This window comes from Triplophysa rosa, linkage group LG16 (assembly GCF_024868665.1).
Source record: "Triplophysa rosa linkage group LG16, Trosa_1v2, whole genome shotgun sequence".
Taxonomy (NCBI): Eukaryota; Metazoa; Chordata; class Actinopteri; order Cypriniformes; family Nemacheilidae; genus Triplophysa; species Triplophysa rosa.
Window position 1 is genome coordinate 22,409,117 of NC_079905.1, and position 144,179 is coordinate 22,553,295.

The window sequence follows — 144,179 nt, forward strand, 5'->3', positions numbered from 1 at the left end:
GCACGACCTGTTCATAAGGTTCCTTAGGGGTGCGAGAAGGCTGAATCCGCCTCGTCCGCGCTTTGTACCCTCTTGGGACCTTGAAGTGGTCCTGGTGGGCCTCCAGAGGCCCCCCTTCGAGCCCCTGGGAGAGGCAGCTCTTTCTCATCTTACGATGAAGACTGCCCTCCTGGTGGCGCTCACCTCTATCAAGAGGGTAGGGGACCTACAAGCATTCTCTGTGTCCATGGATTGCCTAGAATTCGGGCCTGGAGACTCTCACGTGATCCTGAGACCATGGCCCGGCTACGTGCCCAAGGTTCCCACCACTCCCTTCCAGGACCAGGTGGTGAACTTGCAGGCGCTCCCACTGGGGAGGAAGACCCAACCCCATCCGTGTTGTGTCCAGTACGCGTGCTGCGCCTCTACTTGGACCGCACGCAGAGCTTCAGAAGCTCTGAGCAGCTCTTTGTCTGTTTTGGAGGTCAGCAGAAGGGGAGGGCTGTCTCCAAACAGAGACTGGCGCACTGGATCGTGGACGCTGTTGCTACGGCATATCGATCTCAAGATTGCCAAGTGAGTGCACACTCCACTCGGGGTGTAGCCTCCTCATGGGCACTGGCTCAGGGCACCTCTCTTGCAGACTTCTGCAGAGCTGCGGGTTGGGCTATGCCCAACACCTTCGTGAGGTTCTACAACTTCCTCGTAGAACCGGTGTCAGCCCGTGTCTTGCATGGTAACAGGTAAGACCGGCGACCGGTAGGGCGTACGCCTGTGAAAGCACCTTCCCCCCTCCTAGGTGGGTCAGCATGCTATTTTCGCCTCCCTTCTTCCCCCACTGGGTGAACAATAGGCATTCCATCCATCACTAAGCACCTTCCTGGGGGCGGGCTGGGCATAGCAGCCCTGCCCCCTTAGGCCGGGGACCAGCTGAGTTATCTACTGCATAGCTCTAACCGGACCTAGTGCTCCGGACATGGTAACCCCCCCCCACTGGGTGGTTCCTTCTGATGTTTTCCTCATGGTTGGTTCCCCACCTCGGAAACCCATGACCTCCCCTAGGTGGACTTCCACCTTGCGGTTAACTCCTTCAGTCCTCGCATTTTCCCATGAGTTCTCCCCTGCCGGCGAGACCATGCGGGTTTCCACTATTCCTCCCCACGGTAGGTAGTGGTCTCTGTAGCGTTTTTCCCCCAGGGCGGAATAATGCTTACCCAGTGGCCCTTACGGTGCCGGGCGGCTTCTCGCTGTTAGAGAAACAAGGCCTCCGCCCGTGACGGCTGGTGGCAGGGGCTTCCCACCTTTTTCTAAAAAGCTCTGGGACCCCCTACCTCTCCACTGGATGGTTACAATTTCTCGCTAGCGCTCACGTCTGACTCGCCCAGGCCAGTCAGCGTCGCTCCGCTAGAGATTGTGACGTGGCACAGTGCTGTGGCGTTTTCCATAGGAACCCCACCTGTCGGCTCGACACAACGTCGAGAGACTGACAGAAAGGGAACATCTTGGTTACGGATGTAACCTCAGTTTCCTGATGGAGGGAACGAGACGTTGTGTCTTTCTTGCCACAACGCTGGCAGCCCGCCGCAGCGGTCGAGGGATGCTCAGGCTCCTCAGACCAAAAGGTGAATGAATGCAGCACACTGTCTACCCTTTATACCCGGATTTCCGGGGGCGGAGTCCGGCATGCAAATTTCATTCGCCAATGTCATTGGCCTTTTCTAAACTATTCAGAAGTTGATAGGTTCTCAAGAGCGAACCCCATCTGTCGGCTCGACACATCGTCTCGTTCCCTCCATCAGGGAACTGAGGTTACATCCGTATCCAAGACGTTACATCCGTAACCAAGACGTTTTATACTGTCCTTGTGTTGCAGGAGATCATGGACGGTGGGCTTGTGTGCAGAGTGGTGAAGACTTGGAGAACTTGAAAGACTTGGAAATACACGATGGACAGCACGTAGGTAACACAGGTAGGTAATCTGTTTTGAGTCTGTTTTCAAATTGAGACGAGACATTGACTGAGTGCGAGTCCTTTGTAGGGGCGTAACGATACTTCCTAGTACGATATTTCGTGATGCAAAAATGTTACGATGCGCATCATAGAGAGATGGTGATATTTTACTATATGATGTTCATTTAATTCTATTCGATGAGCGGTCAAGACGCTACCTTCTCTGCGCCAGCGCGTCACGTGTGCTTATCTCACATATGTGGTAGAGAGAAGTCTCTGGGAGAAGGGGAAGCACAATACATATAATCTGTGTCGCCACGTAGTTTACAAATCGTCTTATTTTCCTTCACAATCGCCGTTAAAACACAGCAAACTTGAAGCGTGACTGCAGGCGAGTCACCCTGAAACTCATTACAAAGGCAGCACAAACTTTTCTAAATGCCAATGTTAATTTATCCGTTAATGTGAGCTGCTGCATAACGTGAAATGCAACATAAAGTCAGCCAAAAGAAACCAGCGCTGTTCCGACCAGAGAAGCGATGAAGTGAGTCGTACTGTATATTAAAAGATTGAATGGCATGCTAAAGATCGAACCAAGTATGTCAGTTGCATGATTGAAGAAATGTAATACAGTTTATGTAATATGTCTTTTTGACAGATATTTCTCATTCATTACTGTCTCAAGCAAAGACAGTGCCACTTCAAACAAACGTGAGCCAATAGGGTTTGAGTATGAGCTCTGTCAGTGCGTTTCATTGGTTGAATGTACTGAATGAACACGCCCTTCACTGAACGAACGAGTCAATTGAGTCAAAATGAGACTGAATGAACAGCTACATGTCGTTCATGTTCTAATATTCTCTGTGTTACAACAATGCATATCCAGTAGTTACTCAACTTTTCTGAAAAAGAAATAGAATTAAATTAAACCAGGTCATTACCTTTATAAGGTATAGTAAATTATGTCAAAACAGTTAAATCTTAGTGTGGAACATTTAATTACAACAATTTGATTTTATTAGACTAAATATAATGTGGATTTCATTGACAAAAATGTAGACTAAGAATAAAATGATGGGAAAACCTGCAGTGCAGAAGGTTCAGTTAAGCCTTAAAATGTAAAATTCTTTATTAAGTTGTGTGTGCAACAAAAAAAGTTACTGAAATTGTTTTTTTAATGATATTTGAATTTCAGTTTCATTTTTTTATTTTGTTTAAAATATTGTGATGTGTATGGTATTGTGAGCTGAGTGCATCATTACACCAGTCGTCTTTTGTAGTGGGGCTGATGAGGGTGATGATAGGATGCAGGTGGTTAGAACTCTGGTGAGCGTGAGCGCGTTGTGGGGGTGGTGAGAGAGCCTGGTGTTCCCGTACAACATGCACTTTAATGTGACACGACTAGCCGTGCATTAAAGGATTTTAATGGACGTGGAGGCGAAGAACCACCCGACGCGAAGCGGAGGATGGTTGCCTCCGCGAAGTGCATTAAAATCCTTTAATGCACGCCTAGCCATGGATTATCCCGGTAATACCATGGTTATTTGCCAAGTTAAAGCTTTTATTGATGTTTACAGTGTCATTTCAGATCAAACAGGCGAATATGATGGTTATTTTATCAGTTAATTTCAAATGTAATCAAACTGACTGGAGCTACCCTTGCTTTAAAGTCTTTTAATGCACACCTTCCAGCCAATCAGAATCCAGTATTCAAACATACCATGTTATAAAAAGAATTTAATTGATACCAAATATAAACATGAGAAATATAAACTTTGAATAAACTGAAGTAAAAAGAAATGTTGAATGTTGAGAGCTTGAAAGAATGTTCGTATTCCCAGCGAAATAGCAATTGAGACAATTAGTAAATTGTGCATCAGGAGGTATATCACTGTCACTGCCTGTTATTGTAAGCATATGTGTTTTAACCATATTCCACCAGAACACGAACACACAGATAGACCACAGCTACATGAAAATACATGATAGTGGACAGCAGGTGATGATAGATTAGGTTTTCTAATATATCTGGACTGGTGTAGCTTGCATTGCGATATCATTATGTCCACAGAGCTGCACCGTAAGCATGCAAATTGTGAAAAGTACCATACAAATGAAACTGAAATGAGGATCCTTCCTGATCACTTTTTGAAAGGTGATGTTTTTTCATTGGTCTCAGTGCCGATCCTAGACGTCTGGGGGCCCCTTAAGCAAATTTGTGAGGAGCCCTCGTACAAATAATAAAAATTAGAAATAAACATAACTGTAACTATACAAAATTTTAAATAATAAATAATTTAACACACTTAAACGAATGAAGACAAAAAATTTAACTGACAGTAAGAACATTTAAGTATAGAATGTAATTGCAATTTTGATTGACAAAACGCGTGGCTCTGGAACAATCTAGCTGCCACAAAATCTATAACATGCATTATAACGTGATCTACTAACAAAAATAAAGCATGATAAATACAGTTTACTTTACTAATAATTTTCTAAATGTGATGGCACAAACTAAACATGACAAATTATTACGGGCAACCGAAATACAGTGGACAAATACTGAATTTGTAAATCTGTACTGGAGAATTGTTTTGTAAATAATTAATTGCATAATTTGGCAAAACTAAATAATACTTAAAAAAGGAAAAAACACATGGCTTTTTGCTTGGGGTTGTTGCCGTTTTTTTATCACCTGCATGATGTAACAATAATTTAAAAAATTAAGAATTAAAAATACATTTCCACATGATCCCTCTAAAGTTGAATCGGCAAGTTATAAAATTAGCGTTTTGTTTACAATAGTGTTTTTGATTGGGTACTCAAGGGGGGGGGGGCTGAGGGCTGTTCCATAAAACGAGATTACAAAATAAAACAGGTTTATTTAGGTAGATCAGACGTATTGTCGGTCAATTCGGTTTCATAAAGCAAACTTAAAATAGTTATGCTGGGAAACTAGCCTGTTGCTTAACTAGAGGTCAGTTAACATTGACCCACCTGTAATGTGATGATAATGTGAAATTATAGACCACAATAATAAATGAATACATGCTGTCTGTTGTCATACATCTGTGTTAGATTATTTTGATTTGATATCACATGTTTAAACTAATGTCAATAAAGTTTTAATTTAAACATTCCCCAATAAATTGATAATAGCTAGTAACAGAAATGTCAAACAATTATACTGGCCAAAAAGATCTAGTATCTAAACCCAGATAATTTATAGCGACAGTTTTCAAATATGTCAAGGTAAAACGGGATGCCTTGTGTGTGTTGTATATTGTCTGCCTGAGGAGAGAGAGGCTGCCAGTGATGGTTGTAGAGAAGGACTGATGGGACAATAAGCTGATTTTTGATGACAATTAAATAGGCAGATTTATCATTTTTTGAAGCTTTAATTTTTCACTTTTCCTTCAGTTTAATAAAATTATTTTATTTTAGGTTGAAGCTGCTTGCTGGGAGAGAAAGCATAGTATTAAATAGTGTTGAAACAACAGATCCTGTGTCAATGGCGTCTTTTACATTTACATTTAGTCATTTAGCAGACGCTTTTATCCAAAGCGACTTACAGATGAGGGAAACAATGGAAGCCATTGGAACAACATAAGGACAACAAAAAGCATAAGTGCAATCAAAGAAAACTGGTCTCATATAGCCTACCACAGTATACAGAGCTAAGGGTTTTTTTTTTTTGAAAGAGTAGAAAAGAGATAGAAGTCAGAACTGATCAGTCAGGTGTTGAAGGAAGAGATGTGTTTTCAGATGGTTCTTAAAGATGGCTACAGAATCTGCTGATCTTGTAGCAGCGGGCAGATCATTCCATAAATGTGGAACCGATCCCGTGACGGTACGTGAGAGAGATTTTTTACCTTTTTGGGATGGCACCACAAGACGTCGTTTGTTTGCAGATCGTAGGGATCTGGTGGGTATATAAGTCTGCATTAGCGAGTAAAGGTTAGGGTGTGCCAAATCAGTGGTGGTCTTGTAGGCCAGGAGCAGAGTCTTGAATTTGATTTTTAGCGACTGTAGTGAGCAAATGTAACTTAGTGAAGAGAGGAGTGACGTGCGCTCTCTTCGGTTCATTGAAGACCACTCTTGCCACTGCATTCTGGATCATCTGTAGAGGTTTGGTTGTGCAAGATGGAAGTCCAGCCAGTAGCGCATTGCAGTAGTCCAGTCTGGACAGAACAAGAGCCTGGACTAGGACTTGCGTAGCATGCTCAGATAGGAAAGGTCTAATTTTCCTAATATTGTAGAGGATGAATCTACAGGACCGGGTGGTGCTGGCAACCTGATCAGTGAAGTTAAGCTGATCGTCGATCACCACTCCCAGGTTTCTGGCCGGTCTCGAAGATGTGATGGTTGATGAGCCCAGTTGAATGGAGAAGTTGTGATGACTCTTTGTGTCGGCCGGGATTACAAGCAGTTCTGTTTTAGCAAGGTTCAGCTGCAGGTGATGGTCGTTCATCCAGAGCGAGATGTTGGCTAGGCATGCTGAAATGCATGCAGAAACAGTCGGATCGTCAGGCTGAAATGACGGTGGAGTTGTGTATCATCCGCATAGCAGTGATAGGAAAAGCCATTTTTCCAAATGACAGAGCCTAGGGATGTCATGTATATAGAAAATAGCAACGTACCAAGCACTGAGCCCTGAGGCACCCCTGTATTGAGGTGTTGGGATTCAGAGACCTCTACTCTCCAGTATACTCTAAATGACCTACCTGTGAGGTAAGACCTGAACCATTGTAGCACCACTCCAGAGACACCCATAGCCTTCAGGGTCGACAGGAGTATGTGGTGGTTAACAGTGTCAAAGGCAACAGACAGATCCAGTAGGATAAGTACAGATGAGTTAGAGGCGGCTCTTGCCAGTGTCAGGGCTTCAATGACAGAGAGCAGCGCAGTCTCAGTGGAATGACCGCTCTTGAAACCAGACTGGTTGGTGTCCAGGAGGTTGTTCTGGGTGAGAAAGGATGAGAGCTGGTTACATACCACACGTTCAAGAGTTTTAGCAATGAAGGGGAGGAGTGATACCGGTCTGTAGTTCTCTAACAGTGCAGGATTAAGAGCGGGTTTCTTCAGTAGCAGGGTAATACGGGCCTCTTTGAAGACTCTGGGAAATGTACCAGTGGTGAGAGACGAGTTGATAATGTGGGTCAGAGCGGGAACAACCGATGGAGAGATGGCCTTGAGGAGATGAGTGGGGATGGATCTAGCGTTCAGGTAGTTGGGTGGTTAGAAGACATGACCTTGAAGACATCATCTTGAGATAGGAGAGAGAAAGAGCAGAGCGAGCATGTGTCTAGGGGTTTGGGCGTGAACAGGAGGCGGAGGCACAGAAAACTGACTGCTGATGGTGGTCGTTTTCTTTACAAAGAAAGACGCAAAATCATCAGCTGTTAAGTCGGATGGAGGTGAGGGGGCAGCTGGCAAAGAAGAGCAAAGAAGGTTTTAAAGAGAGTACGAAAGTCAGGCGAGTCTTTAATTTTAGCATGGTAGTACTGGGTTTTTGCAGAGGAGACATCAGCAGAGAAAGAAGAGAGGAGAGACTGATAGAGACCAAGGTCAGCAGGCTCTATAAATTTGCGCCACTTTCTCTCAGCAGACCTGAGCGTGGCGCGATGCTCACGGAGAACATCAGATAACCAGGGGGCAGAAGGGGATGCACGAGATGGCCTAGATGTTAGAGGGCATAGGTTGTCTAAGCAGGAGGTAAGTGTGGAGCAAAGAGTATCGGTGGCACTGTTAGTATCCAAGAGAGAGAGGTGTTCAGAGGGAGGGAGTGTAGCGGAGCCCGCAGAGGATAAGCGGGAGGGAGAGAGTGATCATAGGTTGCGTCAGAATGTGACCAGTGGGGAAGCATGTGTGTAGTGTCTGGAGAAGTTAGGTTGAGATGAGGAAATGATCCGACGTGTGCAGCGGGGTGACCTGGGAGTGATGAGTGGAGCAGTGTCGTGTGTACATAAGATCTAGTTGATTACCAGACTTATGGGTTGCTGAAGTGGGAACTGGCTTGAAGTCAAACGATGCAGTCAGGTTGTTGAAGTTGGCAGCCTGTGGTTTTTCAATGTGGATGTTGAAGTCTCCAAGTACCACCAGAGGAGTACCATCCTCGGGGAAGGATGAAATAAGCGTATCCAACTCCTCCAAGAAGTGTCCAAGCTGACCTGGGGGACGATAGATAACTACAACATGAGTTTTAACAGGGCGGATTATAGTAACAGCATGTGACTCGAAGGAGATGTTGTCAAATGAGGGTGCCAGATGTTTGAATTTCCAGTCGTTGGGGATAAGTAGACCGGTTCCTCCACCCCTCCCTGATATGCATGGGCTGTGGGAGAAAGTGTAGTTATTTGAGAGAGCCGCCGGTGTGGCAGTGTCCTCTGGTTTGATCCAGGTTTCAGTAAATGCTAAAAGAGTAGGACCAGAATGTTTAGCAATAGCTGTGATGAAATTTGCTTTGTCTACAGCAGATTGGCAGTTCTATAAACCAATGGGAAATGTAATTGAGGTAGTTGTGGACATTGAAAGAGTGCGCAGATTATTAGCCTTAGCATTGCGTGGCCTTCTACGTGATACCAGTGATTTACGAGTTGTAGTAACAGTAGGGATTTGAAAACACATATTCAAAAGCGGGGAATAATAAATATACAAGACAAATAACAAGAAGAGAATAAATAGAAGTGCAAAAAGTTAATACCGAAGTGCTATACTCAAGTGCCTTGTCAGTGTCCTTGCTCGGTGGAGTCGCACAGGTAGAGTTGATGGTCATTACGCTGTTTGGTCTAAAACGCGACCGCTGCCGCGGTGGTTAATCGCACTTAAATACCCATCTGAATCACGCAATTGAATTGAATTCAGCAGGACAAAATCTCACAATAACAAGCGAAACCATCACGAGAACAAACGCGACTTCAACACGTGACACGGCGGCAGTAAACAAAGCAACGACACTGTGTTTAAACTCAATAAGACAATATTAATCAATTACACTTACGCGCTTCTGTTGACTTCTGCTGCAAAATGTTTCTCCCACTGACTGGGCTGAGAGCACAGTTTAAATACCCTACCTGGCTTTGGACACGCTTTCAAAATCTCACAATAACAAGCGAAACCAGCATGAGAACAAACGCGACTTCAACACGTGACACGGCGGCTATAACAAGCTCTCCTCGGCGATCAGCCACACCCCCTCCAGCAACTCCGCCTCCCAGAATCACCCGTTCACTCTCACCGGACTATTGACACTCACGAACTCCAATTCCCATCATCCCTTGCACTCATCATGATTACACCCGCACCTGATTCACATTACTTGGACACTATTTGTACCCTGCCCTGTGTATTCCCCAGTATCAGAGCTAGTTGTTACTTCCGTTACTGTCTAGTTCCTACCCTCCTGTGTTTCCGAGTTCCCCTTGTTGCATGTTTCTTACCAGTTGGATTATACCTTTTTGTGCCTGTTACCCCTTTTTGGATTTAGTCTTTTGGATTTTTGGTTTTTGGATTAAATATACCCTTTGCACCGTCTCCTGTTGTGGCATCGTTCTTCCCTTTATGTGTAGTGTTACAGCAGCAGTAAACAAAGCAATGACACTGTGTTTACACACAATAAGACAATATTAATCAATTTCACTTACGCGCTTCTGTTGACTTCTGCTCCAAAATGCTTCTCCCGCATTTTTCTTGCGTCTTTTTCCAGTTTCCATTTCATTATTATTTCTTCTTCATTTTTTTATATTGCATATCTACATCCAGAGCATCCCATTTTGTGAGGAGGTACAGCTTGTACACAGTCTTTGTCTTCTTTGCATTATTCTGTAGGAACAGAAAGAATTGTTTGATGGGATGCTCTTGGCATTTTGATGTAATGGCTTAATATTCCCTGTCACATGTGGTCCCAATCTAAGAGGGGCTAGTCAGTGTCCTGCAGACAGTAATATTTGGAAAATACACATTGTGAGTACCTCATCACACAAGTGGGCCTTTAATCTAATATGCAAACAGTGATTACTGCACCTTGGAACTTTGTGAACATACACTGACCAAAATTATAAACACAAAACTTTTGTTTTTGCCCCCATTTTTCATGAGCTCAACTCAAAGATCTTAGACTTTTTCTATGTACACAAAAGGCCTTTTTCTCTCAAATATTGTTCACAAATCTGTCTAAATCTGTGTTAGTGAGCACTTCTCCTTTGCAGAAATAATCCATCCACCTCACAGGTGTGGCATATCAAGATGCTGATTAAATGTTGGTCCACTCCTCTTCAATGGCTGTTCGAAGTTGCTGGGATATTGGCAGTAACTGGAACATGCTGTCGTATACGCCACCGTGATGGTCGTGGATGAATGGCACAACAGTGGGTCTCAGGATCTCATCACGGTATCTCTGTGCATTCAAAATGTCATCAATAAAATGCACCTGTGTCCGTTGTCCATAACATATGCCTGCCCATACCATAACCCCACCGCCACCATGGGCCACTCGATCCACATCGTTGACATCGGCAAACCGCTCACCCACACGACGCCATACACGCTGTCTGCCATCTGCCCTGTACAGTGAAAACTAGGATTCATCCGTGAAGAGAACACTTCTCCAAAATGCCAGATGCCATCGAATGTGAGCATTTGCCCACTCAGGACGGTTACGATGACGAACTGCAGTCAGGTTGAGACCCCGATGAGGACGACAAACATGCAGATGAGCTTCCCTGAGACTGAAGTGCTGAAATCTAATGGTAACCCTAAGACATTTACACACCACTGTATTGTAATACATTAACGTAGGTTTAACATTTTTGTACAAGATATTTTAATAACCCTTTTCCTTGCTTACTGTTTGAATAAATTGTAGCAAAGATTAAGTATTATTTAATTTATTTGTATTATAATAGGCTATATGAATACATTTGAACACATTGTACTTATGGCATGCAATCTTTCCCTCTGGTTTGGTTATTTGCAGCGGTATTACCTTTGATAGTTTCGTACCTTTGACGTTTAGATTCTTAACAAGTTTCGCAGAAGGTGGCGGTAATGCACCAATACGCTGGATGTCACCCACCGATAAAAAGATAAGAAGATGAAGTGCACCAATCGCCGCTCTCTTTTCCTTAGCCGATCGATTTAATCAACGCTTGACTTGTAGGGCTGCTGAATAATAGCGTGCGTGCTATTATCTTGACTTACTGAGCCTCGTTCAAATTAGTAGGATCGCGTGAACTAAAGCTAAGCTTTATGAAACCCATTTAAGCCTGACTGATTAGTTCAGTTCATTCAAGTCTGGTTGTGAACCTTAATTCCCGCTTTTCTAAGCGACGTTTATGAAACAGCCCTCTGGTGGTGCAGTAGCCCTACACAACCTGCGTAGTTTGCATATAAGAAGGATCGGCTCTGATTGGTCTGTTAAGTATCGGCCAGTGTCACTGAATTTAGATTTAAAGGTGTCATATGGCGTGAATACGTGTTCTTCTGTGTCTTCGGTGTGTTATAAGTTGCCCATGCATGTATTAGACATGTAAAATTGCAGAAATGAAAGTGTGGGAACAAAAGATGCATTCTATCTAAAAGCGAATGCTCACCCAGACCTGCCTGAAACGCCTCGTGTAACCACACCCCGGCGAATCTACATCACTTCGTAACATGACTTGACTAAGACCGCCCAAATCTAAACGCAAGTGAGGTGGGCGTAGTTGTAAATCTATTTGTATCGTCACCGCCGCAGCCATGTTGCTGTGTGTTTCGTTGTGAAAAGCAAGACTCTTTGTTTGCCCTGCCAAAAGATGAGACAACTAAAAACGAATGGTTACATTTTATTTACAACACTGTTCCAGAAAAGTACAATCCGAATTAGGGATGCACCGAATCTAACATTCTTGGCCGAAGCCGAAGCCGAACATGATGTGAAACACTTGGCCGAAGGCCGAATAATACCGAACACCGAACATGGTTTTTGCATTTCTTCTATTTATTAAGCTATTTTTTTCACTATTGCACAAACTGAATAGTCAAAATTTGCTTTTAAAAATTTGTCTTGCTTTTCAATAAAATACTATACAACTTAATATAAAATTGAGCAAAACAAAATACATTAAAACAAAAAATTTAATAGCCTATATTAATTAGGCCTATAACTGACTGCTAAAAGAATGTCATGTAAGTTACTCTGTACCCCTACAACAAAACAGTTCATTAAAAAGTGTCATTCCACATTAGGCCTATAAACTAAAAATACGAATAAACTAAAACTGTTGGATTATTATAGGCTACGTTGCAAAATGATTTTAAGAAAAAAAAACACTGAACGCAAGCAATTCTGACTGATGCTGACTGACAACCATATCAGTTCACGTCTCTCCTCCAAACTCTGCCCACAGAAGCTGACTGTTCTCTGGTGCACTCGTGGCCGGGATGCACAGAACATACTTTGACAAGTTGTTTAGTACAGGGAACTGTGTGCGCGCGACCACTGTATGATGTCAAAGGATGTCGCGAGCGGCGGGGCTACTGTCAGACAGCCCGCTCCCGTCTGAAGTACACAAGTTACCGACCGGTAAAGACGCTTTCATTCGGAAATTTACTTCCGTGCGGCAAGTCCCGTGCTGTGTCTTTCTCTGACACCTTAAAATGCTCCACACACACACTGCCAAAATGTTTTCGGCAGTAATAAAGCGCACGTCTCTCTCTCTCTGTGCTGGTTGCTAGTTGCTAGTTTCTCGAGTCATGTTCGGTAAAATTTATTCGGCCATTTCACATATTCGGCCGAATACCGAACATGCGTTTTTTGCTATTTTCGGCCGAATATATTCGGTGGCCGAACATTCGGTGCATCCCTAATCCGAATGTTCAAGTTTGTGCAGCGCATTTCACAGATGATTGCTTCACGAACCTGGGAGAGATCAAGACCGGCTATGCACGAAAGCTTTGGTTAAAAAGTGGGGCCGTTCCAACCATGACAACTTCACAAGGACAGTCTGGTGCTTCAGATGATTCGCAGCCTGTAAGTATAATTTCATTGTAAAAGACTTTGTTAACACGAGTTGAGTTTGTCGTGTGTTTGTGATCTGCAAATGCAGACACGCACGCAACGTGAAAAAAGACAACATAAGTCCTAATAATCAGTAATAATGTTCCCACTAGAGGCAACAAATTTCGTGTTTATAATGGGGTTTATTGTCTCTGTTGAGTCGCGACGAGACGTGGCGTAACTGTTGCGATCCCGGCCTTCTTGGGGTCTGTGTCATGCGTGGTTTGTGTTTTGTTTTGTTTTGTCGAACATGTGGAGTGCCGTTTGACAGCTCTCCACGTGTCCGGTGTCTGCGTCATTCGCCCCGCCCTCGTGTTTCCCTGTCAGGATTTCCCCACTCACCGGCTCTCATCACTCTCACCCGTAGCTCCTTTTCTAATTAGTACTCACCCCTGTTCTTGTGTTTACCTCACACCTTGCAGCTTATTCCTTATTTGTAGACCTTCCTATTTATCCCCTTTCGTCCTCTCGTCTTGTGTCAGACCGTACTTGTTACTTTCGCCTATTCTGACCGCCCCGGTGCTAGCGTGTCTAGTACCGTAGAAGCCTTTTTTTGGTCCTAGTCTTAGTCCTAGTCTTGCTCGTCGTGTTTTCCCGTTTTTGTGGCTCCTCGAAGCCGTTTTACTTTGTCTCCTGCTTAGCCTCTTTTTTGTTATTCCTTGCTCTCTGTCCCGCAGCGCTCCTGGACCCGGACCCGGACCTCTCCTTCCACACTTCCACCGTCCAGTCATGCTCGGCGGCTCCTGCTTCATGGGTGCCACGTCTCTCCATTGCGGAACTTCGCATCGGACCGAGCACCCTCCCGTGACTATCTCCTGCCAGTGGCATCACGGACATTATTGTGTTGCCTTTATTTTTAACAATAAAGTGTACTGTTTCACCCGCAACTGAGTCTACCGTTTCTGTACCATGACAGAACGGTCTGACCATTCACCAGACTCAGCGGGCACGGACCATCTGCACAACGCGCTTCAGCAGCAGGGAGCTATGCTTGGGCCACCAGGCGTCACGGCTGAATGCCACCTCACAAGATGTCGAAGTTCTCACGGCCCAAGTTGCTGATCTACATCACCGGCTCGACGAGCTCTGCCGAGATGCCGTGGACTCTCGCGCACCCCTCGCCACATGAGGACTCTCCCTAGAGGCTGAGCCACACGCCAACAGTCCTCCGGTGTATGACGGAGACCCAAACGCCTGTCGAGCCTTCCTCTCCCAGTGTGTGTTGGTTTTCGCTCTGCAGCCGCGACGTTATGCCATGGATGAGACAAGAATCGCTTACGTCCTCACACTCCTTTCTGGGCGCGCTCGAGAGTGGGGAATTTCCGTCTGGGAGAACCAAGCCCTGTGTTGCCGATCTTTTGCAACCTTTCGCACCGAGATGGCGTCTCTGTTCGATCGGTCGGTTCGAGGGGACGATGCGGCCGCCCAGCTCTCTCGGCTTTCCCAGGGACGGAGCTCTGTTATGGATTACTCGATCAAATTCCAGACGCTGGCGGCCGCCTGCGAGTGGAACGAGGGAGTGCTTCGTGCGCGCTTTTTGGACGGTCTCAATAATACTATCGCCTACGAGATCGCTGCCTTGGAGGCACCACGGGACATGGATGCTCTCACTAATCTGTGCCTGCGGATTGAAAACCGAATCTCTGCTCGCCGCCACTGCCGTCCTTCACCCACTTCCTGGCGATCTCGTGAGTTCGATCCTCCCAAGTCTCCTTGCGCCCCGACGCCGCTGGAGGAACCGATGCAACTGGGTCGATCACGCCTCACTCCGGCTCAGAAACAACAGCGTGTCGTAGAGGGTCTCTGCTTTTACTGCGTCAAACCCGACCACCAGGTGATGTCGTGTCCGTTAAAAGGGCGAGCCGGTCCGTAGTCCGGGGAATCCGGGCGGGTGCCATTGATGTTTCACCCCCGTTGCACCGCACGTTGTTACCCTTCCGGCTGATACACGAGGGCAGTTCTCACCAAGGCCGTGCCCTCGTCGACTCCAGCGCTGAAGGAAACTTCATTGATCGCACCACAGCTCGTCGATGGGGGATTCCGGCCATGCCCCTTTCTCAGCCGGTCTCGGTCCTGACGCTCGCGGGGCATCCCTTTTGCACTATTACTCACGTCACCCCTCACGTAAGACTTCACCTTTCTGGGAATCATTGTGAGAACATTATGTTGTACATCCTCGATTCCCCCAATACTCCCATCATTTTAGGGCATCCTTGGTTGTCACAACATAATCCTCACGCTGATTGGGTTAATAATTCTGTTTTGGCCTGGAGCTCTTTTTGTCATGCGTCTTGTCTTGGTTCTGCCCCTTCTTCTGTCTCTGTGCCTTCTGTGTTACAGGTTACTGCCTTCGATTTGACCGGGGTCCCGGAGGAGTACCATGACCTTCGTACCGTGTTCAGCAAGTCACGAGCCACCTCTCTACCTCCGCATCGCCCCTACGACTGTGCCATAGATCTCCTCCCAGGCACTTCTCCGCCCAAGGGTCGACTTTATTCCCTGTCTAGTCCTGAAAGAGAGGCCATAGACAAATATATTAATGAATCTCTCCAAGCTGGGCTCATTCGACACTCCTCCTCACCGGCTGGGGCTGGCTTCTTCTGCGTACAGAAGAGAGATGGTTCCCTTCGTCCCTGTATTGACTATCGAGGTTTGAATGAGATTACGGTAAAGAACAAGTACCCCTTACCACTCATGTCAACTGCCTTCGAACTTTTGCAGGGAGCTCGGGTCTTTACTAAGCTAGACCTCCGCAACGCCTATCACCTGGTCCGTATCTGTGAGGGGGACGAGTGGAAGACGGCCTTTAACACACCTTCGGGACATTATGAGTATTTGGTTCTCCCGTTTGGTTTGACCAATGCCCCTGCCGTCTTCCAGGGCCTCATTAACGCCGTGTTGAGCGACATGATCAATCAATTTGTCTTTGTTTACCTGGATGACATTCTAATCTTTTCCCCCTCTCTCCAGGAACATTCCCGACACGTGCGTGAGGTTCTCCAGCGATTGTTAGAGAATCAACTATTTATCAAGGCAGAGAAGTGCAAGTTCCATGCCGATACTGTTTCGTTTCTTGGCCATGTCTTATCCCCCAGGGGGATTGAACCTGACTCGTCTAAGATCAAGGCTTTCGCCGAGTGGCCCGTTCCCGACTCTCGCAAGGCTCTTCAGCGGTTCCTGGGGTTCGCCAACTTTTATCGGCAATTCATCCGGGGTTTCGGCCAGATTGCCGCTCCGCTCACAGCATTGACCTCCACCAAGGTTTTGTTCATATGGAATCCTCAAGCTCAGGTAGCCTTTGACAATCTCAAGTCCCGTTTTGTCTCTGCTCCTGTGTCCCTGAACGACAGTTCATAGTCAAGGTCGATGCCTCAGATGTCGGGATAGGCGCGGTTTTGTCTCAGCGCTCTAGTGGAGATGAGAAGGTGCACCCTTGTGCCTACTACTCCCACCGTCTTAGCCCCGCTGAACAAAACTATGATATCGGTAACCGAGAGCTTCTGGCTGTTCGACTGGCTTTGGGTGAGTGGCGCCATTGGTTGGAGGGAGCAGCGCAACCCTTCTTGGTCTGGACTTATTATAAGAATCTTGAATATGTCTGTTCAGCCAAGAGGTTGAGCTCACGCCAAGCCCGTTGGGCACTCTTTTTCGGTCGGTTCAACTTCTCCCTCTCATACCGGCCAGGCTCTAAGAACGTCAAGCCTGACGCACTCTCTCTTCTGTTCGAGGCACCTGGGAGAGAGCTTACGGCCGATGCCATCCTTCCCAAAGTGGTGGTGGTCGGGGCTGTCTCCTGGGCCCTTGTGCGACGAGTAGAGGAAGCCGGACGAGGGGAGCAAGTACCGAGATAGTGTCCTGCAGGCAGGTTGTTTGTGCCGGTTGCGCTGCGTCCTGAGGTCCTTCAGTGGGGGCACTCGTCCAAGTTTTTCGGCCATCCAGGGGTACTAGGAACCCTGGTGTCCGTATGTCAGCGGTTTTGGTGGCCTTCATTGGCCACAGATGTTGTACAGTTTGTGTTGGCTTGCCCTATTTGTGCTCAATGTAAGCCCTCCCACCGCCCACCTGCTGGTCTGCTTTGTTCCCTTCCCATCCCCTCCCGCCCTTTGTCACACATCGCCGTGGATTTTGTCACTGGCCTCCCTCCCTCTGGCGGCAACACCTTCATCCTCACGGTGGTGGACCGCTTCTCCAAAGCGGCTCATTTCATTCCCCTGCCCAAGCTGCCATCTGCCCGGGAGTCCTCTCAACTGTTGGTGGACCACGTCTTTCGTCTCCATGGGTTACCGGTCTACGTCGTGTCCGATAGGGGTCCTCAGTTCTCTTCCCGGTTCTGGAAGGAGTTCTGTAGACAGATCGGGGCCTCAGCGAGTCTGTCTTCAGGTTTTCACCCTCAGACCAATGGGCAATGTGAGCGAACCAACCAGGATCTCGGAAGTAAGCTCCGCTGTCTAACATCTCATAATCCCTGCTCCTGGAGCCAGCAGTTCTCCTGGGTCGAGTACGCCCACAATTCCCTCCCAGTGTCCTCATCAGGTATGTCTCCTTTTGAATGTTTTGTTGGTTATCAGCCCCCCCCTGTTTCCCTCCCAGGAACCCGAGGCTGCGGTTCCCTCTGCTCTGGCCTTCGTCCGGCGCTGTCGCCGCACCTGGACGAGAGCCAGAGGGGTTCTGGCCCTAACCTCCCAGAGTACCAAAGCTGCGGCCGATCGTCACCGGATCTCTCCTCCGCCCTATGTTTGTGGTCAGCGGGTATGGCTTTCTACCAAGGACCTGCCTCTCCGGGCGCCCTCTAAGAAGTTGGCCCCCAGGTTCATTAGGCCGTACCGCATCACGAAGGTGGTTAATCCGGTGGCCGTCCGGCTCAAGCTTCCCCATAATCTTGGTCGAGTTCACCCTGTCTTTCATGTTTCCAGGGTTAAACCAGCTGTCACGTCTCATCTCAACCCCGCCAGCAGTCGTCCCGTCCCCCTTCCCCCACGGTTGGTGGATGGGTCCCCGGCGTACACCGTCAGGAAACTTCTTGACGTTCGTCGCCGTGGCAGGGGCTTCCAGTACTTAGTGGACTGGGAGGGATATGGCGCTGAGGAGAGGTGTTGGGTGCCGTCTCGTGACGTTCTGGATAGGTCGTTGGTCGTGGACTTCCACCGGAGACGAGGTGAGCCCCCTCCCTAAGCACTCAGTGAGCTCTACTGGGGGGGGTACTGTTGCGATCCCGGCCTTCTTGGGGTCTGTGTCATGCGTGGTTTGTGTTTTGTTTTGTCGAACATGTGGAGTGCCGTTTGACAGCTCTCCACGTGTCTGGTGTCTGCGTCATTCGCCCTGCCCTCGTGTTTCCCTGTCAGGATTTCCCCACTCACCGGCTCTCATCACTCTCACCCGTAGCTCCTTTTCTAATTAGTACTCACCCCTGTTCTTGTGTTTACCTCACACCTGCAGCTTATTCCTTATTTGTAGACCTTCCTATTTATCCCCTTTCGTCCTCTCGTCTTGTGTCAGACCGTACTTGTTACTTTTGCCTATTCTGACTGCCCCAGTGCTAGCGTGTCTAGTACCGTAGAAGCCTTTTTTTGTTCCTAGTCTTAGTCCTAGTCTTGCTCGTCGTGTTTTCCCGTTTTTGTGGCTCCTCGAAGCTGTTTTACTTTGTCTCCTGCTTAGCCTCCTTTTTGTTATTCCTTGCTCTCTGTCCCGCAGCGCTCCTGGACCCGGACCTCTCCTTCCACACTTCCACCGTCCAGTCATGCTCAGCGGCTCCTGCTTCACGGGTGCCGCGTCTCTCCATTGCGGAACTTCGCATCGGACCGAGCACCCTCCCGTGACTATCTCCTGCCGGTGGCATCACGGACATTATTGTGTTGCCTTTATTTTTAACAATAAAGTGTACTGTTTCACCCGCAACTGAGTCTTCCGTTTCTGTACCATGACAGTAACACTGGTTGATCAAGAAGGGCCAAAGCGCTCGCGTTATTAATTATGTTACCATTCCCTGCTGTAATGCATGCGTTTCTATCTCACACAAACTCTGTATGATGTATATGGTTGTTTGTTTATAGTCTTTATAACGTTGTTTATAAAAGGTAAAACAGTTAGCTATATTTTTTACTTATTTAACATAATTTTTTAATAAAACCTTATCAATCCTTTACATCCTGCTCAAGTCGCGCTGGCAAAGTTGATGTATCTGCTTGATCATCTTCATTTTCCGGATCAGATTCGGGCTCGAACTGATATAAGGAAGTACCAATGACATTTGATCACCTGTCAGGAGAATTGAAGAGGAACCTGATGTTCCAAATATGGTAAGAGGCGTTACATTTCCGTCACACGCTTGCAGTATTCGACCAATCACTACGCACTGGTTACTAACTGGACAATCATAGCACACCTCGCTTTTCAGAGCCATGAGCTTTGTAAAAAATCTGTGTGTTTCAGAGAGGCGGAGCAAAGAGGAGATACAAACATGCACGGTATGTGGCAAATACAACGTTTTTGAACCTTAAATCGTGTATACACATTGCATTACATCTAAAACAAACCATAATATTCGTTTTAGCCGTGTCATATGACCCCTTTAAGACTGAAGTGCACACAGAAATCATGTCTTATGTAAGCTTACATTCTGACAGAATATCATAGTCCTGCTGTTTTGAATGCTCATGCAGGTCCTTTTTCAGGTGTAAATTGCTCTCCATGTGCACAGATATTCACACTACAGGGGGCATTACAGAAATGAGAAAAATTGTTGTGAACATTTTAATGCCAAAGGATTTGGTACAGCGAATATGAGGACTTAACATATAACAGTTAACCTTTAGAGCAAATAATGATCTTTAAACACAGCAAACTTTGGCTTAGCAAATGTTTGTCAGTGTTAGTGGGTCAAGCTGTTAATGGATGTGTCTTGTGGTCAAATTTGTGTACAATGATAGAAGTTGTGTGGACATGAACCAATTAAATTTTCTTCATATGCTGAAATCATAGACTGGCATAATTTAGAAAATTGATGAAATTATTAAATGTGGTTAATCACTTAAAGGGGAAACCATAAACTTGAAGTCAATTCAGTGTCTAATGACTAAATAATCTATTGAAATGTTGAGTTTTGCTGCCTTTCCCAAAAGCATCGTGAGGCTAAGTAAATTGTATAAAGTAACTTAAGGGCCTTTCACATTATAACAATAATGATAACTATTAAAAATAAAGTTTAAAAAAATCGCTCTTCATTTAGGAGAATAGCGGGATTCAGATTACAACTATAACAATAAAGATACAGAGAAGAATATCGTTGGGATCACTTTCAGAACGTTTTATTTTCAGCTAGTGAATGATAAAGCATACTGTCAAACAATCTCTGGCAGATCTCTAATGTCTGGCTGTTGATGATCACAGCGCAGGTTTTATGTCTGAATTAAAGACTGCATGAATTAAAGATCAATGCATGAAGAACAAATAGTTTCTAAAACAAAGTTTAATAACCTGCATGTAAGCGTTTAATGACCAGTAAGTTATAACAAAGCGGTGAGTAATTCAGGCCAATTTAAAGAATGCTTTTGTGACGGGCATCATCCCATTGTAACTGGCTTCCATTCTACACAAAACTGGATGAATATTCAGCATGCAAATGTCCTTCTTGGCCACATTTTAAAAACCTGACATAAGCTTCTAGCAGCTTTAATTTACAGGCCCAAGACCCAAAAATACAATGTCTTGTACACCAAAAATAAAGGTTCTAAACAGGGGAGACTAGTTGTCAAACATTTTACTCCCCCCTAGAATAAGTCTCATTATTTTAAAGAGAATAATTATCTGTTTATTAAAACTAAATGTTTGTATTGATACATTTAAGACAAATTACTGTACTTACTTTTTCAGTTTAAACAGTAAACAGTTCATAAAACAGTACATATAGGAAAGGCAAAAGATATGTAAGAACCTCCCATCAGCTCAACGACTGCATTGTAAAATACAATTGTTTACTCTTAATGTCTGTGTTTTATTTGTTCTTTGTATCCAAGGAATAGGTGATTATAGGAGGATTATGTACTGTACATGCAAATGATCACGTGACTGAGCACGTGAGATGTTATACATCACCCTGTAAATTTATGTTAGTTGGAACGCAGGAGTTTTATCACCGAGGAGCCATGCAGATTTGTTTTTCTACAGACATCTTCATGAGAAACAATTACTGTCTGAATAGGGCTTTTGTTTGCCTTCAGATTTTGCCTTTACATTTTTACAGTACTTTCCTGCATAAATATTGTATTTCTACTACTTAATTTTGTATGCAAATGCTTGTTTATTTACTTTAAAATAAGACACTTGAAATTAAAATTAAAACATCTCTCTTGCAGTGAGAGTGTTGCTTAGGAACAGCCACCCTGCTAAAGGATGGAAAGAGACTGAGCCAATGAGCTAAAGACTTCATAAAGCCTTGCTAACTTTCACCACCTCAGGATCCTTCAAAGTTCTGGTCTCAAGGAAGTCTCTACGCTTCTTCCATCAACATATCATGCCAAAAATCAAAAAGGGGAAAGGTCAGTGAGGAGATGGAAAGTTGCCAAAGTTTAATATAGGGATGCACTGATGCGTACATTTTGGCCGATGACGATAACCGATAATTCTTTAACATTTGGAAGCTGATAACCAATATATTGGCCGATATGCTGTAAATAAATATTAATATAAAATTCCGTAAGACTGAAACAAAAGGCTAAAAGTGGACAACTGCTTTTATTTGAAAACATTGACTGCAGAACACGAGGTCACCATTAGTTCTCTTTTTTCCCCTGAAAATCATGTACTAAGCCTACTTTACACTAGTTACAGATTCTTTAACTTTAAAACTTTCCTGGTATATTTTTTATTTAATAAACAAATCATAGATGTTCTTCCAGAGCAACCCAGAAAAATATTCTTAATAGCCACATGTCTATCAGGTCTCAAGACAGAAAGCATTCGGACAGTCTGAATCAAACAATATGCTTTTGTTCCTATAATTTACACATTCATAAATACTGTATCTACATATTGTACCTACATCAGCAATGTTTTGCTAACAGCAGTATGAATGATCACCACAGAAAGACAGTAGCCTACTGTACAGTATTTTGCAGCTGAAGCTGAAGAAGTTTAACCAGAGGAAATGATTTATGATTTATCAGCTATAATATATCGGCATAAATTTTATTATCAGCCGATACCGATAACATAAAAAAGGACCATTTATCGGCTGATACTGATATGGCCGATTATTTATCGTGCATCCCTAGTTTAATATCATTACTCTACACTGAGCATGAAAAGTGTGTCATCCAGGTGTGTTTGCCCTTAAGATTTAAACCCAACAAGACTTTGATTACACTGAACCAGGAATGTCTGAATTTGATTTTAAATACAGGAATGAAACTGATCATAAAAAGAGCTCAAATCTAAAAAAACATTCTCCATCTCTACAACAACAACTTTCCTTCTCATCTGATTTTACTAATCTAATCCAATTGCTCCAGTGAGCTACAAATGCTACATCTGTAATACAGAAGCGCATATGATTTCTGCCATGATTTTGCCATCTGAGACATCTTCACAGACAGCCAATTAACTGAATGTTAGCCTCCAACACAGTTCTGACAGATTAACACATTTTGGTGACAATAAAATGAGCAACCACTAAGACAACATTAACCGTGTGTGTGCGCGTGTGAAAGAAAGAAAGAAAGAAAGAAAGAAAGAAAGAAAGAAAGAAAGAAAGAAAGAAAGAAAGAAAGAAAGGAGAGATTTTGATTTTTACACAAACTTTAATGTATCAAAACAATAAATGCATAAAGTTCAACATACCATTAATAAAAATTCATAACATTCAATCCACAAAATATTAAAAGCCAGCTCTTCATCCATCACAGTACAAAACAAACATTTGTAACACCACTGTAGATTGAAAATTTTAATATCATTCATAGCTTTGTAATATTTAAACTCCACAGTAATTCTTCATTTAACAAAAGCTTTCAATAAATGTTTGACCTCTTCTCCATTACAATTCTCTAACCTGTTTTTCCTTGTTTTGTAAATTGCAAGTTTAGCTTGTCCAAACAGAAAATTATTCAGTTGCCATTTAACCCTCTGTTTTTGGTTATACCCTGCCCTCAGAATAAAAACATCCTTTGTAAACTTAACCCCACATGTCAAGAACGTGGAGGTGAGACACGGACAGAGGACCCTAGTGCAGACAACGGATAAGGGGTTAACACAAACTTTAATAAATAATAAACAAAACAAATCCCACGTGGGGGTAAAACAACAAAGCACACGGGTATAAAACATGACATCAGGGACAAGGACTAACTACATCTAACCAGACTAAGACAACGCTTGAATTAAATACAAAATAACTAAACTACACTGACAAGACAGGAACTCACCACATATGACACACACAATGAACCAGCACAGGACAGAGAACAAAGGGGCATTAAATAAGGGATCAAATCAGGAGGGGACAGGTGAGGGGCATGAACTAATAATTATCACTAATGAGGAAACAAGAGGGCAGGAACAATGACGAGACCTGGAGAGAGCATATAGAAGGCCAGAAGGGTCAAAATGCCCCTCTCCACATGAAACAAGAGGTTCTGCCATGGCTCTGCCACAAGATCAAGAAAAGCAAGACAAGATGGGGCAGAACCATGACACCCACAATTCCCACATAACAACTCTAAAAAATCGAACAGCATTTTAAGTCTTTCACACTCTAAAAAGCAATGAAAAATAGTTTCTCTAGTACCACAAAAGACATTTATCTTCAACAGTTGGATTAATGACTGAAACAAAAGCATTGACAGCCACAGCCCCATGTAATATTCTCCATTGCAAATCACCAGATCTTTTTGTCAATGGTGGTTTATATAGCACCCTCCATATTGGCTTCACTTCTTTTAACCCAAGTTTATCTCTTCAAGCCGTATCTACTCTCCCATTCAACTTATCTTTGTTCAGAGTTTTAATAAAACATTTATGGTTTTACAATTTACCTCATATAAAGCTAAATTGTCCAAGCCATTAAGTTTTCACTCAAAAGTTTCTGAATGAACTGTAGACGAAAAGTTGCGAGTCTGCTTGGCAAATGTACCAGTCCTTGTCCTCCCTCCTCTTTCGGAAGAAAAAGTACACTTTGAGGAACCCAGTGTAGATTGTCCCAAAAGAAATGTACTAAAATTGTCTGTAATTGAGACAATAACCCAGCAGGTGGATCAATACAAGAATGAATCCATTTCCATTTCTTCAACTTTCCTTCCATTTTTTCAATTATTCCCTCCCAATTCCTTTGTTGAGTAGTACAATCCCCAAGAAATACTCCTAAATATTTAAAACCTTCCTATTCCAAATCAACCCCACAGGCAACTTTGGTAATCCACCCTCCCAATTCCCGACAATCAATGAGTCACTTTTTCCCCAATTAACTTTTGCAGCTGAAATTTCCCCAAAATCATTAACAACAGAGACCAAATTGTCAAACATATTCCTGCCCATTCACCATAACCATTACGTCATCAGCATAAGCAGAAATTTGATGCTGTACATCATGATACAATCTTAAACCCCCAATCTTTGATCTTAGTTTATTTAACATTGGTTCAATAGCTAAGGCATAAAGCATACCAGAAAGAGCACAACCTTGTCTGATTCCTCTATAAACTTTAAAAGGGGCACTTAAACCACCATTGATCTTGAGTAAACTTTCAATGTCCTGGTACAACGTTTGTATCATGTTAAAGGGGTGCTGCAACGGTGTGTCATGCATTCTGTCTTCTCATGCTTAACATGGTCAACTTGTTGGGCGTATTACGTAGTATTTCTGTGCTCGATACAGTCCCCCAGCGATCGTACAGGTTTCAGAAAGTTATTTTCGAACATATAAAACTGTTTCGTAACAATTTTTCTTAGTCCCTTATTGGACAATTCTCCCAGAAAAGCATGTGGCAACAAGGAGAGCAGGAGAACGAGCATGTGCAGACGTCACTTTCACTTGTGTGCAGTAGAGAGAGAGAGAGAGCATACGTTCGCGAAGTTCAGGTGTTTGTTTATTCACTGCATTTGGGTGATGAATGTTATATAATTGGTGGATATAACGCTGGATTTGGAGATCGTTTTTCATTTTTTCATCAAAAGCCTTCTCTTGATCAATAGAAATAAACCCTAAGTTTACCCCCAAAAGACTCAAAACACTTAAAACATGTATCACTTGTCTCCTGCACACAAGTGAAAGTGACGTCTGCACATGCTCCTTCTCCTCGCTGGGGGAGTGTATCGAGCACAGAAATACTACGTAATACGCCCAACTCGTTTTTTGACAAGTTGACCATGTTAAGCATATTATCTATAATTGACCTACCCGACACACAATATGTCTGGTCAAAATGAATGACCTGCCCCATCAGCTCTTTCAGCCTATTGGCCAGCGTCTTAGGAAGATTTTTTGCAGTAAACTCACAGGTCGCCAGTTTTTTATCTCCTGCAAGTCACCCTTTTTTGGAAACAATGTAATCACTGCCCTCCTACAGCTCAAGGGCAAAGAGCCATCCGACAAACTCTCATTTAGTACTGCTAATAAATCTGTTCCCAACACCAAAAACCCTTATAGAATTCAAAAGGCAGCCCATCTATACCAGGGGCTTTCCCATTTTCCATTCCCTTCAAAGCATTTAGAAGCTCCCCTTCAGAAAGAGGCCTCTCTAGCTCTGCTTTGGATTCCTCCAAGACACTCGGCAGACCTTCATAGAAACCAGAACAGCTCTTCGGCTTGTCTATATTTGCTGCTATACAGCTTACCATAAACCTGTACCTCTCGTCTCCAAATATCAGATGTCTGTGTTAGCTATTGCCCCTCCTCAGAGCGCAAAGAGTGAATGTACCGGCTCTTTCTTTCAAGACTGAAGAAAATTTTTATTTTCATTTTCAACTCGGCTTGAAGCCACATGAGGTTCCATATGGTTTCTTTCCCATCTATAATTTTGCGTACAATTAAAATCTCCACCCAAAAACAGAAATTCATCAGAATTACAATTCTGCAATATTGTATCCACTTTTTTAAAGAAAAAACACTCTTTCGTTACCATTTGTGGGAGCAGAAACATTAATTAAACTCACATTGAAATTTTCTAAATGAACCTTTATACTGTAAATAGTAATCTACCAGGTATCACATGTTTAAGATCACATGAAATAGGCAGAAAATTCTTGGCAAAGAGAACAGCTACCCCTCCACTAATAGAACTTAAATGATTGAAAAAATATCTCCATCCCATTCCTTTTTCCAATCAATTTCATTACTATCATCACTATGTGTTTCTTGGACAAACAATACATCGATATATTTTTGTTTGATAAACTCAAACAACACTGCCCTTTTGTGCATATCCCGTACTCCATTCAAATTAAGAGAGCTCACCTTCATCAAAAAATAAAGAGTGTTAGGGAAACCAACCAATCCGAGACATGAGAACACAATGATTATGTTGTTTCAAAACCATCTTCGGTTTGTAATTCTGCTCTCAGTTTGGAAACAAGTTTCCTCAATCTATACATTTTTTGGATTGCAAAATCCCCCCCCCCCCTCACCTCTCATTAATGCTGTTGCAGAATTAATAAACATTCTACGATCAGCAAAAAAATCTTCAAATTGAACATTCTTGACATTTTTAGTTACCTGTAGAAAGGACTTTATTTGGTCAAAGTTATAATCACTACGTCTACTTCTTCTTGTTCTACGATCCACTACTTCACCATCAGAATCCTCAATCATACTGCCTTCAGTGTTGTCACATTTCTCAGAATCCATTTTTGTTAATCTGCTCATTTTAGCCTCTTCCCTGATTTTTTTAGCTCTTTTTTTCTTAATGTTAGGTACTTTAAAAAGCGTCTCATCATTGACAACTTCTGTAGCCATTTCTTCTTCTTCTACAATAGCTTCAGCAACATCAACCATGTCTGAAGATACTGTGTCAGTTTCTTTATCAAGACTATTTGTATTCTCTTGCACAACATAGTTTTGTGTGCTTGTGTTTGTGTGTAACATGTGCATTGCGTTACATCAGGGGTCTTCAACTACTTTTCTTTGAGGGTCAGATTCCAAAAGTATAAATAGGATGCGGGCCAGTTTTTTACCATATCCTCATTTCCTCTGTTATTTTGTACTCTGTTAGTAATTGCGTTTTGTTCCTTTTATACTGTTTTTGTTGCTGTTACTTATAGGCCATATATTAAAACATGCACACAAATATTGCATCCAGTATTTGTGCCTTTTCATGATATTAAATTAAAAGGGATATTGTCTTTTTAATTGTATTTTATATTCCTTAATGCGTTACTTTACCCAAAAATTGCTACTAATTTACTCACCCACAGTCCTCCAGTACATCCAAGATGTGGGTGGCATTGTTTTTTCAAGAAGGTATTTATGAAGATATTTGGTTGAATTAATTAAAAATTAAATCAATAAAAGTAAAAAACGCAAATACATTCAACACAAAAGTAATCCCTGCCCCTTGTGACGTTAAATTAGCGTCTTATAAAGCGAGTCAATTGATCTGTGCAAGAAACTGAACACTATTATCACATCTTCGGGTGAATTCCGATCGCATTCATGTGCCCCACGCAGGGCAGAGCCTTTGCATAGTGTGAGCTCTGGGGGGAGATGAACAGCTGTTTTTCATGAATATAGCCGTTATACATCATGAATGCAGTAATAAAAACAACACCGCTTTCCCCTTATCTGAGACAACCGTTCACATGTTGTACCCTTCCTACATTTAGCCTACTTTCAAGGGCATGGAAATGTGAATCTGTAGTGGGAATGGGAATCAGTAGTGGGAATGGGAATCAGTAGTGGAAATGTGAATTGGTAGTGGAAATGTAAATCAGTAGTGGAAATGTGAATCTGTAATGGGAATGAGAATCTGTAATGGGAATGGGAATCTGTAATGGGAATGGGAATCAGTAGTGGAAATGTGAATCAGCAGTGGAAATGTGAATCTGTAATGGGAATGGGAATCTGTAATGGGAATGGGAATCAGTAGTGGAAATGTGAATCAGCAGTGGAAATGTGAATCTGTAGTGGGAATGGGAATCAGTAGTGGAAATGTACAACTGTAGTGGGAATGGGAATCAGTAGTGGAAATGTGAATCTGTAGTGGGAATGGGAATCAGTATTGGAAATGTGAATCTGTAGTGGGCATCTGTGGTGGGAATGGGAATCTGTAATGGGAATGTGAATCTGTAGTGGGAATGTGAATCAGCAGTGGAAATGTAAATCTGTAGTGGGAATGGGAATCAGTAGTGGAAATGGGAATCTGTAGTGGACATCTGTGGTGGGAATGGGAATCTGTAATGGGAATGTGAATCTGTAGTGGGAATGTGAATCAGCAGTGGAAATGTAAATCTTTAGTGCGAATGTGAATCAGCAGTGGAAATGTGAATCTGTAGTGGGAATTGTGAATCAGCAGTGGGAATGTGAATCTGTAGTGGGAATGTGAATCTGTAGTGCGAATGTGAATCAGCAGTGCGAATGTGAATCTGTAGTGGGAATGGGAATCTGTAGTGGGAATGTGAATCAGCAGTGGAAATGTAAATCTTTAGTGCGAATGTGAATCAGCAGTGGAAATGTGAATCTGTAGTGGGAATTGTGAATCAGCAGTGGGAATGTGAATCTGTAGTGGGAATGGGAATCTGTAGTGGGAATGTGAATCTGTAGTGCGAATGTGAATCAGCAGTGCGAATGTGAATCTGTAGTGGGAATGGGAATCTGTAGTGGGAATGTGAATCAGCAGTGGAAATGTAAATCTTTAGTGCGAATGTGAATCAGCAGTGGAAATGTGAATCTGTAGTGGGAATTGTGAATCAGCAGTGGGAATGTGAATCTGTAGTGGGAATGGGAATCTGTAGTGGGAATGTGAATCTGTAGTGCGAATGTGAATCAGCAGTGCGAATGTGAATCTGTAGTGGGAATGGGAATCTGTAGTGGGAATGTGAATCAGCAGTGGAAATGTAAATCTTTAGTGCGAATGTGAATCAGCAGTGGAAATGTGAATCTGTAGTGGGAATGTGAATCTGTAGTGCGAATGTGAATCAGCAGTGCGAATGTGAATCTGTAGTGGGAATGTGAATCTGTAGTGCGAATGTGAATCAGCAGTGGGAATGTGAATTAGCAGTGGGAATGTGAATTAGCAGTGAGAATTTAAATCTGTAGTGGGAATGTGAATCAGTAGCAGGAATGTAAATCTTCAGTGGGAATGTGAATCTGTTGTTAGAGTGGGAATCTGTGGTGGGAATGTGAATATGCAGTAGGAATGTGCAGTGGGAATGTGAATCTTTAGTAGGCATGGGAATCTGTAGTGAGCGGAATAGCTGTAGGCCAGAACAACTTTCCTATATGACTGCCTTACGCCACTCAGCAGTCATACTTCTCTGCCTCTAACTGGGGTTTATTGTTTTTGCGGTGACAGTGGGCTTCGTTTAAGACCCCTCAGGTGTTGCTGTTGTCTCCAGACAGCCTCTCATTTGCAGTGACAGAGGTAGCACAATGGCACAGGGAGTGCATTAGAAGTGTCTCTCTGCTGCCATTCACCGTACTCTACAGGACATTCCTACCATTAATATCCATCGCTTTACCCACAGCAACCCTACATTACAGAGATTTCACTCATATCTACATTCTGTCACTCTTCTCTCAGCATGCTGTTTTATTGTCTCGTCTGCATACTTCAGCAAGTCTGTGCTACATTTTAGTCCAAGTCAATCAGCGTTCATCTAGTTTGATTAGAATTCTCGTTGTCTAGAGAAACAATGAACAGGACACATTGACATCATGCATTAACTCATAGACTTTTTTAGGGGTCTCACAGACACATTTGACTATACAAAAACACACAAACTTATACAGAAAGACCACACACAGAAACATTACATGATTTTGAATGCCCAGTGTTGCTCAGTTTTGAATGTTGTAATGTTGCTTAAACAATGCAATGAACAGGATGTTTTTTATGTTGCTTTTTGTCTCTTTAGCTAAGCATCCTGCTGTAAAAAAAAACCTGAATAGAACCCTGCCCAAAACACAGAAAATGTTATGGATTTAAAGGGGAACTCTGCCGAAAAAATGAAGTACTTACCCTCAATTTGTTCGACCGGCCTAGGACATCCGTTCATCTTCGCATAATGCAAATTTAGATAGTTTTGACGACGTTCAGGAGCTTCCTGAGTCCCGCCCATAGACAGCAACGCAACTGACTTTCAAAGTGCAGAATGTCAGTTATGTTGCTTATTTGCGTTGTGAAGATAAACAGATGCCCTAGGCTTGTCGAATGACTTGAGGGTGAGTAATTATGGCAGAATTTAAATTTTTGGTGGAGTTTGCCTTTAATGCCCTGCTGAAAAATACAATAGAAACCATTAAAGAAGTTATAATGGTTTTAAAGGGATTTGTATTGGTTTTAATGGAAACTGTAATGGTTCTACTGGTATGTGATGGATTCTATTGGGATGTAATCTGGCACATGAGATCCAATAGAACAACATTAAATCCTATTAGAATAATGCCCAAATCACACTACAAAAGGGTTTGTAACGGTTTTAATGGAAACCGTTAGAATATGTGTGTAATAAAGTTCAATGTAGGGAAGGAAGGAGGCGGGAACCGGCATCATTCAAACAATAAACTTTTAATCGTGAAAGTAAATAAACAATAATAAAACAGGTCGGCAGCCCCTCGCGGCCGACTGCCGGCCAAACAAACTGACTCCACTTAACTTCCGGGCCCGGGTCCTCTCTCTCGATGGTCCGGTCGCTCGTCCTCTTATGCTCCCGAGCTCCCCCGTGAGGCATGCGGGGACCGGCGGTCGCACAGCTGACACTCGTTGCCACTTACGCCGCCGGCCCCGCCTTACTCGCCCCACGGCCTCGCCCCGCCTTCCTCGCTACAATGTGTAATGGTTTTTTTCAGCAGGGATGGCTTTACAGGCTCCCTTTGGTCTTTTACAGAGCAAAGACTGTCACACAGCTTTCGAACAACTCATGAGGATGATGAGAAACAAAAAGTGTTTTCTTTTTATATGAACCATATTTTTAAAGAAAGTACAAATACGGAAAGCAGAAACTAAATACAATGATGAGTATCAGGCAATAGAAAGCTGCTTGATGAGACTGACCACAGGTTTTGTTAACCCCCACCATTTCTGCAATAAAAGTGGGTGAGGGTGAGTAGTGTTTTACTAGTGTGTTATTATCATTATTCTCAAATGAAAAGGCCTCCGTCATTCATTGTAACCACACCATGACAACTGCTGAACTCTAAAGGAAAGCACATCATTAGCTCATTTCTGAATTATCTCGGAGAGCTTTAGAGAAAAAACGCACATGAATCTCTACATTATTGCAAAATAAAGGGCTTATAAGTACCTAAAATCCCTGATGATTAGTTGCTTAAATACAGCCTTAATTATGCATTTAGTTGAATCCATAAGTGATTTGCGACGCGAGCTTATAGTGTCCTCAAAGGCTAGTATGAATATACAATCTTATCACCCCGTACCAGTTAGAGTTTGCAATTGAAGCAGCCCGTGCTGGATGAGACGTGTGCTTACACAGAACACAGAATATCTGAGTGTGCCGGAGGTAATGCCCTCTTTGTCGATAAGCGGTTATATTGAAAGTAAATTTTATGAATTCATTGTAGAATGGCATATTCTCTCATTAATGCTTCTCAGCCATATGTACTATTGGGCGTTTGTTTGCATATTTTAATTACAGTATGTGTGGAGAGAACATACTGACAACATACAAAGAAATGTAAAAGAAATGTCTGATTGTAAAACACAATGCCTTCCTTGCATTTACTGTTCCTTGGTAATCTGGCTTTCTACTCTCTTCTAACCTTTTAGAGGCTTTGATACGTCGGTCTTCATACATTCAGCTTGTTGTAGATTTATAAATCAACAATGAACGCTATGTACAGCCCATAGTAATTTTGGCTTGACAATACAAATCAGATTGTTAATGTTACAACATCAAAACCAGCTTTCTGTTCCATTCTTCCATTCCCCAAATGAGTCCTCATTCAAAACTTTACATGACATCTTTTTTGCAATAAAAGAAACAGAACTGTGTTTCCTTTTGTTTAACACATTTGTCTTTTATCACACATCTAAAGGCTGAGATTTCCTGCTGTTTAAAACATTTTCCACACTCTGTCATCGCATGACATTAGAGGATTTGAAGTCGCAGTGGGATTTGATTCCTTTGGTGTGTGAATTGAGGTAAAACAACTTTAGTGAGCATGCTGCAAGAAAAATTTCATTCAGGCATATTGTGAATATGTGAATAATAAAGAAAGTTCTAATGGGCTCAGCGGGGATCCAAACATCACTGTCCTACCAGCAACCAAACAGAGATTCAATGTCACACTGGCCAAAAGAAAACAGGACGTATGCTTCAAAAGAACAAAAACCCAAATCTGGCTTTCAAAATCTCCACATCTACCACGTAACAGTCGACCCCTGCGTTAAACATGGCTAAAGTTAAATCAACTTTTGTATTGTTTTCTCAGAGTTCAGGGTTTTTTTCCAATATAAACATCCACTGTTATGATTATTTTAACATATTAAGAAATGAGTATCAGAGACTGATCCTGAATTATTCAACAACCACTAAGAATACGGGAGCCAACGCTACACATCCAATGCACTACTTAAATAACAACGTGAAGACGATCAAAGTCAACTTCTGAAAACTGGGTTCTCCCGGGACCACCAGAGTGACTCGGTCTTATCCACAGCGGATGAAACATCAGGATGAAATACAGAGGGATAGTTCACCCAAAAATGTCATCATTTACTCTCGTCATTTCAAACCTGTATGACTTTCTTTCTTCTGCAGAACACAAAAGAAGATATTTTGAAGAAAGTTGTTAACTGGCCCCCGTTCACTTGCGTTGGTTTTGTGTTCATGCAATAGAAATGAATGGGTGCCGGCGCAGTTCGGTTACCCACTGAATATCTTCTTTTGTGTTCTGCAGAAAGTCATACAGGTTTGAAATGACTAGAGGGTGAGTTTTTTGGGTGGACTATCACTTTAATGTCATTTGTTTAAACCACGCTTGCATCACAGTTCACGCTGAACTGTAACAAAAAAAAGAAAATGTTGTGCTGATGTCATCAATAATCTCATGATCAATGGACCATCTTCTGAAATAACACCCCATGTTGGCCAGTGTTGATATATTTGCGATTGCACTGATGCTAGGCTGCATCCGCCTTAGCCTCACGTTCTCATATTGAAGTCGTGTCACATCACAGACAGATGGCGGAGGGAATTGCGTTTGGGATCCTAAGGTCCGGAGTGAAAACATCAGCCTGTGGACTGATGATGTGGCTCTGAGTCTATTGTGAAATGCTGCGATGTCAGGTGTGCATGATGAATTTTAAAGTCCAGGGTCAACGGCAGCAGATGAGAGATGCATCACAGCGTGAATGTCTGAAGCACAAACACATTCGCCCACCGAGAGCTGGTGAAAATTCAATAGCCAAACACGGGCGCGTTCGTGCTGTGCCTGTAAGAGACTGTTGAACTCACCTCCTGCAGGAGAGACATTGATTCCAATGACGATGAACATTAGAGCGGAGGTTAACTCTCCTGCTGGAGCTAACAAACATCAACCTTGCCTAGCCGAGAAGGATTTCAAGTGTTCCTGCCTACATAACCCTTAAACGCACATGGAAAAAAAAAGAAGATGGATTTTGTGCATTATAGGATGGTACTTTTCCTTTCTGAGTCAAAGAGATAGAAATAAATCACAAGAACTGGTAGGTTTTACATTCTGCCTCAGGTGACACATAAACACACAGTTACCATAAGGTTTCTCAGTCGGGATGTTCATGGATTGAACAAAGAAACATCCCACGGTGCTTTTATGAAACATTTTTCTTATTAATATAAACCAAAAATATATATGTTTATATAAACACAGCATACTGGACCACAGCCAGGATAGATGACTGATCATTTACAAATGATCAAAATTTGAATGTTTAATTCTGAAAGGTCCAGTGTGTAGTTTTTTGGACGATCTATTGACCGAAATGCGATATAATATATGAATAATATATACAAAGACCTTACATAATGAAGCGTTATGTTTTTATAGCGTTAGACTGAGCTCTTTCTGTCCCCTTGCTTTCGTCGTGTTGTTTCTACAGTAGCCCTAAACAGACAAACTGCTCTACAGAACGCGTTTCGTAAATACGTTATCTCGTTCAGCAATGAAGCGAAAATGTGACGATGTGTTTGTCCTGTGTCAGCCACCGTAGTGCTTCGAAAGGTAGGGGGGAGTGAGCCGCTGGTTGCAAGTCACAACCTCACCACTAGATGCTGCTAAAGTTCATACACTGGACCTTTAATGTTTTTATTTGATTTCTGCCTTCCTTTTGTTTTAAAGACATTAAGCAATACATAATATTCCTTGATCCTTGAGAGGATGCTTGTTGTAAAATTCAGCAGTTCCCACCTGTCTTGCTTGGCTGGATTTATAATGAATGTACTGATATGTCTAGAAAACAATGTCATTTTTACAAGATATCGGATTAATACAACGAACACCTCACTCTGTTTGCAAATATTTAGAGACTTCAAATCCTCTTTAACTTCAGAGTATGAGACACTCAGTAGCAAGTGACATAGATACGCACATACTGTATGTTGTATCTTTAGTTTCACATTTTCACTACGTTCTCTAAAGTTTTCTGCACTCCTGGTTGTGCAATGAGTTGTTCTACACTAGGCCTATGTCCGAAAAAATTGCTCCATATACCTTCATTCACTCTTCTGCACTATCCACTTGGTGGAGGGAATGAAAACGTGTAAGTGAATTCAGACACTGAGTGCACCAGAAGGGCTTCAAGTGCCATCTTCTGCCGAGATGTGGCAGTTCATTCTGTGTGACCCTCACAGTGGATGGGTAGCATCTATCTGTTGAGTGGATTATGTGTACACTTGTTATTCTAGTACATCATGGGATCAGACAAATGCACTCCATAATGTCCACTATCTTGGACACAGCAAGTAAGATCAGCCACATTTTGTAACATAGTGATCAGGGCAGGGTTGCACCAGCCATTCGTAAGTTCTTTCTTAAATGTGAAGGTAAAGTACACACTAGAGTACTCTAGTACACTTGTAACTAACTCTGTACGTTATTTGGTTTCACCATTTGGTCTTAATGCAGAATGTTGCTAGTAGTTCGTAAGCTCTCCGTAAAGTTTGACGTTTACCTTCATTAGTCCAATAGCAGCCTTTAAATTTGTGAGAAAAAGTTGTGAATTTAAAAACGTTCTTGATTTAAACTTATTTTACATCACATAATAACGATAAAAATATGTTTTTATTAAATAGAATACTACCTAATCATGACTTACATATTAGGTATTTTATTAAATATTTCATTAAAGAAGATTAATAAACAAATGCAGATTAAAAACAATACAGCATAATAAAATCATAATAAATGACATGTAATACGGATGATTTCATTTTACTGCCAACCGCCAATGAAATATTAAGAAGATGATTTTATTTTGACGTGCACAACACAGTCAGACACACACACGGAGGCGCAAGGACAGGTTCTTCTTTGAGCTGCTAATAATGTAATGTCATCACATAATGTTCTGTATTTTAAAAGGTAAGTGACTGTAAATGTCAGCATTATCATACGTGTAAAGTATTGAAGAATATCGAGTAAACCAAGAGCTTATTCAGTTAGTTCAGTGAGTCTGCTATTTTATTCCTACAGTGACTCCTGATGAGAGGCTTCCGGAAATATTTAGTTTTTACATAACGTTACGCTTCAACTAAGTTGAATGGTGCAACTCAAAATAATATTTAGTAGTGCGTAATTTGGAGCCCATTTAAGTCAAAACCAGGCTAAGTTGTCTTAAAACATTTTGACACAAAATTTACAAATGCATTAATTGTTTTCATTATGAGATCAAAGCTGGATGCCACACACCGAACTAAACATAGGCTCATGCCACAAATACTGTATAAGCTGTATATTAGTACACTGTAAAAAAATCAGGTCGGCTGAACAAAATTTTGCAGTGACTTAGATCTAAATTTTTCACTTGACACAATTGCAAACGATCACTTGAGGCAAACAGACTATTCCTTAAATATACAAAACGTAAACAGAGTTAGTTGAAACTCATACAGTATGTAACTAGTTGCAAATGTTTTAGTTTAGGCCTGATTTTTTTTTACAGTGTACATAACACATACCTCTTCCACATTTTTATTAAATTGTAGGCTGTATACACCAGTAGCGTAGCCAGAAAAGAGACTCTGGGTGTGCCACATTTATTAACAGATTAAAGTGCAAAAAACTCTGCGTATAACGTTACAGAATACACTGGGCTGATGTGGAAAACTAAACTCGCCACATATCCATAAATCTATATACATTTTATATTTATATTCAAATATAACTATTCATTACATTCAACAACAACGCCATAACACATAAACAGTACCGTTAATAATGCCTCAAACGGGGAGACGGCGTGGCCTGACCTTGAATGCGTCAATTATGTCATCTGGGTCCAGTGTTTCTGTGAGCTCTCCTTCAAACATCAGCAATGACAGGCTATTTAGTCTTTCAGTGAGCATAGTTGCTGGTTTTGATTTGCTTCAAATGCAGACCCAAAATGCGACCTTATTTCCGCAGGTTTTTAAGGATACAACAAATGTATCCTCCGTGTAGCTTTGGCTATCCCGAGATTCATTGCGCGCCTGTAACGGCTTGAAATTTTTTAATAATCTATCAAAACTTTAGATCAATAAAAGTATGTAATTCACAAAAACGGTCAATTTCAGTGTTTTAATATTATAGCCTATATGATGTTGTTAATTAACATTATTGGGGCATTATTGTGTTTTTTGAATTTGTAAGGTTGGTTAATTAATATACTGTTGGGCTGTATTAATCTACATATTCTCGAAAATAAAATATCATTTTTCTGGCTCCGTATTTGTTTAAAAAAAGTCAGAAACGTCTCTGCTGTGTCCTGCTGGCACCACGCAACAGGAGCAGCAGGTGACGCAAATCACGCAATTAGGGAATCCTCCGCGAGGCTGGACCGTCTCATTTCAGTTCGCTTCTTGAACTTCTGAGGGTGCGTTGTCACGGAATGAGGTGGAAGAACCCAATAGCAGGCAGGCAGTGGTGAAGGGGTTAAACAAGATATATTTATTTACAAAAAACACAAAACAAAAACACCCACAATGGGGAAAACGAAACTGAGATATATATATACACAAAACAAAAGACTTCCCACGTGGGGGCAAAACGTAAAACCAAAGAGAAGCAAAAAACCAAACTCAAACTCGACCAAACGTCAACAAAAAACATGGCAGGGAAATCAAGGCAAACACACAAAACTCACAAATCAAGGACAAGGCAGAGAACAGGAACCAGGGTAACACCACGAGCACATACACAACGCAATACACGCAATCCACGCACAAGACAAAGAAACAAGAGGGTATTTAAAGGAAAGACAAACGAGGGATAACGACACGGGGCAGGTGTGGGTAATAAAACACTCAGGGAAAGATAACGAGGAAACGAGATGGCGGGAACAGAGACGAGACACTGGAGAGAACGATATTATTGTCAAAAGGACAATAATATGTTTCTCTCCAACATAACCAAAGGCTTTGCCATGACTCTGCTACAGGACCAAGAAAAACATGACTAAATGAAGCAGAGCCATGACAGAAGCCCCCCCTTTAAGAGCACCTCCAGGTGCTCACCAAGGGGTAGACGGACGAGACAAGACAGACTGGGAACAGACAGGACAAGGCAAAACAAAGAAAACAAAATCAAGGGCAGACAAGACACAACAACAACAGGACTAGGGTGGGACATCAAAAATAACAAACATGGGAGGGGGGGCTGGAGCCGGCTGGAAGGCCGGCTGGACAAGGGCTTGACGCCGGCTGGAAGGCCGGCTGGACAGGGCTTGACGCCGGCTGGAAGGCCGGCTGGACAGGGCTTGACGCCGGCTGGAAGGCCGGCTGGACAGGGCTGACGCCGGCTGGAACGCCGGCTGGATCACGGACTGGACCCTGGACACCGCTGGACGCCGGACTGGATCACCGGACTGGATCACGGACTGGACCGTGATCCGGACTGGACGCCGCTGGACACCGGACTGGACCGGCTGCACCGGACTGGATCCGGCTGCACCGGACTGGACACAGGACTGGACATCGGGCTGGACACCAGACTGGACACCGGACTGGAAGGAGCCTGCGCTGCCCGCCGCTGCCTCTTCTTCTTCAGCCGAGCCACCCGCCTGGAGGTCGGCTGAAGGAAGGATGTAGAAGGCATGGCTGGTTCCGGCTGGGACTCCTCGGAGGTGGACTCCCAGGATGCTCGCCTCCCCCGCTTGCCAACGAGGTGGATGGTGGAGAGGCTGCCGAGAGTGGGAAGGATGGAGTGGCGGTGCCCACAACCCCGATCTGCAGGGAACCACGCTCAGGAATCGTGACCAGCGGAGATGGGTAGCTGGTAATTGCTGAGGCCGTGGACTCCGATCGTTCCGCGGCGGACAGCCACACGGCGTCGAAGTCCAACGGTCTCAACGCCCTCATCTCCGCCCGCGAAAGTGGGTCCCTGAGACCGGAGTTAAATAGCACCGCGAGCTCCTCCTCCCCGAAGACGCCATTCTCGGCGACGTCCAGGAACCTGTCCACGTACTCATCCACGCTCTCGTTCCCCTGGCGAAGTCCGCAGAGGAGGCGAGCTAGGTGGGACCGCCCGGTGCTCATGCTGCCTGCTGGGTTCAGTGTTGGCTCTTGTATTCTGTCATGGAATGAGGTGGAAGAACCCAATAGCAGGCAGGCAGTGGTGAAGGGGTTAAACAAGATATATTTATTTACAAAAAACACAAAACAAAAACACCCACAATGGGGTAAAAACAGGAACAAGGATAAACACAAGCACAGAGCAAAAACTAACTAAACACTAGACATGAACTAAACTCAACACTTACTGGACTAGACACGGAACAGCAAACTGGCACTGAGGCACAAACGGCAGAACGCACGGGTGGCACACTGAACACAAGGCAACTGGAAACATACATTACACGGACCGAACATAGTACAGATACAATGACAGAGCACAGGACAATGAAACATGAGGACTATATAAAGGGGAGGAAATCAAGAGGGAACAGGTGTGAGACATGAACTAATCAACAAGCAATAACGAGGGATACAAAAGGGCGGGAACACAGACAAAGACCGGAGAGAGTATCGAAGACCGAAAGGGTCAAAAAGACTCTCTCCACACATAACAAGGGATCCTGCCGTGATTCTGTCCCATAACCAAGATAGACATGACATGATGAGGTAGAATCACGACATTGCGTGCTTTGAAAACCAAGTCCTCTTTTTTAAATCCGCGACCTTAAAGGTTGCAGCCCCTGAATTGGTAAGTAAACAACAATGGCACGAGTATATATTTTTTATTCAAAACCCTTTCACACGTAAGTTTAAAATGTTCAGAATGACTCCCTGGCATGAGTTTTTTTTTTCAAGGCAACCGTTAGAACTTATCACTTTAATATTTCCATGGCGACGCGGGACTGCTTATCATGTGACAGACACACCGCAGCACGACAGCAGCTTACGTTTACATTTTACATTTACATTTATGCATTTGGCAGATGCTTTTATCCAAAGCGACTTACATTGCTTTATCATATACATTTATACATAGGCATGTGCAATCCCTGGGGTCGAACCCACAACCTTGCGTTGTTAACACAATGCTCTTACTACTGAGCTACAGGAAAGCTGTATGACTGATGTATTGATTTTACGTAATTTTTCTTTTTTATTCAAAATATTCACAAACTTGTTAACTATGATATGAAATATATGATATTCCGATTGTCAAATATGTGTATATGAATGTGTTTTGTTGTTTAAACACTTTTATAATGATCGCGTTAGTTGAGCTAACAGTCATGTTTGTTTGTGCTGCATTTTCAGCACGTGAATTTAAATGTATGAAGCCTAAAATAAACATTATGTGATTGAGAGCACTGCATAGTTGTGATAGCCTATGTGAAAGAACTGAGTAAGTCTGTCTCTGGCTCAGTGCCAGCCAAAGCTCCGAATGTTCTAATCACACCGGTGTGATCGTATACGCGCCAAAGGGTTAACTTAAGACTTAAAAAATCTGCATTTATTTGTAGGTGTGCCAGCTGCCACTTTGGGTGGCACCGGCACACCCGTGGCTACGCCACTGGTATACACAACAAGGTCCCACGGGAATTTGTGACATTGTCACGAACTGTAATCTATTCATTCGTGTTCATGGACATGAATTTTCCACTTTTTTCGTGTCAGTCAGCACGACATTCAATCGAAAGTGTTTTAATATGCGATATCTTTCATATGTATAAATATATATCAACGCAATCTGATGGGAATTCAGTAAATAAATATGTACGACTTCTTTTGATATCAGGTTGTAAATATATAAATGTACACACAATGTACAGCTGTGTATTGAAAGTCGTGCTGGTGACACGAAAAAAAGTTGTGCCGAGTGACATGAAGAAATTGGGAAATTTGTGTCCATGAACTCGAATTAATAGATTCCAAATTTTGTGCCTATGCCACAAACTGCCTTCCCAGCTAACACAGTTACGTTGAGACGATGTACCTGGGACCGGACCATATTCGCTGCCACGACGTACCAAATACCATTCCAACGGCATAACTTTGTAAATCCTATATTCGCCATGACGACGTAACATTGGTGGGACGTGGTGATTAACTCCTGAAGATGTAAATGGAACGGACCATGTTGGTCGCAGCAACGTACCAAATAACGTTTCTGGGAAGTGACGATTACGTCCCAACGCCAAACAGTTAAAATCGTTTTATTTAAATACATATTCCTGTCAGGGACTTTGAGTGCAAGGACAGAGGACGCTGGTGCAGACAGCGGGTAAGGGGTTAACGTAAAGGTTTTAATTATAAAAACAAAACAAAAACCCACGAGAGGGTAAAATAACATTGACAAGGGTAAGATACACGAAAGGGCAAACAGGAACAAAGACTACTACACTAAATACAACACTTGACATAAACTAACTACATAACTAGACTAGATAACACACAGCAATACAAACCAGGGGAGTGACAGGGAACAAATGAAGCAAAATGATCCGGCACAAGACAGAAGACACAGGGGCATTAAGTAAGGGGTAAAATCAAGAGGGTAACAGGTGAGGGGCATGAAACAATAAACGAGTAATAATGAGGAGACGAGAGGGCGGGAACAGAGATGAGACCTGAGAGAGTATGGCAAGCCATAAGGGCCAAAATTACCCCTCTCCACATGAAACATGAGGATCTGTCATGATCCTGCCACTAGACTACGAGAAACATGACATGATGCGGCAGAATCATGACATATTCCCTCACATGGAGGATTAAATTAATTTGTGATTTAATCTGTGCATTAAAGATTCAATTTTCTACATAATTTGAATAATTTTCAAGTTAAATATTCATTATACAAAGAATAACTATTATTAAAACTTAACACAACACAGTACATCAGCATAAGACATTTATATTTAAATACTGACGTAAATGACATAAATAACCAAAGACTTTAACACGATATTGAGGATTTAAAGCAGATATTTATTGATAGAGATGAATAAACATTATATTCTTGTTTTACCACATGAGTTTGGCAGGATGTCCGTTTTTTAGATACAACAATCAAAAGCTTTTTCAGTCACACTCACAAACATCAGGGTTCGTTCATTTAAACGTGCCAAATCAATCGAAAATCACCAAAATATGTGTTTACTTTCAAATCTGTTATGTATAAAGTCAGGCACGTGCACAGATAGGGCTCAACCTGTGCAGAGCACATGCCCTTTATGCCCTTACGCTCTGAAGTGCCCTTTTATGGTGGTGTTTCTTTTTCAATAAATCAATGCTATTGGTCACCCTTTATGTCTGTCTGCCTGTTTTACAAATATTTAGCCAATGAAAGGTTAAAAAGAGCTCGTGACTAAATCTTGTTGGATACGCTCAAACTGTCAGTAAAACCTTTTGGCTCCACCTCCAGCAGCTGAACGTCTTTCAAGGGTAAAGTTGTCGTTAAATAAAGTTATTGTTGTTTGAACAAGTCTTAACGCAAGAAACATTATTTCTAAAATTTAAATTTTTATGTATTTGAGGTCTGAGAATTTGGGACTGGAGAGGGATGGCATTTGCCTTCACTTAATAGCTTTTTAACACAGTAGAATTTCATCTTTTATAAATTAGATTTTGGCCAAATGTATTTTACAACAAGAAAACATCACCCATATAGCTACAACAACGTTGTAACCTGTTGATTAAAACGGTGATGTTGCCCTTTTAATGATGTCGGACAAAATGCACATTTGCACACATTCGCCGGTCAAGAACCCCGTAACATTAACGTTAACTGCATTTGAGTTTGACACAAAGTGAGTGATCCTCATCACCTAGGTAAAAATATATCTAAAAAAATATTTTTACTTTATGATTGATGATACACTTCATTTATTAATCAATCGCATTGTACGGTCGCATGGTTAATTCATGTTCACGCTGTAAAAACGTGGATTTGGAAAGGGGCTGAAAACCAGCTTTCATATGAATTCAAAACCTGTCATATGTGCAATTTCACCATGTGATGTGTTTTTCCAAATGGCATCACTTTTTCAGAATAACGCGTTAAAAATATTTAACACAATTTTCTGTCATTCTTTGTTTAGTGTTACATTATACAATCACGCTCTTATTGACATAGAAGCATTCAATCCATATAGGCGCGATTTTAAATGGTTGCTTTGACCCGTCCAGTATAAAGACAGCTTCCAGCTGCGTGACGCGGCACATCGCAACACTACAGCGGTCCCATCTATGGCAAGCCGATGGTGTCACAATTACGCCATAGATTAAACGCTTTTACATCCGAACGCCGTTTTTAACGTATATTTTTGTATAAAGTAAATAAAGAATATGAATAAACCGCTAAAGTAATATCAGGCAGTGAAGTCAAATGAAATGACCGTTAATGTTTAAATGATGCAAGCACGCGGCTCTTTGCACGTGCTGGACAAGCGCAAGCATTAAATAAATAGAAACACAGTTTTAATTGTTGTATTTTATTAAACTCTAGTTTAATAGCTGTGAAAAGTGGGATTAATAGCATTCGTTTTGACAATAGAACAGATTTTACTCTGATTATACATTTTTCATATAATAACATGATAAATAGAAATGACCAAATTCATTAATCAAATGAACAGTGTCCAGGTTATCTGAAGACTTCACGTTGCTACAACGTTCTCCATGGGATTAATTCATGACATTATTATTTGAGGATGTGGCTACGCCGTTTCTGGAACGTTAGCAAAAATTGTAAGAAATGGAACGCTGCCAAGACGTCCTCAGAACGTGGTCACAAAGTAATGTCACAGTGACCAAATGAAGACGAACTGGCGACGTCGTCAGAACGTATTGTGTTTGCTGGGTTGAGACTGGGTTGGTATACAGTGTATATGGCATTAACAGTATACTGTAGGCTTGTATTCTATAGCTGCCTTCCACTGTTGGGTAGAAGAATAAGGGGCTGTGTCCACCGAGGTGTTTTTGCCTACGGCCGACGTGTTTTTTCAATTGTTTTCAACGGAAACGCCGCGCTTTTAAAAAACGCCATCAGTTGACTTTTTTTTCCGCGCTCAGCGCTGGTGCCATTGTTGGGTAAATTACTCTGAAAAAGTAATTAATTACTAGTTACTAATTACATGTTCAATAGTGTAATTAGATTACTGTACAAATTACTCTCTCCAAAAAGTATTTAGTTACTTGTTACTACTTACTTTCTATATTCTACATCAACCTTGATTAGTTAAGTGATTCAAGGGTAGGCATGAAAGGGCTCTTTTAATTCATTCAAATAAATAATATAAACTACATAAAGTATTCTTATTTACTTATTTAAAGGTGACAAATGTGAGAATACATTAAAGCATTCATTTTAAAGTTAGAATTTGAATTTTGATGTTAATTCCACTATTGCACACACATATATTACACAAAGTATTTAGTTTAATTACATCAAAAGTAACTAATTAAATTACAGAAAAAATAAGAGTAATCCCATTAAATTACAGTAACTAATTACTTAGTAACTAGTTACACCCAACACTGGCTGGTGCTATGCGTTTTTTTCATGCTCAGCGCTGGCGTTTGACCGGGTGCCCTGAGTTGAAAAATATTAAACTCGGGGAAAAGCACTCAGCTCGTCAATGTCACTTTGTACTCCGTCATCCAATCACATTGCAGGAGGGGCAGGACCATGCATAGCAACAAACCAGCGGCTGCAAACAACAATGGAGGAGAAATTAATACTTCTTGTCTCCGAATACAGATGTCTTTATCAGATGACTTCCCCTGCTTATCATAACATTAATCTGAAGAATAATGTGCCATGGGTTTACCAGGTAAGCAATTTTTATTAAGTAACTATTTTAGCAGTTTGCTAACCGTCAGCCGCTACCTTTCTATTCACTTTCTATGTATATAACTCATTTCTAGATATAATGCATGAAAACAAAATGTTTTTCTAATGTTCCTTACGAATTTAAGTGGAAAAATGTCGTAAAAAATGGAAGTACCTGAGAGACATGTACAGGAGAGAGAAAAAAGAAGAGAAAGAGGGGCAGCAGGTGGGATTAGGAGGTGGAAGTACATGGCCATACTTGGCTTCCTGGAACCATACATGCAGGAAAGGGAGACCTCAAGCAATTTCAGGCTGAACAGGTAGTGATGAGGATGTGAATGCCGAGGCTCTTCTCGAGGCTCTAGGACGGAGCCTGAAATGTTTGATTTTCAACGCAGTGTTTTAAATGCCATTAATTCTAGGCCAGATGATGAAGAACATTTTCTTTTAAGTTTAGCTGGGCCTTTAAAACGCCTTTCTCCACGCACTCAGTCTGAGGTTAAAATACTATTTCAGCAAATTCTACATGAAGCAGAATTTAGTTCTGGCAAACAGTAAAACACACACGCTGAACACAATGTAAACGTATCTATAAATATGTAATGCATATGTACTTTGTTTTTTTATTTGTCTTCACTGTCATTAAAAGTGATTTACATGATTTATACAGTTTTTTATGTGTTTTATTTTGCGTGGTTGTAGTGGGGAAAAGGTGGTATAGGTAATATGCTCAATTTCTAAGGTTATGGGTGGCTCTTAAAAGAGCCTTTTTAATACTTCTGGTGGTGGTCATTGTTGGTCCTGATGTTAGTGCTACAGGTTGATCAGATGGTGGTGTAGTTAGAGAGGCATTAGATGACGGATGTTACGTCCCTGTGTGACTTTAAGTTTGTGTTCTTTGGCGTATGTGTATTTTGTTTCTGCTCTCTGTCGTTCTCTGTTTTCCAGGGTTCTATGTTCATTGGCCGATTGCTGATAATGAGTGGGTGGAGCCTGAAGCGATCTCTCCAATCATCGCGTTGCTACGTACTCGCTCTCCCATTTAAGGAAGACGCCATCGGAGAGTAGAGAGGAGGAAAGAGAGGGAGCGCGGCCATTTGCAATTCGACTTCGTTAGGCTTTTGTTGTGCTTGTGGATCGTTTCTAGAGTGTGTTTCGGTTCCTTGTCATGTATCCATAGACTCTCCCTTGTTTTCCGGTCGGTTGTACTATGGAGATGTTGTTATACTGGGTAGGTAGTATATCACGTGATTTACATGTGATTTACAAACTTAGGTTTGTTGTTTATGTTCATACACACTAGGTTTGGGGGTTTGTGCCACGTGTGTAATTTTGGTTATGATAGTTCAGCATAGGAAAGATATGATGTCTTGGACGTTGAAGATTCTTTTCTTTGTTTTTGTTTGATTAGCTAGATTAGAGGGTTTGGGTTGAGTGTGTTTTGTTTTGTTTCTGTCTTTACTTTGGCGCAAACCAATTTTCCCAACTTGTTCGGTGTGCTGCGTGGCAAGCTCCGAAGGCAAGGGGGCATATCTTCCTTCATCTTCATCAGTGTCCTCACAGCGTAGGAAATTGTGGAGGATTCAAGTAGCCTTCACCACTGCATCAGCCACCTTTGGTGAGACACCCAGCACTCTGTGGTAGAGTCTCCACCGGGTCGCAAGGATCCCAAATGTGCACTCCACCATCCTTCTTGCATGGGACAGATGGTAATTAAACACATGCTTCTCCCTATCAAGGTGTTTTCCTGGGTATGGTCGGAGAAGGTGCCTTTTTAGAGGAAAAGCCTCATCACCCACAAATACATATGGCACATGCTGAAGGTGGTAAAGATGCATCCTCTGGAAGATTGAGGGTTCCCTGGTGGAGGGCTTTGCCAAAGTCAGAGGCAGAGAGGGTCCCCCCATCACTGCTCTTCCCATATGCTCCCACATCCACTATTCTAAAAAGGTAGCGAGCATCAACCACTGCTAGAAGGACGATGGAGAAACTTCCTTTGTAATTGTAATACATGGACCCTGTTGATGATGGGACCTGTATTACAACATGCTTACCATCAATTGCTCCCAGACAATTGGGAAAATTCCATAGCCTATGGAAGTCTTCTGTGATCTTTCGCCAGTGATGTTCTTCGGGGAAGGGCATGTATTCCTTGACCACGGCAGACCATATTGCCTCACACACATCTTTCTCTATTCTTGCCACAGTACAGTAACCCAACCTATAGCTGAAAGCTATGGTTCTAAATGAATCACCTGTTGACAGATACCTAAAATAAATAAGGAAAAAGTTGCATTTGGTCAATAATCAACTAATAATTTAATATAGAACACTTTCAACTATTATTTATTTAGATTTAGTAAAAGATAAAGTGTTTAGATTTGTTTTTTTGTACATTATGCATTATGTCTGACAGCTTAGGATACAAGTGACTTGTAAAATTAGATCAGTGTTACAAAGTATCAACGTGCATACATAACCTAAATAGGCTACTCTTTTTTTTTTGTTACAAATGCACGTACCGCAGACAAATAGAGAGACGCTCCTCTGAGCTGATGGTCGTGCGGTAGTTTGTGTCTCTCCTTGTTATACAAGGTTTGATTTTTCGGAGCAACACCTCAAACTGTGTCCTGCTCATACGAAAATATTCCTTGAACCGGCTTCCATCCAATTTAAGTTCTTGGACCAAACGATGGTACTCGCCGAGATGTTTTCTTGCCAACAAAATGTCATGAACCCACATAGACCGGAGGCTCTTTCCTCTCTTTCTACGTGCTTCTGGCATTCCTTCATCCAAAGCAATGGCCAGAGCAAGTTGTCTACCTTGTGTCGACATTTTACAAATGCAAATATCACTGCTGAAACGGACGCTACTTTCGCGGACACTCCGTATCATAGCAACCATGGCGTCTCGCGGAAAATAGGTGCGCCTTCAAAAGCGCCTGCAGCAGGCGTTTTCAGACGAGCGCCTGGCGATTTTAGCCGCGTAAAAGCGCCTGGGTGGACACAGCCCCTAACTTATGAATCATATGACAGTAACTGTAAATCCCTGTAACAAAAGGTGCAATCCTGAGATTGCTAGTAAACGTGTCATCACTTCCCCTCAGTTTTTTGTTTTCAGGGCTAGCACACACAAAGAGCTGAGACAGAGGGCGGGAGAGGGCCGTATTACAAAGATTTCTGGGAAAATCGATTTCAGGGTTTGACATGCAAAGGACGTGTCCCACAAAGATGCTGTCTGCACTCACGTCGGACCTGTTGAAATATGGCTCGAAGCTTTTAGTGATCACAGACTCTGCAGAATTACACAAGCACGCTTTGGGCTGCTGAGTAAATGTGTTTCTGACAGGAATGAAAAGTGTGTGTAGGGTCATTCTGTTGAAACAGACGCCAGCTTTTGTCATGTTTTGGATGCTGGCTCATATCATCAAACCGGTTGAGCGTTGTGTTAACATTACAACGGCTGTGGGTGCAAACCTAGGGAATACACCCAAGAAGTTCATTCAAGTGTGCTATTAGTTTACTTTTAGTATGCCTCTGTTAAACTAAATAAGAACGTATACTTTCAGTCTATTTTATGGACTTCCCACGAATATACCTGCAGTATAAATCTGTATATACAATATACCTTGTACATTACTGTAAGGTATAGCCTGTATACAATATACCTTACAAGTATTTTTGGTCTTTGCATGTACACAATCTTTTGATCGAATGTTCATCTTTGTGCACAGTGATAATAGAAGTTTACTTCAAAATTACCTAAAGAGTCTCAGTTCACCTTCTGTCAACCCGCACTGAAGTAAACACTTTCTGAACTCCAGATGTGATCTATCAAGGTATAATTAATAGAGAGGAAAGTGGAAGCTACCTTGCAAGACATTTTGACAAATGAACATATTCTTGGCAGCGTGACTATAAATACCCTGAAGAATTCATTACGGCTTATCAAGTCTCTTGTGTTTCATTCACGACAGCGTGACGCATTTACCTCAAGATTTCATGGAGGACACACAGTATACCACATTCTAGTACTATTTTTAAAGGTGATGTTCAGTTAACATAAAACCGCTGTGGGTGGTCGGCATGAAATTGCCAAGTGTCTTTACACATCTCTATGCATTTGCGAGGTTGTTGATGTAGGTTGCATTTAAAGAGTGCAAGTCCTCATGATATTGTGGTCGCCAGAAATTCCATCCCTTAGTTTAAGTTTAAGGTAGTTGTGTCCCAGAGAACATACTATACCCAGATAGCACAATCCATCTGGTTTACGTCTATTTGACGTCTGCATTTACATCTGCAAGACATCTTAAATACATAGTTTGCTCATCTGCAATACGTCTCGGAGACGTCTGAACGTCTGTAATACGTCTGCTAAAGATCTGGAGATCTGCTGCTTAAAAACATCTGCTAAACATCTTAGAAAGAGCTGTCGTACATCCATTCTAAATCATAAACATCTTACAGACATCTTCTAGATGTCTATATGATGTCTGACAGCAGACATCTCCGAGACGTATTGCAGATGAGCAAACGATGTATTGTAGATGTCTTGCAGACGTCAAATAGACGTAAACCAGATGTATGTGTGCTATCAGGGTATACACTATGCACTTGAATGATGATCTAATGCATGGGTCTTAAACTGGGGGTCCGCCAATTCATGTTTAATCACAAACATTTTTGATAAAATTGTAAAACACGGCTACCAGAACATTTCAACATCAAATTTAAGTCTTTAAAATTAAACTATTTGATAAAAAAAGAGTGTTTTGTTAAAGGGACAGTTCACCCTCATTGTTCCAACTCTGTGTAAATTTCTTTGTTCTGATGAACAGAGAAAGATATTTGAAAGAATATCAATAACCAAACAGTTATCATCCCCCATTGAGTCCCATAGTAGATAAAATAAATACTATTGGAGTCAATGGGGGTTGAGATGTGTTTGGTTACTGACATTCATCCTAATATCTTTGTTTGTGTTTAGCAGAACAAAGAAAAGGTTACAGGTTTAAAACACCTAAGGATGAGTAAAGGATGACAGAATGTTCACGGGTGAACTGTCCCTTTAACAGCATTATGACACCCAAGTACACTCTTCAAAATAAAGGTGCTTCAAAAAAGGTTGTTCACAGCGATGCCACAGAAGAACCATTTTTGGTTCCACAAAGAAGCATTCAGTCAAAGGTTCTTTAAAGTACCATCTCTTTTCTACATTTTTGTAATCTGAAGAACCTTTTTTGCCACAAAGAACCTTTTGTGAAACAGAAAGGTTCTTTACATGTTAAAGGATTTTTATGGAAGCAAAGGGTTCTTCTGCACTCTTAAAAATAAAGGTGCTTCAAAAGGTTCTTCGATGCCATAGAAGAACCTTTTTTGTCAAAATCGTTCCATAAAGAAGCTTCAACATCTGAAGAACCTTTCGGTTTCACAAAAGATTCTTTTAAGAACCTTTATTTTAAGAGTGTATCTACTAGCTGATGTCACGTGCAGGCACATTGATGTTCAGTTTAGCTATACTGGCTAAAAATTCACACAATTTGACTGTAATTAACCACAAGCAGTAAGTTGATCTCACTGTACACATCTGCTATGATACATGACCATACATTTGAGCTTTACAATGAATGTTTAATACCCACGCACTGTTGCTTTTTTGGAACATCTTATGTAATAGAAAAACAATGTACATGTAGTTTTCACAAAAATCTTTGTCATAATGCAAGAGTGTGGTGGATAGTTTCTGTTGTCTCTCTGCATTTCAGTGGCAACCCAAACTCTTTTTAAATACAGTAAAATGTGGGTTGACCTTCATGAGATGAAGTCTAAGGGGATGTCAGTTCTTCAGAGGACGTCTGAAAGCTCTGCAGTGGAAGTGAGTGGCGGACAGGTAAATAGGCTGGAAAAAGCTGAAGCGACAGTCTGCTGTGATTTTAACTCCCAGACATGATTGTTCATTCTCTGCTGGGATTGTTCCAGACATTATCACGAGTCGAGAGCGCTGTAAGAGCATTGACTTGACATTGACCGCAGTCATTGTCTGCATGAACTTTGACCTCCTCTGCTTAAGGGCCGAGAACTCATTCCCACAACCACGTTATATATGGGAGTTTTTCAGTTACAGACACTTCTGGTTATGTGGATATTTTAAAAATAAAATGTACTTTTTCACTGGTTTAATTTGTGTCCTAACAATCTCTAACACTATATACACACGCAATACATGCATCGCATGAGAATTGTCTTTAGAGGTCATTTCAGCAGAATATGACAAAATTGAAATGTTTTGAAATGAAACTATACAGATTCAAAATGACAGAAATAAATATTTTAGGTGATATTTACCTTGCATTTGTTTTTGTAATATTTCATCCCTTACAGTTTTATATGAAGCATCTCTTCACTCAAATATGCTCTTTTCCTTTGTATTCAATTGCACCTTAAAACTTTGTGCAATGCTCCACCCGGTGGACACTGTTGTTATTACCAAACAAATGATTCATAACATAAAATCATTTTAATCAGTGTATTGTTTGTTTAAATAAAATAGAAGAGCTGGATAAAAGTCATATACGTGAAATAAGCTGAATGTTAATATGTTACAAAAATATGAATGCGCAATTCATAACTACAGCCATTACCAGAGGTGGATAGTACGAGCTACATTTACTTCGTTACATTTACTTGAGTAACAGTTAGGAAAATATGTACTTTTTAAGTAAAATTAAAAGTGTGTACTTTTACTCTTACTTGAGTACATTTCTAATAGAAAATCTGTACTTTTACTTCGTTACATAACTTACATTGCGTGACGTTCCTTCGTTCCTTCATTTTAAAATATGCTTTTTAAAACGCGTTGTTTATTTCAAGGTTGTCGTCTCTTTTTACGGGCATTCCCGAGTGATCGATTCTTGTGAGTCGATTCTTTTGAAAGCATTAATTGAACAATGGGCAAAACCATTTGAATAGGCTAATGAATCAGTTCAAATGATTTGTTCAGTTCGCAGCACGATCTGAATCATCTGAAGCAGGATTACTCACTCCTCGTAGCGCGAAACTTAAGAACACGCAGAACACAAAGAGCGTTGGATGAAGTGGATATTAATCTATATCTATACAATCAAAACTGCAAATGTGTCATATTGTTTGCCAGCAATGATAAATGCCCGCTATATGCGCGCACCCGCGCGACCTGTTCGTCAGACACAGCAACATGCGCGTTACCTGTCAGACACAGAGACGTGGGCTTGCAGAAATATACATTTGAAGAACAGAAGGAAGAAAACTTGTTGATGGGCGTGTGGTTCACTGTTTACTGTTTGTTTACAAGTAAGAGCGTTTCACAACACACACGTGACACAACACGAGAAAACATGAGCTTTGTTCATAAATGTGTATTTCATTTAAGAGAGCACTGCAGATGTTCTAGATCATCTTAGGAAATGCTCTGAGTTTAGTTTATGCTTTAGTTTGACATGGTCTATTATTCTAAATAAGTTGTGTAAACTACATTGACATCAGGACTAGATGAAATTGACAGAAATGCTTGACTCTTCTGTGTTTGTCTATTCTTTAGTCTCTCTATTGCAAAGATATCCGCTTATGATAATTAAAAATATTGAATAAAATGTAATATTAAAATATTGGCGTTAATATTAATTTTATGTAGTAGGCCTATATAATCAGATACAAAGTAACTAAGTAACTAGCTACTTGAGTAGTTTTTTCATTGCATACTTTTTTACTTTTACTCAAGTAATTTTTAAAATAGTGACTTTTACTTTTGTAACAATTTCTCTAGTTACTTTTACTTTTACTTGAGTAAAGATTTTGGCTACTCTACCCACCTCTGGCCATTACAAATATGTGTAGCATGTAGTGAAGTAACAATATCAAAATCTCACTGAACTACATTACCTCGGTATACTTACTGCAATATTTTAAATGACAAATGATGACTTGGAAACGTGCCATAAGCATCCTCTTTTCTTTATCCTCTAATCATAACTGTTGCTTAGAGGTGTGTGTTATAGTATGAGGTGTGAAATGACCTAAAAATCCCTTTTATAAAATTAAATCATTGCACCAGATGCACCTCGCCAAAGGTAACATCTATTATTTTTTCTAACATTATGTTAGGCCCGGAAGACTTCTCGTTTCATACAGTCATGTGACCACGATCTCAATCTTGTTATTGCGATAACACGATATCAATAATATTGTTACATCACTAGTAGACAGTACTGTAGAAAAAACGTGTTTTATTTCATGAATTTAAACTAGCTTTTGTTCCTCGTTCCACAAGCAGGACTCGCTTATGTGAACAGCTTCTAAAGCACAAAGTTATGTAAAACTGCCTTTACAAGCAAAATGTCAAGAAAGAGACTTTACATAAAACAAAGGACTAATAATTATGTATTCAGTTATTCACAGACCTGCTTGATTCTGTTAATGACCCAGTCTGTAAAGCACTCTCCCCAAGGTTTTTCCTGCACATTAAAAACTTAAAATAAACCTGTACACTAGGGGGAGACACAATCCATAGTATGTCCTTCTGACAAGGTCTGCTATTTGCTTTGATTTTATCAGGTGTTTTCCATTAAGTCAATGTATTTTTCTAAAATGATTAATTTAGATATATATATATATATATATATAAAACGTCCAATGGCTTGAAATTAGGATTCCTTTAACATGTTTAGTCCACAAAAAACTTTTAAGAGTTTTAACAGTTTTATTTTAGTACAACAAATTTGTCTTTATTGACAAGTGCATTGCTTTCATGTAAAGCCAGTATTTTGACTGATTCTACACCAGTCAAGTGCTTACAGCAGAAAAGCAAGAGCTCAACAAACGCAGACTTGCATCATACATATGATTCCCTAACAGACTATGAACACGTTAATAACAGATACAGCTGCACAGGATGATAGACCATCCCTTTTGCAAAGTCATGAGCAATCTAATAAAGGGGTGAGGGAGGATGAAATAACTGGCCAACAATAGAAAAAAAACATCTTTGCATATATAAAAAACCCCACGTGAACCCCTGGTCATCGTAACTTTCAGTTGTCAGCGTCAGTGTTAACCTCCTTGGTTTCCCTGTTTTTTCGAACCTCTTCCAGCTTCTTGTCCTAAAAATAAAAGTAGACTTTAGTCATATAAAACCAAATATACACTGGACCATCTCATTTACCTTCTCTTTGAACTTCTCATTCATTGCTGCCATTCTTGCCGAGCGGTTCTCCTTGTTGGCCTCCATTTTCTGGTGCAGTTTCTCCTCCGCCATCTTGCTGAAGTTGTTGTTTTCTTCCAGAGCTTTCTGAAGCACCTCCTTCTCGTGCTCACGCTTCTCAGCCAAGTGCTTCAGAACCTCCGCTTCATGAGACTGGAGGTTAAACAGACATCTTTAGCGTTACATCAAGAGACAAAGCGGCCAAATAAAACTGGCTGTATAAAACAAATAGCATTCCTCACACAGGACTTTGAGTGAATTATCATCTACATAAAATTATTTACATGGGCGTTACCTCACATTGATTACAACGAGGCTAAGAACATTTGACTTGCATCGCAGCAAGGAAAATGTTGAGCAGTAATCATAAGGTTTCACCAGCTTGATTTGTGCCATTGTTTTTGTCAGTTATCTGTTGTGTAGCCATGTGAAAAGCTGATGATTGTAAATAGTTTAGCACGCACGCACTGCAAAGCATGCTGGGAACCCGTAAACCAGCATCATCTTCCTTTATGAAACGACTGTTCGACTAGTTCTGGGACAGATTTTAATGTTCATTCAGTGTAATTTAGTATGCGTGACTCAAAGGCTTGCTGAAGTTACATGCGGACTTGTGCTTGTGAAAAAGATGAAGGGATGCACCTTGCGTCTCTCCTCTGCAGCCTCTAGTTTCCTCCTGATCTCCTCCAGGGAAAGATCCTTCTTCTTTAGAGGAGAAAGAGGGAACTCGATCTTGGCATCTGGGACTGGACTGGAAAGGATGACCTCAAAAGCTTGACCTGAGGCCCGCTTGTCCAGCTCCTTCACCTGAATATCTGAAAACAACAGATTTCACCGTTTATCTCTGCCATCCAATATAAATAACTACATTTTGCACAAACACATAAATACAGCATTCTTTCTTACCATTTAAAGCAGCCATTGGCGCAGAAGACTACCGGGTCAGAGTATGTCTGAAAGAAAAAAGCACAAGAACAGGGGAACTAAAGAAACACATGAAGCCCTTGCAATAATCAAATGGAGGCAAAAGGTAGAGAACACAAAAGTAAGGGCGGACCGGATCTAACGTCACCCCATCGCATGTGCAGCACATAACACACACCTACTTTGCGCGCGCACGTGTGTTGACATGTTCTCAATTTGGCGCGAAGGTTTAGAGGTTCGCGGGTAACAAAACAAAAAAAAACAGGCGCGTATTCTTCAAACACAAGAACGGTACACTCTAAACTTCACGTGTGAAAACAAACACACGCAGTTCATGTGCAAAATATTTTATTCCGATTACTGAACCCGAAATAATCTGCGTTTTGATGTTTTTGTTACGATCAAAACATCGCTGTTAGTGCAGATGCAAAAACAAAGAGTCAAGAGGTACATCGTGCACAGATCCGCCGTGCTCGGACTACATCCATCTACACCCCACGAGCACAACAACAGAATCCATACACACTCAAAGAAGTTAAATAAGCAGAATCCACACTCACTCGAGCATTCAGACGCATTGTAAATTACATTGACATACTTCAGTCAATGCTTCGATAACAACAGACGCATCTACATGCGTAACGTTAACTTTCATTCATGAACGACACTAACGTTACATAACGAATGCAACACTTGCAAACGCGTGCAAAACTTCATATAAAAAAACAACTTTGCCAAACATTTGCAAAAGATAAACATGATTTTTCCAAACTATTGGACTAAAAGGACTCTACCCGACACTATTAATCTCTTCTTTAACTACAGCCTCGACAAACCGATAAAAACCTGTTATTCACTGTGATAGTGAACTCGAACAGATGCACTGAAAACGTAACGAGACACGTGCCCATTTATAACAATAACCCTATACTCCATAAACATTGACATGCACATAATAAAACGATCTATAAGATCCACAACACCAGCGTATACAAATGCATCACAAATCTCGAATTTCAGAGTGTCTATTTTCACGTTAATCACAACATTACACGCAAACCCACCTTAAAACAAAGTGTACAGATCCGACGGTTGCCGCGCGCGAGTCAAGTTCGCGGATAAAAGGATCGAATGAATGACGCGCGTCACGTTCTCGGTTTTTATTGGCTGTCACCGACCCGCGCGCTCTTCTGGGTAATGTATTTCAAAACAACACCACGTTGACTCGTTTTATATCCATCTTTGTTAAACCTTGCGTAGAAGGCAACGTTAGCAGACGACTTCATTTTTTTATTATAGTAAAAGTTAGCCATGAATATTGGATGCCTTTTCTATAGTTTTATTACAAATACCGTGGTTATAATATGCGTACAGTGGGAGCATGTACATTTGTGGTTACAAGAATGCTTAGTTTTCATAAAGGGTGTTTTAAGTGAACTCCGTTAAGTCTCTGATGGTAATTTATTGTGGTCATCGTGGTTTGTCTTCTCAAAACAATAGTTGACAAATAAAACAGGCAGGCTATTTGTAAGATGACGTGTTGCTTTACTGATATGACGTGAGCTCCACCGGTTTGTGCAAAACCTCATCCTTCCTGTTATCCCGCCAGCACGATGCCAGAGAATGTTCCGAATAGCGTCTATCACGTTTTATTGGACAAAGGAGATAATGCTCAATATCACAGATTTGACGTTGATGGCAAGCCATGACATGTAACAAACCTCGAGATTCAAGATTTTATTTGTCACATACACAGTCATATAGAGAATATACAACAAGTAGTGAAATGTAGGTCAGGTCAGCTCCAAAGACAGTGCAATTATTATAAAATACAAACACAAAAGAAAAATATAAATACAATAAAGGTATGTAGTCTATGTTAGAGGTAAACTGTAAATATTTTTACAGTCAAACAAAGCAGGCAATGCTTCGTACTGCGCGTGACTCATCTCTGTTGGTCAGATATCGATTGGCTGTGTCAATCGTGTGAGTGTGCGTGCGTGCGTGCGCGCGTGTGTGTGTGTGTGTGTGTGTGTGCGTGCAGTTACAAACAGAGTCACTGTTGTCCTGTTGTGAGTTGATCTAAGAACCTCAAGCATAATACATGTTGAGTTTTCTGATACGTTTCCATCTATTTTAATGTCCATAATGCATTTTAACGCATTTAGAGACACTAGTGATTTGGGTCCTTTTTTTTGTTTTGATGTTGACTGTAAGGAAAGTTGCACCTACTTGTAAACTAACTTTCATGAGTAGATGTTAGTAGACTGTTTGTTTAATATCTGCTGTCCTCTCAGACATTCTTTCTATTCTGCTGACCCTGTCCTTAACCCTGACTTTAACCTAGAGTAACAATCTCCTAATACTGAAATGAGAGTTAGTTGACATGTAGTTGCAGCGTTCCTTCAAGAGGACCATCAAAATCAAGTGTGGCTGGGAGAAGGATACACTTTCTGTTGATGTTTCATTCACAATATGTCTTGATAGCAGTTTATCTTACAAAAGAGCACAGCTGATTCTGGATATTTGCTGAAGAATTCTGAATAAATGTTATAGAGCTGCTGAAACCGAGCGGCAGTAGTGATCCGAAACAAATCAATCTAGCATTGCTTTAAAGTTAGTGATACAAAAGACATTGGATTTCACAATTTCCATGCCATTTTGTGTCTGTTAAAATAAAACTTGCCTGCGTAGAGCTGGCAAACACAAGTGATTGGTATGTTCTGAATGCCCTGTAAATCACTTGTCTGCATGTAAGTCAATGTTAAACTTTACTTTACTTTACGAAACAAACTTTAAATGAATACAAAGCAATTAATATTGCATGATGTTGTGGTTGGGTGGAGGGCTAGGTGGAAATAAAGCACGTCGTGCGTACCCATTGCCAACAAAACATAGCCATCAGTTTCACTTCATGTCCGGCATCTTTTAGCGCTGGGACCGCTCCATGTATCAGTTTCAAACGATCTCCAAATCCAGCGTTATATCCAGCGTTTATATATTATATATCATATATCACCCAAATGCAGTAAACAAACAAACAGCTGAACTTCGTGACCGTATGCTCTCTCTCCTGCACGCAAGTGAAAGTGACGTGTGCGCATGCTCCTTCTCCCGCTCTCCTCGGTTGACGTGTGGTGTGCTTTTCCGAAGAATTGTCCAGTAAGGGACTAAGAAAAGTTGTTACGAAACAGATTTTCATGTTCGAAAAAAACTTTCTGAAACCTCTGGGGCAGTGTATCGAGCACAGGAATACTACGTCATATGCCCAACTCGATTTTTGACAAGTTTGACCATGTTAAAGGAGTCATATGATGCGATTTCGTGTTTTCCTGTATCTTTGGTGTGTTACAAGTTGTTCATGCATATATTAGAAACGTAAAACTTGCAAAAATTAAAGTGTTTTATTTAAAAGCGGAGGCTCATCCAAACCTGCCTAAAACGCCTCGTTTAAACACGCACCCACATTCGTCAGTTCGTGAGAAGCGTTGAAGAACACCGCCCAAAATGTATACGCACAGAAAGAAGGCGTGTCTATTCCCGCTGTAGTGTTGTTGTTGCTGCCGCCATGTCGTGGATACGCTGTGTGTTTCATTACAAATGAAAAACTTAGTTGGGTCTTCTAAACGAGGACACGATTAGAAATCGGTAGTTAAGTTTTATTAACAACACTGTTCCTGAGTGTGTAGCACATTAACAGCTGGTTGTGCACAAAGGCTGTTTCTAAAAAGTGGGGCAAACCCAACTTTTTTATAAGGACAGTCTGCCGCTTCTCACTTACGTAAGTACGTTTTCATTATTGAAGAATTTGCAACGGACTATTCAAACGTAAGCGTTTTGTCGGTCCTATGATCACAAATGCAGATCTGGTTTTATATTTACGTGGGTACTTGTATCCTCTGGCTGTTCTCCCCTGCAGCGTGATGCTACACCAAAAAAGTCTATATTTAGTAACTATGTCCCCACTGGATGCAACAAATACCTCGTTGTAATGTTTCATTGACTTTGTCGCGTTGTTTCGAGAGACAGCGTCAAAGGCAGCTCGATTGTTAAACCAAATAGTTTTTAAAAATAAAACCTTACAAATATGTTACGCTCTGCTAGCAACATTGATTAATCCGCTTGGTCAAATGCATTTTCTGGATCACATTCAGGCTTGAATTCACACATACGTTTTTTTTATTTATTTTTATGGTATTTATTTTATTTTAAGGGCGTTACATTTCCGGCACATGCTTGAGGTATTCGGCCAATCACAACGCACCGGGTAGCTGGCCAATCAGAGCACACAGCGCTTTTCACAATGATGAGCTTTGTTAAAAATCGAGGCGTTTCAGAAAGGCGGGGCACAAAGGAGCAACAGTAATGCACGGTATGTGAAAACTAATGTTTTTTTAACCGTAAACTGCGTAAACACACTGTATTACACCAAATACACACATTAGTGTTCGTTTTAGCCATCCAATATGATCCCTTTAAGAATGAGAAGCCAGCATGTTCAACATTGTAAAGAATTCAGAATGCATGAAACACAGTTGCACCCTCCTTTAATAGTCAAATTTAAAGTTATCTGTTCTCGGGGTTCAGACATCACATTGACTTCCCAAAGCAAACCTTCCTAATTTTTAATTTCCTAATCTTTTGGAAATCGAAAATAAAATAGAATATTCCGAAATATTCTGCTTTGAACAGACTTTATTAAATAAAAAACACATTTTAATTTCACAAACCCACTCGGATAGTGTCATGGACACAATGCATTTTTTAAGTGCTTGTGATTTTAAAAATGGGCTAGTATAGTACACTGATTTAATAAAAATGCAAAGTGACAGATTTTTTACACAATGAAAAAATGCTGGGTCATTTCAACCAATGGTTGGGTCTTATATGGACATGTAGGGTTACCGTTATTGGTTTGTCCATTTCAAGTGGGTTAAAAACAACCCAGCGCTTTTAAGTGTGAAGTTCAAAGAACCCTTGAACTATGAATCCATCTAAACTGAGCCACTTTTGAAAATGCTTTTCAAACTGTAACAGATAAGTCGAAGCTTTGGGTTTTAAGCATTTTACCTGCTCGTTTACTGTAATGTGCACTCAATGTATTTGATGATATTTTTCTTCATGTTAGAAGAAGTACAGACGGTTTAATAAAAGAGAGTTTTATGAATGGATAAATACCCTTCATTCTCAGGCAATCATTCTTTCAAAGCACATCACACAAACTGCACTAAAGGGTTTGAAAAAAACAGGTTGTTACCTGAATATATCACTAGCTGATCACTATGGCTTCCGCATAAATTGGCAGAATTCAATTTTATTAACAACATCTTTAACGGTCATTTTTAAGATTTACTGTGAAGAATGAACAAAAACAGCACAATCGGCAGTTTGCATAATATAAGAAATTATAAACACGCAAACTCCCACCATCCCAACCTTATTTTACACTTTTTACAAAAACGCATTGCATCTCTAGAGTTTGGATTGCAGCTCGTCCAAGCGAGCTCAGTGTCGTATCCAGATCTCCATGTCTGTCATTTCTGATGCTGTTGTCTCACGGCACTAATGTTGTAATAGCTGTGAGCAGACATCCATCTCAAGCTGCTGACAGGCAGAAGGTGACATTGAAAGCTGTGTGGTTTTCAGACTGTGTGAGCAACACTACTGACGGTGCCAGATTCCCCAGCAGCATATCTGCAGATGACACGCGCTAACACTGCTTACTGTCAATAAACACTTCACATACTGCACTGTATATGAGCTCATGCACACAAGACTCCTTCAGAAGCTTTTAAAGATGTGAGGGGGGACCGGCCTCTTTCAGTCAACAGCTGAACTGTCACGCCCGTCCCTTTACTTATAGACGCATAACACATGTGTTGTCCATATCAAGTGAGAGACAGGGGACTGTATGTGTGTTCTCAGTGTGAGAAAGTCTTCAGGATCTCTGGCTCTCATCTGAACCGTCTGCAGGGGGCGGGACGTCCTGTGTAGATGGAGACTGAGCCCCTCCAGGACCATCTGCAGAAACAGAGACGCAGTTCAACACATGACAGTCTAACTCATTATTCAAGTGTGTTTTGGGATTGTGCGTGTGTTCGTGAACCTCCCAGACCCGTGAGGGAGAGCTCAGCGAGATTGAGCGGCAGGTCGGAGGGGCTGACACCTGCCGGAGAGCCCAGGATGTCAGGAAGGGCATTACGTCGACCCGACCGACCTGACGACGCAAAGTCCAACACCGGCTCCACCTCCGTCATCTCACCCCTGCCCTGAGAGAGAGAGAAGAAATAAAACACTGCTGATCTTAAAAATACTCACGTGTAGATCCTAACAGCTACCACATGTGGATAATGTTGTGTTAATAATAACGTGTAATGTTATGGGTTTCATTTTGTGTGTTACGGTCTGAAGTCTATTCTGAGAAGCTCTATGGACAACATGCATTTTTCACTCGAGTTTAAGCAGAGACAATCGCATCACTGCTGTTTCTATGGTAATGGGTAAAAAATAACCTCTGCTAGACAAACATGTGATCATCCTGTTCTTTTCCTGGCTTCCTGTCTGGATCTTCTTATGAACCCTCGGCCCGCTCCTCTTCAATCTAAACTCCTTAAAAACTCCAGACCGTGTCACACGCAACACGCGAGCAGTGCTACCGTACGTCCAAAAGTAGTTCATTCATGACGAGTGACACTCAAAATCACTTTTGGCTGAATGGTTCCATAAAGGAGCTTTAACATCCAAAGAACCTTTCTGTTTCACAAAAGTGAAACTGGTGGAAAAAGGTGCTTTAGATGATAAAAAGGAAGAAAGGAATGGTTCTTATAAACACCTGGTTCTGACTTATTTGGGTAGAATAAATACATGTTCAGTCTAGTCGAGCAAACAGGGCTCTTGAATAGAGAGCGCAGTCATTAATGTACACGCTCATTCAAAAACCAAAAACATGAATAGAAAAGGCTTAACAACAAACTGAACTGACACATAAAGCATCTGGTTTTATATCAAACCCTGCTAAGGGAAAAGGCTGTAACACTTTTTACATGTTCTTACTATAGTAACAGTAGCTTATGCAATATTACGAGCAAACCAACATGAAACTCTTTCCTAAGTACATTTTGTTCATTAATATCACTCACATGGGTTTGAGGTCAATTCAGGGATGTTAGCATACAGAAAATGACAATCTAATTTATGTCCAATCAGAGAGCATAGCACAGTGTATTTTCATTATTTTACAACAACACAACATTGTGCCTTTATCGTGTTCAAAAGATTTTTAAGACTTCCCAAGGCCTGGAAAGTGAAGAATTAAATTGAAATAAAAACCTAAATAAACAACAGTAACTGGTCTGGGCCTCCCCATAAACGTGAGTCTAAAACTCTGATGGTTTTGTATTACCAACATGGAGTGTGATCTGAGGTGTTACCTCACTCACGTTTAATAAAGGATGATTGTTTATAGCCGATGTACATAACCATGATAAGAAGTCTGCATGTACTGTAAGTATACGGCAACACAGAGACACGAGTAATGCGGATCTATGTATCAGTGCAGTGTGTTTCAGACAGTCAGAGGTGAAATTGCACATTCACGCGCTGTTGCTTTAACAAAGTGTAAGTTATTCATGGTTTCACAATCATGTTATGTTAAAGTGATTCATTGAAAGATCTTTAATGACTGTCTCCCTATTAATAGAGTATTACAGCATGTGCCCCACCCCCTCCTTCTGCTTCCATGACAACTGCCTCATTATCTTCATGCGGGTGGGGGGAAGTAAAGCAGCTTTTAACTGTTCGTTTACACAGTAATGGTCTTTCTTCGGATATATGTCAACTTTTTTTTCAAGCTAGCATAGCTTGTTGGGTTCAATTAAGCCAGAAAATATTCATATTTTACCCAAAAATGAAACAACCATTCGGCTCCACTGCGCTGTTGCTGGGGCAATGCACACAAGATTTTCACTCCTTGGACGTGACAATAAAAGTGAATTGAATTGACTCAGTAGTAACCAAGCATTTTTAGATGTACGTGTCAATTATGAACATTTATTGTATTAGTTGTACTGCCTTCATGCTGATTTCAATTAAATGCATCATGAGACATTCAGGAAGTGGTTTGTGAGGAATACTAATAACTAGTGATATATCAAACAGATAATCGATGATAATTGGCTGATATTTTGACATCCGTAACACCTAGTATTTATTATACCGTTGCCGTACCGATATACCGTCGATTCGTGATTGGATTTACACTCGTACCTGTTTTGTGGATTACTCGTTTGTTCCTGTTTTTTCACCTGTGGCTTTATTAAACACCTCATCACTTATCACCTGTGGCATCGTTCTTCGTTAAAGTACTGTTACAGGTGCTTACCAGGGGTGTAATGGTATACGCTTGATTTGATCAAATGCAAGTTCACAATATTATATTAACACACTATTTTGAGCAAAATTTTAAACATAATCGAAATTCAAATAACCATAAACATAGTTGAGTCAACTTAAAATCATAAGGCAACCTATCACAAGCACGTTTTTGAGTTAACAAACAGAGACTGAAGTTCACCCAACTTAAAAATGTATGTTTGAGTCAATAGTTGTCACAACATAGTCATGTTTACCTAATGAACAACAGAACAAAATATTTTTTGTTGGCTGAACATAAACAGAGAATATAGATTGGTTATTTAAACCAATAAACAAATGTATTTGTCTTTAACTACAATTGTACGTGTTTTCTGCCTCAAACCAAAACTTTGATCAAATAACTGTTTAAACAGTGTGTGTTGAGTGCATTTATACCGGTTTTGCCGTTGTGTCATGCACTTGCACCTCAACATTGAACACACAAACTTCAACCATGGTAACAATCAAAAACTATAATTCATTAAAAAAAACCTCTAAACACAGCAGATAACTAACAGTAACAACAATATTAAAGCATAAATGAAGCCAGTAAGAACTTAAACACTAATCTTTAAAAGAAAAACAAATAGGAAACACAGAATTGAACATGCTGCAATGCATCTTGGGAACTTTCAAACTCTTGCAATACTGCTTGTTCAGAATACACTGTTTTGTAAGTTGGGCAAACTTTCTGACACATTTTGGCCAAAAAATTGAGAATCTAAGTCCAGTCAACAAAATCATCTTTGTTAGAAACATGTTTAGGCAAATTTTGTTCAGTATATGCAAAACAATCATTTGACTCCTTTAACTAAAAATTCTATGTTCACCTTATTCATCTTTGTATAGGGAGAACCTTTTTTGCAAGTTGGGCTTACATTTTGGTTGTATATATGCAACTCAAGGTTGAATTGAACCTTCTGTATGTAAATTAATAAAAATGGAATGCGTCTGTCATTGAAAAATAAAACTGAATTTCAACATAAAATTAAACAAGGACTTCAACCCTAACAAAGTGTCCTAATCGGATGTGACGTGACGGACAAAAACTCTTAATAACTTGGTAATGTAGAGCTTCCTAAAAGAGTTAAAATACACACATAAAAACATTATTTATGTTTTATTTACGTCACTTGTAGGAAACTCAACCAATAGGATGAAAGAGATGTCATATTATAAAAAATCAGCATAGCTCTAAGATACATATCATATTTTTTTATATTGTGATGTATCGTGCCACAATATATTTTTACAACCCTGGTGCTTACCCTTACTATTACTATTGTTCATACGGAGGGTTAAGGATTTCTCAAAATCCTCAACCCAAAATAGAAACATTGACCTTGCAGTGTTTGAGCAAGATGAGGTGGACTATTATAAATTCTTCATAACTCATGATTTTTGTCTGGCAGACAAAACAACAGATAAACAAATCTTAAAGGCTTACATTGATTAAAAGACCCAAGCCAGTTGTCTTAATCAGATAACAGAAAATTAGGTGGGGTTCTTTTTTGAGTTGTGAGCCGATCTAAATGCACTTCAAACCACTCACAGAACATCTTAACGACCACACAGCAACCCAATGGCAACAGCCCACTACACCCTTAGCATCAAAGTGACTCTTGCACTTTTTGTGTGTGTGTGTGTGTGTATAAAACCTTAATCGTTGAATATGATTTTTGAGCCTCGCTTGTTCACCAAAAAAATGGAAGACACAAAGGAAGATATTTGGAAGAATGTCAGCAACCAAAGAGACCTCATGCCCCATTGACTCCCATAATTATCTTCCCTACTATGGCAGTAAATGGGGGATGAGATCTGTTTGCTTACTGAAATTCTTCCAAATAGTTTCCTTTGTGTTCAGCAGAACAAAGAAATGTATACAGGGTGAGTAACGGCAGAATTTTCATTTTTGGGTGAAGTGTGATAGCTGAAAGGTCAATAATAACTAGCATACCAAACTGAAAGAGGGGGAGAGAGAATGGTTTAAAGATGATTCAATGGCTTGTCAAGGTGACCGCAGAGACAGTAAACACAGAGACACTCCGAGCGTCTCACAAGGCAATGAAACGGCGTGGGCTGACTGTGTTAAATTACCCATAATACCACACTAAGACATATTACACAACAACCACATGTTGCTGGGAATCAAAAGTGCTGTTCTCTTCTGCAGAGCATGATAGCTGCATGTCCAGATCACCGGCCGCCGCCGGGAAGACAGAGACCACACCAAACCAAAACATGAGGAGATATTTACTTATTTGCTCTGTGGGGACTCACTAGATTTAAGGAGATCATTCCAGAAAGATATTTCGATCTGAGTGCTTAATGGATTAATTCACTCAAAAATGAAAATTTGGTTCATGTCATCAAACCTGTATTATTTTTGTCTTTGTTGATTTCTATGAATGGAGGTGCAGTCATTCTTTACTGAAAATATCTCCGTCAGCTGCAGCATATTTGCATAAGAATTTGGCATGATCATTACGAGATTATCACTGACATCAAACCCAGCGTGACATGTCTTGATGAGACAAATGTGAATGAGATTTGACAGATCATGAATCGCTCATTCTGCTCCTCACACGATCATATAAGAGTTATCCATATCTTAACAACATGTGCGTTTCGTCATTTTTAAAGACATTTTTGAGCATGAGAGCATTGTTCTCATGCTCTCATGCTATAGGTGGGATATTGTCAATAAATAACACATTAAAAACACAGATCAAGTGATCATTATTAGATTGAATAAATGTACAGCATAACATTTAAAACGCGCAAGAAACCCTGCAGCTAACATTATTAGTGTTTATTTCATATCTAACTTGAATTGTTCTGATCTGTCATCATAGCTGAATCTTAATGTATGCGTATATCCTTGTGGTTTTGGTGTTTCTGTTTGAAACAGCTATCATTGTAATTTCATTCGGAGGACAGTATTCACATATACTGTACTATATACTGTACTAATTTTGAACCAGATGTTGGAAACCAACATACAAATGAACTAACACTAATCATTTAAACAATTAGATTTACAGTATATTATATATTCATAGGATAATGAATGAATAGTTTCACTCACCAATATTGAGCAGCCCTAAAGCGAGATGAGTTTCACTTCTCTAGTCATTCTGTTTCTCTCAGACAGAACAGGTTTGTATCAGGGCATCTTCAGTGCGCGCGTGTGTGTGTGTGTCATTGAGTGTGTGGAAACAGACCATACCATCTTCACCACTTGGAAGGGGAAGACAGAACGAAATCTGTTTGGTTTATTGCCCACTGAGCTCCTCCTTGATCAGCAAAGTGCAACCAGCATCCAATCGAAGAACAGCTGAAAATGAGATATAGTGAGGATAATGAACTGCTTTTAACAGTTTCCCCATTGACATTATCTTAGAGCTCAGAAACATCTTAAACAGTTTGATTGTACAGTTTTTCACAATTGCTAACACAATTCATGAAACAATTCACCTTTTTCTCACAACTATAAACACATTCTCAGAACAATACATCAACTTGTACAAACCCCACACAAAAACGTCCTCGTTTTGCAAAGGTTTATGCATGTTCTCATTCAGAAAACACACAATATAATGAACTGAAGTGTTACAATGTAAACTCAAATAGCACACATTTATCCATCAGTAAACATTCAATAGCAAAACTGATGACACACCAATCAGAATCTCAGGATAATATCAATAGGAGCGCACGTTATAGTGCTATGAAATTGCATCCTAGAATCATACAGGGCTTTATACTACTTACTGTAAACATACGGTATAATTACAGCACACAGTAACAGCAATTTATAATAATATCAATAGGCTAATATCAATAGGAGCGCAAGTAATTGCGCATCCCAGAATCATCTACAGGGCTTTACACTATATAAACATACAGTATAATTAAAGTACACACTTTATAAGAGAGAAATATCACTATTCTTCATCCAGTAAACTCTAGCACGTGTACTGTACACCCTCAAATTTGTGATTGTCAAGTGTATTTTTACATGTTCTGTATTTTTGCAGAACTTAGAGATGACTACTTTTTTTAAAACCTTTATTGTCTTTACTGTCTTTAAAATGGCAGTTGCTAACAAGTTGCTAAAAGCAACTTCCGACTTTAGACGTCATCGCGCATTTAAATCTCACAAATAATGCAACATGCGCACAAATGTCTAAAATCATTGTTGGGGATTCATTCACGGAGTAATTACTTACCAGAGTTTGAAAGAGTTGTCGGAGGCTTGGTGGTGGTGACGTTGATATCGAGCGACCTTAAGTGTAGTCTGTTTATAGCATCGTGTTAGCTTTGTATTTCGGCTTCAAAAATAGCAAATATCATGTTAATCTGTAAAGATCATCTTGATAGACAAAACCTGTAGCTCAGTGGTTAGAGCTTGGCGCTAGCAAAGTCAAGGTCATGGGTTTGATCCCAGGGATTGCACTCAAATACAAATGTAAAGTGTCATGCAATGTCAATTGCTTTGGGTAAAAGCGTCTGCCAAAGGCATAAAATGTAAGTAAACAACACGAACATTTGTTAGTCACAGATCTTATTTTTTGCGATCTTCCAAAAGTCTATGAGAAAAATGCATAGGTTTTGGTTCGAGGGAACCAGCGGGGCGCTTACTTCCAGGTTAGCCTACAAAAATACATCATCTCTGAGCCACTCAATAGAGGGTATGCACATGTCGTCACTTTCCCATGTGAACACCACGTGGACACGCCCGCTTGAGTGGTAAAACACTCTGCAAAATGAATAGTTACAATATAAGAGAAACGCAATTCCGCGCGACATTTGAGTGTCCAAGAACACTGGATTCTTTTGTAAGCCGTAAGGTAGTCGTAAGGATCACCGTCGAGTCCCTCTGCTTGTAATTTCAGCAAATATTTGAGTGTTTTAGTCCCGGCTTCTTTGTTTCTGCTATTGTAAGCAGCCATTTTGCTGAGTGTTTTACCACTCAATGGAGCATGTCCCGGCATGTTCACGTGGGAAATTGACGTCAATGCATACCCTCTATTAGATTTATCAGTTTATCAGGTTTTTTGTATTCTCTCAAATCTCTTGGTAATTTTCTGATTTAAAAGGAACAATGAGCTTTGTTCTGTCACACAACTAATAGTCCTGTGGGTGACCTTCTTTATTTTCATGGTTACAGTCAACTGATGTTTATCCACTTAAAGGTGACCTATTATGCAAAATTCCTGATCATAAATGTGATGTCACAATCTGCAAAAACCCTGCCCACGACTGGTGACTGCAGGTCAGCATAGACCTCATCCCCATACTGAGTTGGACACCGTCCGCCATGTTTATATCCTCGCTAGATAGAACGTAAGAAACTATTTAAATGTTGACTGTAACCATGGAAATAAAGAAGGTCACCCACAGGACACAGCGTGCATGAGCTTAAGTTCAAAGTCTACTGCTTGTGCAAGATTTTAATGTGATGTTTTATTTCATTTTTATTGAACAATAAGTTTAGGGAAGTCGTGCCCATCTTCGGGCATCTTTGCAACGCCTCTGGGGGTCAGCTATTTCTATCAAGACTCAAGATTGTGGGAATATGGGAATTGTCCCTAAGAAGCATGGGGTTTGTAGTCCTGACCGTACTGAATGATGGGTAGAAGTAGTGCGGGTGTTGTATTCACGTGTGTGAGAACAAGGTAGCAGACGGGAAAATGGGGAGTAAGCTGCTTTAGAGGTTTTATTATTTTTCATAATTTCGTGAAGTTCATGTGATTGTGAAACGTTATAGTGATGGGTGGAGCTTTTGCTGACAAGATTAAACAACATGCCACTCAATAACTTTGTCGGCTCATCATTGTGAGAAATGGACCAGAGCAAACTGTTACAGCTATCCGCGATCGGAGAAGCGGATTAACGAAAAAGTAACAACAGTCCTTTAAATGGAGGAAGACAGAGATATTTCTGACATTACTTGCAAAATCACAATTCAAAAGTTTAAGCTCATATACTGATAAAAAATGTTTTAAAAACACTGTTAAGAAAATCTTTGCAATTGTTTTGTAAAATCTGTCATTGAGGTGGCCTGGCATCTCATTGCTTTTACAATGTTTACCAGAAGATGGCGCCAGCACTCGTTTGCATTTAAAGAGACACACGCCAAAGTAATAAGTTCCTTCCACCCAAAAATGAATGGCATGGTGTAATACATGACCGGTGGTGTACTTTAAGCTGAAGATTCACAGACGTTCTGTGGATACATAAGACACAAGAGATCAGTACATTTATTTTATTAAATACATCCGTGATGAGTAACGCTGAAACCATTGAAGCTAAATCGACCTGACATGTGTATACAACTGATGTGAAATAAGAAGTTATTGTTAGTTTAATTTTGATCCATCACTCTTAGCACGCTCTCGGTTCTCATTAGGGTTGCCAAGTCTGGAGTGTTCCTACAGAACTGAACTACTCTTCCACGAGTTAAAGGTGGAAGATTTGTCGATCAGCGGTCAGTCTTAGGATGGGATGTTAGTTATGAAAACAAATTGTGTTTATAATTACTGCTACACGGTCATTTACAATAAGAAATTATGTGTACTTAATAACAGTTTAATTTGTTTAGCTATAGGAGTTTTGATATTTTGGATGGGGCCGTTTGGCTAGTTTAATGGGCACCATTGGACACGTTTTGTTTCGAAGACCTGGCAACCCTGCTTCTCACGCTTGACTCTATGTAAGAGCTACAAATGTAGGACCTTTCCATGTACACTTTTCTATTTTACTAATAGCATTCACATTCAGAGCTTAACTGCTTCTTCTTCTTCTCCTGCTGCTTTTGGTTTCATCGGCGGTTGGCGTCAGAGTTTATACTGCTGAACGAATCACAAATTATGTAAAACGAATGAAAGAACGAAAGCTCGCGACATCTACACTTTAATTGGTCAATATTTATGTCAATCCTAAATTGTGGCTGCTTCTTGACGGTTACTGGCTCGCGTAGCTGTCATGCAAAATCTTTGCGCTGATTGGACGGAAATCCGTTTTCCTGTTCTGAAGCCCAATGATTTGTCCATCGCGCGTCCAATAGCATTTCATCTAGTAGTCGAGAGGCGGGACTGTTTTATATTCCACATTCAGATTGGCAGCGCACTCCAAAAAGAGGCGGGTCATGTTAAGGAAATTAGCTTCCTTGTCTTTTTGTTAGCGAAACGGTCGTGCAGGATGGCGACTTAAATCATTCAATAAAACGAATAAAATACACCCAACTAACTTAGTTCCATGGTTTCAGGCTTCAGGCGTGTCTGTGGATTTAACACGAATCCGCTGGATGTAAATTTTGATTTCCTGGTGTCTCAGTGTGGAGGAGACCTGCGCTAGTGTGATGATGACTGCCGAGCTGCTGCTGTCGGACCTGGACAGTCGCTTCTGCGCTGATAATCTGCTAACCAGCGAGGACTGGGGTGAGTACTGCATTAAAACACCTGGTAACCTGTTAACCAGTCAGTGCTGGGTGACTAACTTTACTGGATCCCATACATACATACATTCCGTGATGTCGATCAGTGTCTAGCTTCATGGTTGATGTTTGGAGCTGTGGTTACAGATTTGGGCTGGAAACTAAAACGTTGTGGGTTTAAACAACACGTAGATGCATAGTTAAACTAACATGAATGTATATACATCTCTGGATGAAGATGCTGTTCTGGACTAGAGAGAGAGAGAGACTGGAGCGATCCCGGATGTAGTTGTTTACTCGTATTCAACGCACATTGCCTGACTAATTAACAAAAGTTGTGACAGTACACACGTTTTCTGAAACACCATCTTAATGCACGCTGTAATCTAAGATAAAGGTGTTTTTTGGCCAGGCAGTGTAGTTTGAGGTGTAAATATTAAAAATATAATTCCTGCTGAAAACACAACAAACAATAGAAAAAACAACCGATTTATTGGCTGATTGGAACATTTAATGCTGTCTGTGGGTTTCTATTGGTAATGTGTTGGGTTCTGTTGGTGGGATGTTATCTGGCAGATGGGAAGCCACAAAATACCATTATCTTACAGGAATAAATTTCAAAACACACCATGTAAAATAAGTTTGGTTTTAATGATAAACATCTGATGATTCACATAGTGGTATATGTGTGTATTTGGTTGGTGATTGCAGCTGCAGCTGTATCCATTGATGAAGCAGGTGGCGCCTATTTAGATGCGCATGTCGCTTTCATGTTAACTTCTGTCCTGAGGGGAGCAGGGTCTGTCAGACTCCATTGACCTCGGGACTAGGGCTGGCACAATTATTAAAGGGTTCATATGGCGCGAATACGTGTTTTTCTGTGTGTTATAAGTTGCTCATGCATGTATTAGACACGTCAAATTGCAGAAATGAAAGTGTGGGAACAAAAGATGCATTCTATGTAAAAGCAAATGCTCACCCAGACCTGCCTGAAACGCCTCGTGTAGCCACACCCCCACAAATCTACTTCAGTTGGTGGTCTGATTTGACTAAGACCGCACAAATGTATACGCAAGTAAGGTGGGTGTACCTGTCAGTACAATTGAAGAGGAACCTGATGTTTCCAATATGGTAAGAGCGTCACATTTCCATCACACGCTTGCAGTATTCCACCAATCACTACACACTGGTTAACTGGCCAATCATAGCACACCTCGCTTTTCAGAGCTTTGTCAAAAATCAGCGCGTTTCAGAGAGGCGGGGCAAAGAGGAGATACAAACATGCACGGTATGTGGAAAATACAACGTTTTTCAACCTTAAATGGTGTATACACAATGCATTACATCTCAAACAAACCATAATATTCGTTTTAGCCGTGTCATATGACCCCTTTAATATAATCTTCTCATCAAAATTATTTGACATAATCACAATTATTTCAGATAACCGCAATTATTGTGAATTCTTAAAAAAACAAGGTTGTTCTGCAGAATTCTGCATGCACCATTCTTGATCTGCACTCACTGTTACATTCAGTGACATTTCTCTATCATTTAAGTGTCATCAGTTTGTATGTTTTTGTGGTGATGAGTTTTATTAAAGTGATCGATTTGCTGCATCTAGACAGCAAGACGACACCATCCTCATATATCAGAGGTTTTATATGATCTCTCTATAGTGAATGTTATTAGTTATTTAAAGAATTTCCACTTTTCCAAAGGATATATTTGTTTCATTGAATAAATTAATTGTTATTAATCATTTTAATTGTCAAAGCCATAAAATAGACAATTAATCGACAAATTGCAATGATTTAATAGGCAATTATTCGTCAGGCAAATTTTATAATTGTGACAGCCCTACTCGGGACTTGGGGGTGGGCTACAATACAAAAAACTGATTGAATTTTGCTGCCCATCAGAAAAAACGATACCTGATCTTTGGCCTGGGGGTAGCACACTTTTGTGTTTTGTAACTGCTTTTCACCATTCTACTCCCCCTATTTTTCCTGTAAAACGATCCCCGTCTCTCAGTGTCTGTAAATATTCACCTGTCCTTGGACAGCTGATGCGACATGAAAGCCGCAGCACCTGCACCTGAAGCTCCAGTCGTTACTGTATCTTGTTCTCCATTTTCTCTCTCTTTCCCTGCACTTTTCTTATGAAATGGTTATGGTATTGTTTATAAATGACATTAAATGTTGGTAATATTTTCTGTTTCAGATGCATGCTTGTATCAGTATGAGGATATGGAGGAGGGTGAAGAGTCTCGTTTCATCAGAGAACTGAAATATGACACATCGGTATGTTCATATTACACACACACTCGACTTCACAAAAACAAAAAAGGCATTTAGAAATGAAAACGATTTTAGAAAAGATCCACATTACAGTATCAAAAAAGTTTAGGGCGTATGTGCTTGAAATGACATTTCCAACAGGCCCTTTTCACAATGACGTCACTTAACTTCCGCCTTTTCGCAAAGCAGTGTATCATAACATCCGTCTTGCAACAAACAAGAAGAAGAAGAAGAAGAAGAAGAACTTCCGTTTTGCAGTCGTGCAGGAATTTAACAACAGTGAGAAAAAAATGGACAGAACACGTATTCAAGTACTTATCCTAGCACCTTCGCTAACACAAAAAGAAAATAAAACACTTACCTTCATAATCAAACAGGTAGTGTTCAACGAAGAATTTGTGTCCTTTCTCTAGCTTTGATCTTGTCGTTAGCGAAAATTTGTCTGCAAGACGTTGTACATCATCTAGCCGTATTTGTGGCAGATGTGCAAGGGACTTGGTAAAGTCCATTCTGAGGCGCTAGCGGAAGTAACTTCTTCTTTTTGAGTTTTACTGGCGGTTGGCAAACCAGCTTATAGGTGCATTACCGCCACCTTATGAACTGGAGTGCTAGCGGAAGTAACGATACACTGCTTCGCGGCAGAACGGAAGATGCGTGACGTCATGTGAAAAGGACGTATTGGGGTAATACATGCGTTTCTTTATTAACAACTAAAATACAGTGTTTTAAAGTGAAAGAGGCCGTTTATTTTTATGCGTTTTGGCTGTTCATTTACAAAACAGTGGTGTTTTGGGGGGCTGAAAATGCTAACTTTTGAAAACGGGTCTCATAGTGCGCGGTTTTAAAATGACGGCATTATCGTTTCCGTGTAAACTATGTAGGCGGCGTTTTCCAAAAACGATGTCAGTTTGTAGGTATGCGCAAGTATTCCCCAAGTAATAATGGCGGCCTCCATGCTGCATGATTGTGCCGCGTGACATACTTATTATCATTTCTCCAGCAACAAGTAGATTTACTGCACCACTACAACCAGCGGAGACAGTATTTATATGCACACTACTATAAACACACATAAACACCGACAAAGTATGTGCGCAGGCACGTAGTGTTTCTTTACAGTGCAACAGCGCCATCCACTGGCCTGGCATTCATTTTTATTAGTTTTCCCAGAGCCATGTAAATGCAGATCGTTTTGATAACGCTGTCTTGTGTACGTGAAACTTTTCAAAAACGCAAAGGAAAAACTTTACCGTTCTTTATCGTGTAGACGTACTCTTAAGTTTATTGTCTTTTTTTATGAATGTTGTGTGCTTGTCTCTTAGGCCCTGTTTGCACAAGATATAAGATCACATAAATCTTTCAGTTCCATTTTGTACTGAGCATGTTTTTCCATGTTTTTCTCAGTTGGACAGTGATCTTGTTCTTACTCTGGACCCTGATAACCCCACCTCACCCTGGAAAAACCTGGACAACAACCTCACAGGTATGAACTTGAAATTATGTTGATCAGGCTCTTTTACATCAAACCTGACTAGTTTGCGGCTGCATGTGAGCAATAAGTGGTGCTTTTAAAGATGCACGAAACGCAGCTCCAGACACATGATGATGGCACATTTCAACTCGACTGTTTTGATTGAAAGTAATCCTCTTTCAAAATCCTCCTGTGTGTTAATGAGTTCAGTCAGTCATGAGCTGGATGTTTTTAAGATGTGGATTGTGAAGAGGATATATTGGCTGTTCATTCCATCGGACTCTGACCTGCAAACATTCTTGTTTGATGATGAAAAATTGCTTGTTTAATGAGTAACAGCTGCCTGATACTTCTAGTGATGGGCCAGTAGTCGATGATGGGCAGCTATCCATCAATTGCATTACTCGCCCATCGTTGTTTTCCCTTTCTATATAAATAAAATACTAGAGATGCACCGATTGCAATTTTCTTTGCAGATTCCAATTTTTGATTTTATTACAAGTGAAACCTGCCGATTCCGATTTTTGCCTACTCGCGGTCCGGTGGACACACATGCGAGTATAAACGAGCCGTGAAAGACAGGCTGTGCGCGCGCACGTTTACATGTTTACTTGCGGCTTTGAGTTAGGGTTGTCACGGTACCATAAACATGTTTTACGATACTATACCAGCTGAAGTATCTCGATACCAAGTAGTATCACGATGCTGTGCGATATAATTCAAATTTATACAAAAAACACAGATTTAGATTAAACATTTTGTATTTACTATAGTAAACTGTATTATACTTTGCACTAGAATATGTTGTTGTATTAACTGTAGTAATTGTATAAATTGTAGCAAATACATTTACATTTAGTCGTAAATACTATAAATACTGTAGTATACTTAAATATTTACTATGATAAGACTCAAAAACACTAGTATCTATGAGTTTTAGTAGTTTACTGTAGTAAATACTAACGTACACTAGATCATTTTTCACGTAGGAACTAATTCAAATGTTGGACAAATTTCATTGATACAGCAGTCTTTATAAAGGGAAATATTAGGCTTACTTTAAATGCAGAACTAAAACGGCCAGTAGGTGGCGTCAATTTTCCACTGAGTTAGTGAATCATTTAACCAACTCGTTCAAATCGCCAATTTGAATCATTAACTCGTCCGAGACATTCAAAACACACATTCATTTTGGAGATAAACACCGCAAAAAGGCAGATGTAAGTGTTCAAATAAATATTAATGCGCATATGCAACATTACCTACGGTACTACCGTTTCAAAAATACAGTGGCATCGCGGGTATTTTGAAGCTTTAGCATCGCGATGCTACCGTAGCACCGGTACACCGTGCAACCCTACTTTGAGTGTACTGACGGCTGTGACGTTCTTGCCCGCATCACGGGAAACCGAAGATCGGCTTGGAACGAGACGTTAGACTGACCGGTCGGGCCGATCATACAAAAAACCGGCCGATTCCGATCTCTGGCCGGTCAATCGGTGCACCTCTATAAAATACGCTTTGGACAACGGATGCAACAGTTTATGAAGCGCGTGAGCTTGTTGCAGTCGCGGCACAGAGGGCAGCAGGAGTCATGTGATGACTGAGGCGTCACTGATTGACGGGTTATAAAGGCTGACGAGATCTTCTGTTTAAAGTTGAATTTCTCTGTTTGATACAAGTGAATTTGTACCCGTTTTATTGTTGTATCATATTTAAATATAATGTTAAACCACAAATTAGGCATTCGTTTTAAAGTAAGGGGAAAATGTGAAGATTCAAAGGGAATGCTATGTCGCCATAATTCAGTCAATGCTGAACGTCATTGATACATGGGTAGATGACAAATAAACCTCACGTGTGTCCTATGGTGCTAAATGGTAAAACGTGAAAGTAAAAAGATAAATGTACGAGGCTGCACAACAGAAAAAGTGTGCATTTATTTACCTGCGGTTGGTGTGTGCAGGTCTTTCTATGCGATGCGTCTTTGGCGGGAGAAGCAGGAAAATGAAGCGTAAAGGGTTCAAATGAAGCGCGTTTGGCGCTAAATAAAGATATTAGAAGATAGCGGCAAAATATAATCAACGTAAATGTCCCCGAGTGCGCGAGATGCTGAGCACAGCTCAGTTATGTAGACACGCGCATCATGTACTGTACAGACAAAAATGTGCACTGTAGTTCATCTCTCGTTGCTCCGTCTACATGGGGTATGTATGCTAACAGTGATGCTATTAGCTTCATGCTAAACTCTGACACATGCTAAACTCATGTTGAAGTCAAATCATGTTGAAGTCGTTCACTCTGTGTAAAACAAACGTAAATTCCATTCAACCTGATTCCTTGTCTTACGTTAAAACTGTGGTCATTTCACCTAGGTAAAATGACATTCAACACGACTTCTACTTGTTTTTAAAAATCCAAAATATAAAAAAATGAATAAATCAACCAATATATGCGATATATATCTGATTGAGTTCTTTACTAACACAAAAAACTGCAAATACATATACATCTTTAGAGTAGAATTCACTCATAAGATTTTTAACTTTTTATTGAAGTTGCAGCAAAAATCAACCCACTTCTTTTAATACTACAGACACAAGATAAAGACAATTTATTTTACGTTTCAGAAAAAATGAAATAAAACAATGTTAGTTTCATAAATGGAAACAGACGAGAATAAAGTTGAAGTATTTTATTGTTATCTTAAACTTTTGTGAGATGAGTACAAAAATGAAAAAGGTAAATTAAGTGACATGTTTGGTTATATTTTATTATTTGTACTTCTTTTCAGTCACAGAGTTCTTCAATTTAAGAGTTCTTTGGGAAAGAGAAGATTCTGTAATTTAATGCAGCTTGGAGAACTGCATTTAGGGAAATTTGGGGAAATTGTCATTTTCAATCATTTATTCAATGAAAATAAAAAAAATTTGTATTGAAGAAAAGTTAATATGGTTTTACTGTATATACAGTATACTGTCAATTATAGTTTGTGGACAGAAAATCAGAATGGCAAAAATCGGAATCGGCAGGTTTCACTTGTAATAAAATCAAAAATTGGAATCTGCAAAGAAAATTGCAATCGGTGCATCTCTAGTATTTTATTTATATAGAAAGGGAAAACAACGATGGGCGAGTAATGCAATTGATGGATAGCTGCCCATCATCGACTACTGGCCCATCACTAGAAGTATCAGGCAGCTGTTACTCATTAAACAAGCAATTTTTCATCATCAAACAAGAATGTTTGCAGGTCAGAGTCCGATGGAATGAACAGCCAATATATCCTCTTCACAATCCACATCTTAAAAACATCCAGCTCATGACTGACTGAACTCATTAACACACAGGAGGATTTTGAAAGAGGATTACTTTCAATCAAAACAGTCGAGTTGAAATGTGCCATCATCATGTGTCTGGAGCTGCGTTTCGTGCATCTTTAAAAGCACCACTTATTGCTCACATGCAGCCGCAAACTAGTCAGGTTTGATGTAAAAGAGCCTGATCAACATAATTTCAAGTTCATACCTGTGAGGTTGTTGTCCAGGTTTTTCCAGGGTGAGGTGGGGTTATCAGGGTCCAGAGTAAGAACAAGATCACTGTCCAACTGAGAAAAACATGGAAAAACATGCTCAGTACAAAATGGAACTGAAAGATTTATGTGATCTTATATCTTGTGCAAACAGGGCCTAAGAGACAAGCACACAACATTCATAAAAAAAGACAATAAACTTAAGAGTACGTCTACACGATAAAGAACGGTAAAGTTTTTCCTTTGCGTTTTTGAAAAGTTTCACGTACACAAGACAGCGTTATCAAAACGATCTGCATTTACATGGCTCTGGGAAAACTAATAAAAATGAATGCCAGGCCAGTGGATGGCGCTGTTGCACTGTAAAGAAACACTACGTGCCTGCGCACATACTTTGTCGGTGTTTATGTGTGTTTATAGTAGTGTGCATATAAATACTGTCTCCGCTGGTTGTAGTGGTGCAGTAAATCTACTTGTTGCTGGAGAAATGATAATAAGTATGTCACGCGGCACAATCATGCAGCATGGAGGCCGCCATTATTACTTGGGGAATACTTGCGCATACCTACAAACTGACATCGTTTTTGGAAAACGCCGCCTACATAGTTTACACGGAAACGATAATGCCGTCATTTTAAAACCGCGCACTATGAGACCCGTTTTCAAAAGTTAGCATTTTCAGCCCCCCAAAACACCACTGTTTTGTAAATGAACAGCCAAAACGCATACAAATAAACGGCCTCTTTCACTTTAAAACGCTGTATTTTAGTTGTTAATAAAGAAACGCATGTATTACCCCAATACGTCCTTTTCACATGACGTCACGCATCTTCCGTTCTGCCGCGAAGCAGTGTATCGTTACTTCCGCTAGCACTCCAGTTCATAAGGTGGCGGTAATGCACCTATAAGCTGGTTTGCCAACCGCCAGTAAAACTCAAAAAGAAGAAGTTACTTCCGCTAGCACCTCAGAATGGACTTTACCAAGTCCCTTGCACATCTGCCACAAATACGATAGATGATGTCAACGTCTTGCAGACAAATTTTCGCTAACGACAAGATCAAAGCTAGAAAAAGGATACAAATTCTTCGTTGAACACTACCTGTTTGATTATGAAGGTAAGTGTTTTATTTTCTTTTTGTGTTAGCGAAGGTGCTAGGATAAGTACTTGAATACGTGTTCTGTCCATTTTTTTCTCACTGTTGTTAAATTCCTGCACGACTGCAAAACGGAAGTTCTTCTTCTTCTTCTTCTTCTTCTTGTTTGTTGCAAGACGGATGTTATGATACACTGCTTTGCGAAAAGGCGGAAGTTAAGTGACATCATTGTGAAAAGGGCCTATTGGAAATGTCATTTCAAGCACATACGCCCTAAACTTTTTTGATACTGTAATGTGGATCTTTTCTAAAATCGTTTTCATTTCTAAATGCCTTTTTTGTTTTTGTGAAGTCGAGTGTGTGTGTAATATGAACATACCGATGTGTCATATTTCAGTTCTCTGATGAAACGAGACTCTTCACCCTCCTCCATATCCTCATACTGATACAAGCATGCATCTGAAACAGAAAATATTACCAACATTTAATGTCATTTATAAACAATACCATAACCATTTCATAAGAAAAGTGCAGGGAAAGAGAGAGAAAATGGAGAACAAGATACAGTAACGACTGGAGCTTCAGGTGCAGGTGCTGCGGCTTTCATGTCGCATCAGCTGTCCAAGGACAGGTGAATATTTACAGACACTGAGAGACGGGGATCGTTTTACAGGAAAAATAGGGGGAGTAGAATGGTGAAAAGCAGTTACAAAACACAAAAGTGTGCTACCCCCAGGCCAAAGATCAGGTATCGTTTTTTCTGATGGGCAGCAAAATTCAATCAGTTTTTTGTATTGTAGCCCACCCCCAAGTCCCGAGTAGGGCTGTCACAATTATAAAATTTGCCTGACGAATAATTGCCTATTAAATCATTGCAATTTGTCGATTAATTGTCTATTTTATGGCTTTGACAATTAAAATGATTAATAACAATTAATTTATTCAATGAAACAAATATATCCTTTGGAAAAGTGGAAATTCTTTAAATAACTAATAACATTCACTATAGAGAGATCATATAAAACCTCTGATATATGAGGATGGTGTCGTCTTGCTGTCTAGATGCAGCAAATCGATCACTTTAATAAAACTCATCACCACAAAAACATACAAACTGATGACACTTAAATGATAGAGAAATGTCACTGAATGTAACAGTGAGTGCAGATCAAGAATGGTGCATGCAGAATTCTGCAGAACAACCTTGTTTTTTTAAGAATTCACAATAATTGCGGTTATCTGAAATAATTGTGATTATGTCAAATAATTTTGATGAGAAGATTATATTAAAGGGGTCATATGACACGGCTAAAACGAATATTATGGTTTGTTTGAGATGTAATGCAATGTGTATATACCATTTAAGGTTCAAAAACGCTGTATTTTCCACATACCGAGCATGTTTGTATCTCCTATGTGCCCAGCCTCTCATCGCTCTGAAAAGCTAGGCTGAAACGATTCCTCGAGTAACTCGAGTTATTCGAATACAAAAAATCATCGAGGCAATTTTTGTTGCCTCGAAGCCTCGTTTAATCCATTTAACTACAGTACACACGGAGCACTGCGTTTCCCCACGGACCGTTATTACTGACGCACAGCCCGCTAAAATCTATTCATGTTACAGGGCTCTCAAGTCTCATGCATTCACCGCGAGACACACGCATTTTAGTCTGTTCACACGCTCACACGTATTTCTCATGCTGATAAATAACTGATAGCTTATAGGGCTGTGACGGTTGCCGTAACAACCGCACCACAGCGATGGTAAAGTGCCATGACGGTGGAGAACTGCCACCGGCGGTAGTGCACGTCACTCTGACAAATATAGGTATAATAAATATGAGAGTTGCGATAACGATTGCTAGTTGTAGCCTTTCAGTTGTGGATGGTTTTATTTAAAAGATTTTAAATTAACAGAAATTATTGGCATACGTTTCCGTTGGTGCGTAAGAGCGCAGGCCTGCAGCGAAACCTAGGTTATTCTGCGGCTTTTGCAATGGATCTTGTTGTGAAATGAACAGATACGTAAAATCAAAACTGGCTATGACCCGCTTGCTTAGTGTCGGAGCGCGCGCAGGTTTTGCCGCGGTTGCGGAGAGACATCTCTTCATTTGCGCTCCTGTGCACATCTTCTGAACGCGCATTTAGTGCAGCTGTACACATTTTAATCTGGACAATGTCAACAAGTAAGTTTCACATCAACGACGAGTCGGAAAAAGTAAAGTTTTTATGGCAATCTGAATAGGAAAGCCAATGTAGGTTTAAACAGTTTGTTTCAAATGGAATTGTTAAGGACTGTAAGGGTTAATACGCCACTGACTGAAGTTACTGCAACAAGAGCTTTTTTATTTAGTATTTAGCTTTCTTATATCATTTAAGTTTTCATTATTTACTGATGTTTATTTAAATGTTTTATATGCTGTAGTGTGCCGTTTCACTGATGGATTTGCGCGTTAAACATTGACGGATGTTTCATCCTCATTTATTTCAGATATCATATTTCAATTATTTAACAATTTCAAGTATTTAAATAAGGTCTATATTTCTCTTCCACTCGTCGTGTGGTTGCTACACGCAAATATAATAATATAAATATTATTTATATAAATAATATATATTTCTCAACCACCGCACCATCGCGGTCGATTTGTCTATTACCACCGCGGTGGTAAAAAACTGCCACCGTCACAGCCCTAATAGCTTATTGAAATGGTGAACTGATATTTGACTTGGTTTTAGTCTATTTTACGAGTGAAACTTGTTTTCCGGCTGCATTGAGTCCATCAAACTAGATGCGGACTAGTGGACACCGAATCCTGTTATTTACACATTTCATCTGTCTGGTCTGCGTGTCTGAGTGAATGAACTGCACAGTTTAACGTGCTACACGCGTGATGCTCATGAATTTGTCTGCGTCTGCGCTGAATGAGGACATGAACTTCACCTCCAGAGTTGCGCTGAGAGTTTATTTCACAAACATGTTATTGTTTGAGTGAAGAAACAGACATACTAAAAAATAAGCATCTGCTGACAACCTGCCAAAATAAAAGTCATAGGCTATTGTTTGAAATTATTATTTCCATTTTTATTCATGTTTCTTATTTATATATTTGTATTATATTGCATTTTGAATTTAATATGGCAATGGAATGTACTAAATGGGTTTAGTTTTCACAGATATTAATGTATGCTATTTCAGCAATAAAAACTAATTGTTCTAAAAAGGAAACAAATTAGTTGTTTTACTCATTTTAAGAGACCTGTCTTATTTTCTCTTGTATAATTAGTATTGCTTTTTAATAAAGAAAAAGTACTTATTATCCGAATACCCGATTAATCGATGGAAAATCAGTAGAATACTCGATTAGTAAAAGAATCGATAGCTGCAGCCCTAATCTCCTCTTTGCCCCGCCTCTCTGAAAAGCACAGATTTTTTACAAAGCTCATGGCTCTGAAAAGCGAGGTGCGCTATGATTGGCCAGTTAACCAGTGCGTAGTGATTGGTCGAATACTGCAAGCGTGTGACAGAAATGTAACGCCTCTTACCATATTTGGAACATCAGGTTCCTCTTTTCAATTGTACTGACAGGTACACCCACCTTACTTGCGTATACATTTGTGCGGTCTTAGTCAAATCAGACCACCAACTGATGTAGATTTGTGGGGGTGTGGCTACACGAGGCCTTTCAGGCAGCTCTGGGTGAGCATTTGCTTTTACATAGAATGCATCTTTTGTTCCCACACTTTCATTTCTGCAATTTGACGTGTCTAATACATGCATGGGCAACTTATAACACACAGAAAAACACGTATTCGCGCCATATGAACCCTTTAATAATTGTGCCAGCCCTAGTCCCGAGGTCAATGGAGTCTGACAGACCCTGCTCCCCTCAGGACAGAAGTTAACATGAAAGCGACATGCGCATCTAAATAGGCGCCACCTGCTTCATCAATGGATACAGCTGCAGCTGCAATCACCAACCAAATACACACATATACCACTATGTGAATCATCAGATGTTTATCATTAAAACCAAACTTATTTTACATGGTGTGTTTTGAAATTTATTCCTGTAAGATAATGGTATTTTGTGGCTTCCCATCTGCCAGATAACATCCCACCAACAGAACCCAACACATTACCAATAGAAACCCACAGACAGCATTAAATGTTCCAATCAGCCAATAAATCGGTTGTTTTTTCTATTGTTTGTTGTGTTTTAAGCAGGAATTAAATTTTTAATATTTACACCTCAAACTACACTGCCTGGCCAAAAAACACCTTTATCTTAGATTACAGCGTGCATTAAGATGGTGTTTCAGAAAACGTGTGTACTGTCACAACTTTTGTTAATTAGTCAGGCAATGTGCGTTGAATACGAGTAAACAACTACATCCGGGATCGCTCCAGTCTCTCTCTCTCTCTAGTCCAGAACAGCATCTTCATCCAGAGATGTATATACATTCATGTTAGTTTAACTATGCATCTACGTGTTGTTTAAACCCACAACGTTTTAGTTTCCAGCCCAAATCTGTAACCACAGCTCCAAACATCAACCATGAAGCTAGACACTGATCGACATCACGGAATGTATGTATGTATGGGATCCAGTAAAGTTAGTCACCCAGCACTGACTGGTTAACAGGTTACCAGGTGTTTTAATGCAGTACTCACCCCAGTCCTCGCTGGTTAGCAGATTATCAGCGCAGAAGCGACTGTCCAGGTCCGACAGCAGCAGCTCGGCAGTCATCATCACACTAGCGCAGGTCTCCTCCACACTGAGACACCAGGAAATCAAAATTTACATCCAGCGGATTCGTGTTAAATCCACAGACACGCCTGAAGCCTGAAACCATGGAACTAAGTTAGTTGGGTGTATTTTATTCGTTTTATTGAATGATTTAAGTCGCCATCCTGCACGACCGTTTCGCTAACAAAAAGACAAGGAAGCTAATTTCCTTAACATGACCCGCCTCTTTTTGGAGTGCGCTGCCAATCTGAATGTGGAATATAAAACAGTCCCGCCTCTCGACTACTAGATGAAATGCTATTGGACGCGCGATGGACAAATCATTGGGCTTCAGAACAGGAAAACGGATTTCCGTCCAATCAGCGCAAAGATTTTGCATGACAGCTACGCGAGCCAGTAACCGTCAAGAAGCAGCCACAATTTAGGATTGACATAAATATTGACCAATTAAAGTGTAGATGTCGCGAGCTTTCGTTCTTTCATTCGTTTTACATAATTTGTGATGTGATTCGTTCAGCAGTATAAACTCTGACGCCAACCGCCGATGAAACCAAAAGCAGCAGGAGAAGAAGAAGAAGCAGTTAAGCTCTGAATGTGAATGCTATTAGTAAAATAGAAAAGTGTACATGGAAAGGTCCTACATTTGTAGCTCTTACATAGAGTCAAGCATGAGAAGCAGGGTTGCCAGGTCTTCGAAACAAAACGAGTCCAATGGTGCCCATTAAACTAGCCAAACGGCCCCATCCAAAATATCAAAACTCCTATAGCTAAACAAATTAAACTGTTATTAAGTACACATAATTTCTTATTGTAAATGACCGTGTAGCAGTAATTATAAACACAATTTGTTTTCATAACTAACATCCCATCCTAAGACTGACCGCTGATCGACAAATCTTCCACCTTTAACTCGTGGAAGAGTAGTTCAGTTCTGTAGGAACACTCCAGACTTGGCAACCCTAATGAGAACCGAGAGCGTGCTAAGAGTGATGGATCAAAATTAAACTAACAATAACTTCTTATTTCACATCAGTTGTATACACATGTCAGGTCGATTTAGCTTCAATGGTTTCAGCGTTACTCATCACGGATGTATTTGATAAAATAAATGTACTGATCTCTTGTGTCTTGTGTATCCACAGAACGTGTCTGTGAATCTTCAGCTTAAAGTACACCACCGGTCATGTATTACACCATGCCATTCATTTTTGGGTGGAAGGAACTTATTACTTTGGCGTGTCTCTTTAAATGCAAATGAGTGCTGGCGCCATCTTCTGGTAAACATTGTAAAAGCAATGAGATGCCAGGCCACCTCAATGACAGATTTTACAAAACAATTGCAAAGATTTTCTTAACAGTGTTTTTAAAACATTTTTTATCAGTATATGAGCTTAAACTTTTGAATTGTGATTTTGCAAGTAATGTCAGAAATATCTCTGTCTTCCTCCATTTAAAGGACTGTTGTTACTTTTTCGTTAATCCGCTTCTCCGATCGCGGATAGCTGTAACAGTTTGCTCTGGTCCATTTCTCACAATGATGAGCCGACAAAGTTATTGAGTGGCATGTTGTTTAATCTTGTCAGCAAAAGCTCCACCCATCACTATAACGTTTCACAATCACATGAACTTCACGAAATTATGAAAAATAATAAAACCTCTAAAGCAGCTTACTCCCCATTTTCCCGTCTGCTACCTTGTTCTCACACACGTGAATACAACACCCGCACTACTTCTACCCATCATTCAGTACGGTCAGGACTACAAACCCCATGCTTCTTAAAGGGACAATTCCCATATTCCCACAATCTTGAGTCTTGATAGAAATAGCTGACCCCCAGAGGCGTTGCAAAGATGCCCGAAGATGGGCACGACTTCCCTAAACTTATTGTTCAATAAAAATGAAATAAAACATCACATTAAAATCTTGCACAAGCAGTAGACTTTGAACTTAAGCTCATGCACGCTGTGTCCTGTGGGTGACCTTCTTTATTTCCATGGTTACAGTCAACATTAAAATAGTTTCTTACGTTCTATCTAGCGAGGATATAAACATGGCGGACGGTGTCCAACTCAGTATGGGGATGAGGTCTATGCTGACCTGCAGTCACCAGTCGTGGGCAGGGTTTTTGCAGATTGTGACATCACATTTATGATCAGGAATTTTGCATAATAGGTCACCTTTAAGTGGATAAACATCAGTTGACTGTAACCATGAAAATAAAGAAGGTCACCCACAGGACTATTAGTTGTGTGACAGAACAAAGCTCATTGTTCCTTTTAAATCAGAAAATTACCAAGAGATTTGAGAGAATACAAAAAACCTGATAAACTGATAAATCTAATAGAGGGTATGCATTGACGTCAATTTCCCACGTGAACATGCCGGGACATGCTCCATTGAGTGGTAAAACACTCAGCAAAATGGCTGCTTACAATAGCAGAAACAAAGAAGCCGGGACTAAAACACTCAAATATTTGCTGAAATTACAAGCAGAGGGACTCGACGGTGATCCTTACGACTACCTTACGGCTTACAAAAGAATCCAGTGTTCTTGGACACTCAAATGTCGCGCGGAATTGCGTTTCTCTTATATTGTAACTATTCATTTTGCAGAGTGTTTTACCACTCAAGCGGGCGTGTCCACGTGGTGTTCACATGGGAAAGTGACGACATGTGCATACCCTCTATTGAGTGGCTCAGAGATGATGTATTTTTGTAGGCTAACCTGGAAGTAAGCGCCCCGCTGGTTCCCTCGAACCAAAACCTATGCATTTTTCTCATAGACTTTTGGAAGATCGCAAAAAATAAGATCTGTGACTAACAANCACGCGCGTGCAGTCAGCGGACATGAGAGATGCGCGTCAGTCAGCAGAGACTCGCGGTCCGGTGGACACACATGCGAGTATAAACGAGCCGTGAAAGACAGGCTGTGCGCGCGCACGTTTACATGTTTACTTGCGGCTTTGAGTGTACTGACGGCTGTGACGTTCTTGCCCGCATCACGGGAAACCGAAGATCGGCTTGGGACTGACCGGTCGGGCCGATCATACAAAAAACCGGCCGATTCCGATCTCTGGCCGGTCAATCGGTGCACCTCTATAAAATACGCTTTGGACAACGGATGCAACAGTTTATGAAGCGCGTGAGCTTGTTGCAGTCGCGGCACAGAGGGCAGCAGGAGTCATGTGATGACTGAGGCGTCACTGATTGACGGGTTATAAAGGCTGACGAGATCTTCTGTTTAAAGTTGAATTTCTCTGTTTGATACAAGTGAATTTTTACCCGTTTTATTGTTGTATCATATTTAAATATAATGTTAAACCACAAATTAGGCATTCGTTTTTAAGTAAGGGGAAAATGTGAAGATTCAAAGGGAATGCTATGTCGCCATAATTCAGTCAATGCTGAACGTCATTGATACATGGGTAGATGACAAATAAACCTCACGTGTGTCCTATGGTGCTAAATGGTAAAACGTGAAAGTAAAAAGATAAATGTACGAGGCTGCACAACAGAAAAAGTGTGCATTTATTTACCTGCGGTTGGTGTGTGCAGGTCTTTCTATGCGATGCGTCTTTGGCGGGAGAAGCAGGAAAATGAAGCGTAAAGGGTTCAAATGAAGCGCGTTTGGCGCTAAATTAAGATATTAGAAGATAGCGGCAAAATATAATCAACGTAAATGTCCCCGAGTGCGCGAGATGTGCACAGCTCAGTTATGTAGACGCGCTGCTCAATTTAAACTACAGTAATAGTCTGATGTTTGATGGTTCATTATGTCTCGCGGTCCGGATGGAACGAAGCCAAGCTGGGTGAAAACCTGTCGTCCGGTGGTGACTGAACTGTCAGAGGCAGGCCGTGCGTCTTTTCTGTACTTCGACTCGGAGCAGGAGAGCGAATGTTGCCATTTTCACCACCCTGGGAGCGTTTAAAAACACAAATACTTTGACCTGCTTTTCACGTGGTTGATGCGACATATTTTCCCACACGCGCTCACGGTCCGCTGGTGGAGGTGTGCTAAGGAGAATTGTAAACGCGCGAACATGTAGAGACAGAAATGACATGGCGGCCTGTAAGATAAATAACATAATGCTACTTGGTTTGTTTAATAATTTAAAGAACAAGGAATAGACATGTTCTATAGGAAAGTTAACCTTAAATGACTTCTCTTGTGATCTGGCGCTATATAGAAAATAAAATGAAATTACAGTCAGATCGTTCTATCGCCAGCCTGTGGATCGCCCATACACGAGAGTATCGAGGGGTGGGGCAATTTACACATTTACCTATGACGAGCTGGATTTGTGGACAAAAAAACAGAAGCAAAATGCCCATGTGTGACTACAATTAGCATTTTATCAGACATAACATTGTTACTTCCCACCGCAATATTTGAAACGAGAGAAAGTAAACTATTGCTGTTAGTCAATATCATGAATCTGAATGCGTCATGGACTCCCGCATGAACTGTTATTATTGATCCAGAACACATGTTTGCGTGTAAAAACGCAGGTGCAACGCGCTCTCTTCACTCGCAGGCAGTCACCACGAGAGAGAGAGCAAGCTTCCGTCCCGAGCACTTTTGGAGAAAGCCGCGTGCTGCGCATTTTTAATGCTTTTGAGATGGTCCTGGTCCGCTCCGAGCAGGGTCGCATCAAACTGTACATCCCCATAATTAATCGCAGTCTTTGCGGTTAGATAATCACGTTGTATCACATCGCGATTTAATCACAAATGCAATTAATCGTGCATCCCTAGTATCGTAGGCTATGGCAATCTGTTTTCAAATTCAATGTATTTCTTCATATTTTTATGTAAAAATGTTGTTTTATTTTTCTGTGACGGATCTATGCTTTTTTTGTTTACATAAAAATGGTTGAATTGAGCCTTGAATATGGACAATTCTTTAACAAAATAACAAATGTTCCTAAAAATGGTTAATGTTTTGGGGAAAACATCTGTCAGTGTCGTACCGTGATTCAGTCGTAACCGTAACGGTAATACCGTGCACTGCATTGAATCGTGAGCTGAGCGTATCGTTACATGTGTTGCATGTTATATCTGGTGTTTATTCGTAGGTGAACCATCAGTAATGAGGGATGATATGACAATAACACAGCCTCTCCCAGTAGACCTGTGTAAGTCACAGTCGGTTCGTTTCATCACCTGTCTTACATGTGTCCAGCTAATAACATCTGCCTACAAACAATGAAATGATGTGACGTATAACGTGAGAATTATTGCTCATACAGTTATAAGAACATTATTTAAACGGGATAATATAAAGCAACATGTCTGTCTCTTTACTTTTTTCATGAGAGAGGCGATACTGGTCTAGTAATAGTTTAGTGAAGATTCTTACTGGTGTGTAATGGTTTGTATATGTGTGTACATTGCAGTTTTCCAGGTGAAGACAGAACCTCCATCACCCTCGTCGTCTCTGACCTCTGACAGCTCCATGGCGTCCTTACCTGAACCTCAGGTACACACAGCTGTGCGTGAATAGGCACTGCTTTACTGTCGTCCGGGACACACCGCCATTTCAACTACTCATGCATTGTGGTCACATGCAAATGACGTTCTCTCAATGTAACTGAAGTGATCGTAGCACCAAATGTTTAGGACCCTGTTTATACCTGTATTGCATTAACCCAAAACTGATGTTTAAGCCTGGTGTAAAGGTCTCATTTGTGTTTCTCTCAGATGACGGTGAAAAGCGAGAACCCCCCCACTCCTCCGTACATGTATGGAGACGTTCTGTCACCGCCACTGGCCGGCGTGGAGGTGACGGTCGCAAGCGTCACGCCACAGCATCAGGCTCCGCAGGGCTGTATGTTAACCTTTTTTACACACCGGTCTGTCGGCAGCAGTTTTGCTCTATAGCTATATTGGTTTCAAAATTCACAGCCATGTTAAGTGTGTGTGTGTGAGAAGTATGCTACGCTCTAGTTTGGACACACATACTATCTTAAGTGCTGATCACGTGTGAAGTGAGCAGACAGGACGAGCCACTCTTTCCAGTATAAACCACTTTTACTTTCCTGAGTAACATGATGCAGAAAGACTGAGTGTTGATCTGATCTGCTTCTGTTTCTCTTCCTGTACACATGGATGTGTTTCTCTGTCATGTGTGTCTCCTGCTGTGATCCAGCTGGCTGCATATGTCAATAATGAATCTTTGTCATCATTATATGACTTCATTTCTTCTGGAACACAAAATAAGGTGTTTCGAGAGATGTCTCTGTGGTTTTGTGTTCATACAATGGAAGTCAATGGGGCTCAGTGTTGTTTGGAGACCAACGTTCTTAAAAATATCTCCTTTCGTTTCCTGGAGAAGAAAGAAAGTCATACAGTTTGGAATGATACTCCCTGTTAACAAATACATGCTAAATTGGGATGATGGTGGTGGCCTAGCTCGCATATAGTGAATGTAAATGATGTGTAAAACAAGTCTTGCATACGTTGTTGCGGTTAATTGCATGTCGATGTGACAATTTACATATGAGATTACACAAAGGTTTACACAAAATCATTTATGTTGTGTTTGATTTTTTTACATCATTAGTGTGGTCATTGACTCGCTTGACCTTTTTTTTGACGGTGTTTATACTAGTGTGTTTTCCTTTAAAAACGCATAACTCTTGCTTCGGTCACACCTGGCTTTTACACTACTCCGCAGACCCCGTTTTAGCTTGAAAACTTGAAAACTGAAAAAAAGGTTGCGTTTCTGTGTAAACAGACAAAAATTGAGACTTTAGAATACGCAGACGTGGTTTCCACATTCGCTTACGTTTTCGTACGACAGCGGGTTAATGTATACACCACCTTGTTCCTGATGTGATGCCTGAGGTAAAAAACTCCAAAAAAGCTCCAAATAAATTTGAGTAAATAATGAAAACATCTCACAGAAGTGAGTACACCCCTCATATTTTAGTAAATATTTTATTATACCTTTTCATGTGACAACACTGAAGAAATGACACTTTGCTACAAAGTAAAGTAGTGAGTGTACAGCTTGTATAACAGTGTCAATTTGCTGTCCCCTCAAAATAACTCAACACACAGCCATTAATGTCTAAACCGCTGGCAACAAAAGTGAGTACACCCCTAAGTGAAAATGTCCAAATTGGGCCCAAAGTGTCAATATTTTGTGTGTCACCATCATTTTAGAGCACTGCCTCAACCCTCTTGGGCATGGAGTTCACCAGAGCTTCACAGGTTGCCATTGGAGTCCTCTTCCACTCTCAAAATTCTCCATCATTGACAGATTTTTAATACCAGTGATGGAAAAATCTGAAGGCCGTCCGTCATTTTGATGGATTACAATGAGGGCAGTTTGTAATTCCCCTTTTTGTCGAATTGGTAGCATCCAACCATTTCCTTTCATCAGAACGTGATCGCAGGGACGCACGCGGACGTTTTCCATTCATTACTTATAAATGCCTCGTCCATTCAGGAAAACCCATGCGGGATCAGTGGAGACTCGCGGTGCGGAGCCAGGGGCGTGTATAAACAAGACGACTATGACGCCCACCACCGTCTACTTTGTGTCGCCATAGTTTCAAACAAACTGAAAAACGTTTTTCATTTTTATAACAACACAGCGATCTCTAACCACTGTTTGTGGCGTTGTTTCTGGATCTGATTCTGCAAAGCTTGCATCTGTCATTCAATACGACCCTCTCGTCGCAGGCTCTCATACACACACATGCGCGCACAAACCAGTGGTGCGGTGTTTACAGACTTCTTTCCTTCAGAGAGCGATAGCGACTAGCGTCATTTTGGATAAACCTAACTTTCAGTGAGTGGAAAAAAGTGTCCCTGCTTCTTCTCCTTTCATGACCTAACAGCAGCTTAAAGTTACTTAAGTATATGAATTATTACAAAACAGCGTGTACAAGCACCTGTCATTGTTACTGACTGGACATGAACATTTGTCTGTAATTAGTATTTTATGTCTGACAACAGAAACATTAAATATGTAAACGACTTCGGCTTTATTGGGTATTAAAATACAGTAAGTTCAAAGAATGCATGTACGCTGCGATGACTTCACAAACATGCTAATTGGCACGTAATATCACCTTGCATCACAGTGACGGGTAAAAATAGATTATGACAGATTTTTTAGGAGCCTGTCCATCAAAATGGCGGACAATGAAATAGTCTAGGGCAACCTCTGGTTCCACTCCTCCATGCGCTCCTCCACCTTCCATTTGAGGATGCCCCACAGATGCTCAATAGTGTTTAGGTCTTCTCCTTTAGCCTCAGCTTCTTTAGCAAGGCAGTGTTTGTCTTGGAGGTCTGTTTAGGGTCATTATCATGTTGGAGTACTGCTCTGCGGCCCAGTCTCCGAAGGGAGGGGATCATGCTCTGCTTCAGTATGTCACAGTACATGTTGGCATTCATGGTTCTCTCAATGAACTGTAGCTCCCCAGTGCCGGCAGCACTCATGCAGCCCCAGACCATGACACTCCTTCTTCTTTTTTTTTTTTTTGTTATTTTTTTTTGTTTTTTTTTTTCTTTTCTTGTTTTCTTCTTTTTTTTTTTTTTTCTTTTTTATCTAATTATTTTTTTTTTGTTTTTTTTTTTCTTTTGTTTTTTTTTCTAATTTTTTTTTGGTTTTTTTGTGTATCATCTTTAGAAGAGGCTTCCTTCTGGGACGACAGCCATGCAAACCAATTTGATGCAGTGTGCGACGTTTGGTCTGAGCACTGACAGGCTGACCCCCCACCCCTTCAACCTCTGCAGCAATGCTGGCAGCACTCATCCGTTTATTTCCCAAAGACAACTTCTGGATATGAGGCTGAGCATGTGCACTCAACTTCTTTGGTCGACCATGGCGAGGCCTGTTCTGAGTGGAACCTGTCCTGTTAAACCGCTGTATGGTCTTGGCCACTGTGCTGCAGCTCAGTTTCAGGGTCTTGGCAATCTTCTTATAGCCTATGCCATCTTTTTGTAGAGCAACAATTCTTTTTTTCAGATCCTCAGAGAGTTCTTTCCCATGAGGGGCCATGTTGAACTTCCAGTGACCAGTTAGGGGTGGGCGATATGAGCTCAAATTCATATCACTGTATTTTTCACCGTCCAGTCGATATCGATATTTCGATATGATAAAAACATATGGAATCACATTTTAGTACACCTTAGTTAAATTATAGGAAAAATAGGTATTTTAACCTCATATAACTAAAAAAAGTCAGGGATGGGACATAGACCTTAAAAGACTTTTATTTAAACACATTTAATGAACATATGGGATAAAGAAAATGAAAATATTTTGCTACATGGAGAATAAGGTAAGGTAAAAGGTAACTCAGTTGTTATACACTGTAATACTTTCAATCAAATCTTTTAAAGCTTCAGCTAGTACCAACCAATACTCACATCAACTTTCTTAAAGTTTTTTTTTAATTGTGCAATTGTGTTTTTTATCAAACAGTGCAAAATTTCAACATGAGGTAGAAATTAAATTAAATACTATGTAAAATAAAATAAAATAAAATACTGTATAGTACATAGGGGATAAAGAAGATTACTACAAGGAAAATGTAGTTTATACAAACTTAAATACTGTAAGCTTTTTAACCTAGTCTTCAGGCGTGCGCCGCCTTCGGGACGATCTGTTGTACGCATTTGGGTGCATGTCTCATATTCGCGGACATGCATGGTTTTCAAGTGGTGAAAGAGATTGCTAGTGTTTCCACCTTTGGCTGCAACAACACGGCGGCACAACTTGCAGAGTATGGTTTGTTGGTCGATGTCAGAGATTTTGAACCCAAACCAGTTCCATACGACAGCGGAGCCCCCCCTTTTTTTAACTAATTCCTCGTGCTGTTCAACAACCTCACTTTCTGCGCGTTCGCTCAAATTTTTCACTCAAATCTCACGTTCAATCTCATGAATTCGCAAACTGCAGTTGCTTGTGCACGCTTGATTGTTGCTGTGGCGTGTTTGAGTAACGTTCGGTGGTTTGTGCTCTATTAATTTGGACTGTTAAGGCGCTCTCTGTTTGATTACTAATGCCTGTGTAGCGCCAAGTTGAGTGGACAAAAGATTAAAACGTTCACCCTCGACTCTGTATAAATGCAAACTTAGAGTTCATGAATATGTAACGGTATGCATGATATAGCAAAATTCATATCATGGCACAAAACAATACCGGTAGTCACGTACATACCGGTATATCGCCCAGCCCTATGACCAGTATGAGAGAGTGAGAGCGATAACACCAAATTTAACACACCTGCTCCCCATTCACACCTGAGACCTTGTAACACTAACGTATCACATGACACCGGGGAGGGAAAATGGCTAATTGGGCCCAATTTGGACATTTTCACTTAGGGGTGTACTCCCTTTTGTTGCCAGCGGTTTAGACATTAATGGCTGTGTGTTGAGTTATTTTGAGGGGACAGCAAATTGACACTGTTATACAAGCTGTACACTCACTACTTTACATTGTAGCAAAGTGTCATTTCTTCAGTGTTGTCACATGAAAATATATAATAAAATATTTACAAAAATGTGAGGGGTGTACTCACTTCTGTGAGATACTGTATATCTGGACTATTACACTATCAACCTTTTTCTATCAGGTATGGCAGGATTGTTTTTATGGGAGATTAATTCAATTTTTATTTCATTGTCTTGTCAGTTCATTCCTCATCAGCGACTTTAAAGGCCAGCAGCATTTTGAGCAGCAAACCTCTGATCCAGCCCAAACCTGTATGTGTGACCCAGAGCCCGAGTCCAGCTAAAGCTCTCATCCTACAGAGTGTCCCTGTATCTCCCATTGACCAGAACACAACACCTGGTGAGCAACTGCACCTTCTCAAACTACTGTAAAACCTTCCTAACGGAGGCGCTAAGATGGTCTCCCTTGGATCCATTTTGAGACTCACAAACACCGTTGAAAAAAGATGAGGCACCCAAAAGAAGAAAAGTATTATAAATATTTGAAAATATAAGAAATGTATATGCTTTCGTCGTTCTCTGCAATTTGATTGGATGTACAAAACAGCCGTTGCATTTGGAGATGAAACTGGCAGCAGACTGACAGTCCAAGCCGTGTAACGTAACGTCATTTAAGATGGATAGTCACTACAGGGCGGAAGTGCATTTTCAGATTTTAACTGAAGATTATGAGGACACATGAATTTTAAAATGAGAATGACCCACTTTGATCAACTCTTTACAATAAACGCTGCAGTATTCCATGAAAAAATACGCTTTGTAATTGATTATTTCACTGGGACTTTAACAATAATCTAAGCAATCTATGACGTTGTGGGGCTTTGTTTTAATTGGCAGATTACAAGATGAGGTCGTTAGAATGTAATGTTCATGCACACTACTTCAGAAATGCAGACATTTAGTAGACGTTTACAAACGTGTTCTGAACATGAACATGCAGTATGCTGTGTGTCTCCTGCAGTGGTTCTGTCTCAGTCGGTTTGTTTGGGTTCTGCTCCGGCTATGGTTAAAGTGGAGCCTTTACCTGCCAGCATTCCTCACTGCACCAGTCCTTCAACACAACAACCGAGCAAACCCATCATCCCAGCATCCACCCTGCCTGCCAACAGCTGCAATGAATTTGATGTAAGTGCGCATTTCTCCTCGCATTAAAGGAGCACTTCTCTCATCATTTATTTACCATCATGCCAACCTGCACGCGTATATGACTTCCTTTAGCTAAACACAAACCTCTTTTGTAACCCCAAAAACACAAACCTCCATAATCTAAGTAATGCATACGACTTCAGTGGGTTAATAGATGCTTTCTGTAAAGAAACAATGGGTTTGTGTAAGAAAAAGGTTTATACGTTTATTCAAATTCTGGTGTGGGCTTTATGATGCGCTTGTGTTATGCGATGTAATGGTTATGATGGGAATTTTATTGGTTGTAATGGGAACAAAAGTCTCTACTGGTGTATGTGTTGGGTTCTGTTGACGAGACCGTTAAATCATACTGAAATAATGTCCAAAACACACTACAAAAAAGGTATTTAATAAAACCTAATGGTTTCCAATAAAGTTTTAATGAAAACCATTAGAATTTTTGTGGTGGTTTTTTTCAGCAGGGTAGTCATACTTTTGTGGTTATTTTGATCAAAGTAACGCAAAAGTAGTGTAACGCATTACAATTCAAATATTGTATATATATTGTAATATAACGAATTACTTTTAAATGACAGTAACTAGTAATCTATACTTTATTACATTTTCGAGGTAACTTGCGCAACACTGTCTAGTAGTAAACTGACAAACTACATAAACACTAAAATATACTTGCTCTTATTTACTAAAGTAATATTTACTATAGTAAGGTTCCAAAACACTATTGTATCTGCAAAAGGAGGAATTTAACTGAAGTTTACCATAGTAAATGATATAATCGTATACTACAGTATGTGGACAAATATACAGTAGAATTATTGTATAGTAAAAGAATGGAAAACACAGAACTCGGAAAAAAAGGAACTTGGCAAAAAATGATATGGCCCTAATTTGCCCAACTGTAACACAAGTGTCCTTCGTCAGTTATCCTACACATACTGTAAATATGTTGTATGTGTATATATCTTTTTCTAATATAACAGACGATTTATACTTATACTGTCTTACAAAGCTTGAAACCTCTCTAGCACCAGTGCTACTTGCAAAAAAGTTTACGTACAGACTTGACTAGCACTGAAAATGATTTGAATATTCTGGGTGGGTTGTTTTGTATTAGAATTGAAAGATGTGTAAAAAAGCCATTTTTCCATCTCAGGTGAAGGTCCTGAAGAGACAGCAGCGAATGATCAAGAACCGTGAATCAGCCTGTCAGAGCCGGAAGAAGAAGAAAGAGTACCTGCAGAATCTGGAGGCTCAGCTCCGAGAGGCGCAGATGGACAACGAGCGGCTGCGCACAGAAAATCAAGCCCTGCGGCTGCGCCTCGCTTCCAAAGAGGTGAGAGAAAAACTTCTGCCACTTCCAAGGGATTCTAAACTGTGTCTCGGTTTGTGATGTTGTGTGTTTTGTGTGACAGGCGAGTGAATCGGGCAACAATAAGAGAGCGGTGTGTGTAATGGGTTTGTTTCTCTTCATCACCTTCACCTTTGGCCCCGTCAGGTAAACACTACAGCGAGAAGTGTGTGAACAAGTTGTTGACGGATACAGAAATACTGATTTGGTTTGTGTCATGTAGTCTCAAAGACAGAAGTCTGGACACTGGCTTAGAGGACGCGGCTGTGCCGCTCGCAGGAAGACACCTGCTAGAATTCCAGAATCATCGAGAGTTGAACATGAAGCACGTGAGCGAGAGATCAGAGAAGACGGAGGGAGAAGATCAAGAAGAACTGGACAAAGAGTCGTATCAGTTCAGGTACATGACTGCACACGCACGCACACACACTCGTATGTGTGATCAGCCCGACCGACCGTCTGTTCTCACGGCAGGAACGACAGCGGTGTGTTCAGCGACGTGAAGGATCTGCTTCTGCAGGATTTAGATCGATACTTCTCTTCACCTGACTGCAGACAGTTCAATCGCTCCGAGTCGCTCAGGTGAGCACGGGAATGTCATCCATGTCACTTCCACATGCCACGCTATGTCTTCATCCTGTTCATGTATTTCACAAACACATCGTGTTTCTTCTGGGTTGTGCTCTCGGTGTCAGGTTGGTGGATGAGTTGCGCGGATGGGTGCACAGACATCAGATCAACCGCAAGTCTGACGGAAAGCCGAAGATCGCGAAGAAGACTAAAATCGCTCAGGTGTGTCGACACGAGCAAAAGCACATTTTGGACACAACCATTGAATGACTACGACTAATGTTGTAAACGAATAGGAAAGTCATGAAAACTGTGAAATTCCATTTTTCTTTGTTACATCGTTCTTATGAATGTTAAAGGGACACTTCACCCCAAAATGAACATTCTGTCATCGTTCGAGTTGTTCCAAATGTGTAGAAATGTCTTTGTTCTGATGAACACAGAGGACGTTATTTGGAAGAATGCTTATAACCAAACAGATCTTGACCCCCATTGACTTGTGTTGAACGCAACAGAAGATATTTGGAAGAATGTAGGACAGCAAACAGTTCTGGGGCACTTTTGACAACCATTGTATTGATCCTACTCTGGGAGTCAATGAAATGTCAGAGAAAGATATTTGGAAGAATGCTTATAAGCAAACAGATCTCGCCCCCCATTGACTGCCATGGTAGGATCAATACAATGGTAGTCAAAAGTGCCCCAGAACCGTTTGCTTATAAGCATTCTTCCAAATATCTTTCTCTGACATTTCAAAGACATTCATACAGATTTGGACCAACTCGAAGGTGAGGAAATAATGACAGAATTTTCATTTTTGGGTGAAGTATCCCTTTAATTGTATCAAAACCAGGTCAGCGCACTCTGGACATTCTCATGAGTTCTTACCTGTTCTCATTTATGATGGACAATCGTTGGCTTTGGCCTCACTCTCCATTATTATAGCCCTAAATTGATCTTTGACACATTCTTAAAATGCACATTTGTCCACTCACTTTCAAATTTGTCCAGAACGTTGTTTTGTAAAGCTACATGTTTACAAAAAGTAAGGTTTACATATAGCCACAGACAGAAATCAACTGAAATGGGTTATTATATTATAGGAAGCTGCTGTCACCTGTGCTTTGTTATTGTTGAAGTATATGCAGCTACCAAAATAATATAATCAAATGTGTTTTTCCCTTCCATCAGCAGAAAGCTCAGCAGAGGAAGACAAATTTTTCCAGGTACCTTCCAGTTCAGGCTCATCGTTCAATCGAAAGGTAACGAACAACTTCCAGCAGCCTTTAAGCAAACCCATCCCGAAGGGACATCAGAGAACCGATGGAGATTTGTTGTTTGTTTGGGCTTTTAGTCAGTTGCAGGTGTTGCCAGGACCAGAGATCAGCTACAGTGATTTTCTCGATGCTATTGATCGGCGAGAGGACACTTTCTATGTGGTTTCGTTCAGACGGGTAAGTCGTCCGTTGAGTGTTTATATTGAAAACAGGAACCGAACGACGTGAAAGGTGTTTATCTGTCTCTGGCTTTTGTAGGATCACCTGCTGCTGCCGGCCATCAGCCACAATAAAACAACAAGACCCAAAATGTCTCTGGTCATGCCTGCCATGGCCATCAACGGTGAGTGATGTAGTTGAGTTTAGCTTAAAGGGCTCTGTCATCACCCTTGCGTTTTTTGACATCGTATCTGAACGCACACGAGAATGAGTCTACGTTAGTTAAATGGCTGATATCATTTTTTGTACTCATGGCTTGTTTGTCTGTGTGCAGATTCTGTGTATAACTCATCTCAGGCCGGTTATGAGATGATGATGCAGGTGGACTGTGAGGTCATGGACACCAGGATTATCCCAATCAAATCCTCGGTAGTCCCGCCCTCTCTCCGAGACCCTCCCCCATCCCCGCCTCCTCACCACGGCAACCACACCTCCCTCCGCAGCAGAAACCCCCATTCCCATGGTAATGGGGCGGCGAGGCGGAGGGGAATGGGTTATTTCATCAGTCAGGGCGGATCCGTTTGAGAGGGTACTGTAATGGAGGATACACACTGTTAAAAGCTGAGAAAACTGGGGATTTTTTTTTAGGATACATGCACAATATGTATACAGTTGTTTAGCAAAAAAATATGATGAATGTACCCTCATAAAGTCTGATCACAACAGAACACACTTCACAATACAGCACTGAGACAAAAACGTCTAAGCATCGCTTTCTCCAGACCATCAAAAACAGTTCATTGCACTTAATGCGGCGAGCACAGCGTCTTCCTAAGGTGGGATGCATACGGACGTTTAGCCCCAGCCCCGTTCATGCTTTTATCCCCTATGCCATTCATCATCTACTGTCTTTTTTTATACGTTCTATATTCGTTTATTTTTTACAGATTTTTATTAAGATTATTTAAAAGAATGAAATTGAGTTAGATGTGTGTACTAAATTCATTAGGATATCATTCTGGGTCTTTTCTCGCCCATCACTGGCAGGCATTTAAACACACGTACTGTATATATTCGTCCGTTTCCTTGTTTGCAAACATCAAATCTCTAGTTTTCATGAATTCCTTGGCCTTATGATGCACGTGCTGTCCTGTTGTCAGATCGAAATGATTTCCACACGGAAACTGACGGTCACATGAACTGATGTTTGATATTCAGGAGCAGATTTGCAGTGTGAATGAAGGAGCTTGTGTGTTTGTGTGTGTGTGCGCGCTTGTCATTGGACGCGCTGTAAGAATATTCCCTCTTTTTGCATGTTGTGGGTTTTTTAGGATTTTATGTTTTGAATCTTGAACGACACTTGAATGTGTCGCTACTTGACACAAACCACTATGATTTTAGTTCCCTTGTTTAGTGCTCTCGCTAGGACTTACGGCTGATGTTTTCAAGCTGTATGAGAAACGTAAAAAGATTAAATGGAAGATGTCATATGTCATCTATTGCTACAGTACTCGTGAATTTTTTACATCACTGATTTGGTTTCATTTATCATGCATTATTCGTTGAAGTCCATTTTTACCAATCAAATGCTATTTATGTTTGTGGCTGATTTTAGATTTTGACAAAGCTGGAAGAATTTGTTAACAAGGTGGTTTCAGTGATCCAAATAACACACTGTAGTACTCTTGCCATCAACTCTTTTATTGAAATGCTTTCATAAGTAAAGGGAACATGTGGTTTGAAGTAAATGTAGCATTTCGAGACTTTTCTGTAAAATTATGATGGGATGTTTTCTTGTTTTGCATCGAAATCCTTTGCGGTCATCGTGGCTTCCATCAAACATTGCAGTAATGCAAGGATGGTGGCATATTCATCCGAAACATTCCCAAGATGCTCTCGTACTTCTGTGATGGAGCAATGGTGTATGGACATTTAAACCTGCTTTTTTACTTTTTTATTTAAATGAGCTTCACAATAAAAACAGGTTCATTTTCTCTTCCGGACTGTATAAAACGTTTGAGCTTCATTGTAGAGAAGAAAATAAATGTGTTAAACACAACAGTGTATTGTGTAAGTGCTTGTTGTCTATACAGTAGAGTAATCTGAAAGTGTGGTTTTGGACTGAATATACATGCATGTTATTTTGAGAAGTTTAAGATTACTCAAAATGTTAACACATCTGATTGAGAATAACAAACAGGTTTAGTTCAGACTTTATTGGTTAATGAACTGCAAAGACCGCTCAGTTTTATGAGTTTTTATTAATGCACTCGCCTGGGCAGCAGCATTTATTTAGTAGGAATTGTGTGATATCCAGATATCGTCCCACCAATAGAACCCAACACATGCTTCCATTAAAACCAATACAATTCCACGTTCAATCCATTAAGATGTCTGTGATGGTTTCTGTGCACCCAGGCACAAAAGAGCTTCCCAATTTCATGGAAACGGCAACTTTCAATAAATTCAGTTTGGACTACTCAACAGTAGATATGTGAAAACCTTAAGTAGCACGGGAACATTTTTAGTAAAAGACAAAAATACATTGTGTGGGTCAAAGTTGTGCAGTTGTGGCCTTGACCAGTCTTGAAATAAAATCCCAAGTCTGAGAGCGAGACGAGACTGAAACCAAATGCAGTTGAGACAGCGATAAGGCCAGTCTTGAGTACAACACTGCAAGCACCAGCATTATGTTAATGAGGTTTGTTTCTTGTGTATGTATGGGTTTTGATGGCAAAGTTGCCACTAAAGGAGACCAACCCTGACCAACTCAAATCAAAGGATTGAGTGAAAAAATTGTTAAAAACCTTTAAGATCAATAAAGACCCTCCTGACTTAAGTTGTCATATTTTATGCAGGTTAAATTATGCCCGCTCGAGTGACCTCAGACCCTCCGAAAGCAGTTCTGTGTAAATGAAATTCAGTGTCTAATTGCCTATTTTTGTTGTTGTAGAGCATACAATTTATAATTTCGTTTTCGAGATGTGTTCAAACGCATTATTATTCCATATTTTGCATTATTAATGACATGAAATATTATTTAAATATTAATAACGTTAAAAAACCTCAATGTTATTCATGAAATTGTTGAGAGGACTGGATAGATAACGGTGCTGTGAAATAGCCGATGTCCAGCAGAGGGCGGTCAGCAGAAGGGAGGCAGACTGGCTCAGTAGCTTCCAAAATGATGTTCGAGCCAGAGGAAACAGAAGAACATTTCTCTTGCTCTCGCTTTCTGTAGACCTATTCTTTAAACGTTGGTATACTTGTTGATGTGGAAATAACAGTTTTTTTCTTGTAACAGTGAGTAAAACCTTGTCACCAACACTATGCAAGTCCTGATTTGAACTCTAAACCCATGCTTCATACGTGACTGATGAATTTGCACGTGGTTTATCATAAAGCATATTGAAACGCTGCATAGAAATATAAACAACATTCAAAACTTGATTTTCACCACAGGGCTTCACCCTAGTGTAAGATACATGAATACAGCGATACACCCCTGTAGGTGTCTGTTTTTTAAAGTTCTTGTTACTTGCTTTCTCTTCTTTCATTTTTTATTTCTTATTGACTATTTAAATCAGTCCCACATTACTGACCATGTCATTTTTAGGTTGTTGTGCCCAGGTTGACATCCACTCACACGCATGCCTTTAGATGGGGCTCGTCCGTGATCATATTAACAGATCCCTGAATAGAATCTTTTTTCTCCCTCTGGATGTGTGTGCTCCAATGACACTGCGCTTTGCTTTGCTATTGGCAGCAGGAAGTTGCGCTAGTGTGGGTGTATTATTTAAGCTTCACGGAAGCATTTAATTTACAGAAGTTAAATACCAAGTAAAAATGAATTTTGTATAATACGTTCCCATTCATGTAAACTACTGGAGCTACTCAAGGCAGTAAATGAATCAATTGAAGAATGCGTCCAACTGCTCTATATGCAAGAAAGGACTAACGGTCACACTGCGATGCAATGTAATTAAAGGGACCCACCGGCGTTTTTTGTTACATTTTGTTATGATTGACTCACCATTGAGTCGTTCCACAACCCTCAGACCTCCGTTCATCTTCAGAACATAAATGAAGATACAGTAGTTTTGACGAGCTCCGAGAGCCATGTAACTGACGTTCAAACACAATTTTCCTGATTTCTGCAGTCTCCAATGGGCCATTCTCTGCATGCGTGCACAGGAGCTGGCGTTCATAACAACGTGACGCAGGGTTTCGGCGTTGACAACGCATGTGTGTTGAGTAGACACAGGAGCCTGCGTTGTACGTCAGCACCACACGCACGCGTCACTCCGTAGACTGACGTGGAAGTCAGGAAATTGTTCTTATTTTTGTTTTATTGTGCACAAAAAGTATTATTGTTGAACCACTGGGAGCACATTTTATACGATGTCTTTCTGCGCTTTGAATCTTAATTTGTGTTCCGAAGATGAACAGAGGTTGTGGAACGACTCAAAGGTGAGTAAATTGTGACAGATTTTGTTTTGCAGAGGGTCCCTTTAAGTCATCAAGCTTCAAAACAGTCCATCGTAATATTTTGGGATTTGGGATGAGCAATCCCATCACCTCCTTGGCCTGCAACCTCAGCTCCTCTACTGGCTTCATCTCTGCAGTCTCCATACCCATCTACCCCCCTGGTCTCCAGTTCCACTGGCTCCGCCCTGGTTTTAGCCCCGCTGTTTCCAGTCCCCAGTCCTGTCAACGCCCTCTTGGTCACCTGGTCTGCCAGATCCATGGTGCTCGGTGTGTCCTTACTCCTCTTCTCCATGATCCTGATCCCCCTCTCCTTTTAAAAAGCTTCGAGTGCTGTCTATTATTATTATTATTTAAGAGCATGTGTAGTTACCACGGCAACAGCGTTTCACAAAACCAGTCAGAAACTGCACATCTTGTCCAAAGACCGTTTGGGCTTTTTCTCAACAGGGTTTCACGAGGACTGTGGCAGCTGCCCATTTTGGCTTGGATAGTCTGAGTGATGGAAAAAGAGACTAGGACACACAAGGAAAGATGTGTGTGGGAGAAACCCTATAAAGTGTGTTATGATCAGAGATCATAAATGACAGTCATGAGGCTCCCAGTGAAGCCTGCAATGTAGATTAATACAAAAAACACACAAACACATACAAAAACGTGAATTTGTCTAGTGAAGGAGGAACAGAAACAGATAATAAAGTAAAACTGCAAAACGGCACAATGGAGCTTTACGTTTTCAGACAATCTGTTTTTTTTCTTACTGAAAATAGTGTGGATTCTCACATCGGTTTGTTCTAGTTAATGCCTCTCTCATTAAAATTAACCGTAGCTTTCTTATAGTAAAAATGTAGTAACCATGTCTTTAAGCAAGTCATGAAGCACTTTATTCAAAATGATAACATAACAGAATGAGGTGATCAGAAATGTTGGACCTTTCTGACATTATTTCTGTTGTCAGTACAACAAATAAATATATATGAAAAATACTAGATACAGATGAAATTCAAGACAAAAAAATAAAGGAGCCAAGCAAAACTAACATAAGATCTGTTTCAATAAACAGAAGTTAACAACCTCACTGGCTTGCCCAAATCACAGCTGCTTCTGTCTGACGTCTGTGCTGTTCTTTAATAGCTCTATAACCCCTAGAAGGGAAATGATCTTGCTTCACTTCACGAGACCATGAAAGACAGTCCAGCACTGCTGTAATGCATTAACAGTTTCTCACAACCATGGCTTTATGTGTCACCTATTGACCTCTGAGACAGAGGACAGTGGAAGTGCACAGAATCTTTAGAACCTGTAAAATCATATGGCCCAGGCTCAACGCGTTATGCACACTGTGTTCAAGTGGTGACACATTTTAACCCACATTCATGTCATTCTCATAATGCTGAATTCTACCAACTGGGAATTGTTACTAACTGGCAAAACAGCTTGTAGGAACGTATGAGTTTTACTCTCACTGAGGCAAATCAATCAACCAAATAGCACATATAGTATTCCCGAAAAAAACATCTTAAGACAGTTCTCAAGATTGATGTTAGGACAAAAATTAAGAAGAATCCAAATTCTCAAAACACAAGCTGTCGTAAATATCATCTTAAAATTAAGACGTAGCCAACGGGTTGGCGGGTTTGGTTGTTTCACATGTGACGTGTATTGTATTGAGCCAGAATCATAATTTTGATGTTTACTTGCCATTAAGGAATACTTATTTTGATATAATATGATAAGGTCTAGCGACTCTCCTGTTTTTGCCAAGTGGTTGATGTCCTTAGGGCAACATCATGTTGACCCTGGGACAACATTTAAATCAACCAATCAGATTTCAGAAATACGTTTACAGTTTATTTTCAATTTAATCTTCCAACCAGGATTAGATGCTGCTAGACCATTGTTTTTCACTTATTATTTCCCTCTGATTTGAGGGGTAAGTTATGGTTAGGGTTGGGGTGGGTTTAGGTTTTATTTATAAAAATGTTGTCCTTAGGTCAACTAAATATGTTGCCCCGAGGACATCAACCACTTGGCAAAATCAGGTCGAGCAAGGTCTAGCTCCCTTACTTTAGCTTTCATTATTAAAAACGGAGTGAGTTTTACATTATTCTGGGATAAAGTGACTCGAAACGGAGAGGGTCACAAGTATTATGCCGTAGTAAGACACAAAAAGTTTTCAGGGAAAGAGCACACGGATAAAATAGCAGGTAAACAGACTTTAGTGAGCTGACACACACAGAGAAATGTCCAGGTTTGTGCAAGAGGAAGTCCCTGGGGGGACAGCAGGCTAGAATTACTCTACCCGAGGAGAGAGAGCGGACTGCCAGTTGCTGGCTAACCACCTCCGGGGCTCTGGACCCACACAAAGGGGAGACCTGACTCTGAGGAATGTAATCCATGAGCGAGAGAGGCAGTTCAAATGAGAGCTCAATGTCCGAGCCGACAGTCGTAACACCTGGAGTGCCAACTTCCCCAGGCGAGGGAAAACCAGTCCAGTCCCAGAGCTGGTGACCGAGGACGGGGTGAAGAGTCCGCTTTGGGGACCGAGGGGATAGAGGTGGCTGGTTGCTGGATGCCCGGGCGGGCAGGCGGAGAGCCGGAGCACAACTGAGAGAAAACAAGGTGGGTGAAAAAACCCGGAGCCTGGGCAGACACAAAAAAACGAAAGAGTTAATAATTCCTAAATAGGAGAAAATAAACCATCCACTGGAACGACAGGGGAAAAAATAATCCACAGGTTGAAAAGTAATCCAAGCAGATAAAAACATCCACACGACGAGACATAGAGATAATCACTAGAGATAAACTCTATTACAGGGCAACTTATGCTGATATGGTATAAATGTCAAATGATGATCACACACAGGGCAAAGAAATTAGGAGGCATAAATAGGGCGAAATAAACGAGAACACCAGGTGAGGGGAATAAGCATTAATATGGGAATGAGTGAAGAGGCGAGAGTCTTTAAACGGCTTAATGCCGTTTAACACATCACATGCTAATATATTGTATACAGTCTATATAAGAATGCGATGTGCTTGTTACACACATAAAGTTTATTGTATAGATAAACAAATACAGTTACCACATGAGCAAGCTAGTGTAATCATATTATTTTATTCTTACGACAAAAATTAATTTGTTCTTAAGAAAAAAAATCAGAACGTTTTAAGAAATGTTTGCGAATCGCACTTACGAACATTCTTACGAACTTCCTATGATTTATCTTAAGAACAATCTTATAATTTATCTTAAGAACAGTTTCGTGAATCCGGCCCCTGGTCCGAACATTCAGTTGTGGCTGTGTAATACATTCAATTCAATTCAATTCAATTTTATTTATATAACGCTTTTCACAATGTGCATTGTTCCAAAGCAGCTTTACAGGAGCAAATAAGAAAAACACAGAAAGGTAAAACACAGCACAGTGCGTGGTGTTTATAGACCAAGCAAGATCATTATAATAAATAATATCTAATAAATAAATGAATAAATAAATAAATAAATGCAGTCTCCCGGTGAGCAAGCCAACACTGCACTGCACTGCTCTGCTGTGGCGAGGAACCCAAACTCCAATGATGAATAATGGAGAAAAAAAAACCTCGGGAGAAACCAGGCTCAGCCGGGAGGGCCAGATCTCCTCTCACGTGTCATAGCTGCAATCAGTGACCCCGACCAAAGCCACCGAGCAACGTCCACGAAGAACAGGGAGAGCCCACGAGCCGCGACCCAGGAAGCCCCTCCCGCCGAAACCGTGCAGGTCCAACCCGGTCCCATTCCGCGATCAACAACAGAGAACAGAGGAACAACCAGGGAAAAGTAGTAATGGCATATTTAACTTTATTCCTCTGTTGTCCGACATCGACCACAAAACAAGACCAACCAGACCAGACCCACACAGTCCCAACAAATGAAACGCCCCGAACCACAACCAACAAGCCCCCCCCACTCCCTACAACACCCACCCAGCTACCTCCAATCAAAGTCACTGAGTTCAGCCTTAACTTCAAACTTCTGTCTTGTGATGTAAGTTTAGCATTAAATACCAAGTATTGTAAATTTAGCATTTATGTGACAGGTAGTCCGTCTTGCTCTCGGTTGGGGATGGAATTGTCTGAGCTGGGCCGGCCAGATGGTCGCCTTTTCCTTGGGTGGTGAAGGAATCATGCCATTCTTCGAGATCTATTTGTCAGCATCATTAGTTAGAAGTTAGCATCATTTAGGTCCTATTAACCCAGCCATTATCACTTTATGTAAATCAAGAAACTATGTATAAATCCAATGTGGAGTGCCACAAAGATCAGTTCTAGACCCTCCTCCCTTTCCATCCTTTTCCCATGCACATAACCAAAAAATGGAATAACAAATCCAACTCTGTAACTTTACAGACTGTATTAATGACTGTATCAAAGAATGAATTCCAACCACATGGCAAACATTGCCAGTCTAGAAGTGAAGAAATCCAGTCTCCAATGTGAAGACCATGACAAGCACATGGCACCAATAGAAATAAAAGGCCATATGCTCACCATAAAACAAAGGACAAGACCCAGAGCTTGAGTTCAGATCCTGATACCAAAGACAAAACCCAATCTAATAACAAAGTGTAATGTCCCTGGCATTAGTTTGATTTAAACATCATGCAATTGAATCTGTTGTATTGGAATGTATGTGTGTTTTTGTTTGCTTCCAGAATCAGCACCGGTAGGTGCTGCTGATTATGCAGTTTGGAGTGGAAACAAGCAGATTGAAGATGTTCATGCTACAGGCGTTGCTGTGTGCTTGTGCATTACATTTACATTTAAATTTATTCATTTAGAATCCAAAAGCGACTTACAAGTTGGAGAGCATATAAACATTTTGTCACACGTTAAACAGTACGTTTAGTTTACAAGGGCCATGCTACTAGGAGGATTAAAGCTGGAGTAAGCAAAGGGGAGAATGAACTTTTTTTTTTGACAGACAGACAGACAGACAGAGTTACTGGTTAGTCAAATAAATGTGGAACAGGTAAGGCATTGCGCTTAGTGAGTTTTTCTCTTAGCTTGCGTGAAATGGATTTCCCTAAATTGACTTATAAGTAATTGTAACTCCTTGCAAACTTATTTTGTGGTGATTTTTTGTTTGTGTCCTCCTGTTTGTAATAACAGGGAGGTTAGACTGTGTTGTTTTTAAAATTTTACAAGATCCAAAATGTAATGCTTTGACAAAAAATGTAAAGTAATAAAACATAAACATACTACTTGCTCCAACACAAGACACGGGACTATAAAGATCATGTCACACAACACTGGACAGTAAACCCCTCAACATGTCTTTTTTATAGTTTGAAATGTTCAAAGTAAAATATATATTTTATGTTTTATACACTGTACAATTCCTGCAAAATACACATTATGAAATTGCTTTACAAATAATATTAAACTGACCCATGAGGCCAATCAAGTCTCATAATTTACATTTGGAAAAAAATACTGTATGTGTGTCAACATCAACAACATTTTTGGATGTCCATTAAACAAGAGTAGAAGCTTAGCAGAAAACATGGTGGATAGCAACAGTTGTTAGGTAGCATTTGGCTACCTATGCTTACTGCTTAAACATGTTCAACCTTAGAACCATATAAAGCTTATGCACAAGGTCATGTTCAGTGCAAACAGCTGTTTGATGTTAATGTTGTTTGTCCCCGAGAGGGTCTGTGCTTCACAAAGAGCAGAGATCAGACTTGGTCTGATCATTATATATTCCGCACCCAGAATAAGACAGACATTCACCTGGAATCGATTAACCTGACAGTTGTGTTTCAGGGTCTTTGTGCAGTCATGAGTCCACTATAAAAAAGGGTTTCCCTCCAGGACCAGATGTTCTGCAGTGATGTCTCAGCTGTTCTGAAATATGCATTTATAATCTAACCCAGGCAGACACCCACATCAGAAAGAGGTTACAGATTTATACACACACTGAGACATAAACCAAACACACGCACGTCAACTTTGCCATTTCAATAATCGATGACTTAAAACATTGACAAACTGACCTGGTCTGTGTATGATCAATAATTTGAAAATAGGAAACAATACATCACAAAATATTTTGTAACATTTATTAATACACATCATGTACAGCATTACACTAACATGTGTCATTTGATAACTCTACATTCTTTACATATGTGGGCGGTTTTAGCTGCATGTTAAAATAACGAGGAGCTAAGCTCACCAAATATGGTTCTACACCAGATCTATCAAGATCACAACCATGAAATGAGTTATTTAAAACATCAATTTCAGTCAAGGAATTAGTTTAGCTCAAAGGAAAATACCTATAATAATCGTGATCAAACATACATATTTTACACTCTCTGATTAGTAATATAAAGTATAACAATATTTGTATGCATTCATCCAGCGAATGCATCAATGATATTATACACTTTACGTTATTTCATGGCCATAAGTAACGTGACTTTACCAAACAGGATTTAGAGCAAAGGTAGCGTGGATCAAACACAGTTTAAGGGACCAAGTATATGAGCCGAACACAGAAAACCCTTCACACGTGAACATATGGTTATTTATTAAACTCTACTCTACATGGTAAACATAATGATGATCGCATAAACACAAACAATAGCCTACATGAAACATGAAACACAAACGCGCTAGGGAGCAAGAGAGAGAGAGCATGGCCGCGAGGCAGGTAAAACATTTCTGAACACCAATAACAATCATCTTTAACAAAGAGGCACGAACTTAACGCAGCTATTCTATGTATAGAATCGGATACTTGCGAGCTCTGTGCTGGACCAATATCCGTACGCGCGTGTAGAGATGGAAATGTTCAAATGGTTTCAGAATGCAATCGGCCGCATGGCTCAGCCAGGTGTGCGAGGCAGCAGAAGTCCATTGTTCCTTCTTTTCCCCCAGTGGGGGGAAAAGGGCAGTCTCCAAAGAGACGCCACGAACCAGTTTCTGGTGAGGGCAGGTATAGAGAAAAAGGCCAAGCTTCGTTTCCAGAGCAGGCTCGATATTTAACTTCATGAGAGGGCATGCCCACCTGAGTTTGAATCGACCAATCAGAGTTGAGCAGGGAAGAGGTTCTTTGTCCACTCAACAGCTAATTTGCATCTTTATGAACTCCTAGCAACTTTACAAAATACCAGTCCAAATTATAACAATGAAAAGAAAGTGTTCTATGGTCACACAATATATATAAACAAGGAGGAATTGTAAAGACAAACATTTAGATATAAAAAATGCTAAGGTTTGAATTGCATCAAGTCATGATTCATTCGGATGTACGAATACAAACAAAGCCTGAATTAAACTTGCCTATTTAACAGTTACAGATTATTTAAAATGGCAAAAGCGCCAACATATAACATAGATATTTACATATATGTGACCCTGGATCACAAAACCAGTCTTAAGTAGCACGGGAACATTTTTAGTAAAAGACAAAAATACATTGTGTGGGTCAAAATTATCGATTTTTCTTTTATGGCCAAAATCATTAGGATATTAAGTAAAGATCATGTTCCATGAAGATATTTTGTAAATTTCCTACCTTAAATATATAAAAATGTTATTTTTGTGAGTGGATGGTCTGCCACAGTGCCCCTGATTAACAACTTCAAAGGCAATTTTCTCAATGTTTTGATTTTTTTGCACTCTCAGATTCCTGAGTTTTAAACGGTTGTATCTCAGCCAGATATTGTCATATTCTAACAACTCGTATATCTATAGAAAGTTTATTTATTCAGCTTTCAGATTATGTAAAAATCTCAATTTTGAAAAATTGACCCATAAGACTGGTTTTGTTGTCCAGGGTCACATATTTATAGAAAAGGACAGTTTAGTGTAGTTTTGTCAGAGAAGTTTCTCTGGATAGCCTCTGAGACTTTTCACATCTCCTTTCCTTGTTTTGAAGCTTAGGAGTCGTAAATATCCCACAGAGGAACAAAAGGGTTATCAGCACTTTAAGTGAGAGCAGGTTTGGCTCTGGTCTTTTGATGTTGATATCAAGAAACCTGGACAAAAGAGAGTGGAGGGGGTTTATGGCTCTTCTTTTAATGATTCCGACCATTTGGTTTATGTGGGGTCTCGGATCTGAGCACTTGTTTGTTTTGTTTCATGTCGAACACATGGTACAGCTTGACAGCTCTCCATGTGCTCGGTGTCTTCATGACAGCCCGCCCCTCCTGTCGGTAATTACTACCTCATTATTGTTTCACTCCCTTCACCTGGGTTGGCTCCGGTTTTCTCTCTTCCCTCCTGGTTTCTCCTTTTCTCCCGTGATTCATTTCCTTTTTAAACCCTCTTGTACCTCCGTCCTTTGTCAGATCGTCAGTGTTATTTCCAGCGATTTACCGATCGCTTATCTTGTCTTGGGTATCATGTTAATCACCTCTTTTTCGTCCAGGCTCCTGAGTTGTGTTTGCCACGTGGTGTTCTTCTTGTCTGCCTGCAGCATCAGACTCGCTGCACGTATCCTATTATCTGCCTGGTCGGTCGGGCAGCTCTGGAGGGATTGGACTGCTTTGGAATACAACCCTCCTGCCGGTTTAAGTGAACTCTCATCCCAGTATCTCTACCCTGTCAGTCTAGTGGATTCGTGTTGGAATACGTCTCTCCTGTCGGACTAAGTGATTTTCATCCAAGTATCTCTCCCCTGTCGGTCTAGTGGACTCTCCTGGTAAAGTATTCTCCTGTCGGTCTTGTGGGTCCTCAGTTGGAACATTAGTCTCCTGTTGGCCTAGTGGTTTGTTCAGTTACCTGTTCGCTAATGGATTATTGAACACCCTTTAAGGATTTACCTCCCGATTCTCTCATTGGACTTTTTGCCCAGAGAATTCTCTGGCCCTGTCTCCACACCCCCACGCCCGTGGGTGCAACCCTCTGCCTCACACTCAGTTGCGGCCTGGCCGCTGGATACAAGACTCATTGCCTCCTTCCCCTTTTTTGGCGTCTGACACTCTATGGCGACTCGCCTATCATACATATTTCTGGGTTTCTGATTTATCGCCGCTTGACGGTCCTCTGTTGTGTTGATTATCCCTGTTGTATCTGCTGAAGTCAGGCGTTAATTAAAGATTCTTACTACCCTGTTTTTGACTCCCGAGTTTCCCTTCCAGAACCCTAACAGGTTTATGCCAAGTCTCTACACATATTTAAGAAATTCTACTTAATCAAATACAAAATTGATGAAAAATGTAGAAAACATTTCAGTAAATGAGAGACATACAGATTGGTGAAACTGAATCATTATTATTGGTTCTACAATGTTTCATGACAATTTTTCAAATGTGTGGTGACCAAAAATTACACTATAAAATGTTGAGTTATATCAACCCAGCGTTAGGTCAAAAATGGACAAACCCAACCACTGGGTTATAAATTAACATATGTTGGGTTGTTTTAACCCTTTGTTAGGTCAAATATTACGGTGGCCCTGAACCGCAAGGCCAAAAACTGTATTTTGTTTGAATGGGATAGCTACTGCTGGACAAAACCCCTGTCAATCAAGATATCCAGGACGCGAGGAAGGACATTGATATGCGATACAGAGCATATTCATTAATTAACTTTCAACGGCCACATTTTGTTAATGAAGTTAAAACAGGCTCATCTTACATTAGGAATAGATGCGTGTCCGGTGCGCTACTGTTTCACATTGGACGAATGAGCACGCATGGTGCAGCTGAAACGCGAGTGCCTGTGTACCATCCGTTTTCCCCTCACGTGATGCATACAATATAAGCATGTAACATGTACTTGTATCTGTTTTGTTCTCCCGTTTGTTTATAAACATAAGCATATAACAATGCTGTGAATACGCGCATCTGGCGCGTGCGCTGTGGCCGAGTTGTTGCAACTGCACCGCATCACTTTGCCACCGGTGGTCCGCCACTGGCCCGCTGACCATAGGCTATGTTGGCTGGGGATGGGCAAACGGGACAGCGAGAGGCTCGCCACCGTTGCGCTTGTTTAGATTAATATACAACTAAAACCAACTCCAGCTGTTCAGATGCAGAACCCTCTAAAAAACACCTCCCTCACACAGTATAGGCTACATTAATCAAATAATATTGCTTTTAAACCTGCTGAATACCACACTCTGCCCGGTCTGAAATGTCTGGTATTGCTAAATGTAAATGTAGGACCCTGATAAAGTCCTCTGAACTTCATAGAACCTTATCACGTCTTGAGTCGCGTAATTGTTTTATACAAGGTGGTCAGGCATTGGATTTCATGCATACTGATAGTGACACCTGCTGGCCGAAGTTGGTACCGCATGCTAATGTTAGCTAGCCATCATTTTTAGCCATCATTTTTTTCTCGCTTGTGTTGCTCTTGGAGGAAAAAAGTTTTGAAGAGCGAAAAAAAAGTTTTGAAAAATGAAAAAAAAGTTTCAAGGAGAGAGGAAAAAATCTGACAGACAGAGAGAGACAGAGAGATAAAGTCTTCGGACTTAGGCTCAGAAAGGGTCTAGGACACTGTTTTTATTTTTCTCCCCGCAATTTTTTTTCTTCCTTGCGGTTCAGGGCCACCGTAAAATATAAACATTTTGTTTGTTAACTTAACTCAACTAATGGGTGTGTCCATTTTTTACCCAATTATGGATTAAAATAACACAACTTTTTTTGAGTGTAGGTTGTCTGTACATTATATTGTTTGTTTACATTTCTATATGTTATGTACTGATCACTAAATAAGCTCTCAATATTAATGCGCTTCTCTCAAAAACATGTGGTTTTGATTTATAAAAGGCACAGTTTGTAATTTTTACTACTAGACGTCACATATTCAAAACAATAACAAAGGCGTAACACTGTGCTAGTGGTACTACAGATACATTTTATGATGGTTGTTTGTATCTTTTGGAGCTTCAAGAACCTGAGATCCTTAAAAATGTAATATACACCTGGGATGGCATGAGGTTGAGTACATTATGAAATTATGATCAATTATGCAAGGGGGCGCAGAGTTACTGCAGGGGGATGCAGGTGATAAGCAAAACAAGAGAAAGTGTAATACACTGGTGAAAGGAGAAACGGTCGTTGAAACAACTTCAAATTCAATCTTATATCTTTTATAGTTGAAAAGAAGTCAACAATATGACAACCCTCTACATCTAAACTTGGTTAAAAAGTCAAAGGTGAAAAGCCGTTCTTTTCAGGTCGCTGAAATACGTCCTAAATATGACGTCCCTCTACGTCTAGACTTGGTTGAAAAGTGAAGGGTGAACAGCTCTCCTTTCAGCAAACTGAATTTAACCTCATTTTAACTATATTGTATATTCATTTTATGATCCCATTCATGTAACAATTACTATCAAAATAAGACAACTGGCAAAAAGAACCAAAAACGTTTATTTGTTGTTTGTCAGAACAGAATATCCTGTTCTTGGTCAGGTCTCCACAATCCAGGTGTTTGTACCTGTCTTTCAGGAAGCCATTTTTAAAGACATGTTTAACTCGATCATTAAATCCTTTTCAGTGAAACTACCAGTTTAAATACGTATAGGTTTTTTAACAGCCTAAAAAAATGTTATTTCAGCTTTCACTTTTCAACCTAATTTAGGCGTAAAGGGACGGCCTAGAAAATATGACTTATCTAAATATGACGTTATCCATTACTGCTTTGGGAATACTCACACATGCCTACAGACTGAACATGTAATATGTATGCGCAAGACGTCAGCTTTAGAAAATAGCGCCCTCGGATTAAACAGAGGCGATAATAGCATCATTTAAAAAACTCGCACTTGCATCCTTTTTTAAAAGTTTGCGTTTTTAAACTGTTGTAAACAAAAATTCAAAACGTCTCAAAAGTTTTCCATTTTTAGTTGAAAACGCCATCCTGTAAATGGCCTCTGGGACTGTTGCCTGTCATAAGCCACAAATCCATCCCAACCAACCTGAGTCTGTTACATCTTATTACACACGGCAGAACATGTGGCATTTTTCTAAGCTAGGAAAAATGAATGAATGAAGCTAGGGTTTACCCCAAAAAACAGCACTGCAAAACACAAAATTAGATGTTTATGTTATTATAGGTGTAAAAGTGTTTTAAAATGATGGGGGGAAATTAGGCCGGGAACGTGGTGGACCGCCATAGTGTAAGTAGTAGGAACAGCTGCAACTTTTCTGAGAAACAAGGAATACGTTTAGTCCTGTTTCAGAAAGGCTATAGATGAGAAAGTTCCTGTAACGGACTCACAAGAGACCACAACACCAGCCACTGGAGAAAATTATGCAGATTTCCAACACAGCTGTGATTCGTTATTTATTCATGTAAAATGACGGTTTGTCATTGCTTAATACTTAGTCTAACCTTTTCTAAACTTCACATACACATCTGACATATGCTGTCATGAAAATTTATCACGTTTCAGTGTGTGTGGAGATCTATTCTCTCACTTCCACTCCCACCGACAACATTGCTAAGATTCCGATGCTATTTTTCTGAACGGTCAGCTTTGACGCATTTTATCAAACACAATGGGAGCCCTTCACATTGGGAATATTTCTTTGTGCTTATATCTGACACTTACAGACCAACACCAACAGAGAATACCCGTTCGGCCTGAATCATCTTATGGGATATTGACATTCCATTAATAATGATACTGATAAATACTAATAGACAATAAATCAGAATAATTCACATTATTTTGAATTCTGCATAGACTCAGTGGCAGTTTACACGACACACATACTGTACTATTGATTTCTCTATTAAAGATGTTTCTGTTAATATGGATTTCTTTGACAATTGCTGTGAGTATGCTAGGCTAAGTTAAAAACAGATCTTAAAAACAGAACTTTTTTTAAACATGTCATGAAACCACTCCTTTCCACTACTTTTGCATTCAGTATTCAGTCATTTTTTTTTACAAAATGGAGTCTTGGACACATATTTTGATTTAGCAATGGAAAGTCACTGGAGGGTTTTGGTTTTACTTATTGACATACAGTACCTTCCACTGTCTACTGAACTGTTTTATAAAATGTAACCACCTAGAGAGTGGTTACTGTGGTTGTCGTGGTTGTAATACCAGTCCCATCCGCTAGAGGCTCTATTGAGCCGTACCCTTTATATATGGGTAGAGAGGGAGAAGAAGTCAAATGTTTGGTGAAGGGGAATCATGGCGATCCTGTGTGTTAACCAAGCTGTTTAGATTCCTTTTGATAAAATGTGATTTCATGTTCACTCAAGTAAGTGTTTATTCCAATGTTTGTTTTATCGAGTGTGATTATATCGGGGGTAAAGATGATTACGTTATATATGTTTGTGGTTGTTGTTTGGGGTGATATCCTAATGTCAATTTATATGCTTCGTTTGTAGAAGGACTCTTTAAATGATGTTATTCCTCAAGGTCCACAAAATGGAGATTACTATGTGACTGTGGTCACGGGAATGTGAAAATACATCATGATAACAGCGTTGCCAAGGATTGAGGTCTTCAGTGCTCTTCACTACCTGGGACAACTGACTTTAAAGGTTGTTCTCACACCTTCGCAGAGACTTTGAGTCTGTGGAAGTTTGAGATTATTGAATGTTGGGATTTATGGATTTTGGTCATTTCGGACTTTGGGATTTCTTAATCATTGGGTTGAAGCAGTGTGTGGGATATGATATGTTTTCTATGCCATTAATACCATGTATAAAGAGAACTTTTTTGCATTATATTTATTTTGTTGTTTCTTTTTTTGATGGTCTGGTCGGTGGTTCCCCCCTAATATTCTTGTATCATGTGTCACTAGTAGAAAAGTTAACGAACCGTTACATATGGCGCCCGAACACGGACCGTCAGGCCAGCCATCCTTTTGATTTGAGTTATTGTACGCAGTTTTGTTTTGTTTTGTTTGTTTTTTCCTTTATTTGTGGTTTAGCATTGTCATTTATTATGGAGGCAAGTGAAGACGTACCCAGTGTTCGTTTCACCTCTGAATCTTTTCTTACACCAAGAGAGCCAATTAATGAATTGATAAATACCTTTTAGCAACATGTGTATATAGCTTCTGATGATGAAAGTGAAGAGATGGTTGGTAATGTTTCTGAAGAGGTGTTTACCACCAACCCCCCAAGAGGCCGATGGAGGGATGGAGTTTAATATCTGCGCATCAGCTATGAATTTGAATGATCGAGTCAATGCTTTCAACCAGTGTGTAGCAGACCTCAGCCAACTGAGTTACTAGTGATGAATTCATTCAGCAGTGTAAGAAAATCGAGGATAGGATGTCGTATCTTATTCAACGTGAGTGTGAGAGGGTTAAATTACAGATGGAAATGGTAGTAAAGGATTTGGGCCAGTCTATGGTAGATTGTTTGAAAAGGAGGGATCAGCAACTAGAGAAAAAATTTCAAGCTCTGAGGCTGCCTTCGTCTACCCCAATAGTGCCCAAAACAAACCCGTCTGGTAATGATAATCTCATCGCCTTTAGTAATATGACCTATAATCCCTGGTCTAATTCCGTCCCTAACCAGAGTAACCAATCAACCAGTGCATATAACCCCCCAGTTAAACTTGATTTCCCCAGTTTCAGTAGTACTCTTGAAGATGACCCAGTTTTGTTTTTTGAACGTTGTGAGGAATACTTTGCTGTCCGACCTCTCACTGATGAAGAGAATCTTGCTGCACTCTCAGCTGTGCTAAAAGGAACAGCTAAAGATTGGTGGATGGCATAGAGGAGATATGTGATTGGCTGGAAACAGTTCAGGGAGAGATTTTTGCAGTCGTTTCTAAGTGAGGATTATAATGAGGTAGTCACCAGGAAATTGCAGTAAAGGAAACAAGGGCCCAAAGAAATTTTCAGAGACTTTGCTTTTCAATATCGTGCTTTGTGTTTACGATGGAAAAGGGACATGTCTGAGCAGGAAGTAGTTCAAGCCATGTTGAGAAACTGCAATCCACGTCTTGCTAGTTTATTGCGAGGAACTGTGAAGGATGTAGGAGAGTTGGTTAAGACCGGTACGCAAATTGAAAGAGACTTTGAGGAGTCCAAGAGGTACTGGAGTCAAGTCAACGGAGAGGAGCTGCGGAGGAAGGTATCTGCTGTTTCAGAATCTCAGCACAGGTTACCTCCAGCTAGTAATAGAGTTGTATTACTCGACCCAAGCTCTGACCAACACTCTTACAAGAATATCTCACTATCCATAGTCATTAGAAGCAGATGTGTCATTGCCATAGTTGATAAAGGAAGTACTTTCTCACTGATCCAAAAGTTTTTATGGAAGCAATTAAGCCCCTATGAAGAATGTCAGTCCAGTGAAGGTCAGTCGTTCCTGTTGGCCAACGGTCAGAGACAACAGTCCCTGGGAAAAGTGAAGTGTCTGTGTGAAATTCAAGGACAACCTGTGGATGCAACTTTCTTCATTATGCAAGATGCAGATTTGACTGTTCCTGTCATTTTAGGTATTGATTTTCTGTTAGAGTCGAGGATGGTGCTGGATTTCTTCAGGGCCCAGTACAGAATGCCTACAAGGACCGAGCCGAAAGCCATACCTTTCCAGCAGCAGGACATTCAACCCTCCACATATTTCTACCTTGCTCTACCAGGTCCTTCTGCTGATGAAGAAACTCTCCAGCAGATACGTCAGTTAACACAAGCAGCAGACACAGACTCCATTACACAAGAGAAACTAGAGGAATTTATGTTAATCTGGCCTACAGTATGTACTCAACAAGTGGGGCGAACGGACTGTATTAAACACCGCAACATAACCACGAACGAGGTTCCAGTAAGAAAACATGCTTACAAGGTTTCAGTGGAGAAGCAGCAATTTATCGAGTCACAGATTCAAGAGCTTCTAGAGAATGGCATTATACTGACATCTAGTTGTCACCTGTAGTTGTCGTCCAGAAAAGGATCGAGGTTCCAGATTCCGTGTGGATTATCGAGGTCTCAATGCCAAAACACACTTCGATGCTTACCTTATGCCCCAAATCCAAGATATCCTAGAGTCTTTCCATGGAGCATCTGTTTTTAGCACATTGGACTTAAAAAGTGGCTACTGGCCATTAGAAATGGATGTGGACAGTATTCAGAAAACTGCTTTTGTAACGTCTTCTGGACTGTATGAGTTTTTTCTTATGCCTTTTGGTCTTCAAAATGCCGCTGCCTCTTTCCAAAGGTTGATGGAACATGTGTTGCATGAAGTGAAGGGCAAGTTCTGTATGGTGTACATCGATGACATCGTGATTTACTCCAGAACAATCTCAGAGCATTTTCAGCATCTGTGAAAAGTTTTCGCATGTCTCTACAAAGCTGGTCTTTCCCTCAACCTAAAAAAGTGCAACTTTATCCAGAAGTCACTCTCATTCCTTTGGCACATCATAACGTCTGAAGGAGTAAAGACCGATGCAGCCAAAGTTTCAGCAGTGGAATTATTTCCTATTCCGGAGACTCTCAAGGAAGTTCAATGGTTCTTGGGTATGGCCGAGTGGCATCATCGTTTCATTCCTCAGTTTTCGGAAAAAGCAACCCCATTACATGCACTGAAACAAAAGAACATCACCTGGGAATGGACAGAGCAATGTCAGCAAGCGTTTGACACCATAAAGCAAGATTTGATCCAAGCACCGATTTTAGCCACTCCAGATTTAAGAAACCTTTTAGGGTACAAACTGATGCATGCGATGTGGGTTTAGGAGCTGTTCTTACCCAAGAGACAGATGGAGAGGAACATGTAATCGCCTACGCATCACTTCTGTTGAGAGGAGCAGAAAAAGCTTACTCTTTGTCAGAGAAAGAATGTCTGGCTGTGGTATGGTCCGTCGAGAAGTGGAGGCACTATCTAGAGGGTCAATCTTTTGAAGTGGTAACAGATCGTGCTGCTTTAACATGGGCATTCCAGCATCCTAAATCTTCCTCACGTCTCCTACGATGGACTATGAGGTTACAAGGTTTCCATTTTACAGTGAAGTACTGCAAAGGTCAGTGCAATGTAGTCCCAGATGTACTGTCAAGAAGTCCTACGGTGTCCGAAGACAGGTTACTTATTGCAACTGCTATCAAAACCAACTCACCATTGTGCAACCTACCAATTGACCTCTCACAAATTGCCATGGCTCAGAGTAAAGACTTAGAGATTCAGGAAAGGAGACTACCTTGGATCTGACCAGAGTACATTAAGTTGTTGAACATGGATTTCTATTTCGCAGTGTGCCTGATGGAAAGAAAGGCCAAAAGCTCCAGTTAATCATTCCCTCTGCCTTACGTCAGTCATTTTTACAGTATGCCCACAACAATCCTTTTGAGCGGACATTTCGGGAGACTCAAAACTTTGCTTAGGCTACTTGAGACTGTGTATTGGCCTTCTATTAGATCGGATGTATGGCAGTACTATAAAGAGTGTCAAACCTGTCAGAAATACAAACCTTCTATGACCAAAGCATCTGGCTTGCTCCAAAATACCCCTGTAGTCGAGCCTGGATTTATGTTGGGAATTGATCTCATGGGCCCTTTCCCAAGGGGTAAAAGGGCCCATGAGGCCCCTGTACCACTTCATCGGGGTGGTACAGTTTGCCTTGGACCGGGAGGTATCCAGGGTCTCAGCCGATGACGCGCCATCTACCTCATTGTCCCCGATCCCGGAGGGGCGTATTTCGGTAGTCGCCACGCTGGAGGACACCGTGCTGTCTTCTTCCGTGCCGTCCGCCTCTGCACCCACCGACTCTGTGCCACCAGGAACTCTACGCGGTAAGCAAGGGAGAAGGGAGTTGTGGGAGTCGGATGCTTCCTTGATGGCGCCACCCACGCTCCCGGCCACAGTTCCTCAACCCGGCTGCTAACTCAGCGGTCCAGGAGGAAGAAGAGGAGGATGAGAGTGGCCGCCACAGGGCCTGCATCAACGGCCGCCACAGAGCCGGCACTCCAGCCGGCATGCAATCCGGTCCAGCAGCCAGCAATCCGGTCCAGCAGCCAGCAATCCGGTCCAGCAGCCAGCAATCCAGCCGGCAGTCCAGCCGGTGATTCAGCCGGCATCCCAGCCGGCACCCAGTCCTGTCCAGTTGGCATCCCAGCAGGCGCCCAGCCTTGTCCAGCCAGCACCAAGTCCTGTCCAGCCGGCATCCCAGCCGGCACCCAGCCTTGTCCAGCCGGCGTCCCAGCCGTCACTCCAGCCGGCATTCCAGTCGGCGTCCGGGCGGCCTTGGTCGACCCCCAGGGCCTCAGGGAACTTTGTCCTTTATCCCGGGAGCCCAGGACTTTTCCCCCCGGACTCTGACCTGCCTAGGGTTCCCATGGGCAGGCCACCTCAGGCTGACCGTCCTCGACCTCCACCCTCCCGGGCAAAGACTTTTTTCCCCCCTGGCCCGGGTTCGCGGACTCCCATCCCCCAGAACACTGTTGTTTCCCACCCTCTCCTCCCATGTATTTTCTTTTTACTGTGTCACCCTAACCCATTTGTTGTTATTGCCAGTTTGCCTTTGTTAATTTTTTCAATGTTCTGTTATTTCTTGTCTGTTTTCCAGTCTGTCGTGTCTTGTTAGTGGTGTTTCCTTAGAGGACGCCAGGGGGTGTCCTTTTAAGCGCGGGGTACTTTCATGGTTCTGCCTCGTCTTGCCAAGTTTTTCTAGTCTTGGGGCAGGATCATGACAGTACCAAGTGTTCTGTGTGGAAGCCCGTAGGCATCACTGGGTACGGCATGCCACAAGCTCTCTGGTCTCGTCTATGTCCCCACCCTCTCGTTACCTCGTTAATGATCTTGTTATGGTTTCATGCCCCTCACCTGTTCCTTTTTTTATTTGATCCCTTATTTAATGCCCTGGTGTTTTCTGTCCTGTGCGGTTTGTTTTGCCTAATACCTTGTTCCTGTTTTTGGAGTTTAGTCAAGTTTAGTCTTGTGACCAAGTCATCTTGTATTTATAGTCTAGTCTAGTCTAGTCAGTGTTTTGTTCTCTGTCAAGTTTAGTTTTATTGTATTGTGGTTTTGCCCCCTCGTGGGTTTTGTTTTGTGTTATATTAAAGTATTTTCTGTTAACCCTTTCACTGCCTGCGCATGGGTTCCGTCCACATACCGTGACAGTTACTGTACTGTTGTAACAATTTTAAAGAATTTGTGAACAGGACTTGGATGTTTGAATTGATTTATATGCTGTTCTATTGGTCATTTTTTGTAATTTAAAAATAGACAATACTTATCATATCAGTCATTAAAAATATTGTACTTAATATATTAACTTCTTATATTAATATGCATTTTAAAACACTTTCAGGCAGAAGCCTTGAAACATTTTGGACAATCAGCCAGTTTATTACAGCGCTAACAGGCGAACACACAGAAAACATCTACTTTTATTAGTTGATTTTAGGTGTCGCACCTGCACCGGGCTCTCCCTCACCTAAAGCCTGCTACAGGTCACACTGCTCGACATGGCTCTAATAAACTTGGGAAGGACATGCATGTACACTGCACAGTGATGACCCCTCCTGAATCTTGGCTACGGCGCAAGCTAGAAAACTTCATCAGCGTGCGCAAATTGTAAACCAAAACAGCAAAATGAATCATACTTTGGCAGTTGTGCTTTTCATGTGTGCTGGAAAAAAAGAAGAGGTGGCAGTGGAAGAGAGCAATATTATTGTCTTTTTTTTTTTCGCCTCCATGGCGTTTAACTTTTATTACCATGTAGTGATGATCAATACGTCGTTTCATGTTGCATTTTTTTGGCTAGGTCGTACGATCAAGCTGACACTGAATTTCTGAACGGCCATCTTTCAGTCTCTCTCACTGTACGATGTAGGACCAGTATTTAGGAGCCACGACCACAGACATCGCCACAGTTGTCATTTTTCGTTAATCTTAACACCAGGATTAGGTGCTTCTAGACCAGGGGTCGGGAATCTTTTTTAACCAAAGAGCCATTTTTCCAGTTTTGGTTCATTTATTTTTCACAAAAAAGCCATTGCAAACTCTATAACATTTTTCAATGTCTTCAATACTAATAACTTGATTTATGTCCACAGTCTCACTTATGGTCCCTGTGGGGATCAATCGTTCTTTGCCTTCGATAAGAGAACATGTGCACACACAAGGCAAAAACAGTGAAACAAACGAAACAGTGCATACATCTGGGCCTCTAACAAAATATTTCCATGACTTATAAACAACTTACAGGGTTACATTAGGCCTCCGTTCAATTCAACTTCATTATATCTAACATATAACAATTTTTTAAAAAGTGCACGTTCATAGTACTGATAATCCCTCACAAAATACTGCATATGTGTCTTCTGACTTTGCATTGCAATGTTCGACTTATTGAAATGCTGCATGATCGGTGAATGTCTGACATCAGAGTACCGTGTTTCGAAAGCACATGGAGCTCTGCTCTCGCGGCACTTTGATGTCATACGCCGATCGGTCTGCGCAACACCTCATGAAAGCGAACATAACTAGCGTCTTGCTAATAGCTTTGTAGTTCGGTCCGTAGGTGGTCAAGACACTTACATACCGGCATTACAACTCCTCTGTCAACCTTGATAGCTGAATGGACTTCATATGCAAGAAAGACTGCTCACACAGAAATGAGGAGCTAAACACAGCGCATCCATACTGACGCGTAGCAGTTTGCTTCCATCTGCTTCCATGTGTTTTTCAAACTTTTTACATGTGATTACGTAGCGTGGCATCAAGTTATGTACCATATAGATGGCTTATGGTAGAGAAACGAACATTCAATTCACGGGCAACAGCTCTGGTGGACATTCCTTCAGTCAATATGCCAATTGCACGCTCGCTCAAAACTTGCGACATCTGTGGCATTGTGCTGTGTGATAAAACTGCACATTTTAGAGTGGTCTTTTATTGTGGCCAGCCTAAGGCACACCTGTGCAATAATCATGCTGTCTAATCAGCATCTTGATATGCCACACCTGTGAGGTGGATGGATTATCTCAGCAAAGGAGAAGTGCTCACTAACACAGATTTAGACAGATTTGTGAACAATATTTGAGAGAAATAGGCCTTTTGTGTACATAGAAAAAGTCTTAGATCTTTGAGTTCAGCTCATGAACAATGGGGGCAAAAACAAAAGAGTTGCGTTTATAATTTTGGTCAGTGTATATGTGTAAGCAAACCTGCTAAACGTTTTTGTCAAGCTTTTGTTGATCTAAACTTGTGAAAATTACTTTAATGAAGCAGTAGGGAGTTGGGTGCCATTTTATTTCTTTGCTAATAATTGTAACTCATTGTTTTCTCCTGCTTATGGCCTAGCGAGGGAGACAGGGAAGACTTATGTTGCTTATTTGTCATTTCATTTGTCAGGTTATTTAAATTCCCTTGGGGCATAGCAAGTTTTGTTTGTTTGTTTGTTTGGCCTAACCCTTTCCTGAAGCCTAATGCTTCTCAGTCATGTTTGTTCAAGTTTCTTTACCTGTTAGTTTATCATTTACACTGACTGTTCAAAAATAAATGTATGAACAGAAATTCTTGTTGTCATTAGTGCTGGGACAGAGGACAGAGTAACCTCCTTTATTTAAACTTTTACACCCATTCTTTTTTCGTTCCACTCTAAAATGTTACACCCCTTTACCCCTAGATTTGTGGGGTGGAAACAACACTGTTTTTGTATTGTTGCACATTATAATGAAAAAAGTACATTTTCTTTCTCAATACTCCACTTCTGTGACATGTTTGGGGCTGCCATGTTTCAGCTATAAAGGATGCAACATCCTAAGCTCACAGGTAGATCAATTGAAAAAAAAGTAATTTTACAGAAGTTTTCTGTCATTTTACAGATTTTCCACGAAAAAAACAAAAAAAGTACTGTCTTTTAAACAGATTTTTTATGTATTTTAGAAAGATGGTCACAGAAAAGACCACAAATTTACAAGAAAAACTGTGAAAACATGTAATTTTACTGGGAAAAACATTACTTTACAACTTATTTCTGAACATTTCCGTGTTTTTTAACAAGATTTTATTTTTTTGTTTATCGTTGAAATACGGTCAAAAACTTTAAAATTACAAAAAAGACAGCAAATTTACAAGAAAACTGTAAAAACATGTAATTTTACTTGGGAAAAACGTTATTTTACAGTTTATTTCTGAGAAGATTTGAGTGTTTTTTTAACAATATGGTCAAAAACTGTAAAATTACAAAAAAGCCAGCAAATTTACAAGAAAAACGGGGGAAACTATATATTATATATCCTGTAATTTTACAGGAAAAAACTATTGTTTTACTTTATATTTCTGTCAATCCAGCTGACAGAACATTTCTGGTTTTTTACGTAATTTTTTACAGTGCAGGAAAAGTGGTTTTCTAAATAGTGTTGTCAGTATTGAGATGTTGAAATGTGTCATTTAGTTATGGGAGAACACTCTCTCTCCTCCCCTTCAAAGGTCATGTTTTTCTTTTTCCCCCAGCCCACTGTTTTCTACTCTTTTTATTAGATGAGCACCACCACATGGTGTGTAAAAAGGCTGAAGAATAAAAATCCTCACCTGTCTTGTAAAGTTTGATAGTCTCTTTTAATGTTTTATCTCTGTACTGTCTGTTCTCAGTCTTTCTGTCTGTTGGTCTGTCTATCATTGGGTTTCTCTTACTCTCTCTGTTTTGCTCTGTGAGGAATGATAGCCAATAGTCTCCAATGTTTCTTGATGTTCTTCCAGTCTGTGCGTTTTTAAAATGGACAAAGCAGAATTTCCCCTGGAAACCTCCATGTGCCATTTACTACAGCCAATGGGAAATTCTATGATTGGAAATTAATTGACATTTGGAGCTTGCTGAGGTGCTAATAATTAGCAGGATTATGTGTTTAAAGCATTTTTGAAGCTTTCAATAAATGTTCAAATTCTTGCCATTTAAAATGTGAAACAAAGTTCTTGTCACCATCAGTGTGTGTGTGCGTGGTACAGTAAGTGTAATTATAACAACAATAATAATATTATTAATAATAATAATTAGTTAAGTTGCTGTATTTGTGTATTTTGTCAATCATTTTTTGCAGTGTGTTTTAATTAATTTTGCAGGTTTTTGTCATGAAAAATAACAAATTAGCACCAACTGCCTTTTTCAGTTTAGTGTGAAGGTCATTGTTGGTGTCCCAATAACACCAATATAATTAAAACAGTTTATTGGCTTGTGCAAAATAAACAAATTAGTAGTGAAAATATGTCCTTTTCCTTTGTGCAGTCATTTATTCTATGTATATACTTGAAACTTTAGCATAGAATTCATACACATTGTGGCTTAGTTTCCTTTGTTGTTGCCTGTTCTTGTGATAAAATTAGTGAATTCTAAGGAAGACAATGGTTTCTATGTGAACTGATTATTTTGTAGACATTGTTGGTAAATGAAACAACATGAAACAATTGGGTGAGTGTGAGGGATTTTTAAAAAAGTTGTTTTTAATATATTTAACATTTTGTTTTGAGTGTATCAGTTCCCTTTCTGTCGGTCTCTCGACGTTGTGTCGAGCCGACAGATGGGGTTCGCTCTTGAGAACCTATCAACTTCAGCGCTCACGGCTGGCTACATGGCGCCCCCAGTGCCATGTTTTCCGGAAGTGCATGAGGACCTTAGTAAGACCTGGAACGCCCTCTTTCCGGCACGTTTCACGTCAAACAAAGTTCTGTCACCATCTCTTCCCTCAAGGGTGAGACAGCTAGAGGATACGTCGATGTCCCCCAGGTGGAGTATGCCGCCTCCTCTGGAAGGGAGACGGCATGCTGCATTCATTCACCTTTTGGTCTGAGGAGCCTGAGCATTCCTCGACCGCTGCGGCGGGCGGCCAGCGTTGTGGCAAGAAGGACACAACGTCTCGTTCCCTCCATCAGGGAACTGAGGTTACATCCGTAACCAAGACGTTTTTGATGTTGAGCAGACTAATAGCCTAAGGAAAAAAGCTGTCCTTCAGCCGGTTTGTGCGGGACCGGATGCCCCGGTATCGTCTGCCCGAAGGCAGCAAGGAGAGCAGCCTGTGATTCGGGTGGCTGGAATCACAGATGATCTTCCTGGCTTTCCTCATGCACTACCTCCTGGAGAAAGGGAAGCTCATCTCCCACAATCCGACGGGCAGTTCGCACAATACTCTGCAGTGCTTTGTGGTTGCCGGCAGCGCTGTTTCCATACCAGGCGGTAATGCAGCCAGTTAGAATGCTCTCAACTGTGCAGGTATAAAAGGTTCTGAGGATTTTTTGGCTCATCCCAAACTTCCTCAGGCGCCTGAGAAAAAAGAGGCGCTGGTGTGCCTTCTTTAGCACTGCATCAGTGTGAACAGTCCATGTGAGATGGCCGGTGATGTTCACCCCAAGGAACTTGAAGCTGTTTACCCGCTCCACAGGTGTCCCGTCGAGGGTGGTGGGGCTGTGTTCCTTGTCCTGCCTCCTGAAATCCACTACCAGCTCCTTGGTTTTGTTGGTGTTGAGCAAGAGCTGGTTCTCCTTACACCAGTGTGTCAGACTGCAGACTGTTAGTGATCAGGCCTATCACTGTCGTGTCATCGGCAAATTTCACAATGATGTTAGAGCTGTGTGTGGCAATGCAGTCGTGTGTATATAGGGAATAGAGGATTGGGCTTAGGACGCATCCCTGGGGAGCACCAGTGTTGAGAGTCAGTGGGGAGGAAGTATTGTTTCCTATTCTGACAACTTGACGTCTGCCTGACAGGAAGTCCAGAATCCAGTCACAGCGATCTGTTTAAAAAAATCAGTAAAACCATGTTTGGTCGGCACTATGGTATTGAATGCTGAGCTGTAGTCTACAAACAGCATTCTCACATATGCGTTCTTGTTGTCAAGGTGGGAGAGAGCAGTGTGTAGGGTGAAGGCGATGGCATCTTCGGTCCCTGATCAGCTTCTCAAAACACTTGCTGAAGATAGGTGTTAAAGCTACAGGGCGCCAGTCATTCAAGAATGTGATTTTAGCCTGATTTGGGATGGGCACAATGGTGGACGTTTTAAAGCATGAGGGAACCACAGACAGAGAGAGGGAGAGATTAAAAATGTCTGTAAAAACTCCAGCTAACTGGTCAGCACACGCTCTTAGTACATGGCCTTGGATGCCATATGGACCAGCGGCTTTGCGAATGTTCACCCGTCGGAAGGAGACAGAGAGTGTAACGTTATTGACCTCATTTGTATCAGCAGAGGGTGCACTCTCTGTGTAGTGGTTGTTGTGCGCTTCGAAACGAGCGTAAAATGAGTTGAGGTCGTCCGGTACAGAGCGGCAGCAATGTTCGCAGTGGTTGTTGTGTTCCCCCTGAAGTCTGTGATGTTACCGATGCTCTTCAACATGCTTCTCGCATCGTTGGTGTTAAACTGTCTTTATATTTTGTCTCTGTACTCGCGCTTGGCAGATTTTATCGTTTTCCGGAGAGAATAATTAGCATGCTTGTGATCTGCCGCGTTGCCGGATTTAAAAGTGGAGGTTCGTGCTGATAATGCTGTTCGAACATCACCATTAATCAATATTTTTGATTGGGGTAGATGCGGATTGTTTTTGTCGGCACCACGTCTTCTATATACACTTCCTGATAAAGCATGTTACGGTATCTGAGTAAGCCTCGGTGTCGTCATTAGAAGCAGCCCGGAACATTTCCCAGTCAACGTGATCAAAACAGTCTTGTAGTATAGAGTATGATTGGTCCGACCAGCAGTGAATCGTCCTTAGGGCTGGCGCTTCCTGTTTTAGCCTCTGCCTGTAAGCGGGCAGGAGCAGAACCAAAGCGTGATCTGATTTGCCGAAAGGTGAGCGGGGGAGGGATTTGTAGCCATCCCGGAAGGGAGAGTAGCAGTGATCCAGTGAAGGGAGAGTAGCAGTGGTCCCCACGTGTGCTTGTGGTGATATGTTGAAAGTATTTTGGAGCTATTTTTCTCAAGTTAGCTTTGTTGAAGTCCCCTGTTTCAATAAACGCGGCCTCTGGGTGTGCGGTTTCCTGCTCGCATATGTGTCTGTACAGTTCCTTGAGTGCTTGATCTGTGTTGGCTTGGGGGGATGTAAACCGCTGTGATGATCACCACAGTAAATTCCCTCGGTAGCCAGTATGGTCGACACAGAAGCGTAAGGTATTCCAGGTCGGGAGAGCAGGAGGATATGCTCCTTCGATCACACCACGAGTTGTTGATAAAAAAACAGACTCCTCTGCTTTTCCCCGTGAGCTCTTTTGTTCTGTCTGCGCGATGCACAGAGAACCCTGTGAGCTCAATGGCTGAATCTGGTACCTCCACAGACATCCTGTCATGACTCTGCCTCATCATGTCATGTCTATTCTTGGTCTTGTGGCAGAGTCATGACAAAGCCTTAGGTTTAGTGTGAGAAAGACATGGCATTGTTTACTATTGACATGCCATGTGCTTTCTCGTGTCTCGTCTTTGGCCCCGCCCCTCTCGTTCCCTGTATAGCTTTCCTGCTGTGTCTCATTACCCACACCTGTCCCTTGTTAATTATCCTTTGTTTGTTTCCCTTTAAAATGCCTGTGTGTCTTCTGTCATGTGCTAGTTCGTTTTGTGCTTACCTGTTTGCCTTGTACCTCGTGCATGTTTGCTGTGTGGCCTAGTCTCTTGCCTTGTTCCTGTTCCTGCTCCCGTCAAGTGTGTGAACTCTTTGTTTATATTATTCTTATTATTATTTGGACCTTGTTTGTCTTGCCCCCTCGTGGTAAGTTTTTGTTTTATTGTATTTTGCCTTTGTTTAGTTTTTCCCCATCGTGGGTGTTTTATTTTGTGATTAAATAAATCCCTGTGTTAACCCCTTCACCTCTGGCTACCTGCGTTTGGGTTCTTCCATCCGAATCCGTGACACATCCAGGTTTCTGTTAAGCAGATAATGCAGCAGTACCTTGTTTCTCGTTGATAGGAGATGCGTGCCCGTAGTTCACAAAGTTTATTGTCCAGCGATTGGACGTTGGCCAGCAGAATAGTTGGTAGCATAGGTCGGTGTGCACGGTGTCTAAGTCTGACGAGGACGCTGGCCCTCTTCCCCCTTTTCCGACTGAGCTTTCGTGGTCGCGGCTGCACGTTCCAGACAAAGGGCTCTGGTGCCGTGTTTGTAAACAAAGTGCCGGCGTTTCTGAACTCAAAGTCCGGTTTGCGGTTAGCGACAAATGAGCCAATTTCTAGAAATGTGCGTCTGTCATATACAATAAGACTAACAGCGTCCAGCACAAAAAATCCCCCACTAAAACAACAAATAAAACATATGAAAAACTGCAAAGTTTGTTCAGAGCTCGCAACACGGCTGCCATGCTCGCCGCCATCTTGGTAGCTTAACGGTTTCAACAAGGTCACATTTCCTTAATGATCAGCACCTTGCTTACTGTGATTAAAGAGAGCTGATTTAACACAAGCAACTTTATTAAAGGTTTGCTAGGTTTTCATGAGCAAGATACCATGCTAGATATCATGACAATTTTCTGTTTTGTTTCTTGATCATACACTACTCACAAAAAGTTAGGGATATTCGACTTTCGGGTGAAATTTGAAATTTCAGAATGCACCTAAAATGCACTATAAACTTTACATGTGATCTTAATTTGACCTTTTCTTAACTTTTGAATGCACATGTCCACTGTTCAAATGCAAAACGCTGGTATGTGGACGTATCTTATGGTTATTCAACTTCGTGATAAATATAGAAATATGATGGGAATGCCTCTGCAACGTTGGTGTTCGCTGTCAATGCGTCCGCGTTGCTGTGTGAAGATAAGGAGCAGAGACTACTGACAGCAAGTTGTGTTGATGGTAAAACTTTAAGCTGTCATGTTTACCATGAATTTGCGCTTAAGATGCATCACAGAAGCACATGCGCACCTTGGTCAGACCCGTATAAATGTGACTAAGGTGTTTACATGCCTTCTTATTGTTATTAAACTGCCATTATGAGCTTCATCACATTATTTAAATCGAATGATTGCGTTTACACGAGGTAAAGTGTAATTACAGTATTGCCAAAATCCTTTTATAATTGCATTATGAGGGTGCAAGTAAACGAAGTCATTGAGGTCACATCATCAGGGAACGGCTTCTGGAGGCGGGTGTACCTCAAATGGAGTGGCCTGCACTTTCCCCAGACCTATCCTATAGAAGTTGAGCCGAGAAGCCTGCTGTCCCAGCATAGCCCCCTGCTGCTGCATTGTAGAAAGGAGGGGATATGCCCCCGCTGAGTCCATAGTGTGGTAAGATAGTTCAGTCATGAACGAGATCGGACTCAAGTGCGAGGGTAAATGAAATTAGCTTTATTCAGCCAGAGAACACACAATGAGCAAAAGTCGGTAAGAAGACTCTCTGATGGGCAGACCACGCGAGGAGGTCAAAATGGTACAAAACATGGCTACTGTCAAACATGCACTGAAAAGGTCTTTGCGACGACCCGTCAAAATACAAGTCCGGTTAACTTGAACGAATGATGACATATACCACATGAAAAAACTACTACAAAATACTAAAATACTACTGAAATAGCTTTCCTGTAGTTCAGTGGTAAGAGCATGGCGCTAACAACGCCAAGGTCGTGGGTTCGATCCCAGGGGATTGCACATACTTAGAAACAAATGCATAGTATAATGCAATGTAAGTGTATGCCAAATGCACAAATGTAAATGTAAAATTACTTACAGGGGTCATATGACAAGGCTAAAATGAATATTATGGTTTGTTTTAGATGGAATGCATGTTTGTATCTCCTCTTTGCTTCGCCTCTCTGAAACGTGCTGATGTTCAATAACAAAGCTCATGGCTCTGAAAAGCGAGGTGTGCTGTGATTGGCCAGTTCACCAGTGCGTAGTGATTGGTTGAATACTGCAAGCGTGTGAGGGAAATGTAACGCCTCTTACCATATTTGGAACATCAGGTTCCTCTTCAATTGTACTGACAGGTACGCCCACCTTACTTGAGTATACATTTGTGCGGTCTTAGTCAAATCAGACCACCAACTGACGTACATTTGTGGTGGTGTGGCTACACGAGGTGTTTCAGGCAGCTCTGGGTGAGCATTCGCTTTTACATAGAATGCATCTTTTGTTCCCACACTTTCATTTCTGCAATTTGACGTGTCTAATACATGCATGAGCGACTTATAACTCAACTCAACTCAACTTTATTTATATAGCGCTTTTTACCATTTTCATTGTTACAAAGCTGCTGTACATGAGACATATTGACTATAAGCAAACCAATTAAAGTTGTACCTGCAAAAACAAGAAAAAGGTGAAAACAAAGAAGACAGACATACCCACATACAAAACACTCCACACACACAATATGCACACGTACTAACACACAGACACACACACACACGGACGCGCACGTACACACACACGTACACAGACAAGTACGCGCACACACACTCTCACACACACACACACACACACACACACACACACACACACACACACACACACACACACACAGCATCAGTGAGAGCACACATTTAGGATAAAGGAGAGAGAAGCACAGGTCAAATATAACAGACTATAAATTCCTATATGCAATATTAATTAAGTAAAACTTTAAAATTCTAAAGCAGCCCCCCCGGCAGGCAGATAGTGCAAAAACAGTATGCAAACGGTGGCGAGGAACCCAAAACTCTAATCGAGAAAAAAAACCTCAGGAGAACCCAGGCCCAACCAGGGGATTCCAGTTCCCCTCTGGCAAAAGCTGCTGCCTCTGCACAAGCTCCAAGAGCTTGCACAACAAGGCTAAATAAAATAAATAAACTTACTAATAAGGTAAATTATAGTTTAAGATTATCATTAATAATCTAATAGCATTTGAAATTTTGTGGTGAAGACGTGTCAGGTGACCGCGTCCTTCTTATCCAGCTCTATCATCTCAGCTCTTGTCAGGTCGCCGCTTCCCATTCTCCGCTCTACCATCAGGTCAGGCCATGAACTGCATCCTGCTCGCTGTGGTAACCTTGGAACAATGAGACAAGACTGGCTGAGAGTAGAGTACTGTTCTGACTCTTTGATGCAACAAGTACATCAGTTGTGTTTTTGGTTCCGGTTGATCTAACTAATGCAGCCTAAACCCTCAGAAGATTTATATTATGGAAGAGTAGTGTATGCAAGATTAAAAAGATGCGTCTTTAGTCTAGATTTAAACTGACAGAGTGTGTCTGCCTCCCGGACAGTGCAGGGAAGACTATTCCAAAGTTTAGGCGCTAGATAGGAAAAGGATCTACCACCTGCACTTGATTTTGAAATTCTAGGTATTACCAACTGACAGGACGCCTGAGAGCGTAATGCACGTGAAGGACTGTAATACAAAAGGAGTTCATTCAAGTACTGAGGAGCTAAACCATGTAAGGCTTTATAGGTAATAAGCAAGATTTTAAAGTTAACGCGATGCTTTATAGGTAACCAGTGCAAGGTTGACAGAACCGGGCTAATATGTTCATACTTTTTTGTACGTGTAAGAACTCGAGCTGCCGCGTTTTGGACCAATTGGAGTTTTTGTAATAAGCCTGCAGGGCAACCACCTAACAGTGCATTACAGTAATCTAGTCTTGATGTCATGAATGCATGAATTAACTTCTCTGCATCTGAGATTGACAGCATATGACGTAGTTTAGATATATTCTTAAAATGGAAAAACGCAATTTTACAGGTGTTGGCGACGTGGCTCTCAAATGACAGATTACTATCGAATAGAACGCCAAGATTCTTTGCTGACAACGAGGGTTTTATGGAACATCCGTCAAGTTAAGCAGTATTCTTGGTTGTTACTTATAGCAGTTTTCGGTCCAATAAGTAACACTTCTGTTTTGTCCGAGTTCAGTAATAAAAAGTTGTTACTCATCCAGTTTTTTTATATCGAATATGCATTCCATTCGATGGAACTGCTGTGTTTCATGAGGCTTCGAGGAAATATAAACACCAAAGACACAGGAAAACACATATTTTTGCGCCATGTGACCCCTTTAAATACTACAAAAACATTTGTAGAGAAAATAAAACAAATCAGAAAATTTACTGGTTTATATTAACATAATTGTAAATTATGCTCTATTTTGACAGGGATATGCCAGGCTCTATCACCACGCAACGTTCACAGTCACACGAATTTTGATCAGCTGCACCTGGAGCTCATCATCTCACCCCAGCAGCCACACTGCAAGAACACACTCACCTCACTGCCACCTTGTCCTGTCTCAAACATGGTTAAACTCTGTGTAAAGTAATATTATAAAATATGTGTTCTGAGTTTGTCACACCATAGAAAACTGTGTTATTAACCACCCAATCAAATTTAAATGATGAAAAACTGCGTCGGGCTGAAACTAGCAAACAACACTTGCGTTGCATTTTGTGCCACATTGTGCCGAGTGTATGATAGGGCCCTGTCATGATTCTGCCTCTTTTGGTCATGTTTTCCTTAGTCTTGTGGCAGGATCATGACAGACCCACATGTTTAGTGTAGAGAGAGACATGGCATTGTTTGTTTTGACATGCCATGCGCTCTCTCCTGTCTCGTCTTGACCTTGCCCCTGCCCCCTCGTTAGCATCCCATCAGTGTTTGATTCCCCACACCTGCCCCTTGTTAATTACCCTTTGTTAGTTCCCATATATAATGACCTTGTGTCTGCTGTCCTGTGCTGACTCGTTTTGCTTAGTACCATGCTATGTTTGATATACACTCACCTAAAGGATTATTAGGAACACCATACTAATACGGTGTTTGACCCCCTTTCGCCTTCAGAACTGCCTTAATTCTACGTGGCATTGATTCAACAAGGTGCTGAAAGCATTCTTTAGAAATGTTGGCCCATATTGATAGGATAGCATCTTGCAGTTGATGGAGATTTGTGGGATGCACATCCAGGGCACGAAGCTCCCGTTCCACCACATCCCAAAGATGTTCTATCGGGTTGAGATCTGGTGACTGTGGGGGCCATTCTAGTACAGTGAACTCATTGTCATGTTCAAGAAACCAATTTGAAATGATTCGAGCTTTGTGACATGGTGCATTATCCTGCTGGAAGTAGCCATTAGAGGATGGGTACATGGTGGTCATAAAGGGATGGACATGGTCAGAAACAATGCTCAGGTAGGCCGTGGCATTTAAACGATGCCCAATTGGCACTAAGGGGCCTAAAGTGTGCCAAGAAAACATCCCCCACACCATTACACCACCACCACCAGCCTGCACAGTGGTAACAAGGCATGATGGATCCATGTTCTCATTCTGTTTACGCCAAATTCTGACTCTACCATTTGAATGTCTCAACAGAAATCGAGACTCATCAGACCAGGCAACATTTTTCCAGTCTTCAACTGTCCAATTTTGGTGAGCTCGTGCAAATTGTAGCCTCTTTTTCCTATTTGTAGTGGAGATGAGTGGTACCCGGTGGGGTCTTCTGCTGTTGTAGCCCATCTGCCTCAAGGTTGTGCGTGTTGTGGCTTCACAAATGCTTTGCTGCATACCTCGGTTGTAACGAGTGGTTATTTCAGTCAAAGTTGCTCTTCTATCAGCTTGAATCAGTCGGCCCATTCTCCTCTGACCTCTAGCATCAACAAGGCATTTTCGCCCACAGGACTGCCGCATACTGGATGTTTTTCCCTTTTCACACCATTCTTTGTAAACCCTAGAAATGGTTGTGCGTGAAAATCCCAGTAACTGAGCAGATTGTGAAATACTCAGACCGGCCCGTCTGGCACCAACAACCATGCCACGCTCAAAATTGCTTAAATCACCTTTCTTTCCCATTCTGACATTCAGTTTGGAGTTCAGGAGATTGTCTTGACCAGGACCACACCCCTAAATGCATTGAAGCAACTGCCATGTGATTGGTTGATTAGATAATTGCATTAATGAGAAATTGAACAGGTGTTCCTAATAATCCTTTAGGTGAGTGTACTTACCTTGTGTTTTGTTGCCTTATTCCCTAGTCCAGTCAAAGTCCTGTGAAGTGTGAGTTTAGTTATTCTGTTTCCCTTGTTTTATCCCCCTCGTGGGAAGTCCTTGTTTTTTTAAGTTTGCATTGTTTAGTTTTTGTTTTACCCCATCGTGGGCCTTTTTGTTTATAAATAATCTTTTGGGGGTTTACAATACCAACAAACTCTGAAATCTGAAAAATCTGAATTTTAAACTTTCTAAACTTTGAAATTCTAAACTTGTCTCTCCAATATTTGGAATGTAGACTGCGATACCAATCTCAACCACAAGATGTCAATGTAAAATACGGTTTCTTTAAATGCGATCTATCTACTGGACCCATTCAACAAATTGTTTATTTAATAAAATGAACATACAACAAAAGTCATCAAATCGTTTATTTAATACAATTAATCTACAATAAAATAATAATATAAATTAATATTAACATAAATAAGATAAAATATAATTAGTTATACTATTACACACTAGTCAAACACAGACCGGAAGTTAACTGGGGGTCAGGCGCGCGTCAGATGAAACGGTCTATAGAACTGGATCTTCCCCTACTACCTTAATGCCATGCCCCTACACTACTAAAAACCAAAAGCAATTATGTAGAAATAATCAATTTCAGGAAAGGAAACTACACTGTTTTGGGCTCATGTTATTGCATCTTGAACTGCAAAAATAGATTTTAAAAAGTAGAGCATACTGATGAAATATGAGTTCAAAGACATAAAAGATTCAATCTGGTCATTCAAAATATGTAAAATATCAGATGTTTTCCATCGAAACGTACCACCCAAAAGGGACCAGTAAAGCACATAGAATTACATCAGAGAGAAACTGAGGGGGAAGTGAGAGAGGAAAAATTCTTCTAGTATGAGCAAATTTTATTGCTCTCCTCCCCTCTTTCTCTCTTTCTCTTTTTCTATCATCCACTTTCTTTTTGAGTCAATCAGTAGTTTTGGAAAGCAGTGGAGGAGCAGGCAACTGACTGACAAGAGCATCAAAGACTCTCCAGGTAAGACCTGTTATGATCAAACACCTACAAGACCGCCTCGGTGATCAAAGAAGGCTTTTATTTCACATTTAGCTATCCATTATTAACAAAGGAAAAAATTATATCTAAAATATTATCTTCCTTTTTTATTTATTTATTGCGAGAATCACATATCTATCCACTGCAAAAGATGTTAGTAGATATTCTAGATGCAGTTATTGATTTACCAGTTTAATCAGCTATTTTGAATTGTTGATGTGAAACAAATTAAAACATAAAGAGGGGCATATAGATTTATAACAAAGGTTCAAAAATGGGCTTCATACAACATCACACCCTTAATGCTACCAGTGGTTTGTAGAAAATGAGTTTATATTGTATCTTTAGATGTTGTTTCAAAGTAGACTGGAATATTCTGCATTCAACAGAAGCTGCAGTTTTGATCTTGTCAGACAACGGCAGTCACGTGAGCCCTGCAGTAAAAATTGTATTATAAGAATGTGCAGTATGTTACACTAGACTGTTAATATGAGTGAGTTTCTCTCGCAAAATTATTCCAGATTTTGGACCGGTCTTTTATATTCTGGACTGGTCATACATATTCAAAATAACATAAACATTATAAAAGCTGATGGTGGCAGAAGCTGTTACCCAAGTGAAATGCTTACAAAAGCTATTTTTAGGTTGCTTTCCCAGAAATTGAAGTGTAAATATTATGACATTTAAAAATTATACATATTTCATTCATTATGCAAAAGCGTGAAAGATGAAACCTGCAATAATTAAAATAAACAAATGAATAGGAAAAGAAAAAATACATTGAATGAACAAATATATTTTGTTTGGTGCTGAATTAGTTTTTGTATTACCTTTTCCTGTAATGATTATTATCTGATTTATTAAAAAAATATATTTATGCATTAATGTTGTCAATACATTATACAGCTGCATAAATAATTAAGAGATCATTTCAAAGACCACCTTCTGTTTTTCTGAATTTACTAGCTGTGTTTAGGTAAAATTATTATTTTGGGTTTATTCTGTGAACTATTAACAACATTTCTTCCAAATTTCAAACAAAAATATTGTTTCTATTTGCAGAAAATGAAAACTGGAGAAACAAGTGAAAACAACATAAAAGATGCTCTGTGTTTTTTCAGGCCTCGAATACTGCAAAGAAAACAAATTCATATGTGACACTGGACAACAAAACAGTCTTGTGGGTCAATTTTTAGACTTTTTTTTATAGATTTATACATCATCTGAAAGCTGAATAATTCAACTTTCCGTTGATGTTTCGATAGGACAATATTTGGTCAAGATACAACTATTTAAAACTCTGTAATCTGAGGGTGTAAAAATCTAAATAGTGAGAAAATGGCCTTTGAAGTTGTTAATCAGAGACGCTGTAGCAGGCCGTTGCTAAGAAGAAACGGGTCTGTTTTCACACTCACCGCTGTAATGACGTTGTGGAGTGTAGAACAACCTGAAAGCGGAAATTCTAAACTTTACATCGATACCAAACTTGAGTGGATAATTCCCAAAGAGCGGACAGTAGTGAGTCAAGTTTGTAGGTGTGTTTCTGGTCATTTTTGTTTGTGATTTTGCTGCATCCACTCACAAAAGTAAAGTGTTTTAGGCTATATTTGCAATAAGAAATTGACTTAATGGAACATGATCTTTCCTTAATATCCTAATGATTTTTGGCATTAAAGAAAAATGGATAATTTTGACCCATACAATGTTTTATTGGCTATTGCCACAAATATTCCCATGCTACTTAAGAGTGGTTTTGTGTCACATATTCGCTTTTAAGCGATACAACAGTAATATTTCTACATGTATTTAGGAAAAGTTCAAAAATAATTTCTCATGTGATAACCTGGATTTCTCATCATAGTTTCTATGTCTTGTCATTCTGTCAGTGGGCTTTGTCACTCCTGAGGTTTAACAGACACCGGACTGGAATGACAACACATCTAGAAATGCTGGTTAAATGAAATTGTGGAATGATCTCTTCATTATTCAGCGTGGCTATATACAGTATACTGCACATATTTATACTTGCTTCTAAACATTAAACTGAATTGATAAAGGATTTAAACATGCAAAACACATTACCTTTCACTGACCTCATTGATCACAAACATATACACAGCAGACTGTTGACACACAGTGACAGACCATGTTGAAGCCGCAGACACCTCCTGTCCTGAGGCACTTCCTGATTCAGTTTTTCTTTTATTTCAAATTAAGTCTTAAAGATGTTTGTTTAACATTATGATTCGGTTTTAAATTAAGTTTCTTTCGGTCATGTCTTCATGTCAACGGTTGAGCAGTATTAAAAAAACTGAAATGGGAACAGTGTTGTTTATCTTGCAAGATTGTCCCTAAAGACAAGCTTATATAATTTGTTAAGAATTTCATGACACATTTTTATTTGATATTGTGTTTTCTAACTTTTGATTGGAAATCTCTTCTGAAGGAAGAGGATGTGAGATTGTAAGAGGATTTAAAGCTGAGATGAAGGACACTCCTTAGCCCTCCATTCAATCTCAATGATGTAAATGAGAAATGTATGCTGTAATGATGATGTTTTAAGGTTGTGTATGTGTGTTGAGGTGATCTGTTCACATTTATTGTCAGTGTGTGTGAGCAGATCCCTAACCTTCTCATCTAAAGAGACCAGAGATTTACAAACTTCCTCCAGATTGAAGAAGCATTTGCTCTCCTCCCGTATGACTTCATTTCCCGTTACTTTCACTCATTCTTTCCTGATCTCTCTTTATTAGTCTCTTGGTTTTCATTTAACTCATTCTCCCACAATAAGGTATTGTAGCTGCATGGTTAAGTGATGATAACAGATGTTTACGCCATTGTACTTTGACAGACTCTCAACAATTTTTTATTTTTGGGCATGGATTTCACAAAATGCTGGAAACATTCTTTGATATCCTGGTTCATGTTGACATCGTTGCATCTTGTCGTTTCTGCAGATTTTGTCAGCTGCACATTCATGTTTTTAATTTTGAAGTTTATCACATCCCAAGGGTTCTGTATTGGATTCAGATCCAGTGACAGGGAAAGCCATAGAAAAACCTGTTTGAGACAGCATTTGCTTTCTGAGTAGCAACAGGTAGTCTTCAACAGTAATCGATTGAATTGAACTCTGTCAGATCAAAGGTTGACCTATTTTCAACACCATAGTATAAGTTTTGGTTGTTTTTGGAGTAAAATCATAGTAACCACAAATTTAGATTAACCATGGTATTTGTAAAAAGCTATAGTAGTAGAGATGGTAATCGATCTGCCAACAAACAACCATGGTTACCATACACTTTGTTACAATAAAACCACGTTTACTACACTTAATTACTACAACTTAATTTTCCTAAGGGTTGTTCCGGGCCACATGTTTTCTATTGCCAACTTTTATTGTTTTTCTTTAGTTTATTTCATTTGCCATGGAGATTTTGTCAGTGTCTGGATGTGTTGAACATGCTTCGTTCGATTTCTGCTGATGAATATCTGTTGTGAGGTCATGGCTTTGGTTTCATTTTCATTGACCATGTGCAAGTCTACATTGCAAATTTTGTTTTAAAGTAAGTTTAGCGTTGACAACACAAACTAGTCCAATTTGGATTGTGTGGACTCACAAAGCCTACTATACACTTTCTCGGTCAACACAGAGTTTGATCCTGTGTTCAGTGTTGCCAAATAATTTTAAGGGGAAGCTGTGATGACATTACTCAAACTGAGTGGCAATTACTAAAACTGAGTGGCGAATTTATATTACACTTATTTTTGATTTTTTTAAGTAGGCCAATATAAACTGGTTGTGTGTTGTGACTGTGTGTAGTTATTATAATACAACACATTATACCTGACTTGTGTCTGGATTACTTACAATTGTATTGTAATAAATTATTACATTTCCAAATAAATGTTGCTACATTTTTTGCTATCCATTTTTTAAAAGAAAACCCAAGTAATAATTGAAAGGATGATGATAATAATAATGATAATAATAATAATAATAATAATAAGAGTCTTATTTACAATTGAAAATTAAATTGCATTTGTGTTACTTTTATATGTACATTTTTCTAAATATGTTTAACTTTTTATAATAAATTCTTACTGTAATTTATTTGAAGCACACTGTTTAAACTGCAGAGATACTGTGGAGTTTTTATGAGTCTATGAGATATCTGGTTTTGGTTTACTCTTCCTGACTAAAGTTTGCAGGTAAAAAGGAAGCAGGTAAGTTCTGGAGCTCAGTGGATGGTTTATGTTCAATCTGGTTAAAAATGTACCTGAGTCCTGTTGGCGCCGATCGCCTCGTGGTTAGTGTGTCGACACATCGGGCCTCACAGCAGCCCGAGTTTAGTTCCCGTCTCGACAGTCCTTTGTCGATCCTGTTCCCCTATCTCCACCCAATGATTTCCTGTCTGCTCTCTACTGTACTGTCCCAATAAAAGGCATAAAAAGCCCCTAAAAATTACCCGAGTCCTTGCCTCTTCTTAACCTGACCCAGAGCCATTGAGAGAGAGAGTAGCGACAATGACTGTTCAAAATTTTCATGTGTCACTTGATTCATGGAGCCTTCAGATAGTTCTAGTAAGTTATGATTTCTCTTTAAATGCTTTATTTCTTTCACTTTTCTTTGACTTGCATCTTTAAATGGATTAAAAGTAACTTAACCATGTGTTACTAGTAACTTCCGGGAACTATTGAGAGCCTCCATGAACCGCCATTTCTATGAAAAAACTCTTCCATTGGAGTCAACGGAGTTGACGCGACTCTCTCTTTCAATTGCTCTGCCCTTAGCGAACCTCACTGTGACACTTTTGGCATGCGAGGATGTTGACGGTCGTGACAGTTGTTTTTCTTTATTTGATTAGGAGATATTGGAGCAACAGTGTAGAACACTGTCAGGTTTAAAGCATTTTTTATTTAAACATGAAAATTAAAATTCATCCATTTACTTGTGTTCCTGTTGTTATGGTGCATCGTCATTCCTAATCGTTTAGTAAAATGTAAAAAAAAATTTAGACGATGTCACCAATCCCAATTGTTTTTCAACCTCTCCATTTGTCATAAGGAGATTACTTTTCACCAGCCAATCAATTGCAGACAGTTTTTCTCATCAAATATCCTGTTTAACTACAGTGACTCCAAAAAATATATCCAGTGATATAAATACATGGCGAGTTCCAAATGAAAACTTTCCATTCGGTTTGAACTTTTATTCAGAGTTTTATATACCACAAAGCACACAGTACAAATGCACAAAGATGAAGTAATCCAGACACAAGTCATCCGAACAGGTTCCTTCTTCAACATGTTCTCATCCAAGCATGATTGCAAATATTTGCAAACAGGTTCCTTCTTCAACATGTTCTCATCCAAGCATGATTGCAAATATTTGTGCTTCCCTCATTCACACACCTGACTCTTTTTACTGTAGCTACCTGCATCTATGAGCCACACTTCACCCAGTGTAGAAAAATACAACACATTACAGGAACCATACAATACAATAGCTCTTAATGGGGTGGTCGTGCCACATCCACTGTGGACAAAAGAAAAATTATAATGGTTCTATTGTCTTTTGTTGAGTCGTGTCAAGCCGCGTCTGGTGTAGATATAGTGTTAGGCTGTAAATGAAAGCGAAACTGTGAAAAGTGTTGAGATGCTTTGTTCAAAATCACTTGTTTAAAAGACATTGCAAAAGTTACTTAGAAAAGCTGCAACATCATTCTATTGATTCTATCTATCTTTGCAGATAACAAATTATATTAGGTGTTTATGTATTAATTGTAATTTGATGGAAAATGGTCAAGCAAAATGGGTTGCAAATTCTGTTTCAGCTGAAAAACTGTAATTTTACAGCATTTTACTGTTTAAACAGATTTTTCACGTGTTTTTGAAATATGGTAATATTTGCAAATGACTGCTAATTTTCAAGATTTTATTTTTTACATGAAAAACGGTTATTGCTGCTGAAAAATTACCCTTTTTTTACAGCTTTTTAAAAAGTGTATATTATGAAATGATGCATCAATAAACTGACTGCATATTTGTTTGAAACAGGTTGGGTGATTCACATCACCCCAGCATTTACAAAAGAGGTCCTTTACCATCCATTGCTATTGAGGTGTTATTCCATTTAATATGGCATTTCTGTTGCCTTTTCTGCTGTTGGTCCTGCCAAGCCCTGCCCTCTTGAGTCAAGATCTCCATACAGGTACTCAACGCGCCTCCAGGGGCGTCAAACCCCAACCAATCAAAGTTATTATCACAGACACATGTGCACAAGATGGGGCCAAAGTTAGAGAGGTAGACTTGGATCCTGATTCTCCTCTGGTGTTGACCCATCAAATCCGTCTGGTGCCGGGGTCAGGACAGGGCTGCAGTCAGTGTGATGTGCACATTGCAGCCATGCGTGAACGCATAGAAAGACTGGAAAAGGAGCTGTCTGATCTGAGGGAGAAATGTGGAGGTCCGGATGGCTGCTGCACGTCGCAGCAAAGCAAAGGTAAAGCGCTTTCTATAGGTCAACTTCTCAAGTTCTCATTAGCTGTAGGAAACTATCACTGTAGTCAGATAAGGATAAACTAAGATTCTGATGAATATGTTTTAGTTTCTCTTGTAGAACCAACGTTTGGAATGCTCATAATGTAAACCCCCTCTAACAGGTGCAGTGTGTACTACGGTACGTCCAACCACGGACGAGTGTCCATATGACTGCAATGACCAGGGTCGCTGTGCAGACGGGAAGTGTGTGTGTTTCCCAGGATTCAGTGGACCAGACTGCAGCATGACTGAATGCCCCGATGACTGTAACAACCTAGGCAAATGTGTGAACGGACAGTGTGTGTGTGACCCAGGCTTCAGCGGTCCGGACTGCTCAACCAGCACGTGTCCTGATAACTGCAGTAACAGAGGACGCTGTGTTAACGGCAGATGTGTGTGCAATCCTGGGTTTACAGGGCCCAGCTGCCAGACACAGAGCTGTCCGGAAAACTGTAATAACCACGGCCGATGTGTGAACAGCAGATGTGTGTGTGATGCAGGATTTACTGGCCCTGATTGTTCGGAGACATCTTGCCCAGAGAACTGTAATAACAGGGGACGCT

The 144,179-nt window shown here is 40.7% G+C and overlaps 5 protein-coding genes across 9 annotated transcripts in view; 2 read left to right on the top strand and 3 right to left on the bottom strand.

Moving 5' to 3' along the window:
- Window positions 1-52,836: 52,836 nt before the first annotated feature.
- On the bottom strand, window positions 52,837-55,877 carry stmn1a (stathmin 1a). 2 transcript variants are annotated; one of them, XM_057355310.1, is made up of 5 exons: window positions 55,809-55,877; window positions 54,727-54,773; window positions 54,463-54,635; window positions 53,782-53,973; window positions 52,837-53,719 (listed from the first exon to the last, which is right to left on the bottom strand). In XM_057355310.1, the coding sequence occupies exons 2-5, from the start codon at window positions 54,740-54,742 to the stop codon at window positions 53,651-53,653; spliced, it is 450 nt and encodes a 149-aa protein (XP_057211293.1). In that variant the 5' UTR covers window positions 54,743-54,773; window positions 55,809-55,877; the 3' UTR covers window positions 52,837-53,650. The 2 variants fall into 2 exon arrangements, with proteins under 2 accessions (XP_057211293.1, XP_057211294.1); XM_057355311.1 differs by lacking the exon at window positions 55,809-55,877 and having other exon boundaries at window positions 54,727-55,508.
- A 1,930-nt stretch (window positions 55,878-57,807) lies between these two features.
- LOC130567305 (cAMP-dependent protein kinase inhibitor beta-like) lies at window positions 57,808-66,376 on the bottom strand. The gene is made up of 3 exons (XM_057355312.1): window positions 66,245-66,376; window positions 60,860-61,013; window positions 57,808-60,765 (listed from the first exon to the last, which is right to left on the bottom strand). The coding sequence occupies exons 2-3, from the start codon at window positions 60,999-61,001 to the stop codon at window positions 60,683-60,685; spliced, it is 225 nt and encodes a 74-aa protein (XP_057211295.1). The 5' UTR covers window positions 61,002-61,013; window positions 66,245-66,376; the 3' UTR covers window positions 57,808-60,682.
- Window positions 66,377-70,307: 3,931 nt separating this feature from the next.
- atf6b (activating transcription factor 6 beta) lies at window positions 70,308-100,779 on the top strand. Of its 4 annotated transcripts, none has more exons than XM_057354798.1 (17): window positions 70,308-70,601; window positions 72,821-72,900; window positions 74,302-74,380; window positions 88,823-88,882; window positions 89,144-89,226; window positions 89,448-89,574; window positions 94,402-94,560; window positions 95,182-95,345; window positions 96,520-96,699; window positions 96,779-96,861; window positions 96,938-97,114; window positions 97,189-97,296; window positions 97,410-97,506; window positions 98,476-98,546; window positions 98,639-98,738; window positions 98,820-98,904; window positions 99,055-100,779. In XM_057354798.1, exons 1-17 carry the CDS (start codon window positions 70,523-70,525, stop codon window positions 99,303-99,305), a joined length of 1,983 nt encoding a protein of 660 aa, XP_057210781.1. In that variant the 5' UTR covers window positions 70,308-70,522; the 3' UTR covers window positions 99,306-100,779. The 4 variants fall into 4 exon arrangements, with proteins under 4 accessions (XP_057210781.1, XP_057210782.1, XP_057210783.1 ...); XM_057354799.1 differs by having other exon boundaries at window positions 98,479-98,546; XM_057354800.1 differs by lacking the exon at window positions 88,823-88,882.
- LOC130566962 (cyclic AMP-dependent transcription factor ATF-6 beta-like) lies at window positions 77,110-83,964 on the bottom strand. The gene is made up of 3 exons (XM_057354802.1): window positions 83,671-83,964; window positions 79,375-79,454; window positions 77,110-77,975 (listed from the first exon to the last, which is right to left on the bottom strand). The coding sequence occupies exons 1-3, from the start codon at window positions 83,747-83,749 to the stop codon at window positions 77,874-77,876; spliced, it is 261 nt and encodes an 86-aa protein (XP_057210785.1). The 5' UTR covers window positions 83,750-83,964; the 3' UTR covers window positions 77,110-77,873.
- A 36,219-nt stretch (window positions 100,780-136,998) lies between the features above and the next one.
- Window positions 136,999-144,179, top strand: part of LOC130566714 (tenascin) — a 54,307-nt gene continuing 47,126 nt past the window's right edge. The window contains exons 1-3 of the mRNA XM_057354407.1: window positions 136,999-137,058; window positions 143,134-143,578; window positions 143,739-144,179. The exon at window positions 143,739-144,179 is cut by the window's right edge and continues 465 nt beyond it. Coding sequence (XP_057210390.1) covers window positions 143,215-143,578; window positions 143,739-144,179 — 805 coding nt within the window. The 5' untranslated portion in view covers window positions 136,999-137,058; window positions 143,134-143,214. The remainder of the gene's footprint in view (window positions 137,059-143,133; window positions 143,579-143,738) is intronic.

What these genes read in the sequence shown, in the direction of transcription:
- LOC130566962 (XM_057354802.1), bottom strand. Translation starts at nt 83,749, where the DNA reads ATGATGACTGCCGAGCTGCTGCTGTCGGACCTGGACAGTCGCTTCTGC. An exon ending in GCTAACCAGCGAGGACTGGG is followed by an intron (nt 79,455 to 83,670) that starts GTGAGTACTGCA and finishes TTTCTGTTTCAG; the next exon opens with ATGCATGCTTGTATCAGTAT. An exon ending in AACTGAAATATGACACATCG is followed by an intron (nt 77,976 to 79,374) that starts GTATGTTCATAT and finishes TGTTTTTCTCAG; the next exon opens with TTGGACAGTGATCTTGTTCT.
- LOC130567305 (XM_057355312.1), bottom strand. Translation starts at nt 61,001, where the DNA reads ATGACGGAGGTGGAGCCGGTGTTGGACTTTGCGTCGTCAGGTCGGTCG. An exon ending in CGCTGAGCTCTCCCTCACGG is followed by an intron (nt 60,766 to 60,859) that starts GTCTGGGAGGTT and finishes CTGTTTCTGCAG; the next exon opens with ATGGTCCTGGAGGGGCTCAG.
- atf6b (XM_057354798.1), top strand. Translation starts at nt 70,523, where the DNA reads ATGATGACTGCCGAGCTGCTGCTGTCGGACCTGGACAGTCGCTTCTGC. An exon ending in CGTCCTTACCTGAACCTCAG is followed by an intron (nt 89,227 to 89,447) that starts GTACACACAGCT and finishes TGTTTCTCTCAG; the next exon opens with ATGACGGTGAAAAGCGAGAA. An exon ending in AATCGCTCCGAGTCGCTCAG is followed by an intron (nt 97,297 to 97,409) that starts GTGAGCACGGGA and finishes TCTCGGTGTCAG; the next exon opens with GTTGGTGGATGAGTTGCGCG.
- stmn1a (XM_057355310.1), bottom strand. An exon ending in CTGCAGAGGAGAGACGCAAG is followed by an intron (nt 53,974 to 54,462) that starts GTGCATCCCTTC and finishes TTTAACCTCCAG; the next exon opens with TCTCATGAAGCGGAGGTTCT. An exon ending in ATGAGAAGTTCAAAGAGAAG is followed by an intron (nt 53,720 to 53,781) that starts GTAAATGAGATG and finishes TTTTATTTTTAG; the next exon opens with GACAAGAAGCTGGAAGAGGT.